The sequence below is a fragment of the Microchirus variegatus genome, assembly GCF_963457635.1.
Source record: "Microchirus variegatus genome assembly, chromosome: 10".
In the NCBI taxonomy this organism is placed as follows: domain Eukaryota; kingdom Metazoa; phylum Chordata; class Actinopteri; order Pleuronectiformes; family Soleidae; genus Microchirus; species Microchirus variegatus.
Genome location: NC_139811.1, coordinates 26,713,893 through 26,850,960, shown reverse-complemented (window position 1 = coordinate 26,850,960; position 137,068 = coordinate 26,713,893). Strand labels below are relative to the sequence as shown.

Sequence of the window (137,068 nt, the reverse complement as noted above, 5' to 3'; positions counted from 1 at the left end):
CTTCAGCACAGCACAAACCTGATGTTGCGCCCATGATTCATGCAAGGTATCATGGAGTATAGGAATTAGGTGGATAGTTGTGTCAAGAGGAAAGCAACAACAATAACAAAGAAAAATAAGTACACTCTCAACCAACAGGCTCTTTAATGTTTGTTTAAAGTGTCTGTACGCGTCACCCTTTCTTCTTCTGGTGAGCTTATTGGTGGTTGCCAACGAGCACAAAGGTGCCACCTCCTGGACTGGCTGTCATTAGAGTTTACTTCAGGTCCAAAAAAACAGCCCGACCCCTCCTGATCCTGTGCACAATCTGTCCAGGCCCGACCCATTAACTGTAATTGTGAGCTTGACCAAGATATGGACGAATATTTGGAGAAACCCACATTGTCCCTACCAATAATATTCAGACATTATAGACAGGACAAATGTATATGTGCAGTGGCAGAGCTAGAGGGGAGGCAGGGGTGGCACAGAACCCCCCCTGATATCTGTTTGGCCACCCCAGTTGATTGACATGTCACGGCACTTCAAGTCTTGTTGAAAGGAGCCAGCTGCATTTTGAATCCTCTACAGGAGTTGATGCTATGTACCACAAAGAGTTGTAATCCACCTTACTAGGAGAAGAAGAACCAGAAGAATCGCCACAGAAGAAGAATGAACAGCCTTGATAGACAGGGAAATGTTCGTTCTAAAGTGAGTTTTACAGAGGTTGCTAATGACCCTAACCCCCTGAAATAGCCTTGGCCACCCCAATGATAAAAGTCTAGCTCCACATGCACAGTCGAGCAGAAAAGGAGATGTAGATGATGTGTTGTTCTGACAAAGCAGCAGTCACTTTTTAAGGCTGTCAGTCTGGACCTCAGGCACACAGGCAAATCTTTTTGGCCAAAATGCTCAGGAACCTGACCCATCAGGGCCTGGGGAAGGTGGCGGTAAGTCTCGGTTAGGGCTCTGTACTCTAGATGTTATTAGTTGTCTGTTTGTACCAGTGTCTCACCGACAACTTTCTCAAATGTTGGGTTGAGCGTCATTTCTTTATGAGCTTCACTTAGCATTTACTACCGCTTGCTGAACTGACACATTACAATGTTACTTGTATAATCTGTAACCCAGAACTTTACCAATGTAGGTGTATGGAGCCTGTGCAGTTCGTAATCAAAGCGCAGTTGTCATAAAACTTCAAGTGTTTTAAGTGTTTATGGTCAGTGTTTTCATTGTATAAATACATATTCTCTTGAGTTTAGGTATCTTCAGATATTGCCAAATCTTGGTCAATGACGATTCCAAGGTTCCTTACAGTACAACTGGAGGCCATGGTAATGCCATCCAGGGTGATGTTCAGGGAGAGCTTCCTTAAGGTGTTTAGGGCCGAGGACCATAACTTCAGCTTTGTTGGTTTAGTAGTAAAAACGTATGTGCCATCCAGGTCTTAATGTCTGTGAGACATTCCTGGAGCATTACAACTTGATTACGGTCATATGACCTCATGGATGTGTATAGCTGCATGTCATCTGCATAATAATTAAGAGTTCCTTTGATCCCAATAACATGCTCGAGCATCTGTAATAAAATGTGGGTCTAATCGTAGCAGTATGCCAACAGAAGGTTGGTGACTTTCAATAATGCCATCTCTGTGCTGTGATGTAAATCCTGAATGAAATTCCTCGACCAGATCATTGCTGTACAAATAATCACATAATTGGTTTGCAACAGCTTTTCCAATGATTTTGGAAATAAAGGGAAGGTTAGATAAAGGACAATAATTAGCCAGAATATTTTTTTTGTTTTGTTTTGTTTTTTTTAAATAGTGGTTTCATTATGGGGGGGGGGGTTACACAGTTGATGTAGTGGTTAGCACTCTTGCCTTTACAAGGTTCTTTCTGCATGAAGTTTGCATGTTCTCTCCATGTGTGTATTGGTTTTCTCCAGGTTCTCCGGCTTCCTCCTACAGTCCAAAAACACAAGAGTGAATAGATGTGTAATGAACAGGACTGGACCTAGATGCAGTTCTGTGGTAAGTAACAGTCTTTATTAATTAACACAAAAAACAAGGCAGACAGACAGGAACGAAGATCGAGTGCCCAGAATGCATGTCGTTTCTTTAATTCAATTAAATTTCAATTCAGTTTTATTTGTATAGAGCTAAATCACAACACACATCATCTCAAGGCACTGGACATAGACAACATCATGCAAAGCAGAGAAACCCAACAATTCATACAATGAGCAAACACTAGGCATCAGTGGAGAGAAGAAAAACTCTATTTTAACAGAAGAAGAAATCTCTGTCAGAACCAGAGAGACAGACTTTAAGATTGAACTGAAAACTAAAACTAATTCACCACACAGAGAGATTTCTTCAGAATAGAAATTGATATATTGGACCTTGTGTGAAGCAAACCACCTCCTCCAGGACCTCCGCCATGTTCTCCTCTAGGTCCTCCACCATGGCTCCACATTACCTCCTGAACTGGCTGCTGAAATTATTATATTATACCATATGTCCCCTCAGGGGCTCCGTAAGAAGGGGTTTGGTGGAGCCTGGATAATTGTAAACCAAACACTGTTACGCTTTCCCTTTAAAGGGAAAGCCTAGATTTTAAGGTGAGGACCCGAATGCAGAGCAGGACACAGGTAAGTATAAATATAATAAAATTTATTAAATAATAAATATATATATATATATACATGCGTTAGCAAGTGAGAATGTGGCATAGACAGAGACAGTGAGAATGTCCACAGCAGCAGTGTCAGCTCTCTTCGCAGCTCCTCCGTGGCAACAAGGTCGTATAGAGTTCCACCAAGGAACGAACTCACTCGAGATGTGAAGAGCTGAGTATGAAGTCCACGAGGTCTGAAGAGAAGCTGTGCGGCATCGTTGGAGTGAAGACGATGATGGAAGCAGAGGAGAACAGGAGGAAGCGATTCCGGAGGTGGGTGGAATCTGCGCAGCCTCTGTGGTCCTCTCTCGGCAGGAGACGTGATGACCTGAACACGGAAGTGAGGTGAGTACGGGTAGAGTCAAGAATTCTAGTAGCGTAGTACGTGAGACGTTTACCAGCTAAGCGAAAACATGGAACTGACACCAGAGATGCGCGTAGCTCCGCCTTATAAGCCCGCGTGATCGCTGATCAGGAACAGCTGGGCAGGAGCTGCGCAGGTGGTAGTCATCTCTGGTGTCATCAAGGAAACTGGGTCAACCACGCCCCCTGCAGGGTGGAAAAGAGAGAGAGAAACCACGGAGCAGCAGAATAACAGACAACACAAAAACCATGAATGTGGATCATGACAGTACCTCCCCCTCAACGGGTGCCACCTGGCGTCAATGCCAGGTGGCACCAGGATGAATCGGCGTGGAACCCAAGACCTCTCCTCTGGACCATATCCTTCCCAGTCAACCAGGTACTGGTGACCGCGGCCGCGCCTGCGAATGTTTAAGATACGGTTAACAGTGAAAGCCTCTCCGCCCTCGATCATCCTGGGCGGAGGAGGGGGATCGGCGGAAGGGACCAGGTCCAACTCGATCAGGGTCTTGAGGAGGGACACATGGAAGGTTGGGTGAATCTTCAAGGACTGAGGTAATTTGAGACGGACGGATGTGGCGTTGATCATCTTATCTACTGGGAAGGGGCCGATGAACCTTGGAGCCAGCTTGCGGGACACCCCGGTGTCGGATGCGTCGACTTCGACCACAAACTGGAGTTCAGGTTCCGGGTGAGAAAGGATAGGGGCAGACGTGAACAATTCTTTGAGGCGTAGGAAGGAGGACTCGGCATCGTCGGACCACTGGAACGCCTGTTTGGGAGAGGTAAGTTTAGTCAGTGGCTCGACAATGTGGCTGTAGTTTTTAATAAATCTTCTGTAAAAATTAGCAAAGCCTAAGAAGCGTTGTAGCTACTTCCGAGTAGAAGGCGTAGGCCAGTCCGTAACTGCCAAAATCTTGGAAGGATCAGGTGCAAGGCTGCCTTGTTCCTCAATGAACCCTAAGAAGGGAACCGATTGGGAGTGGAACATGCACTTCTCTGCTTTTACAAAAAGTTTATTTTCTAGTAGTCTCTGTAGGACTAGGCGGACATGCTGGACATGTTCCTCCTCGGTTTCAGAAAATATCAGGATGTCGTCTAGATAAACGAAGAGGAACCTGTCCAGCATGTCACGCAAAATGTCGTTGACGAGGTGTTGAAAAACTGCAGGGGCGTTAGTGAGGCCGAAAGGCATCACTAAGTATTCGAAATGTCCAATGGGTGTGTTGAACGCTGTCTTCCACTCATCTCCCTCCTTGATACAGACCAGGTGGTAAGCGTTCCGTAGATCAAGCTTGGAGAAGATTTTAGCCTTGCTGAGGGGGTTAAACGCAGCATCCATGAGAGGAAGTGCGTACCGGTTCTTGGCGGTAATGTCGCTAAGCCCCCGGTAGTCAATGCAGGGGCGAAGGGAACCGTCCTTCTTCTCCACAAAGAAAAATCCAGCCCCCACTGGCGAAGAAGACGGGCGGATGAGACCTGCTGCTAGCGACTGATTGATGTAATCCTCCATGCTCTGACGCTCTGTACGGGAGAGATTGTAAAGTCTCCTCGATGGTAGATTAGCGCCAGGCAGGAGGTCAATGCAGCAGTCGTATGGGCGATGAGGAGGTAAGGATAGGGCTCGGTCCTTAGAGAAGGCCTCGGCGAGATCGTGATAGGCCTCGGGTACGCTGGAGAGGTCCGGAGGCTTGGGTTGTACGGGGGTTGGAGTCGATGGCGAAGGTTGAGCTGACCTGAGGCAGCGGGAATGACAGGGGATGCTCCAGCTGGAGAGACAACCCGTGGACCAGTCGAAAGATGGGTTGTGTAGGGATAGCCAAGGTCACCCCAGAACCACCGATGCCGAGGATGCAGGAATGAAAAGAAGCTGGATCTCTTCGACGTGGTTACCAGACAGGGTCAGAGTGAGGGGAACGGTGCGGTGAGTGACCTCTGCCAAGCGACTGCCGTTGAGGTCCGAGATGATCTTAGGTTGTGGTAGTGGTGTCGTCAGGATGCCAGCCTGTTCAGCGAGCTTAGTGTCTATGTAGCTTTCATCAGCTCCGGAGTCCACCAAACAAGTGGTGGAAAAGTTCTCTTCAGCGAAACACGGGTGGGTGCAGGACAGGAGATGGTCCCACTCACCAGCACTCCTGCGTCACCACTCCTCCAGGCTTTTGGGCGCTGGGTACAGGCAGCGGTGACGTGACCCGGTTGTCCACAGTAACTGCAGGCTCCTGACTGTATCCATCGACGTCTCTCAGACAGGGATAGGTGTGTGCAGCCCAGCTGCATGGGCTCCGGAAAGCTAACACTGTTAGCAGAGAGGGAAGAAGGAGACGGAGAGGGAGAAGAGGAGACGGATAGACAGGCTAATTTGGGGACATGATGGGAAGAATTCTTCCGTCTATCGCGTCGCCTCTCTCTGAGCCTACAATCAAGGCGAATAGCTTTTTCAATCAGTGACTCGAGGCGGGGTGCTACATCCCGAGTTGCTAACTCCTCCTGTAGGTCGTCATATAACCACCGTAGGAATATAGCTCCTAACGCTGCATCATTCCATCCGCTTTTGGACGCTAAGATGCGGAAGCTAACAGCTAAGTCGGCAGCTGAGGAATTACTCTGTTTAAGAGAAAGTAGCTGATTAGCGATGTCACTGTTCTGGAACGTATGGTCGAAAACCTGAGTTAGCTCTGTCGCGAAGGTATCGTAGTGCATGGAGCGACGATGTCCGGACTGGAGAAAAGCCGTGGCCCACTGAGCTGCTCTACCAGTGAGCAGGTTAACAACAAACGCGATCTTAGCGTGGTTGGTAGGATAAGTGGTGGGCTGTAGGTCAAACACCAACGAGCACTGAAACAAAAAACTAGCGCATTTGTTCAAATCCCCTGAAAAGCGTTCGGGGGTTGGAACAAATGGCTCGCGAGTAGCAAGTGCGGTTGTGACTGTCGGTGTGACGGAGGACGCTGGAGCAGGAGGGCTAACAGGGTTAACGGCGGAAGACAAAGGCCGGATGCTAACTGTTAGCTCCCTCATGGTGGAGGCTACGTCGGCTAGCAAATACTCATGGCGACGAATAGCCTCGCTGTGAGTGGTTAGCGCCTGGTTTATCATGTCCCTGTCTGCCGGGTCCATCGTTGGTCAGTTCCTACAGTTACGCTTTCCCTTTAAAGGGAAAGCCTAGATTTTAAGGTGAGGACCCGAATGCAGAGCAGGACACAGGTAAGTATAAATATACTAAAATTTATTAAATAATAAATATATATATATATATATATATATATACATGCGTTAGCAAGAGAGAATGTGGCATAGACAGAGACAGTGAGAATGTCCACAGCAGCAGTGTCAGCTCACTTCGCAGCTCCTCCGTGGCAACAAAGTTCGTATAGAGTTCCACCAAGGAACGAACTCACTCGAGATGTGAAGAGCTGAGTATGAAGTCCACGAGGTCTGAAGAGAAGCTGTGCGGTGTCGTTGGAGTGAAGACGATGATGGAAGCAGAGGAGAACAGGAGGAAGCGATTCCGGAGGTGGGTGGAATCCGCGGAGCCTCTGTGGTTCTCTCTCGGCAGGAGACGTGATGACCTGAACACGGAAATGAGGTGAGTACGGGTAGAGTCAAGAATTCTAGTAGCGTAGTACGTGAGACGTTTACCAGCTAAGCGAAAACATGGAACTGACACCAGAGATGCGCGTAGCTCCGCCTTATAAGCCCGCGTGATCGCTGATCAGGAACAGCTGGGCAGGAGCTGCGCAGGTGGTAGTCATCTCTGGTGTCATCAAGGAAACTGGGTCAACCACGCCCCCTGTAGGGTGGAATAGAGAGAGAAACCACGGAGCAGCAGAATAACAGACAACACAAAAACCATGAATGTGGATCGTGACAAACACAAATACAACAAAAGAAAAAAAGAAATTTACTTAAAGCGAAGAATTAAGAAGCTTAACCAGGTTTATTTGATGTGGTAAAATCTGTGTTTGTTCTAATATTTCACGTCCAAAATGATGTGCTGTGAATAATCAATAATTATAGAGTTGATTGCATTGGTTCAGTTGAATTACATATATAATGTTGTACAAGTCTGTGCGGCGATAAATTATATTGTAAATCATATTCCAGGTTAGTAACATTTAAGGGCAATTGTTTGTCTTTCATTCTGAGATACTTTACACACCAGAGTCATCTGCATTTACTCCGGTATTACACTTGAGAGGATCCAGACCCTGGATTGAGACACAGCTAGACTGAATAAAACCCTGTTGAAATATGTCATTTATGGTGAGGTTTAAAAGGACTGGACTAGTGACTGCACCATTTCTAAAGTCTACCAGTTAAACCCCAACACTCACCTAACCTGAGGAAATCCTCAATACAATAAAACATATAATTCAATTGGCAGAAATTGAAGATGAATTCATTAGATTAGACTGTTGTTTTTCATTACTTCAGAATGAGCCTAAGCCAGCTCTGTGGATGCTGCTATATTTGACCACCATGTTTTTACAATAGCCCACAATGAACAAACTAAATTGAAGGCTATTTGAAGGCTACAGGACCTCCAAGGTAAGGGAAGGTGTTGTGAGGGATATGCAGATGAATACACTTTCTTTAAAACCTTTATCACTAACAAAGATTAACAGCATACTTTGGTGTGATCTCTAATACTCTGTAATACTGACTATATGAATGAAGAAATGAGGTGCTGTGTCACATCACACAGCTTCTTCAGAGAAACCCATGGCTGTGTTAAAGTAAGCATGTCATGTTTATTTCTGGGTCTGAACATCTGCATTTCCTGCCTATGTGACCGTGGATTTCCTGTTAGATCGCTACACCCATTGCAAAAGAAACATCAGAAAACTGCAATTAGTACATGCACAGACTGAAATATTGCATGTCTGTAAGAGATGACAATCATCATGGTAACACAAGGAGAAAACACATCATTCTCAGCTGTGGTTGTTTCTATATATTGTTCTATATCTTTTTGGACTTAGAGAAAAACAATTCAGAGAAAACAAAACGGGAAAAAAGAATCATGATAAGTATAATTAGGATAGAGTCATCTTCCTGCAGATAAACTAAGTAAAGCTATAAACACCTCGATAAGCCTGCACTTATCACGTTATATCCAGTTCCAAACCATATGCTATGCTGACTGCATGCTGAGAATGGTAGAGGATGCTGCAGCAGATAGTAGGTGGGACGAGACCTCTTATATAAACAACAATCCCCTATAGACACCCACCCCACAGTTATCAGGCTCTGCACTCTTTAAACACAACCCCATCACTATCATTCCATCAGGACCCTGCCCTCCAGCTCACCATCATTCTCACTGTAATGTCTAAACATTCAGTTTTAAAAACTAGACAACAATGTGTCAATAAAGTTTATATAAATAAATATCAATATACTAAATATGTATTTTGTGGGGATAGAAACAGAAATCATAAGTGACACAACCATGGTTCTTCATACATCCCATTGAGCTCTAACTTCAATAGTAAAAGTCAACTTTCTTTAGCCAGTTTACACTTATCCACTAAATACTGTTTAGGCATCACTAAAACCACTGTTTTTTCACTTTGGCATTGGAGAGTGGGTGTACAAAATGACACAAACTTCAGTTTTCAGTCAGAAAGGCAATGTTAGGAATTGACTCAGGACCCAGGTGCAGGCAGACTCTGAGACATGGAGCAGTTTACACAGTTTATTGAATATGCAGAACAAGGGTGAGTAATGGCAGACAGGGCGCAGGGACTGTAGATGGCGTCCAGCTTGAGGCAACAGTGAGGATGAGCGTGTGAGGCAGCATGCAACCAATGAAGTGATCACAATAATTAGTAAAGCCAACAGCAAACACTAGAGAGATCACTGGAGGGCTGTAAGAGTTAATCTATTGACAGCCCTAATTTTTAAACAAAAGCACAGTGGTATGAGTATAACCTACAGAATACTCAGTCAGTTAACACATTTCAATGTCTGTGAAGGTTGTTGTACCTTCAAGAATATGGATATAAACAAGAGATTAATTGAAGATTAAGGGGAAATATCTTCAGCTAAACTCTAGCAATTCCATTTTTCTACACTTTTGAAAGTATTGCATTCAAATGTATTTGTGTCATCATCACATATGATGGATAATTTGCTATCAGTCCATGTGTGCAGTATGTCCCAGGGCTAATGAAGTGTCAGGAGTATCATTGGTGTGGTGTTCATCCACTGAACCCCATCTCTTTCTAGGTTGGACCTGTTGTCCATTCATAGATTTTCTTTTTCATACCTCGGTTGTAACAAGTGTTTATTTAAGTTACTTTTGCCTTTCTATCATGTCAAACCAGTCTGGCCATTTTCATCTGACCGGTGGAATCAAAAAGCAATATTCAGCCATGGAAATATTTTCTAAATATTTTTGTGATTTAAATATATATATACACACGTGGACAAAATTGTTGGTACCCTTCGGTTAATGAAAGAAAAAAACTTTTTTTCTGCTTCTCAATTATGCTCAAACAGAATTATTTACAAAAATAAACTCATGAAACAGGCCTGGACAAAAATTATGGTACCCTTAACTTAATATTTTGAGGCACTGCAATCATACGATTCCTGTAACTGTCAATGAGACTTCTGCACCTCTCAGCAGGTATTGGCCCACTCCTCATGAGCAAACTGCTCCAGTTGTCTCAGGTTTGAAGGGTGCCTTTTCCAGACGGCATGTTCCAGCTCCTTCCAAAGATGCTCAATAGGATTTAGGCCAGGGCTCATAGAAACGCTACTTTAGAATAATGTTTTCCTGGGTGTTTTTATCTGTGTGTTTTGGGTCATTGTCCTGTTGCAAGACCCATAACCTGCGACTGACACCAAGCTTTCTGACACTGGTCCAGCACATTTCTCTCTAGGATCCCTTGATAGTCTTGACATTTTATTGTACCATACAGAGATTCAAGACACCCTGTGCCAGATACAGCAAAGCAGCCCCAGAACATAACAGAGCCTCCTCCATGTTTCACAGTAGGGACTGTGTTCTTTTCTTGATATGCTTCATTTTTCCGTCTGTAAACATAGAGCTGATGTGAAAATTACTTTTTGCGAGGGCACATCAGGGATGAGAACATTTTTGTCTCATCTGTCCATCGGACATTCTCCCAGAAGCTTTGTGACTTGTCAACATGTAGTTTGGCAAATTCCAGTCTGGCTTTTTTATGATTTGTTTTCAACAATGGTGTCCTCCTTGGTCATCTCCCATTAAGTCATCTCTTTGATTTGTCATCAATTTTCCTCCTGCGGCCACGTCCAGGGAGGTTGGCCACAGTCCCATGGATCGTAAATTTCTGAATAATATGTGCAACTGTAGTCACAGGAACATCAAGCTGCTTGGAGATGGTCTTATAGCCTTTACCTTTAACATGCTTGTCTATAATTTCTAATCTCCTGAGACAACTCTTACCTCGCTTCCTCTGGTCCATGTTGAGTGTGGTACAGACCATGTCACCAAACAGCACAGTGACTACCTGTAGCCCTTTATATAGGCCCACTGACTGATTACAAGATTGTAGACACCTGTGATGCTAATTATTGGACACACCTTGAATTAACATGTCCCTTTGGTCACATTATTTTCAGTCTTTTCTTGGGGTACCATCATTTTTGTGCAGGCCTGTTTCATGAGTTTATTTTTTTTTTTTAATAATTCTGTTGAAGCATGGTTGAAAAGCAATGTCTGACTTTTCTGTGACATTGTGAGTTTTGCTTTCATTAACCAAAGGGTACCAACAATTTCGTCCATGTGTGTATATGTATATATATATATATATATATATATATATATGTAAAGGTGGTATGCAAAAGTTTGGGCACAGCTGTAAATGTTCATAATTTTCCTATATAAATCATTGGTTGTTTGCATAAGAAATTTCAGTTAAATATATTATATTTAACTGAAATTTATTATGCAAACAGGATATAGGATAGGATATTATCCTATAGGAGACAAACACAGTGATATTTGAGAAGTGAAATAAAGTTTATATGAAAGTGTGCAAGAATTATTTAAATAAAATGTGCATAAATTTAGGCACCCGTGTCATTTTATTGATTTCAATACCTTTAGCAATAATTATTGGAACTCAAAATTGGTTTGGTAACCTCAGTGACCTTTGACCTCCATACACAAGTGATTCCCATCATGAGAAAGTGTATTTAAGGAGGACAGTTGTAAATGTTTCTCCTCTTTGCATCTTCTCTGAAGAGTGACAACATGGGAGCCTCAAAACAACTCTCAAATGACCTGAAAACAATGATTGTTCAACATCATGGTTTAGAGGAAGGATACAGAAAGCTATCTCAGAGATTTAAGCTCTCAGTTTCAACTGTGAGGAACATTGTGAGGAATTGGAAGACCACAGGCACAGTTCTAGTTAAGGCCTGAAGTGGCAGGACAAGAAAAATCTCAGATAAGCAAAGGTGAAGGATGGTGAGAACAGTCACAGTCAACCCACAGACCAGCTCCAAAGACCTACAACATCATCTTGCTGCAGATGGTGTCACTGTGCATCGTTCACCTATTCAGCGCACTTTACACAAGGAGATGCTGTATGGAAGAGTAATGCAGAAAAAGTATTTTCTCTGCACCCGTCACAAACAGAGTCGCTTGAGGTATGCTAAAGCACATTTGGACAAGCCAGCTTCATTTTAGAATAAGGTGCTGTGGACTGATGAAACTAAAATAGAGTTATTTGGGCAAAACAAGGGGTGTTATGCATGGTGGAAAAAGAACACAGCATTCCATGAAAAACAATTGCTACCTACAGTAAAATGTGGTGGTGGTTCCATCATCATGCTGTGGGGCTGTGTGGCCAGTGCAGGGACTGGGAATCTTGTTAAAGTTGAGGGTCGCATGGATTCCACTCAATATCAGCAGATTCTGGAGAACAATGTCCAGGAATCAGTGACAAAGTTGAAGTTGTGTCGGTGCTGGATCTTTCAACAAGACAATGACCCTAAACACTGCTCAAAATCTACTAAGGCATTCATGCAGAGGAACAAATACAACGTTCTGGAATGACCATCTCAGTCCCCAGACCTGAATATTATTGAACATGTGTGGTGTGATTTAAAGCAGACTGTCCATGCTCAGAAACCATCAAACCTGACTGATCTGGAGATGTTTTATAAAGAAGAATGGTCCAAAATACCTTCAGCCAGAATCCAGACTCTAATTGGAAGCTATAGGAAGCGTTTAGAGGCTGTTATTTCTGCAAAAGGAGGATGCACAAACTGTTTCTTTTGTGGTGCCTAAACTTATGCACATGCCTAATTTTGTTTCACTTTCTCAGTCATATAGTCATATAAACATATAAACTTTATTTCACTTCTCAAATATCACTTTGTCTAATATATGATATATTTAACTGACATTTCTTATTCAAACAACTAACGATTTATAAAGGAAATATATGTATATATATATACATATACATATATACGTATATGTATATAAACGTATATATGTATGTTTATACATATGTATATACATAGTTTTTATATATATATGTATATACATACATATATATATACGTATATATTTATATGTATATATATATACATATATATATACACACATATATATGTATGTATACATATACATATATATTTATATGTATATATATATATACACACACATATATATATATGTATGGCTAGAAAACAACCATCACTTATTAAAACAAAAACATTTCACACATATGAGGAAAAACAGTCAAAGTGATTGTGTTATATTTATGTACATGATATAGAGACAAATGAATTCAGATGCCTGACCATTACACCAGCAGTAGTAGTTTATCAAGTGGACCATAAAGCGACTGGTGTGCAGATGTAATTTAAGACAAACTGCAGACATTAATTGCTGAACCTTTCCGGAGCATGTACTTCTACTTCAAGTAATCAAACATGTGCACACCTTTATCTCTTCCTCTCTAATTATCCTCCCCCATCTGATTGTGGTCTCTGGGTGTTTGTTGTTAGTTTCCTGTCACAGAGGAAGTGCCTCACCCTAGTGCTTGGCTCCTCATTGGCTCTTGCTCTGATTACTTGTGATTTTAGATAGAGGGATCAGAATATGGACAGGCAGACAAGGGCACTAGATGGTGCTGAGGGCAGAGAGCAGAAGGACTGGTGCGGAGACAGCTACCAACATTAGAAAGCAGAAAGCAGAGGCTGTACCTCACTCAAAGGAATGGCTTTGCACTACAGGAGGTAAGAATGAATTCAACAAAGTTGACATGCTCTAGGAAAGTGTTGGAAATGTTTTTGTGTCTCTGAGCGTTTAATGTTCACACATATAAGAAAGAAATACAAGTAGACTAGTTATTTTGCTTGTCACTGACTCCTGAATATCATGAAACCCAGTGTAGTGTCATTTGATTGAGTGTGCAGTGGAATCTTTTGCAGCGTGATTTTCATTTTCAGTTTCCACCACCCTCTTAGTCTGGTCACTCCCAATCCTTGTACCAGTGTCTACAAACCGTGACGCTGGACAGGTTTGGGGGGGGCTGTGCTAAGGACTGCTGCTCGTATGTGCTTTATCATCTATGTTCATTGTCATTGTTTATTAGAGTACATGGTTCATGGTGTTTCTTAGAAGAATTTGGCATGTTAGTCAGAGACACTGTACATTTACATGCTGAATGTGAAGAAATATGCATGATTTCAATTCAAACAAAGCTAACTTTGCATGGTTACTATTTTTTTTATAAAGTTATAAAACTTGTGTTTTTTTTGTTTTTTTTGCCAGACTGACAGAGCAAGGTGGGATATCCAGGCTCCTCTGTTCTTCACAGACCTTCATACAGTCTCTGTCTAACCCTTCTAGACATCACTATGGGTAAATCAGAACAGTCTCAAACCCCTGTGTCATATAATGTGCAGTTGTTTTAGGTACTGATACATAGTCAACAGGGCCTTTACTATATGTGTCACAGTATGCCCTGCTTTCTGCATCACTTATTCTCCTACACCAAAGTCCAGAGAGAAAATAGTTTTCATAGTTTCACAGGGACACCGGCTGCTGGTGGTCTACTGGTGTCTGGTTTGTAAATGTACGTTACTGAGGGGAATCTGAATGAAGAATTTCAAAAAACAACACATTATTCACTCATGGAAGCAGTAAAAACACAGATTTTCTCTCTGGTCTTTGGTGCGGGAAGTGACCGGTTGATAGAGTAACACAATGTCAATTTCCAGGGAGGAAAAGCTGTCTTACGGCAACACAAGTGCCAAATGTATTCTTACTAGTGACTTAGGATTTAAGGAGGTCTGGATAGAGAAAATGCCCTCATGTACAGGTCTGCAGCATCATAATGTTTAAGATGCATTATAATCTAGTTATAAAATCAGTTTCTATATATTGAAGTAGCATCTCTCTGGGGGAACACTGGAGGGAACACTAGTTATCGAGTTTTTGGCCATTAAATGAATGTGTTAAAATCCTCTTTGACTGATCACAGTTCGCTTTAAGATCGCTTATTTTTTGGAGCCTAACTGCCGAATTTAGCGGGTAACTTTTAGCAAATGTTTTTTTATGCTTGGTTTCGTAGGCGTTTCACATTCACACTTTTAACAACTGCCACAGTCTCAGAGCAGATGAGAAGAATGAACATGAACGCCTCAGTCCATTGCGGATTAAAAGCCCGGTTTCAAGCCATGGTTCACTGACTCACACTTTGATCACTTTTCTCTCTTTCTTTCTTTCTCTCTCTTTCGTCTTCTCAATCCTTTGTATTCCTCTCTCCATCACTGCTGCTGCTGTCAAGAGTGCCAGCTGATTTCCGTGCCTCTATCCAATGAAGGTCTGCCCTGCTCTGCCTGTGATTGGCTGATTGGTACTGGCCAATCAGAGACAGACAGGCGTCCCTTTCACGAGTAGGGTGTAGAAAATGTACAAACACTGTGAGTTGCCGGTCAAAATGTAATCTGATTAAACAAATCAAAACCCAATGACATGTTGGTTCCGGCTCTGGGCCCAGACAGGACAGAGTCTGGACCGCGGCCCGCCTGTTAGTGACCTCATGAACTTTGGCAGCCATGTGTTCAATGTGTGTTTTCGGAAGTGTTTGTAAATCTCTGCTGTCATTTAGTATTTTACTGCCTGGCTGTAACAATTGTAATTGTAAATAAAGTCAAAGACCTAAGAACCATAATCTATTAATGTGTTGAAGATTAAAGCTGTGTGTCTCTTCTCTTATATCTATGTTCCCCATGGTTTTAAAGCGGACCTAGACTGGAAGTTCCAATTAACGCTGTTTGTTAGTGTGTATCTGGTGTTATTACCTTGTTTAAGATGCCATGAAGGTTCTAAACAAACAGTTCAGCCACTGCTGAGAACGCTGTGTTTATTGTAATCTCGGGCTCAGTGAGATCTCTGAAAATCCCGTTATCGTTACGTAAACAGCGGTTCTCCTGAACAGCAGATCGTCCTGCTCCGGGCACTAGTCCAGGCACATCCGGTTGCGTACATTGAAGAAGAATAACGTCCGTTGTGGAGGTGTTTCACGAGCGACAGTGTCTTCTGACTCTGGGTCTGACTCCGGGTCAAAGTCATAAAAGGGACTGTGGCGGGGAGTCGTGAAGAAGCTATTTTTAAACACTGTTAAAACAATGTTTTGATAATGAGTAGCAGTGCATCCACCATTCCAGAGGGGGGAGCTCAAATATATGTGCTTATATATATATTAATAATTGTTCATGTCAAATCAACAAAAATATGATACAAATCATTTTAAGACGATCTAAGTACACTATAAAATTTATATTTATCAGTCATCAAACCGCACACCTGGATCAAGAGAAACCCAGGTCTTGACATCATGAAAAAAAGGGAAAGAAAATGAGACCTCAGTGAAGAACCTCATCTATTAGACATCACAGTCTAAAATGAAAACATGCAGGGTAACAAACATGATCTGTCTTTAAACTCCATCACAGCCTCCATCTTGTAGACGCTCTACTCCCCTTCTGTCACACAGCACTCCTGATACTCATCTCCACCACTCCGGCCTATCGTACCATGTCTCGCTGTCATTCACACACAGGTATTCTGTCCTGCTCCTACTATGCTTGATTTCTCTTCTCTCTCCTGTCCCCGACACTCACTCACTTTGAGTGTGTCTGCTGATTGGTGCAATTTATTTTTTTTGATTATTTTGCCATAATGAATTGTAACACTAACACATAGAAGAGCTACAGCACAGCATTGTTGTTGTTGTTTTTCCCTCAGGGTTGCTGGATGTTTTTTGCAGCAAAATTCTGGTGGAAGCAGAAGACGTTTTTGATCTCAGCAGGAACTTTTACTTCGTCAGAAATGAGACTCAGTACTAACAGATATCAGCCAATCCTATTTTTTTTCTAGGGACTGCCAGACAAAAAGAGACAATGTTCTGCCAGACAATGTTCAGGTTACCAGGCTGAAGTGACTCATATCAGACTTTTTCATCTGATCATGGGAACTCATCATGTGAGTTCAGAGAAAACCATGCATCCATTCTGATGTTCAATAAATGTACGTACATGTCTCGCTTCACAAGACTTTATTTAATGTTCTTGTCATGTCTTTTTGTTGAGCGTTTGCAGTGTATCATTGTTTATGCGTCATGCCACGAATGAAATTGAGATTGAAATATCCACAAATGATCCCAAAATGTCCAGAAAGAGAAAGATTGATGCAGATGGAAGGCAGTTTCAAGAACGATGGGAAGGTGAATACGTGTTTGTGTTTCAAGGAGAAAAAACAGTATGTCTTTAGTGTTATGAGGCGGTGTCGGTCGTCAAAGAGTACGATCTACGTCGGCATTTTGATACCAAACAAGCAGCCAAGTTTGCCAAAGTTAGAAAAACAACAAAAAAAAGAATTAAAGGCAAACTGTGGCAATGAAAGCGAGCTTTATTGTAGCTGAAGAAATCAACCGTGCTTCAAAGTCTTTTTCTGAGGGTGCGTTTACATTTAGTTACATTTATTCTGTCTTACAGTTACATCTGGCCCTTTGAGGGCAACCGTTATGCTGACGTGGCCCTCAGTCAAAATGAGTTTGATAACCCTGATTTAGACATTCCATTATCAAATAAAGAATTCAGCACAAAAGCAGTGTTTTACAAAATCACCATCTCCCCTCTAATCACTCTTATTATGCCACCCTTTCCTCTTCTACTATGTCAGGACCGGTGCTGTGTATGCTAGACGACAGACTGCTGAGTTTGTACGGTATGATATAAGAGGTTGCCAAGTTCTACTGAAATGTTTTTTTTGTTGTTGATGATTTATTTGTACATGCCAATGAAGTGGGCAATCACATTCAGATTGTAGTTGTGAAGTGAACTCAGATTATTAGCTACAGAACATGGTTCAAATCCACTTTAAATTCTGATTCATTACAGATGAGAACAAAGTACTAACACAGAACAGCAGCACAGTGTCTCTCTCTCCAGCAGGGGCAGATGGAGGCTGAAATTTTACTCTTTACACTGGCACCAGTTTGCTTATTGTGTGAACTGCCAAAAAATAAAAAGATTAAACAAATAACAATGAATCCCAGTTGATTCTGTATCTATTTGGTCTTTGTGATCATAAAACCACAGACTGTACATAAAAAAGAGGACATGGTTACTCAGTTATAGAATAAGAACATAGACCAGGGTACAGAGAAGAAGAAAGATCTCTTTGAATCTTTGAATGAATGTCTGAGAAAATTAACCTCATTTGTACAATGTCAGTAAACCTTTAGCTATGGAGTTAATGATCTCAGTCTCAAGTTTAAGACCTGTTCAGTACAATTAGTTTTCTAAATGATGTTCCTATGAAACGGGATCAGTTGAAACTTGGATATAATGTTATTTGTTTGCTGCATCCTTCTGAAAATGGGCTCTGTCAAAAAATACATCAGCCCTTCCTGAAAAGTGTAAGACAATGAAACTGAGCACTGTCCAAAGTTGTAAAAAGTAAAACATTCATGGTTATCAGCTATGCTAACAGTCAGAAAATTGTGTTTTGCCCATAATTATGCTGGAATTTGCATTGCTGTCACAATTGAAGCAGATGAAGAAATAAAGTAACCATTCCTCTCTTGCTATATCAAATCAAAACAGTTGAAATACATATAATTTAGATGCTTTAAAAATATGTATAAGTACCAGGCTCTGCAGCTGGATGACATATTGGACTGGTCAGTCTCTAGGTGTGTGTGCAGGGGTCACAGCCTGTGCCTAAATCACATCTGGTGTAAAACCTAAGGACATTTATCCCAATATGCACCTCATCTGCATGTTTTTTGCACAGTTTCACTGCACTTTATAAGCCATGTTTTGGGTAGTAATCTGTTTCAGTAATCTGTTTTAATCTGTTTACACTGCAGCTTTTAGTAACTTAGTCACCTGTCTCTCATGTAATTCACACAGTCAATCTGGTAGACCTGACTCTTTGCACTGTATTTTATTGTACTTTTACAGCTGCATAGCCACTGTTAGCAGCGAGACGCCATGTTTCTACCGGAGCCTGTAGGGACAAACGCGAGAGAACAAATCAAGCGTTGCTTTACATGTACGCTTTTATGCTTTACATTACGGCCGCGGTAGCTCGCCCTCTCCCTCGCCTCACGAACCTCATCTGCTGACACGGAGAAAGACGACGAGGACGACATTCGACCGGCGGAGGATACCGTAGCGCTCAGGGAAGGGAGGGGGTGAGCAGAGGAGCAGTTCTTTGTTGTAAAATTCAGCCTCTCCTCTAGATGGTACTATAAACTACTTACTTCACCTTTAAAGGTGCATTATGTAAGAATGTGGTCAAAAACGGTTACTACACTCTAATTCAAAATACCGAGGTCTTTTAGGTTTCATTTTCTGACCTAACTGGCAACCCATGGTTGCTCGGCAGCTGAGACTCTACTGACTGCAATGATTGGTAGACGGCGGTAGGTGGCGCCACATGCCTAAACATGATTTCAAAACATTAACAGGATTTGCAGTCTACAAAATATTTGTTTTAATGCAAATATTTTGTCTGTACTGTTGTTGTTGGTGAGTTCAGTTTGTTATATGAACATTATTCCTGAGTCTCTGTGACATATTAGGAGGATTTTATGGCCAGTTGCTTTAGAATTATTACATAATGTACCTTTAATGTTTAGACTATTTTAAAATTTATCCTACAAACAGTTAGCCCTTGTTTGTTTACTTTCTGACTAACCACTGTTGCTGTAAAGTGCTACTGGATTTCCCTCGTGGTCAATAAAGTGTCCATCTACCTATAATGACTATAGACGCACTGAGGACGAGGAATAGCTCCTCCCACTGCTGTTACTCACGAGAGAGAGAGAGAGAAGTGGACGCGCTGAAACACATACACACCCACGGAGGTAGGAATATAAGGAAAATAATAGATATATTTGTCCTTTTTACGTCTGTCTCAATGTATTCTGCCCAGCGAAAGACAGACACTGAGGGAAATCTCCCGTCTGTCGCTCGTTCTCTTGGAATGTGATGGGAATCTCAGCTCAGTTCACAGGGGAAAACTTTTGTTTTATCCTCAGTTTGTTTGTACTGAACTTTAGGTATGATGAATTATGAGGTATGATGAATTATGAGGTATGATGAATTATGAGAGTCGTCTCCCTCATTCAGGCTCGTGAGGAAAGCGCGCAGTCACGTTCGCATTTCCTGAAGCTCGTACCCTCGTCTTACCGGTCCGTCCCATGGATGTCGCTGCTTAAAAACTAAGCTACACACAGTTACAGCGACCCTGGTGTAATATTTCGTATTGAGTTAAAGTTGGAACAGTGGTGGTTCTAACAAGTACAGAGCCCTGACTGAGGTCGGTGAAGGTTCTCATAGACGTGTTCAGTAGTTGACGGTGGGCGCCTGGACTTCACGAATCAGGATCCACATCTCTGAGGCTGAAACCGCTCTATCGATCTGGTTTCTCCGCGGTGACCCTGAACGCAACAAAACAGTGAGCCCACTCTAGTTGTGTCCTAGTACACGTTCAAGCAAAATTCCCAACTTTGATTTGCAATAAAATGTTCTGGACAAGAGTGGCTGGCTTGTGTTTAGGACATCTACTGGAAATCAGACATTTTTACTGTACAGGCTTTGAGAAATTTTAAATGAAAAGTCCAACATGGACATTTTTTATCAGGGGTTATGTTTAGGATATTTATGACTACTAGAATACTGTAGTATAATAACAATCTAACTTTAAATTAATTACTTTAATACTAAATGAATTACATTAAGTATTAAATGTTACACTTTTTAAATATGACCTTAAGTTTCTTTAAGAAATTAGAATGAATGAAAGTGAATTGACTTAGCTAGTTAGCAATAAGTCAGACCATAATTCCCAATCATTGGGGAATGCACACATTTTTCTGTCTGTCTGTTATTTTTTTTTTGTTATTTTAATGTAATATATAAAATACATACATAGTGTAAGACATTTTACTCAACATAGAAAATGTTTCAACAACAGTTTTCATGCCAAAAGAAAAGAGATATGCAATATCCATCAACTGTACATGTAGTTCTTCATTAGCCTGTGGAATCTGTTTAAAGGGGAAATAAGTAGTTTATAGTGCCATCTAGAGGAGAGGCTGAAATTTACAACAAAGACCTGCTGCTCTGCTCACCCCCTCCCTTCCCTGAGCACTACGGTATCCGCAGCTGGTCAAATGTCGTCCTCGTCGTCTTTCTCCGTGTCAGCAGATGAGGTTCGTGAGGCGAGGGAGAGGGCGAGCTACCGCGGCCATAGCAGACGAAGCGTAGAGAGAGGAGGCGGGACTTCTGCTACAAGTAAAGAGACGCTTGTTTTGTTCTCTCGCGTTTGTCCTTACAGGCTCCGGTAGAAACATGGCGTCTCGCTGCTAACAGTGGCTATGCAACCGCGGTCCGCGGTCATGTTATTTTACATGACTTTTTGAAACACTACGAAAATGAAACAAAAACTATTATACAGCGACTAGACAATGCAGGAGCACATAATATGTATAAAAAAGTGGATTTTGGGTTATATAAACCCATAAATACTACATATTGTACCTTTAATTATAATAATTACAAAATGACTCACATCAGGTGGGATAGCTCAGTGGTATAGTCCACAGACCTTGGTGTGAAAGGCTGGGGTTTAAGTCCTGGTCAGGGTAAGGTCAGCTAATACCCAGTGTGGGCCCCTAGGCAAGACCCCTTAATGTGCCTTGCCTTTCCGTGGCCGGATATATGGGCCGGTTGCGTCAGGAAGGGCATCTGGCGTAACAATCTCTGCCAAACAAATGTGTGGGTGAGCAGCTGTGGCGACCCTGTGGAGGCAGCAGCCGGAAGACACTCACTCACAGATTGACCCACAACAACAACAAGATATTAAGTTACACTTAAAAAAAAAGTTTCTTAAAACAAGAACTTTAAAGATATGTAACAAAGAAATCTCCTCTGTATCAGATGATGTATCAATAGCCATCAGAGTTATTCTGTAAATCTACAGTATTCTACACACAAAGACAACAGCTCCACTCACAAGTGTTGGCATTGTCCAGATGTGATAAATCCATCTCATGAAATAATGCTCATACTCATGTCCAGAATGTATGTAAACATTTGTTTTTACAGCAAATTGTTGTGAATTTCTTCCATAAAAACCTGTACAGTAAACATGTAATCATAGTATGTTCTGAACACAACCAGGCTGTCTTGTCCAGAACTTATTGAAAATTGAGTTTCTACTCCCATTTTAATTTTTTTCCCAATAGAAAATGTCAAAAAATTGACTTTTTATTTGCTAATCTAGTTAGAAGGTATTTGAAACTCATAGCTGTATTTTCATTCATTTTATTTTTTCCCTGCTTTCACATGTGCACTCAGACATAGATGTTGGGCGACCTGTTTTTATCTTGAAAACCGAATGCTGATTTCCTTACAAATCAGCGTGATTATTTAAGGTATAACCCTCTGTCAGGAGGGCATTTAAATGCAGCTTCAGATATCTTCCCCACGGAGAGACCGTATAGTGCTCTGGCCTGAGCACCAAAACATCCCCTATGGAACAACAACAAAAACACTGTATGCACTGCATTTCCTCAGATTATAATAATTATAACAATTAAACTTTAAAATCTAAAGAGCTTTCCGAAATGTAATGTGTAACATTGGCATAATATCCTGTCACTTATATAGATTTCAACAGCCAATAGCTTTCCAAATATCTCTTAAAGTTGTCATATGCCCACATGTGCAGTGAACCAAACAAGACAACAAGACAGTAATTCCCATGATCCTACAATGCTTACATGACGTAATTGGTCTTTTGTTATTGTAATGTATAGTGGCAGAAATGACATAGTATAATTGGTCAGATTCTAACAACTGTGAGCATGTTCTGATTTGAGGCCAAATAACCCTTCAGTGTGATGGGATGGCCTAAAACAAGAGATAGAAAGAGATTACTGTCATAGTCAAAGGTTTGTGATCTCATCTGTCCACAATTAATTGGAATAACTGGATTGTTCAGTTGTGTGTTTGTTTACTTTCACTTATTCCTGCTGGACAGTATTCCATTGGGCTTGATATTGGAATCCCGGAGAGTTCCAGAAACGGTTTATCTGTGTTTAACTTATCTTATCTACTAGTAGGTGTCTTTCAATTGAGAATTCAGCCACTGCATCCACGCAGGTTTTAAAAGAATTTCAGGGTCTCCTGCTCCAGGGATCAGCTCACTCCTCTCATTTTTGTTCCACACCAAACTGTTTTTCAGTTTACTTCTCTTAGTGGCTGAAAGAACTTCAGAATATTTCTTCATTTGTCAGCACTCCTTCTCCTGCATTCATTCCACCTTCCAGCTTCTTTTCTTTGTTCCCTCTCACTTCTGGTGAAAAACTGGTCGGCCATTTTATTTTATTTTCCAACCTCCGTTCTCGTTACAATGTGCAAAAGCAATATTTAACCAATATATATAATGCAGAAAAGGGCAAGATCAGAAACAAATGAACAGAAATGAACTCTTCTTAAAAATACAAGCTCTAAAACATCCGGATCTGATTCAGTTTACTTCCAAATCAAATAAAGATGTTGTTTTCAGAGAGACGAGGGGGATATCCTTTAAGAGGGAAACTAAATTTAAAAAATGCAGACAGTGTGCCAGGACAGCTTTAAAAAGTATGTGTGTTCCAATATCGTGGATTAATTTATGGAACCGATTAATTAAAAACATAAATCAGTTGGGTTAGGATCTATCTATCTATCTATCTATCTATCTATCTATCTATCTATCTATCTATCTATCTATCTATCTATCTATCTATCTATCTACCTTCATAAGAATCACAAGTCCACCGTGTTAGAGTCTGGCAGTGCATTACATTGACCTGAATGTTCACATGAGGCCAGTATAGACTATTTATGGTGTAGGGACTGAGCAGTAGACAAAGTGACAGCAGTGGACCTACAGGTAGTCAGGGTTTTCCCTGTGGTTTTTTTTCCCAATTTTTTAAACCAAGGTGGCAAAGGCTGGAGAACCTGGATGATGTGCGTTGTGTGCAAAGTGTGTGAGACCACCTTTAGAGTGTTGTGTATGACGTGAAGAATCATGATTTGACCAATGGACATCTTTTAAATTTTACACCGGGAGGGATCAAAAATAGAAAAAAAAACAACAACATTATAATATTATTTATCTAACCTATTCATATTAGCATGCTTTTAGCTGGGATTTCTTTTTAGAAGGTGTCCCCCCCTGCCGGAAAATTGTGGTGCATGCGGAGTAAAAATTGGGCATTCTGAGGCTTTTTGAACATTACCTCACTAAAGTCAAGGCATTGCAATGATAGTACATTATATTACATTATATTATATCATAGAGTGTGTACCCTCATCTGGTCCAGACAGACAGGCTTTATTTTGCACCATGCCTGCACTATGGTCTTCTCCCTCCCCTGCGTTGTGCGCCGCTCCTTCGCAGTGTGCTTCTCCGTCTCCAAGTGGGCTCTCCGTGTCCAATGCAGCCTGGATCATTTCTCTATGCCCAATTTTATCCCCACATCCAAATAATAAGTAAAACGTGGTGACAGACTCTTGACAGAGCAGGGCACACTTTTTATTGATTTCACTCCATGGGCTCAATCAGATGCATCAGATTAGCTGATCTGTTTAGTTATAACTGCTCAAAGGGGGCTAGAAGAGAGCCCATCATCTGTTCTGTTTGCAGCCAAGTTTCACTTTTGGGCAAAAAGACTTTCCAGTATTTAATAGGTGCTGTTCCACCGTGTACTCACATCTTGTTAGAACTTTTTTTGGGTGTTCCAAACTGATCTTGGACAGGCTCTAAGTGGGTACAACATCGTTTTGGGGGTTTTGTATGGCGTCATTATAGTGCCATATTCCGCGAGCATAAAAACATAATCAGCGAGCAGAAAGACCACTCTCCGCGCGCTCGCGAACACTCTCCGCGCGCTCGCGATCTCTCTCCGCACGCTCGCGGTCACTCTCTACGCTCTCGCTATTTCTCTCTATAACTTCTGCTCGCTCGACTTTGCTGACTTTTGGCACTGGGGGGCGGGTATTGAATAGACGCCCCGTAACACCCCTCCTTTCTGATTGGTCACTTAAACGCCTGGGTCAGAGCCAATCCGAGGCAGAGTAGGGCGGGTCATCATTGCAGTTGGTGGCAGAAGAATGTGATTTAGAACGGCGGACGGAGATGTCAGAGAAAAAAGTGAAAGAATGAGTAGTATAAATAAAATTGACTTTTTCAAAACTACTCATTCTTTCACTTAATTAAAATGAAAAAGAAAAGGACATTTTAATAAAAATGAAAAAGACAAGGAGATTTTAATAAAATAGGTTGATTGATTGATTTATTATTCTTAACATGAAATGCAAATGCATTTCAGTTTAAATGTTAGACACGTTTTGCTTCCATAGAAACTGTTGGAGCTATTTATTTATTGTTATTATTTAGTGCTGTTTAGTTTAGTATTTTTCTGCTCGCTGATTATGTTTTTATGCTCGCGGAATATGGCACTATAATGACGCCATAGTTTTGTTTCGGTGATAAAAGTCTTTCGGCCGCTAAATTTAAGGTGCATCCTTAAATATAACATCTTTATTGGAAAGAACAATATAACCGTAATAATGACGTATTTGATAGTGTGACTTGGGGTTCAATCTGAGGTCTTTACGGCGTCCTGCCTAAAAGTAGGGCGCCTAATTTTTGATTATTTTCAGCCCGGACGCACTGCTGGCTAAAAGCCTGCTTGTTAGGCCATACCTAACTTCACTAACTTGGTAACACTTGTAACTCATTCTCCACTCCATCAGTCTCATCTGGTTGACACTTACTATATTCATTATTTTATATGATTCTCTATATATAGTCTATTCTATAAATAATGTACTGATATTTTACTTATACATGTATCAGAATACCTGTCATCATGTTCAGATTAGTAACACATACATAAACGTGCAGATATAAATAGCCTTCATAATGCATACTGTAGTACATATTTTAAACTCAGGACATGCAACTAGTGTTTGTTCTTAAATGCTGCACTGTTGCACATAATTAGCCCATGGATTTTAAAAATGGCCCATTTCTACTAAAAAATGATCTGCGTTCCATCTCATTTTAGTGATGTCAGCATCTGGAGGCCTACGTTCCTCTGTCTCCTCCGCCTCTCTTCTGGAGGTCAAAACTGAGACTCATCTAGTCCTCCAAGCTTTTCTCAATCGGACCATTACAGTTCCCCTAGAACAGAGGCCTGGTAGAGTCGGAGGTGCTTACCTAGACAACAACAAGTACAGGTAATGTATTCTGTTTGTACATGATTTTTCCTGTCCCTTATCCCAGACTGCTGTATAGTTCTGTAGTTTCAGCAGCATTACACTTTATTAATCTGTCAAAGCAATTATTTTGTTATCGTAAACCTGTACCTAATTAAAACACTGTCTTGTGTTCAGTAACGAGCCTCAACGACATCACATTGTCAATATTCCAGGGTTTGAACTGTGAACATGCTAACACTGAGCAACATGTACTCAGCTCCTATAGGCTTCATTCATTCATTCATTGTTTACCGCTTTATCCTATACACGAGGATCACAGGGCCATTGGAGCCAATTCCAGCTGACATAGGGTGAAAGGTACACCCTGGACAGATCATCACAGGGCCATCATATAGAGATCAACAACCATTCACTCTCACATTCACACCTATTGTAAATTGTGTGTCCAATTAACTTATGCATGTTTTTGGACTGTGGTGGGAGGAAACTAGAGACACTGGAGAAAACACAACACTGCTACCCTCTAACCTCTGCCATGTGTTGCCAAGTTTGTTATTAATTGTACAATGTACATACAATTACTCTAAACTAAAATTATTCATTCAGTGCTCTGCTAGGATCCACCTAACGTGAATATCACCAATACCGTGGTGGTCCGTGTCTGTGTGGACCATAAGTGCATTATGTGCTTTATGTAGCACAACACTTTCCAGTCCTGATAGTTACAGGCACTTTTTGGGTCAAAAGAGCAACAAACAAGACAGTAACCATGGAAACATGTACAACATGTACAGATGAGTGCAAAACTGCAAATTGCCGCTGTATGTGTGGAAGACCCTTACTTTATTATTAGTTTATTTATTATTTTGTTATTATGTGCATGGAATGCAGCAAGTATAACTGGCCCTTATTTATCCCACTACTTGTTCAAATCTAAAGGGATTTGCAAAAACAACATATTAGAGTCCATAGGTACTGTATTCAAATTATTATTACTGAATTCATATTTTAAAGAATAATGTTGGTGTCTTTCAGCTGTTCTTAGGTCGCCACACTCTCAACTCTGATTATGTCAAAGTTTTACCCTGCACATAACAGAACTCAATTGAGAGTCACAAACAGACAGTGGAGTATAGCAGTCCACCCTGCCCTGTCCTTTTCTGTCTAGTAAACACATCAGCTTTTGTGGTAACAAACGTTGGTCAGGTTTTTTTTGGCTGTACCTGCTCATGACATCCTTTGAACCTGCTTATCACCATATGTTGATGCTCTGCCATGCTAGTACCAAGCCAGAGCCAACAGCCAAGGACAGTCGACATTCTCCGACTGAAGATGCCAGTTCAGCTGATGAGAAGAAGACAGGATTGAAAGACTTATTAAAGCAGTTGCCTCGTCGTTACATCTCCAGCAAAGATTCCAAAGGCTCCCTGGAGAGAGACATCAAGGTACAGAGGCCAAGTTTGACCTTGTTCAATCAATCAATCAATCAATCTTTATTTGTATATCCCACAGTTTACAAAACATAGTTTGTCTCACAGGACTTCACAGTGTTGGTAACATCCTCTGTCCTTAGACCTTCGACCAGGGTAAGGAAAAACTACCAGGGAAAAAACCCTTATAACAGGGAAAAAGGTAGAAACCTTAGGGAGAACCACAGGTGAGGGATCCACTCCCTGGATGGACAGACGTGCAGTAGATGTTACCCAAAACATACAATACACAAATACAAAGAATAAAAAGTGAAAAGTCTTTAAATGCCAGGATCATGTGGATCACTGGGTTTGTCACAGTCTGTAGTGAAGACTGTTGTGGTCAGAGACTTGAAGATGACAGAGTCCTCTTTCCTGTCCTGACCTCATGTCGTTCACTGGTGTCAGCAGAACTGTAAGAGATTAAAAAAAATCAGTTAGAGATGTGCTACATGTGGATTTATGTGCTACATCTCATGGGGTAAGTGGTGAGGGATGAAAAATCGAGGACGGGGGAGAGAAAGTGCGGCTCGTGCAAAGTCTGTGTGCTCATTCTAAGTGCATCATGGGAAATTCCCCCAGCAGTCTAAGCCATCTAGCCGTCTACTTCTAGTTATTTTCAGAATAACCAGTAGACCTGAGTTCAAATCTATTCTACTTTTCACTGGGAGCCAGTGAAGAGAAGCCAAGAGTTATATGATCACGTCGTCTGGTTCCAGTCCTTGTTCTTTGACACTATGTCCCAAGTCATATTTGCTTGTTGTTTTAAAGGTCCAATATGCAGTACTAGAAGTATTTTTACCACAGGTAAAAATCCTGCTTATTCTGGCCAGTGTGTGCATGTGTGTTTGTGTGTGTGGATAATGATATTAACATTATGGAGAGACGTGTATTTTCATCAGCAGATCGTTGAGGAGAAAAAAACACTATCTATCACACTTATCACCACGTCCTTAATCTTGATCCTAAACACCTTTTTGCCAACAGGATGACGTTGTTTCCCCCTCCTCTGCCTCAGAAGATGATGACAGAGAGAAGAAACAGCAGAAGAAGCTGAAGCAAAAGAGGTTTAGAAAAAAGCTCTCAAAGTTGTTCAGGTTAAGGTTAGAGAAAGCAAAGGACAAAGAAGCTGATGACATCATCTCTCCTTGTAAGATCCTCCATTACACATTTCAAGCTTTATTTTTAGCTGTAATACTGTTTTGTTTGCTGTTACGCCTAAAGTTAAAATGCAAATGATTGCAGCCCCTGATTTTGTGGGCAAATAACTGACAAGTACATGTGTTCATACAGGTCACCCTCCTGAGTTCTATGATGATGTAGCAGGGAAACTGGAGAAGATTGCCCAGAGGTCCACCAGCATTAAGAAAGTGAGGCCCACGGCCCGCCCTTCACCAGGTAACATGTCCCCTACAATATTACTGTGACTAACTAAAACATGATTTCAGTGGTATGAGGAAGCAGTTGAAATTATGAGATGTTTGCACTTCATTGAATGAATGTTTAGGAAGGTGAAAATTATTTAGAAGGTTGATTTTGCGAGGATATAGATTACATCATTTTGGACTTAAGTGTTTTTGCCCATGAGTGGGAGTGGTTATTTTGTATTGCAAAAAAACTATGAAATATTCCAATTTGGTTGCTGCTCCACTTCAGTAACCAAGCTTAAGATGTGGCGTGTGGCTTCATCTGTGAATATCAATGAGCATTTCACCATGTTTGAATGATTCTTCTGAGGGATACTAGATTTAGCATAGAAAAAAAGGTTTGGTAAGAAACCGTGACCTTCAAGTGTTCAAATGTAATGAAATGTCCGATGTCCGTTGTTGGTGTGGTTTTATAAAGCACTGACAGTTATGTACTCATCACCAGAACCCCTCCTATGAGTCGCATCACCCCTGTTCTCCAAATTGGCTCAACAAAAGATTATTTAGATTTAATTATCTTCCGACCTCTCACACACCGCATACGTATACTCTCCTCTCTTCTTACTCATGATACTTTCTACCACACTAATATCAATGGTTTTCAGAGCCTCTGGCCAAGTACCTTCTCAGCTATGGAACTTTCTCTCATAATTCATCTGTGACACTGACTCTCTCCCCTCTTTCAAATCCTACCTAGAAACAAATCTCTTTTGCTAAACAAATTCACACATCACTCATTAGTTTTGATTTGTCATGAATCTGCATTTTAACTATTGGTATTGCATTGCTTATGTGATGTTTTATTGTTTTACTTTGGTGTATTTGTAAGGTGACATTGAGTTGTAGTTGTTTGTTTTACTCTTCCCTGTGTGCCCTGATTCGCAGGGAACCAATAAAGGCAAGATTGTTTTGTCTTCCCCAAAAACATAAACTTTACCTTTTAGTTAAAGGTGCATTATGTAATAAATCTAAAGCAACTGGCCATACGTTGTATGTCACAGAGACTCAGGAATAATGTTCATATAACAAACTGAACTCACCAACAACAACAGTACAGACAAAATGTTTGCATTAAAAAAAATATTTTGCAGACTGCAAATCATGTTTATGTTTTGAAATCATGTTTTGGCATGTGGCGCCACCTACCGCCGTCTACCAATCATTGCAGTCAGTAGAGTCTCAGCTGCCGAGCAACCACGGGTTGCCAGTTACGTTAGAAAACGAAACTTAAAAGACCTTGGAAGACCTCGGTATTTTGAATTTGGATGTAGTAACCGTTTTTGGCCACATTCTTACATATGGCACCTTTAATAATTTTTTTGTTCAAAAATACCAAAAATAAAATAGGGCCTGATGGTATTTGGTATTTTTGTAGCAAACACCAGTGAGTATGCCTTTATGGTTATTTCCTGTCATAAACTGTCCACAGAGTAAAGACACACACTAACCCTGGATTTCCACTGGACGCGGAACGGCCGCGGAACGGCAACGGCGCAGTCGCCGTTGCAAATCGCTTCCATTCTACTCAATGTGAGCATTCCCACCGGCCGCGCTGCGGCGTGTCTCAGCAGCAGCCCAGAAGCGGCTCGCCGCGCCGCAGCGCTATCGATAGGAATCAGTCCAATTTTTCCGTTGCCGGTGCTGAACCTCGTAAATTTCAACGAAGCAGATCGCACAAGATAGGAGTAAAACATTTCCGCCCCCATTTCAAAATAAAACACAATACGCAGGTAATATCGCCTGTCACAACTTCACATCAATATTACGTCGTCACCGCTGCTACCAGGTCAACAGTCAATTAATCAGAGCGTCTCTGAGAGTCATAATGTATGACGAGAGACTGATTGTTGAAGTGGAGAAACATAAAATCATTTATGACACCAGATCAACAGTTCATCCACGTCGGAGAATGAAAAGAAGCTGTGTTGTTGTTGTTTACTTTATACACACAGTCTATCGCTGGATCTCGCAAACTCGCGTCCGTTCAAGATTATCGCACAATCTTCCGTTAATACCGCCGGCTCCCAAGGCTCCGCGTCGCTGCCGTAACCCGCCCGGTGAGGATTGCCGCCGGGCAGAGGACGAAGCAGAACCGCGCCGCTGCCGTTCCACGGCCGTTCAGCGTCCAGTGGAAATCCAGGGTAAGAGCTTTGTGACTCACTTGAATTGATGGTGTGCTTGTTTCTTTTAGCTGTCTGTGACAAAGAGGCAATGGTAGAGCAGCTTGCTCAGGTGCTCTGTATGGAAGGAGACTCTATCAACACTAAGGTAGGTTGTCATTCAATGACTCATTTATAACTTTAAACTTCTCTGCAAAATGTATGAAACATGTTGATGGTAGCTCAGTAGAGCACGTTGTCTTTTAGCTCATAAGTTGACCTTGACTTGGCTTGACCTCATGTTATGCTGCAGCATGTAAATGGGTATGAAAGATGAGTGAAAGCAAATGTGAGTGGGTGTGAATGGCAAAACTGTACTTTAAAACAACTTTGAGCGATCATCAAGACTAGAAAAGCGCTATTCAGAATTTACATTATGCTTTGGCAGCTAATGTTACAAATTATAGACATGTCAATACATACACAGACCCACTGCACATGCAGGTCCTCTGTTCAGACCTGGTATTAACAACACAAACAGACAGCTCAAAATGTGTTTGTTCATAAAAATATATTTACATTTTAATGTATATTAATATGCATTGTCCCTTTCCTTAAATAAATGAATACAAACAAACACAACATGTGTCCTGGATGATCATCTGTGATCACTGTTCTGTATGCCAATTCAAACAAATGTCAGTTCCATTTGAGAGGACAAAATTTAAAACAATCTTAAACAATGTTTTGTCAATGCAATGGCATCTATGCTGATGATGTGTGTGTGTGGGTGAGTGCGTATGCCAACATGTAGCTCTACATTTCTCATAGACATGCATGCAGTTAAGTTTAAGGCACATTGTAGGCATTCTTTACCCATGTATGCACTTGAGTGACTGTATCGACATCTTTTTACAGATCCAGTCAGATCCCTTCCTGCGCTCCAGCTTTACTCGTCTCTCTTATGCATCATTCACTAAGCTCCTAGACACTTTCAGCAGTACTCAAGTTTCTCAGGCCCCCCCCTTGCCACCATCAGCCAGTCCGACGCTGCAACGCATGGCTGTCTCTATGGAGGTATCACGACGGATAGTGACGGCCACTGGTGCTGTGCGCATGCAGGGCTATGCAGAGTGCTACATGGAGACCTTTGCACCCTGGGTTAAGGGTCATGGAGGATGGGTAAGTGATTATGAAACAACCATTATTCAATTTATATATTATATTAAAGCAGTATTCAAACATATACCTATGTTACACATAAGCCATTGAGAGTAGACCTCGGATGGGTTGGTGTAGAATATCCTGTTTATTCTCCTGGCCTCTACCTCTATCATATAACTCTTAGGCGGGAAGCTCGGGCAGTGAGCCTTTGCTGGGCCTCAGCCTCAGGTGTGAACAGCTTGTTATTTTTCTTAGGCAATTCTTCCTCTACCACAGCTCTCTGCAGCTCGGATAGATGGCTAACCTCTTTTCTTGTTACCTTGATGTCAGGCTCTAGCCTTCTTCTCCATGGAGGGTATTGCTCCTTATGACTCGTGTTTTTCATCTTGTAGCCAAGCATCTCAAGGATTACTGATGCTACTCTATAATATAGAGTAGCTATACTATATTATATATATTATACTATACTATATACTATATTATAGTATCAGCTCATTAATGCCATAGATGTAATTCCTCTCCAGGCAGCTCTAAGTTCTTCACTACAATACTGACTTTCAGTTTTGTTCTTATAATTTATTTTGGACTTCCTTATTTGCTCCTTCACTTCTTTAGAGACTGCTTTTTTTCTCCAGGTGGTCGCCTGGATAGAAAGGCGAGAATATTTTCTTCTTGTTGATCACTTTTTTAAGTTTTTCAGTCACCCAAAGCTTATTATTGGGATAAGTGATCACCTTTTTCATGGGAATTATCAAGTCCACACAGAAGTGTGTGATGCATGATGAGATAGTGTCTGAGAGTTCATTTACCTCATCACACACATCATAAAAGCAGTTCTGGGAAACAGCTGACGTTGTTGTTAGTTGGGATGTGTGCGTGTACATATACAAAGTTCTCAAACAGGCCAAAGGATGTGCTATGGATTATGCTATTGACCTTCCTGACAGGTCTGTACTGATTTGTAATGAACAGGAAATCAGGAAAATAATATTTTTTTAAACACATGATTTGGTGGCGAACATATGTATTATGTATGTTTGGTCGTAGTCAGAAATAGAGCCCTTCAACAAATTTCCAAACATCAAACTGTTTTTAGATTACAGCACGGAAAGTATACTCTTTTTAGACCTTACAAAGACAAACAGGCCACTTTACACACATTTATTTGAAGGAAATCCTCAAACAAAAACAGCATAATACATGCATGGAGCTTTCATCCCAAATGGCTAGAAGAAAAAGCAGTTCCAGTGATTACAGAGAATTTGAGACCAGGAAAATGCTGTCACAATTTCAAGAAAGGGGATAAACAATAACACAAGCCTTCGGAGAGCGTGCACTCGAGCGAAACACCTGGACAGACAATCCTTACTCCCAAGCAAACAAAATAAAGAGTGGTATTTGTCTCTACATAAAACATGGAGGCAGAAAAACAGATTATAAAAATAAATGATGGTATAATTGAAAGTGATAATAAATTCAAACAGATGGTAAATGGTTCGTTTTTATAAAATGCTTATCTAGTCTTTCTAGACATTTTAATACAGCGCAGTCATTGGCATGTAGACTAAGTGTAGCTGAGAGTCAAACCCACATCCTTACCCTGGATTTACACTGGACGCATTACACGTGCCACGGTCACCGTGGCAAATCGCTTCCATTCTAATCAATGAGAGCATTTCCACTGGGAACGCTGCGGAATGTCTCAGCAGCGTCCCAGAAGTGGCTCGCCGAGCCGCAGCAATATCGATAGGTAGCAGTTCTATTTTTGCCGTAGAGTTGAAAGATGACTCGATCCACCACTGAGCTAGATTTTTACTTAACTACCATAAATTTGAGGAGATGCCCCACCATACAGGATACATCGGTTTGGAGCTTTCTTCTACCCAACAATCAGAAAACATGGACAGGCATTCTAATAATAATGATAATGCACATCAACAACTTCAGAGATTTTGAATCACAGAAAGAATTAACAATTAAACATGTTATTGCTTGTGATGTACAGACTGAAATGCTCCAGCTGCTAAGTGTTTCACATTGGAAAGATAGACTAGCACAGAGGAAATGCAAAATACAAATTAAACACTTCCTACATGAAGAGGGGGTAGACAAAGAAAATGGAACCAGTTGGAAATAGTCTGTATTTATATATTTCTGATTTCTATTTCTATTATATATTTCTGATGTTGATGACGAATCAAAGCTGCTTTACACTACAGTTTTGCCATTATTTTCCATCACACATCTTTCATGCACATTCTGTCATGGGTATGGAATGAAAAAGCAACACGGAATGAAGTTTCATTGGCATGTTTACTAGTGAGACGAGAAATTAAACGCTGGTACTTCAGGTTGAAAGATGATTGGCTTCACTACTTCCTTGTCCCACTCGTTTGCCAGCTGCAAGAGATTCCAAACCAGCAACAGTTTATCCTGTTCCAGCAATGTTTTTATGTTGTTCTCTGATTTTCCCTCATTTGTTGGGTTCAACTGTTCTGCCATCTGCTGGATGTGTGTTTGTTAAGACCCCTTCGAGGCCACCACCTCATGTCCAACAGGCAGATTCCAGTTGGTGGGACACCATTATATCTACTGTATATTTAGTTTCATAGAATCTGGCCAAAACCCATCAGGTACATGTGTTTCTTTTAAACCATGGGTGTCAAACATATGGCCCGCGTGCCGGATCCGGCCCGCCAGTGGCTCCAGTCCGGCCCGTACTACCGAGTATTTGCATAAAATCAAACGTTACCCGGAATCGGTATTTGAACGCTTCCTTGTAACATTATCCGAGTGGAAGAGTAGGCGATTTCCTAAGCTGACTTGAACACAGCACTGCTCGCAAAGAGCGTGATGACGTAGTTTGTTAACGTCTGTCATTCATTGGCTGCGACGTTCGAGCGTCATGACGTCAATGTTGCCGGCAGTTAGCTCCGGTGTGGCTAACAACAGCGCTAAGCAGTTTCAGTTCGTCTGACGTTCTCTGTGCGTTGCTGTTATTTTATCGTCATTGTTGTCCGGTCCAACACAGTTATATGAACTGTTGGCGTGTCTTTGGCGTTATTCATTTCCGTGCCTGGAAAAGAATGACGAGGAACGTAAGATGGGCACAAGGACGCTTTTTTTCTTTGTCAAAAAAGAGAAAAGTGGACACAGAGTGTAAAAAAATAGCTGTGAAATCAATATTTGCTGTAATAGTTGCAGTGAATTCAGTGTTAGTCAGCAACAGAATAACTACCAAAGAGTTTGGTTGAGTGTTATATCATTTCTTATAAATGTATACATGTTATGTATGTGAGGTTTTTGTTATATGTACAGATTGTATGCACTTTTGTAGGCTAAAAGATGCCATGTTTCAGGGACAAATGTAAATGGGTTGTTAATTGTTATACAATGCGCTCAGGTATAACTGAAATAAATGAACTGAGTGATAGTGTTGTTGAAATTGCACATACTTTTCTTTAAAATTCTTAGGCTGTTCATAATATATTTTGTAAAAGAATAATTCATTTAATACATAGAATTTTATAATTCTTCTTCTTTGCAGTAATTAATACAAAGAAAAAAGTGGACTTATTATTAATTCGATTTTTGCGATGAGTTTACTGGTCCGGCCCCCTTGAGGTCGGATTAAGCTGGATGTGGCCCCCGGACCAAAATGAGTTTGACACCCCTGTTTTAAACAGTTCAGTATGACCCTGCGACTACATTAAAAGGCATTTTAATGTTTAAAAGTGAGTGCATTGGAGTTTATAAAAATAGAATAGTTGGAGAGGATGCAAGCAATGAAGTCAAGGAGGCAGCAGCCTGTTCAGCCTACTGTTTTAGTCATTCATCATATCAGGGAATCTTTAGTCACTTTAATGCCAACTTTGCCCAATATCAATATTGTGTTACTAATATTTTGCATCTGTTGTGAAAAGGTGTTGGAGATGACACGAGGCCCCACTGGCAGGCATTCATGGTCAGCAGGCTTGATATGTCCCAAAGTGTGTGCAAAGAAGAAAATTGTTTGGAGGAACAGTAAAGCTAGGTTTATGGTCGCCGTAGCTTGCCGGGAGCACGTCAAAAATGACATCATATCCTGTGTCGTGCCGAGTGTATCAGCTCCTAAAGGTGTTGTGGCACATGGGCACAGCACCTTTGAATTTTTCTCATGGTGATGGGGTTATCCAACAGCACAAGCTGAATATTTTGGTTGTACGCCACCTGCCATTGCGGTGAATACTGCAACGAACAACACGCTGAGCATAAACGCCTCTGTGCATATATAAACAAGGCTTAAGATAGTGAGATGACATTTAGTAGTTCCCCCCTATGCTGCTTTATCATTTATGCTATATAACCCTATCACTCTATGTCTTAGTACATAACTGTTCTGAATCTGTTTTTGTGACAGGATTTTTTTTCTTTTTCAGGAGAACGTCGGGTTGGAAGAGTTTGACTGAAATCTAAGCGCTACGGGATGTTTTTTTGTTTTGACATGGTGGTCAGAACAATAAGCTATCTGATGTTGCTTGTTGTTGATTTGGTAGCAGTTTACTCCCTAAATCATTTGGTGATGTTACAGACACAGCTACGTGTAGCAGCAGCTATTTCCCTTGTATTAGGTGAGCATTGGTATCGTTTTTTTTCCAGCAGTTTCTCTAAAAACAGCTAGAATATTAAAAATGCAGTTTAATACTTTCTGCATCCACAAATACACAGAGGCCTGCTTTGGTTCACGTGGCATGGATGTTGTCATCCACTCATGTCCGCTACGAACATGCAGATCTTGTGCAGATCAACATTCTGTTATCACGTGGAGCATACGCCCCAAAGATACGCTGACCCTCATTTTAATATGAATGGTACCATGTGCATGTAATTGAAAGGAAACATGAAGTAGCCCTGCAAACAGGGAATATGGAAAGTACTGCATATATAAGTATATGTGGATTCAGCTGATAAACTACCACAGACTTCTTTTGTAAAGTCACACTATTTTTACTTAATTGTCTGATTTTGAAGGATTTTTATAAAATTATAAAACAGCTTTTTAAAATCAAATTATTTAAAGCAAAGTGTAGCTCTGCTACCAAAACTCAAATGACCTTATTAAAATAATCACTATCAAGTTCACTGGGCACAAAACACTGTAAAGTCTAATGTTTACATCATTCATGTAATATGAACAAATATGTATTTTATATTGTCCTAAATGTTTTCTGTATATTTTATATTTGTTGTTGCAGCAACTGTCAGCTACAGCACTCAAAGGTGAGCTGTGATAAGCGTTGGAACTCACTGGCCCTGTTCAGACCTGGTATTAATATTTGTCCTCAAATTGTCCTCAGGACACCTAAGGGATGGCCTCCTTGACCGAAGTCCTCTGATTTGCTGCAAATGCTCATCATTTTATATGCTAATTAGCATCATATGTTGACTTATTCCTAGCAATTACTACAATGTTAACACTGATCTTTATATTATTAGTTTTTCTAATGGTTAAAATGGTAAGAGTAGGGTTTAGTTTCACTCAGCTTCACTTGTACAGACACACACTCAGACACTATCGCAGTCTTCGGAGGCTCTTGCTCGGGATCCTGATGAGAATCTGGATGTTAATAACAGGTTTGATCTGGTCATAACTGACATTGTTATGTTCTACTATTCACAGCGGGTGTTGGAAACGATCCAGTTACCACTTGTGATTTGATCTCACGTTCCTGTGCTGAATGCAAACAAACAGATGTGTGTGTTTTATTGCCTCCTGAGGATGGATTGTCTTCACATATGTCTTTAAACCACCTCCAAAAGTGTGAGAAGATCTGAAGATTTTTCAGACATTAAGTAGATTAGCACTGATTGAATGATCTGAACAGGGTCACGGTGTTCTTCTCTGAATACACCTGCAGCTCTCTGCATGGATTTATTCCACAAGCAATGAATGGGAAACTGACCTTTTTCCTTACATACTGTATAACCTATGAATTGTATTATTTATACTCTTTGTCACATCAGAGAAAGAAAAGAAAGCATCAGCTCATCATTGTAGTAACTTCTTGTGGACAGGAAATTAGAATGAATGGGACTGTGACGGAAACTAGAATAACAGAAAACAGATATGTTAGTTGTTGTTTTGTCAAACTGCAAAGTATTCTACTGTACTGCATAACATTACCTGGATAAATCACCTGTGTGGATATGAAAAAAAGAAACATGGGTTTTTGCAAAACCATTTTACAAGGTATTTGATTTATATATGTCATTTTTCATTCTATTACACTCCAGATTGACTATGCATGCACATATACCGTGTTTTTCCAAATGATTTCCTTTTTTTTCCATGGTACTGTCACATCATCTAGAACTGTTGACAGGAGAAGTGTTTCTAGCTATCCACAGTACATATAATAACACTTTCCTTTTGGGTTAGTGGCTCTTTGTCTTCCTCAGATGGTTTAGGCTGCACCAACACTACTCTGTTGTCATTTCACAACAGGTACAGAAGTGTTTTCTTATGCTGGTTATCATGGAATTATTGATCAGTAATGCAAAAAGAATCACGTTTATTCAACCTTCAAAGAAGAACATTATAACTTATAGTATAAACAGGATATAAGGACAATGTTTACTTTCACACAGTTCATACTGTCTTGAATATAAGGTGTATGTTTCTGTAAGATTTTGGACTTTTTATATAAAAGTATTTTCAAAAATGACTTGTGTTTGATGTATGGATTTTGTTTTATGGTGAAAATGTTCTTTCATGTCAAGTCTCTTCAGATCCCCACTACTAACATAAATGGAAATGAAAGTGAAAGTACAAAGACATTCTAGCTGCTCTACAGGATTGTCAGTGTGCAACATGTTGATATGTAACATTCCACAATGAATGACTCATGAGTGAAATGTAATCACAACATAACTCCCATAGCAACATAGACAACAAGATCATTTCCATTAAGAACTGTGTGACTGCTCTTATCATCTATAAAGTGCCACACCTCTACAGTAGATTATATTCAATATTCACATGCTTTTGTGTTAATTATTAAAAATGTCCAGGTATTTGCACTCATTGATGGTCTATTGGTGATTATACTACAGCTATGCAAACATCTACTTTTGTATCATGTTCATAATCAATAGCTGATTCCTAACACATCAATAATCTACTGCACTTGGGTGTATGTATATATATTTTTTAATTTATTTATTATTACATTTTGGGAATCTTAATTGGAATAACTTCATGTGTGCCAAATTGAAAAATAATACTTTTGTGGGACTAAAGGGGTTTTGTACTTTTTGAAAAAAAATAAAAAAAAACATTCAGGATTATACTTTTAATTTCGCTGATGACTTAAAATTTGCTTACCTGTTATACTGAAAATAAATCTCATCAGTTTACTCAAACTGTTCTTTGTTGGAAGCTTCTGTCATATGTCAGCCATCTTATCCAGATACTTCCTGATCAACTGCAAACATATTCACAGTCTTGGCATTAGATGGCATTGCCATTGGCTATTGAACGTCACTGTGAACCAACATACATTGTTCTTGTTGTATGCAGCAGGATGTTTTTATATTTTTTACATTTCCAAACTTAAAAAGCACACAATATGATGTATATATATATATATATATATATACATATATATTATGATTTCAATTCAGTACTATACTATATGACACTAGACTAAATTATATTATCCTACACCAGGGGTCACCAACCTTTTTGAGACCAAGAGCTACCTGAAGGGTAAAGAATAATATGGAGGGCTACCATATTAACATTTTATGCACTATTTTTATTTTTTTTTACCATTTAAATTATTAATATTATGCATTTAATTGCATACACATCAATTCCAGTGCTTACTCCTAACTTTTATCAGTTTTTATAAACAATATCAATGATATTTTACAGAGTGATCATATGGATAAATGCAAGTGAGGTGAAGTGAAGTCAGCCCACGGGCACCGTATTGGCTGCCTGCGGGCTACCAGGTGCTCGCGGGCACCACGTTGGTGACCCCTGTCCTACACTATACTATACTATACTATACAACACGGCACAACATGAAATGACACTATGCTATAGTTCATAATCATGTCGTTTGCTGAAGATTCACGAGTGAGTGACGGCGTCGGCGAACGACTTCACGAGTGATTCACAGAACGTGGCAGTTCCACTCCCGGGCGCCACGCTCGCTGCTGAGCTCAACTGAACTAAGAAAGTAACAAATGATTTCATGAAGTGATCCCAGTCAGTTTGTTCACTCAAAAGATCAGTTCTTTCGAACAAATCGTTTGTGACCGACACAACACTAGCGTGCAACCAAAATATTCAACTTGTGCTGCCGGATAAACGCCCGCTGCCTAGCAACAGTAGTAAGCAACAACTTTCCACATATCGCTTACATTGGTCTCAAAATGACTGTCCGTCTCTCAGTGTATCTCGTATTGGGACAAACATCCCACAATCCACCAGAATTACCGTGAGGGCTTTTCCCCCCTGGGTCACCTCTCTTTACATGGGCTCGTCTTTTTCCCTTCACAAAGCGCTCCCTCTTTTTTTTTCACGTCCTACAGCAAAATCCATCGTCTTTTTGTAACGTGGTAACACTCTCCTTCCATGAATATAAAGCTATGTGACTGTGTCGGTGCTCTCGGACAGAGGAGTCTTACAAATGTGGAGGTGGGTGGAAGAGCAGGCTCCTCGTGGGTCACGGTTCCTACGATACTAGAAATTCTACATGACGGTAATACCGTGAATTACAATATACCAGTTTCCACTACATAGCGACCGCGTCTACTCTCCTACTTCGCAACTACTGCAAGCGAAGTATCTGCAGACCACAGACGGTGACAAACCCCTTACAAACACGTGATTGGGTGAGAGATCACGTCTGACGTGATGACGGCTACTTATTTGAAAAATGACAAGAGAGCGAGAAGGACGTATGAGGAAGTGTGCGTGGAGCAAGTTTTTTTTTTATTTGGAGTGATTTAACAACGTATCAAAGTAGTCTGAAGGAGTGTGTGTGCGAGAGGAGTTAGATTGAATGGTCGGGTGGACATCGGCCGATGACCTATAAGGTCCGGTACAGGATATCTGTGTACAACGCTGGATCAAACTAAACTCTTTCTGGCAGAAATGGCGGAGGCGAACGGTGGCATCGATCAAGGTTTAGATCGCGCAAATGGCGTGCTTTATGGCAGTTGAGCACGAGTGCTCTGAGAATGGATCAGAGATAGGCAGCTGGGCAGGAATGGAAGTTGGTGAAGGGAGACAATGAGGGAGAGTGAAGAGGATATGGACCAGCGCAGCCAAGCAAAAGGGAAGAAGAGACTGAGGAGGGATGGTGATGAAAATAATGAGAGTGAAGAAGTAGGGCATGAACAAACACAAACGGTGAGACAGGAGAAGTTTATTGTCATAATAAGGTTTGAGGAAAAGAGACGGGCAAACATTAAGAAAATAAATCCATTCACGCTGACAACAAGTCTGGCTGGTAAAATAGGAGAAATACAGTATGCAAAGGTGCTGAGTGATGGGAATCTGTTGGTGAGGTGTAACACTGAAGAACAAACTGATAAAAGAGATAGGGAGCAGCAAGGTGGTCAGCACCAGAAGGGTGGGAAAACAAAATAGAAGAGGGTGCAAAGTAGTAATAATCGGAGTACCTATGAATGTAAAAATGGAGGAGCTTAAGAAAAGTATTAAAGGTGGGAAAGTTACATTCATTAAGTAAGATATTCCATATATAAGGTGGGATAAGGACGGAAATGATGGCAAAGTCAATTGCAAGAATGCATGGCCACGGAAAATCTATCAGAAGAGACCAACCTCTCCTGGGAAAGATAAAATATGCAATATGATGCTTAATCAACGAGAGAGCATTATTAACACTGCTGCAAATGTATAACAAGGTATGGAAAGAGGGAAGATTACCAGGTGTCTGGAAAGAAACAGTAGTTGTCCCTATAAGAAAACCCGGTAAGGACCCTTCGCAACCCACAAGCTATAGGCCAATAGCATTAACGTCAAATCTGTGCAAAATAATGGAAAGGATGATAACCGAGAGATTAGCATATGATCTTGAAAAGCAAGAAATGCTGGCAAATTACCAGTTGTAAAAAATTACACTCTCCAACCTCTGCTTGCCGAAATCCCTGCGCACCTGCTCCGTTTCCCCTATGCTATTCATCGCTTCAGAAAACATGGAAAACGAGGTGATGTGATTGTGAAATGTAAGGCCTACCTGGCCTCTTCTTCTGGAGGCCCTGATCCACGCATCCTCCAGGATGGTTGCTATTTCCCCGCGGTGAAGCGCTCACTGCACATGAGGACCTGCTGGCTACATCCCATCATGCCTGAGCTGCTGCCTACACTGACGGGATTAAATCCTCCGATCGCCAGCCATCAACGCTGCCCAACCTGTGCCCGGCCCCGCTGAGGTCTCCTGCTACTTCCCCTAACCCGGCTGTGGAGTTTCCACGCGTGGCTCTCGTGCGTCTATGGAGGCGCAAACACCGTTGCCCTCTGCCCAGCATAACCCTGTCTAACGTCCGATCGCTAGCTAACAAGACGGAAGAGCTGTCCCTCCTGGTCAGTTCCAGGCGCGACATGGCTGTCTGCTCAGTGATGTGCTTCACAGAAACCTGGCTTCACGAGGGAGTGCCGGACTCAGCAATACTACCAGCCCGTGTCACGATCCATTCCACTCTTCACATTTCTGTCTTAAGTTTGTCTTTTCCTTTGCTGCTCCCTGGTGTTTGCTTTCTCTCTCAGCGGGGGCGTGGTTGACCCAGTTTTCCAGATGACAACAGAGATGACTCCACCTGCGCAGCTCCTGCCCAGCTGTTCCTGATCAGCGATCACGCAGACTTATAAGGCGGAGCTTCGCACTTCTCTGGTGTCAGATCCATGTTTTCACTCCGCTGGTAAAGACGTACACTTACCTAGCTTGTAGAAACTTTGACTCCAACCTGGTTACTTACCTGAACCTTCCTCTCAGGTCTACACGTCTCCTGCTGCTGAGAACAACACCGACTCTACTGCGGATTCCATTCTTCCGGGATCGCTTCCACCTGTTGTGTCTCCAGCTTGCTCGTCATCTCCATTCCACACGAAGCAGCCGCTTCGCCACAGACTCTCTAGGACTTACGTTCTCCTCCATTACATCCTGAGTGAGTTGAGGCTCAGTTGTATTCGTTCACTTTAACTTACCTTCGTGTGGTCATTTCCTATGTCGCTTGTAAACACCTGGTAGTTAATAAAATAATACTTTTACTTACCTGCCTCTGTCCTGTCTGCATTCGGGTCCTCCTATTATAATCTCTACGTTTCCTTCAACGGAAACATAACAGCCGGCTTCTCACTGTTTCGGGCAGACCGTACGGCAGACTCACTAAAACAGAAGGGCAGCAGGGTCTCCTTCCTTGTGAATGATAGATGGTGTACCAACACTGCAACAACACATCGGTCATGGTCACCTGAACTAGAGGCCCTCAGTCACAATACAATGTTGGCACTTCTATTTACAGAGGGAATTCGCCGCCAATATCCTGGTGGCTGTATACATCCCCTTGCAGGCCGTAGCCACATCTGCTATGCAGCAATTGGCTGCCCAAGTCACGGAGATTGCGAGAGCACACCCGGACTCGGCACTTCTGTTAATGGGGGACTTCAACCATGTCAACCTGAACAAATCACTCCCCAGGTACAAACGACAGATTCACCATGCTACGAGAGGTGAGAAAACACTGAAACAATGTTATTGCACACTTTCTCAGGCGTTCCGTGCTGTGGCGCAGGCGCTCTAGGTCAATCCGACCATAACATGATATTTCTAATGCCTCAGAACCATCAACAGTTAAAAACTGTTAAACAATCCATAAGGACAGTAAGACAATCGACGCCTGCTGCTTCGGGACTGTTAAGTGACTTTATGGAACAAATGGACTGGAATGTTTTTAACCCTAACCATCAAAGTCTGTGGTTGTTTTTAGTAATAATAAGCCATGGCTCAATAAAGAGATTAAAAAAAATAACGTTACAGAGAAAAACCTTTAAAAGTGGTGACAAAGACTTATATAGAGTAGCTAGATTTGAATTTGAACATACTGTGATGAAAGCAAAGGCTAGATACAGAGATAATCTAAATAAATTAAAAGCTAAAGATACTAGAGGGGTATGGCAGGGACTACAGAGGATAACTGGGTACAACACTAAGCAGGCAGCTCAAGATGCAGACCCCCAGATTTCAGATAAGCTTAATGAATTTTACTGCAGATTTGATTGCCCCCGAACTGACACAGACACAGCCCCTGCACCTAAAACAGATCCTGTAACCCCACCATTTGTGCTTAAGGAACATGAAGTCAAAGCCCTGTACGGGAGTTCCAGAGGAAGACGAGACGTGAAGAATGGCGGCAGCTCCGCTGGCGTGGAGGTGACAAGGCGAGAAGGCAGAAGGAGGAAGTGATTCCGGAAGAGATGGGGAGCAGGAGACGTGGCGACCTGAAGAGAACGAGTGGTGAGTAATATTCCTGTTTCCAACAGCAAGGTAAGTAACGTCTATACCAGCTAAGCAAAACAACGGACTGACGCTGGTGACAGGCGTAGCTCCGCCTTAAGAGTCCTCTTGATCTCTGATCAGAGGCAGCTGGGGAGGAGCTGCGCAGGTGGAGACAATCACCAGCATCATCTTGGAAGTGGGTCAACCACGCCTTCCGCAGAGAGAGAGAGAGAAGACACTGAGCAGCAGGAGACAAAAACAAGGAACTTGAAGAATGTGAGAATGTGGATCGTGGCAGTACCTCCCCCTCAACGGGCGCCACCTGGCACCAAGACAGGAGCCTCAGGATGGTCACGGTGGAAGTCCTGGATCAGAGTCTGGTCCAGGATGAAGCGACGGGGATCCATGACCTCTCCTCAGGGTCGCACGTGGTAACTTGAGGCGGACAGAGGTGGGATTGATAATTCTATCAATGGGAAAGGGGCCGATGAATCTGGGTGCCAGCTTGCGGGATTCTACTTGGAGTGGGAGGTCCTTAGTAGAGAGCCGGACCTTTTGGCTAGGTTGGTACTCGGGGGCCGGAATTCGGTGTCGATTTGCCTGTTTCTGGGATTGTTGGGAGGCTCTTTGAAGGGAAGTCCGCACCTGCTGCCATACTGCCTGGCAGCGCTCGAGGTTGGCCTGCACGGACGGGACTGCCACTTCTCTCTCCTCAAAGTTGAACAGAGGGGGTTGGTAGCCTAGGGAGGGCATGAAGGGGGAGACGCCAGTGGAAGCAGATATGAGGGAGTTGTGAGCATATTCTATCCATGGAAGGAAAAAACTCCATTCGGATGGGTGGCGGGTGGAGACACAATGGAGAGCTACCTCCCCGCTCTGATTTGATCGTTCTGTCTGACCGTTGGACTGAGGATGGTAGTCTGATGAAAGGCTGGCAGAGGCCCCCAGAGCCGTGCATAATGCCTTCCAGACTTGAGAGGCGAATTGGGGCCCACGGTCCAAAACGATGTCAGCAGGGAAGACGTGGAGGCGGAACACATGTTGCACTAGTAGTTCGGTGGTCTCCAAAGCAGAGGGCAGTTTAGGGAGAGGGACGTAATGAACTGACTTGGAAAACCTGTCGACAACAGTAAGGACAGTAGTGTTGTTATTGGAAGGGGGGAGGCCAGTGACGAAGTCGACTGCGATGTGTGACCAAGGGTGGTGAGGGATGGATAGGGGATTTAGGAGACCAGCAGGAGGGCGGTTGGAGGATTTCCCTCGGGAGCAGATAGGGCAGGCAGAGACGAACGTGGCTGCGTCCTGGGACATGGAAGGCCACCAATATCGCTGCCTGAGGAAGTGGAGAGTGCGGGCGGCTCCAGGGTGACAAGCGAGCTTGGAAGAGTGGCACCACTGAAGAACCTCCGAGCGTATGGCAGTGGGTACGAACAGTCGGTTGGGGGGTCCGCCACCAGGATCAGGTTCGGTCCGTTGGGCCTGTCGCACTCTCGTTTCCACTGGCAAGGAAGCAGCGCCCAGGATGCATGAGGGGGGCAGGTTGGGTCCAGACTCCTGATCTGGAGGGTCGGGTGCGTAGAGGCGGGAAAGGGCGTCTGGTTTCACGTTTCGAGTGCCTGGATGGAAGGTGAGTGTGAAATTGAAGCGGCTGAGGAAAAGGGCCCATCGGGCTTGTCTTGAGTTCAGTCTCTTTGCATCTTGTAGGTAAGCTAGGTTCTTGTGGTCTGTCCAGACAATAAAAGGTTGGGCGGTCCCCTCCAGCCAATGCCTCCACTCTTGGAGGGCCAAGACGACTGCCAGGACCTCCTTATTGCCAACATCGTAGTTTTTCTCGGCTGGAGAAAGGCGACGACTGAAGAAGGCGCAGGGATGGAGCTTCTGGTTGTCATGGTTCCGCTGAGAGAGGACCGCACCAACCCCGGTGTCCACTGCGTCAAACTCCGCGACAAACTGGAGTTCCGGATCAGGGTGAGAGAGGATAGGTGCAGAGGTGAACATCTCTTTGAGCCGCAGGAAGGCAGCTTTGGACTCACTTGACCAGAGGAAACCCTGTTTAGGAGAGGTTTAGTGAGGGGTTCAGCAATGCGACTGTAATTTTTAATAAAGCGTCTGTAGAAATTTGCAAAACCCAGGAAGCGTTTTAGCTGCTTCCCGGTAGTGGGTGTAGGCCAGTCCCTCACAGCGGAGATCTTGCTGGGATCGGGGGAAAGACTGCCTTGCTCTACAATGAATCCAAGGAATGGGACGGACTGGGTGTGGAAAGCGCATTTTTCTGCTTTCACGAATAACTTGTTCTCCAAGAGTAGTTGTAGCACGACTATAAGGATGCCATCCAGATAGACAAAGAGGAACCTGTCCAGCATGTCCAGCTCTATTTCGTAACCCCATCAATCGACCAATTGGCTAAAGAGCAGCAGGGGACAAAAACAAGGAACTTGGAGAATGTGAGAATGTGGATCGTGACACCTGCGCTGCAAACAGAATGTGAGGAAGGCAGCAGGGCCAGACAGTGTGTGCTTTTACTCTTAAGAGCTGTGCCCATCAACTTGCCTCCGTCTTCACAGATATTTTTCCCTGCATGTTTTAAATCTGCTGTAATCATCCCTGTACCTAAGAAATCAAATATGTGTTGTTTGACTACAGGCCTGTTGCTCTGACCTCTATTGTAATGAAGGTTTTGAATGACTTGTCTGTAAACAGTTAGCCAGTGTTGGGATGTACAGCTATCAGTTTGCCTACCGTGCTAACAGGTCTGTAGAGGATGCTGTATCTCTGTGCCTCCACAGCATCCTGCCGCACCTGGAGGCCCCAGCTACATATGCAAGAGTTTTATTCATAGATTATAGTTCTGCTAATTTGGTAAACTCCAGCTTTTGGGAATCAATCAATCCCTCTGTCACTGGATCTTAAACTTTTTATCAGACAGGAGGCAGGTGGTGAAAATGGGAAACCTGTTCTCCAATCCTAGTACTCTCAACACTGGGGCCCCACAGGGATGTGTCCTCTCTCCTTTGCTCTATTCTCTCTACACCAATGACTGCGTGTCCCACTCTGAGAATGTTAAAATCTTCAAATATGCTGATGACACAACAGTTGTAGGACTGATCAGTAACAATTGTGAGTCAGACTACAGATCTGAAGTGGCAGCCTAACCCCGGATTTCCACTGGCTCTGATTAATTGACTGTTGACCTGGCAGCACCGGTCACGACAAATGTTGATGTGAAGTTGTGACAGGCTATATGACCTGCGCATTGTTTTATTTTGAAATTGCGGTGGAAATGTTTTACTTAGAGTCTGTGTCGCTTTTCCTGTCTGGTGCGAAATTCTTGGAATTTACGTGGTTCAGCAGCGGCAACGGCAAAAATAGAACTGCTACCTATCAGCCGCTTCTGGGATGCTGCTGAGACGGAGCTTAACACCAACCTCATTATAAGCAAAGCCCACCAGAGGCTTCACTTTCTGCGCCAGCTCAGGAAGTTTGGTGTAGCTAGGGATGCAATGCTCCAATTCTACAGAGCTACAGTGGAAAGTGTGCTAGTCTTCTCAATCACTGTCTGGTACGGTAACGCCACCTCTTCAGAGAGGAAACATGCCATCCCATCTGTAGCCTCTATGCCACACTGACCAGCCATAAAGCCCACAAAGTACTAGCTGACCCCTCCCACCCTGCCAGGTACCTCTTCCAACTACTGCCCTCTGGTAGGAGAGTCCAAAGTCTTAGGGGTAGAACATCCCGTTTTTGTAATAGTACTTACCCTGTCACTATTAGACTCCTTAGTTGTTCCTAAATGACCTCTGTGAAATGCACTTTATAGGCTGCACAAGACACTTTATGGGAAGTTGAATAATATTTTACTCGTTTGAATGATTGTCTATGCGATTGTTTTCATGTACTGTATGTTCCTGTGTATGTATGTATTGTCTTTTTTTTTTAACTGGAAGGGCATCAAGACAAATTCCAATCAACTGTGTTGACATGGCAATAAATTATTGAACTTGAACTTGACTTCATGCTCCTGTCAGAGACTTGGCTTCAGGATGGTGAGTGCACACTGTTTTCTGAACTCCTTCCTCCCAGCTGCTTATTCCTTAGCTCCCCTTGGAACACCGGTAGAGGTGGCGGTTTGACCTCAAATCGAGCTTTCGGTGCCGTCTAATTCCATCTGTTCCCAGTGACGTGCGGTGAGCTCTAGGGTAGAGTAGGCAGTCACAGACCCAAGACGTACACAGACTAAATTAGTATTTCATACGTTGCAGACAGTGATATGGAGGATGAACAGTGCCAACATTAAATAAATAAATGTGTCATTAATTAATTAAATGTGTCATCAATTCATTGAAATGATCACAGTGTGTCTCTGAATCTTACTCTCTCAAGATCACAAGTGCTCTCCCCATTCTATGCAGCAACTGTGGAACTGTCCCAGGAGAAGAGAGTGTCAGGTTTAATGGTGATTCCACTTGTAAAGAAGTTCTTTCAAGCAACCGGGGAAGTAATACAGAAGACCACAAACAGCAACACTTCTTGGACAGAATATCACTACAACCCACATAAAGAAGTTTGACAACCTCGAGAGCTCAACTGTCCTGTCACTCTCCACACTGCTGGATCCAAGATTTAAAGCCATCAGATTTTACAGTCCAGAAAATTCCCAAAATGCTGTACGGAAACTTACAGCTGAATGTGCAGCACTGGTGAGGCACACAGAAGTGGAGACTTCTTCAGATGATCCTTCAACTTCTGCTTCACCTCAACCAGCAGCAGATGCACAAAATCCATCCTCCACAGGTAGCTGTAAGTTGGTAATTATGAACACACACACACACACACACAGAAACTTGTCTGTGTTCATGACTGTCAAATCTTTATTTTTCTTTCAGCTTTCAACCTTTGGACAAGTTTAGATCTCGATGCTACACTGGCAAGAGCTCACAGGTCTCGAACATCGAATGCCACATTTGAAGTTTAGTGATACATGACTGATCTGAGGATCCTCTGGCCGACTGGAATGAGCACAGAAATGTTTATCCTCATTTGAGCCTCATCTGTTCCTTGGGTTTTTTCAAAAGCTGAAGAAGTTGTCAGCAAAAGAAGAAATCGCCTGAGTCCAAAAACAGTGGAAAAACTCTTATTCCTGAATAAAATAATCTTAATTCCCATCCCCAAATGTCGTGACTGTCTGAGTTACACAAAGCCCACCTCCCTGCACCTACTCTGTTTTCTCAAGCACACACTCTCTCAATCCCAGATTCTAGTCAACATCCATCCATCCATTATCTACCGCTTTTTACTCCACCAGAGGGTCATGATATAGGCGGGGTACACCCTGGACAGTTCGCCAGTCCATCACAGGGCCACATAGAGACAAACAACCATTCACTCACACACTCACACCTACGGTTAATTTAGAGTGACCAATTCACCTAATCCCCATATCGCATGTTTTTGGACTCTTTTTCTCCGGAGAACCCGGAGAAAACCCACGCACACACGGGGAGAACATGCAAACTCCTTGCAGAAAGGCCCTTGTTCCGAAGTTGTTCCAAACGGGGCTCGAACCCAGGAACCCGGGTCTTCTTGCTGCAAAGGCAAGAGTGCTAACCACTACACCAACCGTGGGCCCTCTAGTCAACATATGTCTACTGAATCAGCTGAACATAATATACTATTGACAGTGTGTGTTGTCTATTTCAGCACTAGATGTCACTGAAATGAACCCTTGAATGGATGAACCCATGTTCAATACAATTAACAAAGTGGTTCAATACTGATTTATTGCTTCATTTGAGCCAGCCAAACCAAACAAATCAGGACACAGATTGCAGCAATACACAGGCAGGGAGACAGCTGAACACACAGGAAGCAAGACACCGACTCGAGTGACAATCTGACCAAGACAAACTAGGAAGGGCAGACTTAAGTAGGGAGGAAGATGAGTGGAGAACAGAAATCAGGTGTGGCAAATCAGACACAGGTGAACAGGATGAGGCTCATCAAGATCACAGGGAAGAGAGGGGGTGTGCTCTTAGTCAGATCAATCCAAGAAGTATTTTTTCATGTTTTAATATCCAGAGAAGCAGCGAAGCATTCAGGACAATTGAAGTGAAATCAAGTGAAATCTAGAATACTTAAGAATAATAAAGAATAAGAATAATGTAATTTTTGAAGTATTTATTTGAGATGGAGTTGCTAAATATTTCAAACATGTCAAAAGAACCATCAAATACACTTTGTGTCATGTTTCATAGATGTTACATCTTAATCTACAAATTTAATTTTTTGCATCACATGCTAAATAGGCACTATTTTGTGTATCAGATTTTCATTTACTTCTGAAATGTGAAGTGTGTTGGTTAATCGGTTAAATCTGGAAGGAGGGAAGTTACTATAGATCTTTGTCCTCACTGACATCAAGGTTTGACCATTTTCGGTACATTGAGACTATTTAAGCCTTCTTTTTTCTTATGAGGAAGGTTTTTGGCTCCTGTGACATGTGATATAATGACATACAATGGTATGCAAAAGTGTGGGCACCCCTGTAAATGTTCATGATTTTCCTTAATAAATCATTGGTTGTTTGGATAAGAGATGTCAGTTAAATATATCATATAGGAGACAAACAGTGATATTTGAGAAGTGAAATAAAGTTTATATGATTTACAGAAAGTATGCAAGAATTATTTAAAAAAAATTAGTTTAGGCACCCTAGTCATTTTATTGATTTCAATACCTTTAGCACTAACTATTGGAACTCAAAATTGGTTTGGTAACCTCAGTGACCTTTGACCTCCATACACAGGTGAATCCAATCATGAGAAAGTGTATTTAAGGAGGTCAATTGTAAATGTTTCTCCTCTTTGCATCTTCTCTGAAGAGTGACAACATGGGAGCCTCAAAACAACTCTCAAATGACCTGAAAACAATGATTGTTCAACATCATGGTTTAGAGGAAGGATACAGAAAGCTATCTCAGAGATTTAAGCTCTCAGTTTCAACTGTGAGGAACATTGTGAGGAATTGGAAGACCACAGGCACAGTTCTAGTTAAGGCCTGAAGTGGCAGAACAAGAAAAATCTCAGATAAGCAGAGGTGAAGGATGGTGAGAACAGTCACAGTCAACCCACAGACCAGCTCCAAAGACCTATAACATCATCTTGCTGCAGATGGTGTCACTGTGCATCATTCAACTATTCAGCGCACTTTACACAAGGAGATGCTGTATGGAAGAGTAATGCAGAAAAAGTATTTTCTCTGCACCCGCCACAGACAGAGTCGCTTGAGGTATGCTAAAGCACATTTGGACAAGCCATCTTCATTTTAGAATAAGGTGCTGTGGACTGATGAAACTAAAATAGAGTTATTTGGGCAAAACAAGGGGTGTTATGCATGGTGGAAAAAGAACACAGCATTCCAAGAAAAACACTTGCTACCTACAGTAAAATTTGGTGGTGGTTCCATCATCATGCTGTGGGGCTGTGTGGACAGTGCAGAGACTGGGAATCTTGTTAAAGTTGAGGGTCGCATGGATTCCACTCAATATCAGCAGATTGTGGAGAACAATGTCCAGGAATCAGTGACAAAGTTGAAGTTGTGTCGGCGCTGGATCTTTCAACAAGACAACGACCTTAAACACTGCTCAAAATCTACTAAGGCATTCATGCAGAGGAACAAATACAAAGTCTGGAATGACCATCTCAGTCCCCAGACCTGAATATTATTGAACATTTGTGGTGTGATTTAAAGCAGACTGTCCATGCTCAGAAACCATCAAACATGACTGAACTCGAGATGTTTTGTAAAGAAGAATGGTCCAAAATACCTTCAGCCATAATCCAGACTCTAATTGAAAGCTATTGGAAGCGTTTAGAGGCTGTTATTTCTGCAAAAGGAGGATGCACAAAATGTTTTCTTTTGTGGTGCCTAAACTTATGCACATGCCTAATTTTGTTTAAATAATTCTTGCACACTTTCTGTAAATCATATAAACTTTATTTCACTTCTCAAATATCACTGTTTGTCTCCTATATGATATCTTTAAGTGAAATTTTTTATCCAAACGACCAATGATTTATAAAGGAAAATCATGAACATTTAAAGGGGGCACCATGAACCATGTTCACCAAACGTTTGCATACCACTGTATATCATGTGTATATCCTCATATACCCTGGTGTTACAGGTGTCCTTCATTCCATGAAAAGAGAGTTTGTCTCTGATGTCCTTGTTGGCCTGGAAGGTGGAATTCATCAGTCATATGGTAGAGAAGGCAGCAATGAGTAAAAGAGGGGTGATGTTATGTATGATTTTATTATTTATATTATTTGTTACTTGTATTATATCTTCATTTCATTCTTGATTGTATTTCTTTTAGCAAAAGTACATTTCGTTGTGTATTCTCTTTGAGTCTATTTGGATTCACAACACGCAGTCGTCCTGGGGTCATGAGGAAAATTCTAATCTTCAGACATCTTTAAGTTTAATCACTCACATATTCTTATAACCAGACCTGGTGTTCAAACAGCCATAACTTCATAAGACTCAAACTAGGCACCTTTCAAGGTTCCCTCCCTAGATACCAAGGCATGCCAGGCATTTGGACCTAATACATTATCTCAAGGCTTAATAACTACTGTATATGTATCATACCTGGCACACTGATGACGCCTCACTGTTTAGATGTTAGTCATTTCCTCAGTTCTCCTCAGATCTGAACTGTCTTCAATAAAATCTTTTTTTTACAGTGGACGTGCATAAGAAAAGTCCTCTAAAATTAGTCCCATAACTGACACATGGAACAAGGAGGTCCTTCATTTAAAGGTTCAATATGCAACATCCAGTCTCACAAAATATTAAATCTGCAGTGTCTACCTTTTGTTTTTTTGACGTTGTTGATGTTATTTTCTGCCTCTGTTAAGTCTTTGTGAATAGAAAGATGTTACATTATTACTTTACCCCACGGAGTGGGAGGGAAGTATTGTTTACAGTGGCTCTGTGTGTTTGTTTGTCTTTGTGCTTCCACTTGCACTTGACAATATGACCAACAGAGGCCGCCAGAGGCTTATTGCATGAATGGGGTGAAGTCTACCATCTCTGATTGACTTGTTTCTAGACTGTTTCCTTCTTTTGAAAACAGACTCTGTAGAGTAAAACTATCACACCTGACTAAACATTGTTTGTATATACAGCAGCAGCACAGGGGCAGGAGGGGAGACCAAGCATTACTCTTGTCAAACTGCTGAACAACTGGGTTTTCTAAGCATTTGTACTTATAATAGATGAATTACTCTTCATGGGAGCATCTTTGTGTTTTCAGTCATACTCTTGTCTCTCCTGCCATCTATCCTGACATAAATCAAATCACTTCTCTGGCCAATGAAGAAATGTTGTAGAGCAACCTCTAAACTGAGAAAGACAGAGCTGATAGACTTAAGTTACAAGGCCAAAGCCCACCAAACCCTAAATGGGGTTGTTTACTGTGTTCATGAGATAAGTACATAAGAACACTGCTTTGTTAATATTCATGACGTACTGAGGATGTGCTGTATACAATGTGTATGTCGTGATTACAATTTCAAGTTCCACTTGGAAGCAGCAATGCGAGACTGCCTTCAAACATTGCATGTTGGACCTTTAAGGGTTCTCTCTTTTGTTCTTGACAACCATGGAGGATTCATGACATGAATTTTAATTAAATGATAATTCCACACTTTTTTTCATATCAGTGAATAAGCAAAGCAGACTCAAGATGCCGTAAAATAAAGATCAGCAGATCATTATGTGCTTCTTTTGCCCTTGAATTTTCAGATGACTCATTGAAAATTACCCATAGATTACTTTACAGCATCATGGTCATTGATTTGTGTTGGCCAGTTCAAATCAAATATAATTTATGATTTAAGTCATGGCATTGATTGACATTTACAAAGACAAGCAGCAATACTCATGATTCATCATCTCCTGCTCTTCACTCACTGTTGGCTGTGTTTGTACCAACTGTGTCCATTTCATCCACTAATGGTTTTAGTTAGATAGCATTGTTTTTTTTGAGGAATCTTCAGAGGAAGTGTAACACAAATTGAGATTCCAAAGGAGTTTGTGATCAGCCTTCCTATCACAGGCCAGTGAACAGATGTCAGTCCAAATGCTTCTCAGCACACAGAATCTGACAGTACATCAGCATGGAGAAAACCAGTGCCAAGATCTGAAATACAAAACAGGGAAGAGGGCAAAAAATGATATCCTGCCATTTTACCAGGCAACATTGTCCTGCTTAGGGTGAGTCAGCTGCAACATCAACACAGTATGCATTATAAGTTATAATGTACTATCTTGTAAAACTACCCTGATACCACTTCCTGTATCTACAGGTGAGCTGAGCAGGTGTGCAGCAATAAGTGATGCCTCGTAATGTCAGCAGAAATACTTCAACATAAACAATGATGACAAAAGTAGAGCAGACTGTAACCTGTGCTCTTCAAGACTGTCAAGAGGAGGAGGTGAAAACTTATATTTGGGTCAATGACATGACGTGCATATTTTTGCGTCCAAGTCCATTATATATATATATATATATATATATATATATATATATATATATATATTAAAAAAAATTATCTTTTCATGACATCTATCACTTTATTCTATAAAACCAATTAATTTTCATACATTTTTTCAGTAAATTCAAATAATAGATATTATTTTATGTTTTGGCTTCTCAAGCCCCTAAGATACCAGGTGATGCAGCTGCAAGTGAGCAGACTAAGAAAAGTATTAAAAATTTTATTTTAATAATGATAAACTCAAAATAAAATACTCGGGCATAATTTTATGTTTGAAGTCTTTTGAATAATGTTTTTCCCCTAATATCAATAGTTTAAACGCTGCTAAAATAACTGCAAAACTTTTGTCCAGAAATTTACATTTCCTAAATATCAGGGTGGACCATAAACATTGGACTTTATTTTGAAGTCAAGAGACAATAGCTGTAAACTGAATGTTGCATCAACCAGAGGAACCTTGGGACTAAGCAAAAAAGGTATATGTAGGTTGATACACTTTCCATGTCAGGTGGTCCAACCAATGTAAACCAATGTAAAACTAGAAAAAAATGGTTTTATCATAAACTCTTTATTTCTTAAAAAAGTGTTCTGTGTGAACCTCATGACAAGGGTAGAAAATAATACTTGCATCCAAACAGAAGCTGTTTAATTTGAGTTTAGTTGCAATTGTCAGGTGGCACAACTGTTAATCAGTTGGCACAACTGCAAGGAATGTGACTATATAATGCTATTCAAGGCTCTAAGGTTATCCATGACACTTCTAGAATGGAAAGATATTACACACTTTAAATCATTTTGCATGATAATTTGTACATTTTCGATGCCAATATCACTATCAAAATGTGCATGACACTGGTTAAGTATTAACAATGATCCAGCTGACAACTGTGCTTTGATTACGAACTACCCATGCTCCATGGACTTAGTCATAACATCTAGCACATATAGTTTCACCTGCTGCAAAGTTCTACAACAGTTATTATTATTACAGGGTTTCCCCCAGTGCATTATAAGCCTGGTGGACTGCCAGGGTTTACTTGCCCCCCACCAGGCTAAGAGTTGTTGTTCATTTTAAATAAATTTTCTTTATACATCACACATTTTTCTAAACCGGGGATCAAGGCCACTGCGCCCCCATGTAATCGGCAAGCGCTCCCTTGTCCATGTGCTGACTGAAACTCAAGTCACACCATCAAATATGTCATTATTACGGTTACATTGTTCTTGTCAATAAAGATGTTATATTTAGGGATGCACTGATAATTCGGCGGCCTAAACACAGCGAGTTCACTGTGGAATAGCACCTACTAAATGCTGGAACGTCTCTTTGCGCTAAAGCGAAACTTGGCTGCATACGGAGCAGATTATGAACTCTCTGCGACATTGACTTCACACCAGAGAACATTCTCTCTCTTTGAGCAGTTAACTAAAGACATCAGCTCATCTGATGCATCTGTTATTCCATTAATTGCAGCGCTAAAGTGTCTTCTACACAAAGATTGAGAACATGGAGTGAAAACAATGAAAAGCACGCTCTGCTCTTTAAGAGTCAGTATTAACATCTACCCAGATCCCCTGCACTTCATTGCGACTGTTCTCGATCCTAATCATAAAGATGTAATGTTATGTGAATTGTTTTTGATGGGTTAGGTTTAACTGATGTCTAAAACACATGTTACTATTTGAAATGAAAATGCATTTTTTTCAGCATATTTCATGTCATAACTAATGTGGTCAGGTGGTGCAACCATTATTTGTCAAGTGGTGCAACCAATTTAAACCAATAAATGATACTTCAAAGTGACCAAATGGTTTATAAATGTAATGTGTGTAGTTATTATACTGAATATATGAATTTGTGTATTTGTGTGATTATTTTCCTGTCTTTAAATGTAAAATTGGATGTTAAGGAAGCTTAAAACCTGACCTTCAGAGACCAAAAATCTTAAATTATTGTTAAAAAAAACCCCACAATGATGAAAATAATAATGTTTATCTAGTGTAGACACCTTAAGGTATAGTTTCCAAATAATTAATTTTAAATAAATATTAGCAATGTATATATTTTTTTTATAAATAGTTGGTTGTGCCACCTGACATTTTTTTTGTTGTGAAGTTAAAGATACTGTTAAAAAATTAGTTAAAACAGTTAGAATAGTTGTTCAATATATGAGAAATGTTCAAACACATTGTTCAGGACTCAAAAATATGCATTACATCTATTTAGAAAATACATTTTAAAAATACCTTTTTTTAGAAGCTTTATTTGTCATTGACCCATTTACAGTATAATTCATTTCTTCTTACATCTAAAAATTGTTACTACTTTATTGTCCTGTAAGTACTTTTTATGTACTCTTCTTAAGAATAATTACAAAATACATGTTGGGCATTAACGCCATAAGTGGAGGTCTGTATTATAAAGTGTTACCTTTTCTACCTGAGTGAGAGCTGTATGATGTGTTTTGTTGGTGAGAAAGTTGGTGAGGACAGATTGTTTTTTTTGTTTTTTTTTTAGATGCATGTTGGTAATACAGACTGTGTGAGTTCAGTACTGATCAAATAACAGATAACAGACATTGATATTGTTACTACTTACCTGCACAACACCAATACACACTCCAAACACCAGGACTGAGGGGATGTTAGTGAGCAGCCACTGCCTGGCCTTCTGATAGCATGGCTGCAGAACACAAACAGATGAAAGATGAAAATGACAAATAGAGTGCAAAAATATTTGGGATTACTGCCCATTCCACCCAGGGACTCCATAGCTGCTTTCAAGTATTGCTATTTTGCTGATGTTGTCTTGAGCATCTGTATGAGAATGAACATGTGCACAGAAGTCCCTCCAGAGTCTAATTTGAGTGCTTATGCAAGAATTTGAAAGATGATCCAAAGTGGGTGACAGGGTGAGTGTCCTCTTTATTCAAGGGTGTTCAAACCATGCTGAACAGTCTTTATTGGAGATTCTTGTGAGCCCATCCTCCACTGTGCTCATCAAATGTGATATGTGATATTATATTACCAAATATGATAATACTAATAATAACAATAACAATAATAACTTCTATTCACATAGAGTTTCATAAAACACAGTTATAAGTTGTAGATAATTTATCTATTTATCTAGAACTATTCCTCTTTTTGTACTTCCTACACTGAACAAAAATATAAATGCAACACTGTTTTGCAAACATAAAGCTAAACTGCACATTTCAAAGTGGCCTTTTATTGTGGTCAGCCTAAGGCGCTCCTGCGCAATATTCATGCTGTCTAATCAGCACCTTGATATGTCACATGTGAGGTGGGATGGATTATCTCGGCTCACTAACAGATTTAGACAATATTGGAGAGAAATGGTGATTTTGTGTAGAAAATGTTTAGATCTTTGAGTTCAGATCATGACAAATGGGAGCACAAACAAAAGTGTTGTTTTTATATTTTTGTTCAGTGTATATTGGTTTCCTACCCTGTGTGTGTGTGTGTGTGTGTGTGTGTGTGTGTGTGTGTGTGTGTGTGTGTGTGTGTGTGTGTGTGTGTGTGTGTGTGTGTGTGTGTGTGTGTAGCTGAGCAACAAACAAACCTCACTCCATCCATCAACACACTGCTCCAACCCAACAGAGCAGCAGGACGAGGGCAGCGTTCCATTCATTACATCATACCAGTCTGTTTTGTTGGTAACCCCACAGCATTTGAACTGGAAGTGACAGAGAGGAGAGACAGTGCAAACCCCGTTAGTGCAGAGAACTCCGATCATGAGTCAAATCACAACCCTTACGCTGTACTTTAATTCAGCCACTGTGTCAGTATGCACTTCAGTCATGCTGGAAGTACTGAATGACTGTTTTTAATTTAAATGTTTAAAACCACATTTAAGAAGCCATGCATTGTTTGTTCAGAGTGCTCACCATCTTCTGGACATTGTCCCAGGATTTTTTCAGTCCAGGTTCAGACTTATATATCTTCATACCTTCCTTTAATTCTTCCTGTGCTTTGGAATCCAGCTAAAAACAGAGACAAAGGTGGTGAGACAGTTAGTCACTACAGTTATAGGCTAGTGACAATCAGTCAAAAAGGGCTTTAGTTTTCGAGGTACCATATATGAAATGGATTCTTAGACAAAAAAAAATTCTGCTGAGGTTGTGAAATTGACACATATTGTCATATACCTCCAAACACAAAAAAGGCCTACAATATAGCCTGTCCGTATGGGAGTTAGGACATATAAACTAATGCAGAATAAGAATACAAGCTTTAAAAATTGGTATGTGTGTAGCCAAGGTCACTGGACATACTGTGAAAACCTGGATGTGAATATCTTGGTGTAGGAAGTAGATAGAGACCTATAAACACATACCTAAAATAAGCGGACAGTGAAAAAAAAGATATTTATGCAGAATGTTATCATTTACTTTGTGGTTGCTTTACCAGGGATTATCATAGGAACACATCTTACTTGTTGGAAAGGTGGGGTTGTGCGGAATCCAGCAATGCCAAATATGTTTATATGATATGAACAATGAAACTGGAATGACACTTAATGTATGAGGTGTCCAAAATGAAAAAAAGAGAAACATTAATATAAAAAAATCAAAGCTCTGCAAATGATGTAACCTGAGGTAGTGCTGCTCTATACTACAACTGTAATAATGACACATATAATATAGTACACTGCAATTAATATGGAATCAAATATTGTTTACATATATAACACATACTGTATAATATTATGGAAACAATGAAGATGGCATGTAATGTATGAGGTGTCTAAAATGAAAGAAAAAATAAAACAGTGATGCAGCCCCCAGTCCAATGCCCAGTGGAATGTTGATAAGTCCAATGTTACTGCAGATTAACTTATATAAGGTAAGTGCTGCGCTGTATTAAAATATATTTAATAATTATATTTTTTATATGGTGCATATTTTCTACAGAAAAAATTTGCCAATTGAAATCCCTTTATTAAAACACTTTATCTATATCAACTTGAATTTCTTTGTACTCAAGTAATTACTGAATAATGTGAAATAATGTTGGCAGCTTTGGTCTCTCCAGACCAGTAGTTGGCAGTAGAGCCCACTACCCCAATGATGTGACCTTTGATAAGATATTAGATATACCTGATTTGATAAATATTAATGTGGTCTAGTGAGTTAACCACTATTAGGTTTTCACTATTGGATCCAGCTGGCGCCAGCTACATCATTGTCTTTATGGATATTTCCTAAATTGACAGGTAATGACATGACATTACAATCATTCCATTTCGTCTGAAAAGGCTGACCTACACTCTTAGAAATAAGGGTTCCAAAACGGTCCTTCTACAAGGGCTGAGGTTCTACCTGGAACCATTTCCTTCTGAAAAACCCTTTCCCGAAGAAAGGTTTTTTTAGGGGTTCTTGGTAACACTAATGGTTCCAGTAAGAGCCATTTTGATCCAGAGAACCCTTTCAAACCCCTTTTCTGAATAAAGGGTTTTAAAAGGGTTCGCCTATGAGGAAAAGCCGAAGAACCTTCTATGGTTCTACTTTTATTTCTAGCCCAGAAATGAAAGCCCTTGAACATGAACAACCAGAAGCATATTCTTTCATGCAGCAAGGTGGGTTTGTTGTTCATCTGAGCATTGGAACTTCAGCTGTGTGGCATCTGACCAGACACTGGAGCAAACCATTAATTGTGAAGACAAGAGTCAGGGTGGAGTTGTTGCGAAAGGGAGCTCTCACAAGATGGCTAATGACAAGACATGTCACCACGGCATATGTGGATGCCATGAAAGAGCTTTGTGACACTGATGCAAACGGCCCAAAAGTACACCAAGAGCATGGGGCCTCCAGAATGGAGAGAGATGAGAGAGACATACAGAAGATAATGGAAGCAGTGGAGCAGAGACAGAATCCTTTTGATCTTGCCATCGTTCCTGAGGAATTGATCAATATTGCAAGTGGTCAGGTTGCATCTGAGAAGGTTGCAAAAGGGCTCTCAAGCTTCCTCCAAGATGGTGCAAAGCAGAATGCCATCTTTATTGAAGAACGTCTGACAAAATCAAAAAGAACAAAGAGCTTCTGGGAGCCTGAAAAAAGAAACCAGTGTGCAACCTTCAAGGATATGAAGACATCAGTTGGAGTCCGCTCTCAACAAGTTGACATTGAATCAGATGTGCTCTTTCGAAGGTTACTGGCTGTTTCCAAGCAAAGAGAGATGTCAATGTTGTTGAAGAGTCACAGCAGCTGCCAAATGTTGAAGTACATCAGCATACATCATCGACCTGGCCGAGTGTGTCTGGAAAAAGATCACAATGTTAATGGGAAAGGAAGGCATCAGCTGTGTTGTTGTAGTGTTTGACAGATTTGACCATCAATCCTCCGTCAAAGACCTAGAGAGGCCAAGAAGAGGCATCATTCAAACCACAAGAGCACATATCATTACAGGACAAGCAAGTGTTCCAAAAGAAATACCTTAAAATCAGTGGGAACAAGGCTGCTCTGTGTAGCTTTGTGAGTAACTACATCACCAGTATTGGGCCGATGAGACTCTTCAGAGAACACAGAAATCTTGACAGGTGGATTTGATAATGGTGAAGAAGTTAAGAGGGTCAGGAAGTCAGGCATTGACTGTTTGATAGAGCACCAGGAGGACGCCGATACAAGGCTGGTATTACATGCAATGCACCTTGCACAGACGCATTGTCATCTAATCGTCATATGTGATGATAGAGTGCTGGTTTTGCTTATCTACGATACAAGCAAAGGAATGTTTGGATTATCTGCAGTTTTCATGCACTCTGGGCAAGGCCTGAAGGAAAGATTGATCCCAGTCTGTTCAATCTCTCAGAAGCTTTTTTGTGATTTTTTGCCTGCATACCATGACCTCACAGGTTGCGATACAACAAGCAGCTTGTACAGAATTTGGAAGACAACTGCCTTCACAAGACTGAAGTCCCATCTGAGTGAGCTGAAGGAAATGACTATGTCTGGACTTTCTGGAAGCCTGCAAGAAGCATTCCCTGTTGCAAGAAAACATGCCCTCCTTCTGTATGGCCAAAAGAAAAGAGTGGATGGACTCATCTCTGCACCAATCTGGATGAGCTGAAGTACATACTTGCATCTACCACAGATGCATCTGCAGCAAATCTACCTCCAACAGAAGATGCCTTCCAGCAACATGTATTGAGAGCCTTATATCAAACAGCAGTGTGGCATCACAGCACACACTCATCTCTGGGACCCAGTTGGTAGAGGATGGAAGCTCAGAGAAGATGGGTCCATGGAACCTGTGATGTTCCAGAAGGAACCAGCACCTAAAGAAGTCAGAGACATTACCCACTTGTACTGTAAAGATGGAAAATGCAATGATTCCACTAAATGCCAATGTCTTGAAGTGGGATTGACTTGCACTGAGTTTTGCTCTAGCTCTTTTCCAGATTGTAGTATAGAGCAGCACCAACCTCAGGTTATATAATTTGCAGAGATTTGGAGTTTTATGTTAATGTTTCTTTTTTATATATATATATATATATATTTTCATTTTGGACACCTCGTACATTAAGTGTCATTCCAGCTTCATTGTTCATATCAGATATACATATTTGGAATAGCTGGATTAAGCACAACCCCACCTTTTCAACAAGCCATCATATGGATTCCTATAATAATCCCTGGCAAAGCAACCACAAAGTAAATAATAGTAGATAACATTCTGCAAAAATATATTTTTTTTCACTGTCCGCTTATTTTAGGTAGTTTAAAGGTCTCTATCGACTTCATAGATCAAGATATTCACATCCAGTTTTTCCAGTAGGTACAGTGACCCCTTGGCAAGAAACATATCACATTTAAAGCTCTCAGAGCTTGTATTTCTATTCTGCATTAGTTTATATGTCCTAACGCCCATATTTTGAGCCTTTTTTAATTGGAGTTATATGACAATATGTGTCAATTTCACAACCTTAGCAGAAAAAATATTTTTGTCTAAGAATCCATTTCATGTATGGGAGATCTTCGAGTTGATAAAAAATATTGTTGGGTTTAGTTCTATCTCCGGCAGGGGTATCTCAAATTTGGGGGGGCATTGTCACTAGGAATGGCCCACATCATATGCACCTTGTGGACCGAACCACTGCCTATGCTCCTCAGCCATGACCCTTACATGACCCTGTACCAACAACTTGTCTGGTCATTAAATCTGGATCGTTATTACATGAAGGCTTTCTTAGAATGATTTTAGTCGTTTGTACATGTTTATCTAGTTTTACTGTTTGATCTTGATTAATTATTTTTATCTTGTGTTGTTTTTTTTCACTTCCTATTCTTTGTAATTGTGGGTTAGGGTTACTACTATCTACTGCACGTCTGTCCATCCAGGGAGTGGATCCCTCACCTGTGGTTCTCCCTAAGGTTTCTACCCTTTTTCCCTGTTATAAGGGTTTTTTCCCTGGTAGTTTTTCCTTACCCTGGTCGAAGGTCTAAGGACAGAGGATGATACCAATCCTGTGAAGTCCCGTGAGACAAACTATGTTTTGTAAACTGTGGGCTATATAAATAAAGATTGATTGATTGATTGATTGATTGATTTTTGTTGTCATTTGTAAAGCTGTTTGTTTTTGAAAAGTGCTATATAAATAAACACATCTTTATTTCACAGTATGAGCCATGACCTGGAAGTTGAAATAGGAAACGTGAACATGAAACGTGCAGATGGTGAGCTCACCTTGTCATGGAAGATATGTATAACCAACACGAGGGTCACCTCTGTCAGCACCAGGAGCAAAAGGATCACAAAGAACTGCAGAACAGTGAAGAGCAGTTTGACAATGACATCAATACAAGGAAAAAGATATAGCCCTATATTATCTGTGCTTACATGATATTTCATCAAGATAAGATTACGTGAACATTAAGCACACCATATGCCTGTTTTTCCTTATTTCCCTCACTGAATACATGAAAGTGATAGTTTGGGTTGAGTATGAGGTACTAAGCTCAGAGTGCCCGCTCTCTTCTTCTACTTCTTCTTCGACTTCTATGAGGTTTTAACAGCGTCTTACATCCATGACGTTCCATAAATGCTTTTAATCTTTTGGAGTTGGAAAACTCCTTCACTATCCAGTCTGTCATATTCGTTCTTATCTGATCTCCTGTCCTCCTGTCCTTAGTGCCTGCTCTCAGCCCTGAGACACACATGCTCACCCCCACTGAAACATGGCTGCCAGCAGGGTCACAAGCAAAACAGATACTACAACAATAAAAGTCTCCTCTAATAAAATCTATCCCTGCTTAAATGTTACATTGTCTAACATTTAGAAATATTTATTTTGAACACCAAAGTCACAAAACAACACATTTGGAGCCCCACCTACCCATCACCCTCCCAGATGTACTTCCTGTGGAGGCTAAAGAAGTTCAACCCGCCAAAGGCGATAATGGTGCATTTCTTCCATTAGGACAAAAACAAGAGCCACAACTCTAAGCCTCCATATTGCACTGACAATTGTTGCTCTCTGTCTGATAGATTGTAGTTTTCATACCGACTAGGTCTCATGATGACTTCTGTTTTAAATTACTGTTATTTCCATTACATTATTTACTTGTCTTTCTCTATATGTGCACCACAGACCAGAGCATATTCCCAGTGTTGTGTAAACTGGCAATAAATCTGATTCTGATTTTTATTAAATGGCTAAAAACCCTGCAAGTTTTCACTGATGATCCATGATGGTGTTGCACTCAGCAAAGTCTGACGATGTGTCAGTACCTCATACAACCAGACCTTAAAAAAGAGCTATCCTTTTTAATCCATCTCTTTAATGTTGGCAAATAAAACTATAAATGTCCCCATGATATTACATAAAACAGGCATGAAGCCTTCTCACCATGAACAACAGGCAGCGCTGCTCCTTAAGGGCTCCAAGACAACCAAGGAAACCAGTGACCATGGTGATGCCACCGGCAACTAACAGCAGATTGGCCGCTGACAGGGATGGAAAAGATAGGGGAAGAGAGGAAAACTCTGCCTGTGTGAAGGACAGCCATACTCCAACTCCAAACAAGCCACATCCTCCCAGCTGTTTAGGAGGGTAAAAATCAAACCAGTGTCAAACGTAGCCTCAATAATCACAATGTATCTACAAGACAGACAAGCACTGTAATATATAAAAAGAGATATGAGAAGAAGGTGGTGATTATTCATGCAGATACTTACCCAGAAGATGAGGTTAAAGACAAACATCAAATATTTGACACAGCACAAACACCTCTGAGACATGGACATTCTGCAAAAGAAACGGAGACACAGGTGATCGAAAAGTCACTGAAAACTATTTAAACAATACTAAGATCACCACTGATTTCACTGGAGACATTCTAGACTGGGAGGTCAAGTGCAGTGTGAGTTGGGTGTTGCCAAAAGACGGGGACCTTGTTCAACATTCGGCTGAAAAAGCTGTCTCTAGGAATTTGGAACATCAGCTCTCTGGTGGGGAGCCTGAGCTGGTGTGGTCAGTCGAGAGGTCCCACCTCTGCTAGAACCTCTACCACATCCCGAGGGAGGAAGGAGACATTGAAGCTGAATGAGCTGGATGTTTTGTGCTTCCATCATTGAAGCAGCTGACCGGAGCTGTGGTCTGTCATGGCGCTAACCCCCAAACCCATTGGTTGACTCTGCCGATAAGGTATGCTGTCAAGCTGAAGAAGGAGACCTACTGGGCCTCAATCGGATGATCGTATTATAAACTGTAACGGGAGCATGTGAGCATCTGCTATTAATATGAAAATAAAAAAGGGGGTTGGGCTTTATAATTGTGATGATTATGTCTCTTGGCTCCCAGAAGTTGTAAATCTTTGAGGCTAAAATTCTCCCTAAAGCAGTTTGAGGAGTGCCTACATTTAAATGACCACATGATTTCCATGTGTTAGACTTTATTGGAAAGCTTAGAAATCACACTTTCAGAATCTGTAAATCACTCAAAATGCCCCTCTGGGACTTGTTCCTGGTTTTTCCATGCCTGGGCACAATCTGTCATTAATATTTTAAAGGCTTGTCCCATGTATTGCGGTCCATTTCCTGTCAGAATTTCATCACAATCTCTAAATAGGGACTTGTTACTGGACGAAAGGACATTAGAGTTAGTTCATCCACCAGTGGATATTTTCAGTATCTGTCCACAGTCCAAAGATAATGATGACACTTGATTTTGAACTGACTGCTGTGGCTTTGATGGTATATCATGCAGTTTGAGATGCTCTTTTGGAGCATGTTGATGTTCTGTTCACACGCTGCAGGATCTGCAAATGCTTTAAATTGTGTCATTTATCTTTTTTCCTATAGACCCTTTCTCTCACCAGCTGGCATGTTTTTTCTCTATTCATTAAAGCCTCAGTCTGAGGCCCTTGTTCTCAGAGTCTGGAATGAGTACCTGTCTTAAATCATAACATTGATGAAAATGGGGGACCCAAGCTAAGCCCTGATGACACCAAAGCATCCTCACATTTATGTGTGTGTATGGGGGTGGGCTAAATCTTAAAATGTTAATAGTCACAAAATATGGCACAGAATAGAGTATCTTATCAGAGAGCTGTACAGTTTGTGTTTCCCCTGATTTATATTCATTATTTTTGTCAGTATTGGCAATGGACTCTAAGTCCAATTGTGAGTGGCCTTACACTAACTGCTGGCCTCACACAGGAAGTCAAACTGCTGACAGGAAGGAAGTTCCCTTCCCTCCTCACTAAACCTAATTATACTGCTGAAGGCATTTCCCATAGCCACGGCAAACCTGTGCTGTACAGAGTACAAAATGTATGCTGTAATCCTGGTCAAAACAAAACATATAGTCATTTTTAAATGATCAAGAATGTTTGTAGAAAAGTCATCCATGGAAAATAATAATAAAATAATAGTACAGGGGACTGGACAGCAAGAATATGGCTATTCACTTACATATACTAGTGCTGACTTCTCTGTGCGTCCCCAGAGCGCCACCATGGCCAGGAGCCAGCTCATGCTCACAGTCAGTGAACATATGGATGCTAGCAGATATTTAAAACTAAACAAAAGTCCAACCTAACAAAACATATGTCCCGTAAAGTATAAGATATTCTAGGAATTTCTTTCCAGCATTTTCTGACTGGAAAATTTAAATTAAACTTACTTTCTTCTCCACAAGTCCATAGAGACAATGTGCAGTTTTACATCATGGCAGACAGAAAGTGTTGTTCCGCTGCTGCCTCCATCAGTGAGTTATTTATAAGTTCATAGATACATATATATATACAGGATAACAATATTTAACGCAATGTTGTGTAATTCTGGTGTATTGTGACCTCTGAAACAGTCACTTGCCTGCAGTCAGTCAGATAGCAGCTGAAGATGGAGATAAGTAAGGTTTCATTTTAAGAAGCTGAGTGATGGAAACATTGATAAAACAAAGGTTTTATGCAATATGACAAGTGCCTGTGTGTCACAGCACATTTACTGACAATGACTGGAAGTCGCCAACAAATGGAATGTAAGTGGCAAACTAACGAATCTAGACACCAATAGTGACAGCAATATTACTGCTGGCAGCTGCCCGGAGACTTCCATTTGGACATCTACAGTGTGTGCTTTCCTGTAGTTCTGTTTGAAAGGAAACATACAATAAAACATTGGTGTCTGAAATGCACACTGACTTCTCATTAATTTAGTCATTAGAAGAAAACGTTTAATCACAATTAATGTAGATTAACACATTTATTTAGTTAATTATGTTAAGCTACATATGTACATAGATACATGTGTGTTTTTATTGTCTATAGACTTTATCAGAGATTCAAGATTCAAAAATGTATAGTCAAATTAACAGTAAAAACAGCAGTTCAGACCATAAAATAAAAATCTTACTCTCCCCTGAATAACACTAGTACAAACTTCAGTTTCCAGGCTGTCTGAAGCTGAGCTCAAAGACTTAAGTTAAAGTGTTTAAAGTATGTTTATACTTGAGTGCCTGACCTGTGACCCAGTTATGTTTTCAGTGATGGCAAACGTCCATGTGTCAAGCTGGTTTCCAGCAACATGGTTGGTAAATGTGAGGTGTAAGCACTTGATGTGCAGCTATGACTGCAGGTGCCAGGGTGTTGTGTCATGAGGGCTTTACTGCAGTTAAGTGGGTGAGAATGTTCTGTGCAGCTGAGGTTGCAAAGCAAGCGATGGCTACAGTTTAGCTCTGACAACTGTATTAACACACCTGATGCTTGGTGGTCAACACAGCTATTACAGGTTAACTGAGCAGTGGCTGACAATGAAGCAATTGCTAATATTGAAATGTATGATGTCCACCAGTGTTTGGTGCACTTTTGGCACTTTTCTACTACACAGTTCCGAGATGCCATTTCCCAGCTTGGTATGGCAGATTGTTGAGATGTCCTTGTTTTCAGGATTGTAGTCTTTGTCATTGTTCGGTTTAACGTCACGGTCATGACTCTTCCATTGAAGATACTCTGACCAATCAGTGGCCAGCAGTCTGACGACATAGTATCGGCTCAACTAGTACCAAGTGCCAGGTACTATTGCTAATGGAAAAACAAGCGAGTCGAGCCATGCTGGGACTGTGTAGTGGAAAAGCGCCATTTGTCCTGGAGAAAACATTAGCTACAGAGAGGACAACCTTGTCCAAGAACTTTGTGTTCCTATAACCTGTATTTAGAATAAAATCAGAGAAAGTGATACAGTTTTCTGCAAAACAGATGACTGCACTTATTAGTAAGATTTATTCTTTTACATTTCTGAAGTTCCCACTCTGGCCTATTTGTGCAAATTGAAAACATACATACGACCGAGTGGAGGGGAAAACAAGTCCTAAAACAGAGGAACACAATATATAGTAGGTTGTAGTTGTTCTGGAGCGTTCTACCATATCATGTGAGGATCATTAACCCTCCTAAACCACCAAGTATATAAATAAAAATACACAGTGTAACTGAAATAAATAAATAAATAAATAGAAAACAAGTGAAGTACGATAGGTTCAGTAAAATTTACACTGGATAGGAATGAAAAAGTGCATGTAATTCAGAATGTAGAATTGCACTCATTTAAAATAGTTTCCTCAAAAACAATCACTAATTAAAGCGTTTTTACCCTTTTTTCTGACAAGGAAGTTACAAAGAAAACAAATCAGACCCGAGTATGAACAGCTGACCCTTATTTCTTATCATATAGAAACATAATACCGTTTAGGAGTAAAGGAGTTTAAATGTAGCACCTCCTTTATTGCATTTGTAGTATACAGCCACGTTTTATGGAGAGTAGTGATTTTACATATTTCTTTGTTTACTCTATTTTTTATTCTGCTGTTTACCTCTCTTTTTATACTGCTGACACTAAAAGCCTGCACAATAATGCCCTGCCACCAACTGTGCATGAATACATGTTTTCAACATGGTACTTCATTAACATGGAGATTAAATTGCAGTTTAAATGAATTTTACCTGGGGATGTTTCAGTTTTTTTCAGATCTTGTCTTCGTAATGTTCTCTAACTTCAGGCTCCTTCACCTCCCTTGATCTTTGCTGGGTTTTCTCTTTCAGATATCCTGTGCTTTGGTTCCTGAACCAGCCAGAGCTTTTTTCTTGTCTTCTTTTCCTCAGTATTGTTCTTCACTGGTAGACTGTGTTAGACTGCATCACAGATTCTGAAACGTATAAAAGTGTATGACAAAGTTGACCTTTTTTTCCCTTCTTTTAACACGACTCTGTTCTCTCTCTCTTTCTCTCTCCTAGATTATTTCCAGATGTGTGTTGCCGCCTCCCTCTGTTGCTCCTCCTTGTTCCTCCTCCAGCTCACACAGCTCAGTCTGTCTCATATTTCCCACATTCTGTCTGTCTTTTGCAGAAACTTTGGATTTGTCTCATTAGTTATTATATAGTCTTACACACATACAGTTGTGTTCTCAGTGTTTCAAGCCAACCATTGCTTTTTATTCACTGTAATAAAAATGAACTCCAATTACTCCACTTCTTGCACACTTTCTGTAAATCATATAAACTTTATTTCACTTCTCAATACCACTGTGTAAATGTAAAGCTAATTGAACAGCTTCAGAGTCATTGTGGTATTTCAATGGCTTGTTTTGGGGCTGTCTCCAGAGTATAGCGGTGTGAAGCTGTGTCTGCTGGTCAGAGGAGAACCATATTGATAAAGCTTATAGTTAGAGCTGGCTCATGGAAACCTGGACCATCTCTTAGTTATGCTGCTATAGACCTAGACTGCTGGGGGAATTCCTGTGGTGCTATCATACTCACTCTCTCACACTCTTTCTATCCCTAGTTTGTGTCTTTCCTTCCTTTCCCCACTCTCTCTCTCTCTGTCCTCATCTTGCAGGATCCAGTTTTGAGGCTATTATTATTATTATTATCATACATGTCATCACCATTATTATTATGCTATAAGTTGATATCAGTAATATCCTGATCTCTTTCTTCTTTCTCTACCTCACTTCCCTCTTGTCCTTTCTCTCCCTCTTTCTGTCCCTCACCTCTCCTCTGGCCTCATTTTCCCTTTCACCCCAACCTGTCGAGGCAGATCTGCTGCACATCTTTGAGTCTGGTTCTGTCAGACATTTCTTCTTCTGTTAAAAGGCAGTTTTTTGTTCTCTCCACCGATGCCTAGTGTTTGCTCATTGTGTGAATTGTTGGTTTCTCTGCTCTGCATGATGTTGTCTAAATGTACACTTTAGATGATGTATGTTGTGATTTGGTGCTATACAAATAAAACTGAACTGAATTGAATTTTAAGTCTAACTCCCTTTAAGGTATTACTATTAAGGTATGACTTTAAGTCACTATATCTCTCTGAAAAATGCATCAAGCTGAACTCAACCTGAATGAGCCATCTCTGTTTGGTGTAGATAGCACAGTGTCTGTGAGCAGTATGCTCTGAAGTGACACAGAGAAAAGTCACTTGTACTTTGATGGCGCATATAATATAATATTTAAAATATATAATATTTGTGCTGTTGATTGTTGTTATTGTTATCATAAGTGAATAAAAAAACACACATTATCTCAAGGCACTGTACAGAGACGTCAATGTTTTTTCCTCTGCTTTTTTCTTGGTGCGTACCTTAAAGGGTTAAATACAGAGAGAGAGTCATTGGGAGCTGGTTCCACAGGAGAGGAGTCTGTTACTGAAGTGAACTGAATCTGGTAAGCTTTGCTTAACACAACACAACTTTTACTTTTGTTGGATGGAGTCATCCTAATTAATAGAAAGTGCAATAATCATATTCATCAAATGGGTCTAAAATTGAAAACATGTACTCAGAAAAAACCTGGATTTTACTTTCATATGAATTCAAACAAAGGATGCATGTATTGAAATACTACATTAACATTTTTGTCCTCTAAGTTTAGTGATACTGATGTCTTCTGTTCCTCCTGCATAAACATTACTGAAACTATTTGTGAAATATCCCAAAAATTATGGATTATTTTATCACTCGTCTTCTACCTCTTTATCTTCCACACTTTGTTGCCAATCTCATCTGACACAGGGTGAAAGATGAGCTAAACCCTGGACAGATTACCAGATTACCAACATCCACTCTATCATCTACCATCATTTTAATGTCCAATTTGCCTAATCCCCATTACACGACCGCATCTATGGTTTTTTTGTACAAATTCTACCAATAATTTTAACTTATAGTATTTATTTTCTTAACCCATTAGATAATAAGTTTAAATAAATGATTAATGTTGGTATTCTTTATGCCAGATCGTTTATACACAAATCATTTTTTCCCCATATCGCCCAGTTTACTACTTTTCTACTTGAAATAAGTTGTGTTGTGTTAAGCAAAAAGCTCTTAGACATGCAAGAACTTCTTATTACTCAGAGTTAATAGAGAAAAATAAGAGCAACCCCAGGTTCCTTTTCAGCACTGTAGCCAGGCTGACAGAGAGCCATGATACAACGAATCCATCGATCCCTCGATCGCTGAGTAGTAATGACTTTATAACATTTTTTAACGATAAGATAGAAACGATCAGAGATAGAATTACCAACCAGTTTAGTACAGCGAGCCTAGACTTAACTGCGGCTCCAGCTTTACATGTATTGAATCATTTTATTCCTATAAGCCTCCGGGAGCTGACCTCACTGGTCTCCTCCTCTAAACTAACTACATGTCAGTTGGACCCTATACCAGCTAGACTCCTTAGAGAGGCTCTACCACAAGTTGGAAATATTTTACTAGATCAAATAAATATGTCTTTACTGAGCGGCTGTGTCCCAAAGGCCTTTAAGATGGCAGTAATTAAGCCATTACTTAAAAAGCCTTCTCTCGACAGTAGCATTCTGAGTAACTATAGACCGATCTCAAACCTTCCTTTTATTTCAAAGATTTTAGAAAAAGCTGCAGCCACACAGTTGTGTAATCACCTGTGTAGCAATAATGTATTTGAAAAGTTCCAGTCTGGGTTTAGAACCCACCACAGTACAGAGACTGCACTACTTAGAGTAAAAGATGATATTCTTATGGCCTCTGAAAAAGGACTGGCTTCTATACTGGTTCTGTTGGATCTCAGTGCAGCATTTGATACTATAGATCATGAGATCCTGCTACATAGACTAGAACAAGACGTTGGGATTAGAGGATCGGCACTTGTCTGGTTCAAGTCCTATTTATCGGACAGATTTCAGTTTGTTAGTGTAAACGAGGAATCCTCCATATTCACTAAGGTTAACTACGGAGTTCCTCAGGGTTCTGTGCTTGGACCTATTCTTTTTACCCTGTACATGCTGCCATTAGGCAACATTATCAGGAAACACAACATAGATTTTCATTGTTATGCAGATGACACTCAGCTATATGTATCTGCACGACCGGACGACCCAAACCCATCTATTAAACTCCAGGATTGTCTCATAGACATACAGACGTGGATGACTCGTAATTTTCTGATGCTTAACACAGAAAAAACTGAGGTCATGGTCCTTGGGCCAAAAGATATAAGAGCAGCACTTGGAGCTCTAAACCTAGGCAGTAACACTCCAGTCCCTTGCACTACAGTAAGGAACCTAGGAGTCCTGTTTGACCAGGATTTATCGCTGGATGAACATATTAAGCATATATGTAGAACAGCCTTCTTCCACCTTCGCAACATCAAGACAATTAGAAATATTATATCAAGACAAGACTCTGAGAAACTTATCCACACCTTTATAACCTCTAGGCTGGATTACTGTAACTCCTTACTGTCTGGATGTCCTAGTAAGTCCCTGAGAAGCCTTCAACTGGTCCAGAACGCAGCAGCACGGATACTGACTCGAACCAGACGACGTGACCATATAACTCCTGTCCTGGCTTCTCTTCACTGGCTCCCAGTGAAAAGTAGAATCGATTTTAAAATACTTTTACTTACATACAAGGCCCTGAACAATCAGGCACCTTCTTACATTTGTGACTTAATCACTTTATATCAGCCGAATAGACCGCTGCGCTCCTTGAACTCAGGTCTACTGGTTATTCCTAAAATAACTAGAAGTAGAATCGGTGGTAGAACATTTAGCTACCAGGCTCCTCTCCTGTGGAACCAACTTCCGCTTTCAGTCAGACAGTCTGACTCGGTCTCTGCCTTTAAGGTGAGACTGAAAACCTACCTTTTTAACATAGCCTATAGTCGAAGCTAGATCAGGTAGTCCTGATTAGAATAGTCTATCTTATGCTGCCATAGGCTTAGACTGCTGGGGGAATTTCCCATCATGCACTTAGAATGAGCACACAGACTTTGCACGAGCCGCACTTTCTCTACCCCGTCCTCGATTTTTCATCCCTCACCACTTACCTGATGTACCCCCATGAGATGTAGCACATAAATCTACATATAGCACATCTTTAACTGATTTTAATCTCTTACAGTTCTGCTGACACCAGTGAACGACATGAGGTCAGGACAGGAAAGAAGACTCCGTCATCCTCAAGTCTCTGACCACAACAGTCTTCACTACAGGCTGTGATAAACCCAGTGATCCAGATGATCCTGGCATTTAAAGACTTTTTTCTTTTTTTTCACTTTTTATTCTTGTCATTGTGTATTGTATGTTTTGGGTAACATCTACTGCACGTCTGTCCGTCCAGGGAGTGGATCCCTCACCTGTGGTTCTCCCTAAGGTTTCTACCCTTTTTCCCTTTTACAAGGGTTTTTTTCCCTGGTAGTTTTTCCTTACCCTGGTCGAAGGTCTAAGGACAGAGGATGTTACCAACCCTGTGAAGTCCCGTGAGACAAACTATGTTTTGTAAACTGTGGGCTATATAAATAAAGATTGATTGATTGATTGAAATGAATCATATGTCAATGAACAGTCAGTCTCAGTAAAACCTAATAATATGTTTTAAAGAAGGAAGAATAACATCCAGTATAAACTGAAAACTGTCACTGCTAAAAATCCACACAGCTTGTTTAAACTGAAATAAAATGACTTGCACAAGGTTGTTTACTTGTCTTCACATTTGTCATTTGAGCAGTTTTATTTCATTATGTCAAATACAGGAATTTCATATACAGGAGAGCAATGGGGAACTAGAGAATTAAGTAACTGTACATTATTTACACATCAAAACAACAAAATTGCTCTGCAAGAATATCCTTAGGGAGGTGAAACCATAGAAATATATCAATAACAACAAACAGATAAAAATGACTCACGTTAAACACTGACATTTAGGCTTTTTAGATCATTTGACCTCACACTTCCTTTAAGGAAGTCGTGCTTTTTTTTTATTCCTCATCTTCACAGGAATTAAATCTTCTCTCTCACGTCTTTTGAAGAACAAACATAATGGATTTAAATACAACACTCCTCAAAGAGACTATCACATAGTCCTTTTTAATCTCACTTTTGTCTCACTCAGCTCTACTTTAGCTCCTCTCGTCTGACAGAAGGAAAAAGACTTTTCTAAATCATACAATCCAAAAATGTCCTTGTATAAGTTATACAAACCATGGTTATCAATCAATACTGATTGACTGTGTGTGTCTTCTTGTATGTGTGTTACCTCTTTGGGAGCTTTTCTGGGGGTGGGCTAAATCTGTGTGTGTGTGTGGGGGGGGGGGTGTGTGTGTGTGTTATGTTTTTCTATTTGTCAGCAAACAGAACTAAAAAAGGAAAGGAAATGTGGATTAAAGGTTTGGATGGTGTAGATTATAGCCCAACAAGAATGATTAAATCTGGACACAACTCTCGATTGAGGGATAAATATATATAATATAATATATATATATATATATATATAAGTTGTAATGTATAGTGTATTGACCCTGGTTGCTTGGTGGAGGTTTACACTCTCTGGGTGATTTTTCTAGAAGTCTCTTTCTTTCCTTGACTCTTGAGAATAAATCCATCATATTAACACACATTTCTCATTGCAGTCACATGAATCTAATAATAAAACAGACACTTTAAAAGTTAAACCTCTCACAAAAACAAACCATCAGTGTCTGCTTGAGCTGGAACTGTCGCTCCACTACATCAATACAGTCTCTGTGCTCCAAACTGATGAGGAGGATGTGTGAGTCTGGCAGATGGGGCTGTGGTCTTGACTTAAACCTTTGCACTGAGGCTAAGCAGCTCCATGAAAGAGTTAAAGAGACTCTCCAGCCAGCCTTGGTTAGCCATGCACTGCTGCACCACCTCCTCCTGTCCAGGATCCTCCGCTGCCTGCTCAATACTGTCCGTCTGTTCAAATAACAACATGACAGTTACCCCATTACCCATACAAGCTGGTCACCCAGAAAAAAACATTTTACTTTTCTGCAAACCATGGGAAATGTGCATTTTGTGCAGTAACAGTTAAAACTGTAGTGCATAACTTTTAAATATAGACAGAGCAGAGGTCTGTTAACATTTAAATCACTGTTATATGAGTTCACTCAGTGCTGATTAAGTCTACCAGCTCCATACGACTTTGTTTCTCAGTATAGCACTGTTTACAGCTCATGATTCAGGGGCAACAGTAACCTTGCACTGGTAAAGACGGTTAGAGTAGGAGTCAAAACCCAAAGAGGCACCATGAACATATTGCTTGACGGTCTTATTTCAGATGAAAGACTCAGCAAACAAATAATATTATGTGTGTGAGTGGGAACACAGTGTGTAAGTGCTGCTCCTGGCTTCTGTCATGGCAACACATGAGAACCAATATTTTGGATTGCAGTGCATGTTTTGAACATGACGGGCTGCAGTTGCACATATTTTATATATGGCCCCTGTAGGACCTCAACATTGGGGCGTTTTGCAGAGGAATTTTGATATCCTGGTGTGTTTAGCTTCATTTTAAATGAAGCTAAACATTTTTATTATGTTATTTGCATTGTTACTCAGCACTTTACGCTTGTTTATTTTTTACTATTATTTATCACATGCTTTGATTATTTATCACATAGGCTGCATGGAGGATGTTTGCAATTTTGCAATGGATGGTGGAAGGATGTATTGAAACGTGTGTATGCATGTGTATGTGTGTGTGTAAGGGTGAAAATTTGCAGTGAATGTGTTGTAAATTGATTTTTGAAGTGTATATGTGTTGATGCACTTTACTGGAGTAGCTCTATGAATCTCATTGAGAGAATATTTAGTAGAGAAGACAACAATGATCTTTTATTTTGATCCCTAACCAGATGCTTTCTAAGCCTTAAACTTGACCAGTTTTCTTTTCTGCATTTTTTAAAAGATAGTTTCCATTGATCGCACCTTCTTCAGAACATTCACTGATAAGGAAGACAAACAGAAGCAAAACATTCCATCCTTACCTCCTTCTTACAATGCAGGAAGGTGTGATACTTGTAGTGGTGAAGGGAATGATACAGACTGTAGATCCTGCATGTTTCTATTGAAAGCTTTAGGTCCTGAAAATGAACAGAGAGAAAAAAGGTGATCAATATGAACCAAGGCATGAACAAGATCATCTCTGGAAATACAACATGTCAAACCTTGAAACCAATGAAGAGAACATTAGACAACTTAGGTACAGTAGGTAGGGTTAGGTGAATTGGTCACTCTAAATTGACCTTAGGTGTGAGAGTGTGAGTGAATGGTTTGTCTCTATGTGTGGCCCTGTGTGTGTGTGTGTGTGTGTGTGTGTGTGTGTGTGTGTGTGCGTGTGCGTGTGCGTGTGCGTGTGCGTGTGCGTGTGCGTGCGTGTGTGTGTGTGTGTGTGTGTATGTGTGTGTGTTCCATTATATCCACTGAATTCCTGACCTGTTGCTTAGGAATACTCCTCTTGACCCGGTTGAGTGTCTTGCGGTTATAGCCGTCTCCACCAAGATGAACTTTGACAGCTCCAGAATCCAGCGGGTCTGCTGTCATTTTGGGGAATATATGCAAAGCCTCCTGAAAAGAGGGGTACAAAGACAGACATGAGGTTCACTTACATTTCAACACAGTATGCCATTTCTGCCACTAGGAGTCTCTCTTCTTGTCAATCGAAACAATAACAAAAATACTTAGTTTGATGAAGTTTGGGAGCAGCGTGGAATCAGGAGCTTCTGCTCACTGCCTGAAGAAGTGACCTCTCTTTACAGAGAAACACTATCTAGTGTTCACTACTGAAGCAATGCAGAAGTTTGACCTTTGTTCAATGCTGATATTCTTGTCATTTTATGCAAGTTTTGTGTGATCGGCTCATGTGTTTGCATGACCAGCCTGTTCTCATTCCCAGAGCATCATATACTGCCGCTCTGTCACGTCCCTCTGCATCGCCTCGCAGACGCACAGGCTATCCTTCTGCATTTGAAAGCAAGGGTTAGACACTCAGAGCATACTCGGAGCAGCTGCCCTGAGTGTCCATCCACATTCAGTCAATGACAAGGAAAATATATAATCTAGTATTTATGATTTATTATTAGTCGTTAGTCAGCCTATCCTGGTTCCTAACCATTCCCTCACACTCTGACTTTTCTTTTACTTTTTGCTCCTCACCATCACCTGATGAATATCGAGCACCAAAACATTGCAAATAACTTCATCATGGCAAATAAGACTGTGTGGTATATTGTCCAGTGTTTAGATTCTACACAATCTTTTTTTCAAAAAAATTTTTTTGAAAACCTCTCACCAGATCTTTCTTTACACAAAGTAAAAGTGAAGTAGAGGTTTACCTGGTGCTGAGTGCTCATGTTGACTCTCCTCAACAATCTCTTCTTCTGTTCACTAAGCAGACTGTCAATTTTCCTCATGGGTGGAAGGTACAACTCATCTGAGGAGTCAAAGTAGCAGAACATTTATTTACATTCAAATTGGAAATATGAATCATTGTCATGGCATAGAACAATAATGTAATTGTTGGGCTACACCAGGGACTGTTGTTGTAGAGTGATTAACAGGGATGCAACAATTCTAGATTTTTATTGTAAGATTAACGTCAGAGAAAAAACACACACACTACCCTGGAGTGGATTACATGCCATGGAGAGAATTAACGCTCCTTATCCTGCTTGACTCACATTTACTATATTGACTGTAAGTGACACCTTACTTGATTCACTCTTGAACTATTGTACCACTACTGTGTTTCATTAAGAAACGTGAGCCATTGTTCAGCTAATGTAGCCATGTAGCTGTTATTTAATGTTGGGGGGGCAACAAAAGTTTCAGTGTTGATCCGTAGCTGTCACCTACAACATCAGAGCATGGTCCATAGTTCCATTTGACTGATCTTACTGCCACACAGCACTTTAAGATGGTGCATCAGCCAGTCGCCCCTGCAGTCACTTGTAATTTTCCCCACTTAAATAAAATCTCCATTTTGAGAGTACAACCAAAAAACACTCCATATAGCCAAACCTATAACCTAAACATGACATTGGTTCATCGCTGCATCCCTATACTGTGTCAGTATCCCATAAAAATTATATTGTGTGAACCCAGTCTCCCCAACAAAGTCACAGGAGTTGTTGAGCCACTGCTCAGTAAACTCAATTATGCCCTTTTGTGACTTCCGCATTTTAATTCCTCCATCAGGATTTACCCAAGTGTCACAAATCTACTAAACAAGGCAGTAGCAGAGCAGTGGCTCCTGTGTCCCAAGCTTCTCTGTGGACTTTGGTGAAGAGGATTGAGTTAGAAATGTCAGTTTCCTGTCAGAAAATAGTGTCTTGCAACCATATTTTTATATATATCATAGACCCTTTTCCTAAGTGGCTGAATGTGATTGTACATGTGTTCCTGCTGGCAGCCATGATTTAGTGAGTGTCCATGTCCAAGGCTGTATGTTGTATGCACTGTGAAGTCAGTGCTTCAAAAAGAGGATGTTTATTACAGTATCAGAGGTCTAACTGGCTCAATGAAACAAATGCATCCATGAAGCCAAAGATACCGTAGTTGAGTGTTTATGACAAAGTTTTGAGCTGTTTCATAAAGGTGTGACCTTTTTTTAACCAGGAGTATTCTTTTTTTCTTGGCAGTTTTATGAGCCAGATTTCTGTACTACTGTGGTCACTTCACAGTGCATAGCTAAGTACTGCCACCTGTTGACAAAACAAAGGCATTACATTAGATGAACAACCAGAGAACAACAAATGAAGATAGATGCAAGGAGTGAGTGAGAGTAGGGGACAGGTGGAAGAGAGGTAGAAATATGCACTGGAGAGAAGAGGAATGAAGGTTAGTCAGAGCTGTATTTATATTCCACTTTTCTAGTCTTGCAGACCTCTCAAATCTGCTTTACACACAGTTTTGCCATTCACACCATTCTATCACTCGATCTATAAACTGTCCTGTATAAACTTATGACATTATACAGCTGTTGTTTATCTGCTCCTGATCTCTGTCTTCTGTCTCTACCTCACCTCCCTCTTGTCCTTTCCACCTCTCCTCTCAGGGGGCTCAAACCTGGGTATTCTTGCTGTAAAGGTAAGAGCGCCACTAACCACTACACCAACCCCATGTGTGAAATCAACAAAGACATTTAAATCTGCTATTCCCCCTCCTACACATACAGTACATGGACACACACATAATCAAAGCATCCAATAGAGCTTCAATAGGTAGTTTGAAGTGTGGTTGATTAAGGTTCTGACATGACATGATATGGATTTACCTCAATGAGAGACCATGGAAAGAATTCCCTCTCCAAACAAACTCAGATCTGTAAATGCATGGCTTTGAATGACAGTGAAATCAGTGAAATCCTATCAGTGGCAAAGTCTGTTCTGCTGTATAACAATGAGTATGACTTCTCACTGTGCTTCACTTCTATGTTTTAATTGTGTTCGTCCGAGTGCTCACCATCAGTGTCCTCCAGAGCTTGGATCATATCAGGATCAAGTGCTGTGCTCACCAGCATCTCCACATAACTTCTGAACATCTCTCTCATGGCCCGACTGTTAACTCCACCTCGCACAGGTCCTGAAACACAAAGACAGCGTTCACTCTGACCTTAAACACAGCGCGGTTGTTTGAGGGATTGAAACATGGCCGATACAGATAGACCAGCAGGAAGGAAAAACTGAATTTAGCCCCTAAAAAGGCTCACCTAATTAAAACTAAAAAATTAATAATTCTTTTTATTATTTAGTTTTAAATGAAATAATGATAAGAAAATAAAATACACCTGTTTCAAGTCTACAATATCACAGCTTTGTCTCACAGTAAGCCTTTTCAAAATGTTTCTATTCAAACCATTATTAAATGACTCTACACAATGTTGATTAAGTCTCAGTACAGCAGTGTTCACAGCTTTTGATGCCTGCTGAGAATTCTGCTGCTCAGGATACCCAGTCTGCCCCTGTGCTGCCTCTGTATACACACACATGCTCCCTCAGTCAGGTCTGATAGTGTTACTTGACAGAGCCTGTTTTCAGATCAAGGATGCAGCAAACAAATGATCATACACTGTTTCTGTTCATAACGACCAAACAGAGGCTGAACTATAAGTTATGCACTCACTTTCTCACACCAAAGTCGTCAAAGTTAAGTTTGTGTCACACGGGTAAATCCAATCAAATATTTCACACAGAAGTGACAAAATGACACATTACAGGTGATGGAGGCAGCAGTGGACCAACAACTCCTCTGTGTTGTGATGTTTCTCTTTGGACTGAAAAATGCTGTTATAACTGCAAAATAAAGCAGTGAACATAATCTTCTGATGTCATCAACTTACACTGATAGTAGGTGAGCATGTTGTGGCACAGGTTGAGCAGCTCACAGTTCAGTCAGCATGTAATCATATGTTAGTACCAGTGTAAAAAGTTGAACTATGCTGACCTTCTTCATCACTGGGTGGAGAAGAGTCAGACTCTGAAGAGGACGACTCCACCTCCTTCAGCCACTTCTTCCTCTTCTTAGGAGGAGGCTCCACCTTTGCCTTTGAAGTCCTGGCTCTGGAGAAATGCTCCATCTTCTCTCCTTCTCTCTTCACCTCCTTCAGCCGTGCAAACTCCACTGTACCATCTCTCCTCATTCGTTCCTCTCTCTCCCTTTTCTGTCCATAATCTCCCAGTTTCTCCTTCTCTTTCTCCCTCAGTCTTCCACCCTTTTCTTTTGGCTCCTTCTCTATTTCATTCTCCATCTGCTCTTGGTCTTTCTGTTCTCTTCGGTCCTTCTCCATCTTTTTTCTCTCTCTTTCTCTTCTTTCCACCTCCTGCCTCTCATTCTCACTTTGCTCCCTCTCCTTTTTATCTTTTTCTTTCTCCCATCTTTCCCTGTCTTTCCTTTCGCTCTCCTGTCTCGCCCTCTCCTTCTGTTCTGTCTCCTGTCTTTCCTTTTCTTTTAGTTCTCTCTCCTGTGTTTCTTTCTGTTCTCTCTCCCATCGATCCCTCTCTTTCTGTTCTCTCTCCTGTCTTTCCTTTTGTTTTCGTTCACGCTCCTCTCTCTCTCTGTCTTTCTGTTCTATCTCCTGCTTCTCCCTTTCTTTCTGTTCTCTCTCGCACCTCTCCCTTTCTTTTCTCTCCCAGTCCTGTTTCTCCTTTTGACTCTGCTCCCTGTTCTTACGCTCCCTCTCGTTCAGCTCCCTCTCATATTGCCTTCTCTCCCTGTCCCTTCTTTCACTCTCTGTGTCCCATTCCATTTCTCTGTGTATTCCCCTTTTCTCAGTCTCCTTTTGCTGTTTCTCCTCTTTTTCTCTCTCCACCTTCTCTTTTTGCTCTCTCTCTTCCTTCTCTCTCCCCTCTCTTTCCCTGTGTTCCATCTCTCTTTGTTCTTTTTCTCTTTCCTTCTGTCTCTCCTTGTCTCTGTCGTCCCTCACCAGACGAGGGGGTGTTTGACTGTGAAGAGCAGCAGACTGTTTTGGTGCTGACTGTCGTCTGTCACAGGGCGAGTTTAAGAACAAAGATACAGAGCGAATTAAACTGCAGCAAATCTTCAGGCCACTGTTGTTCACAGGAATATTTTCTATCACAATGGACTTAACTTTTAAATGACATTTGACAAGAATATCAAAGCCAGCAGCCTCACCTTAGGGTCAGACCAACTCGGTGCCACGGCTTTCGGGAACACACTCTGACGTAGTCTTTTTTGTTGATGTTCTCAAGGAACTTCACATATAAACGCTGGTAGCGCATTTTGGCATCACCAAAGTAACCCAGATACTGAGGGAAGAGACATTAGAAATGAGGATTCTAATTATCTAGATGTTACATACACTGTATACAGTTTTCTCTAAATGATGTTATTGGTGATTGGAGAGGGGGATTAAAACCAGGGACTGTGGGGTTGTGTGCAAGTTTGACAATGTTCATAACATGGATGCATCAGTATTGAGGAACCAGGTCTAAAGCTCTTCTCTAAAACACTACATAGTTTAATTTAGTGCTATATGAGATGTACATTTCCAATATTTTGGCGAACTCACATTACTGGTTGCACAGAACTGCCTTTGACCATCTTTTATCTCTGGACTGAACTTCTGGAGCAAAGCTTTCTGTACCCTCCAGATGGGTGGGGGCTCCCGGCCAGTCTGCAAAGCAATCTGGTTACACAAACAGAGTTTATATCACTGTAGTAAAGGTATTTCTTCACCATGCATGCATACTTCCAGGGATCTGTGAAGAGTCTCACCTTAAGTGTCCCAATGTCCTCAGTTCGAACCACAAACTCGTCCCTTTCACGGTAGATTCCTTCGCCTCCGCTCTCGCTGTCCTCCTCTTCACTCTCACCAGCAATGGCAGCATCAGCCTGCTTCTTTGCCAGGTGGAGAGAGGTAAGACGCTGAGATGCTGGGGCCTCTTCTGGGGTTGAGGGTGATGATGGTGGAGAAGACGATGATGAAGGTGAGGAAGAGGAAGGTAAAGAGGGCGAAGTCTGCCCAGCTTGAGGTTCCTGGTCCTGATCACAGGACGGAGGGGTGGAGGGAGGAGGGGCTGAGTGACTCACAGGGAGGTTGGACAGTAGAGCTGGAAGAGATTTGGAGGGTGAAGGAGAGCTGTCTGCAGCTGGAGCTGGTTGGGAGGACAGCTGCTGCTTGGAGGAATGATAAGTTGGATAAGTCTCTTCCTCCTCCTCCTTCTCCTCCTCCTGCTGAATCAGCTCTGGGGAGGCTGAGAGGGCCGAGGGTGAGGAGATATTTGATGGCACTGATATTGATGGAAGTGCAGGAGCAAGCCTTGGTCCGGACGGACAATCTGAAACACAGGGTGAGATTATTTAAATACTGCCAGTTTTCAAGGACACACCTCCTGAACCTTTACAGTACAACCATGTTTGTTATCCCTCTAATCCAGTAGACCTTGAATTAATCAAATCATGACAAAAAAAAAAATCGGAATCGAACAGAATGGTGAGATTCTGAATTTCCACTGTATTGTCACAATTAATCAGATTTTACCTTGAGAGGATTCTGACAATATACTGAACCCTGGGAATGTTTGACGGGACTTCATCCAATCAAAATAAACACACACAGTTTATCTATCTAGAATTGAGTAGAGTTGGATATAATACCTGATTTTTCTGTACCAGCAGTTATTTTGTTTATTTTTCAAAATTATTAATAATCTTGCACCACCACTCCTTAAACAATTGTTTAGCCTGTGTAGACCCACAAGTGACATGAGGACCACACTAGCATCATCTAGGGGGGATTGCACAAGTGTGTTTAGGCGTTCTACCTTTGGCCAAACAGCTCGCTCAGTAAAAACATCAGGGCTGTGGAATAGCATCCCTGTTAGTGTGAGACAAAGCGCCACACTCACCACCTTTAAGTTAGGCCTTAACAAATGGTTGAAAGCAAACCAATGTTGTCAACATTTCTAGTCATTGATTCTTGTCTCTGTGTTTATTTTCATCTTATTTGTATGGGGTTTTTTTTGTGTTTGTTTTTCCTTTTCTCATTACTCAGCAGATGTAAATTAGCCTTGTGGCTATAATCTGGCCCAATTATATATTGTGCATTGTCCCTGTCAAATAAACGTAAATAAATAAATTTTCTACTGTTACAAAATAAACAATTAGCATAACTAATTAATACTATTTTGTCTTCTTTTCCTTCTCCTGTTACAGTCATTGTTTGACTGAAATTCATACTTCATGTGTTACGAAATTATGAAACTTTCAGCATGGGACCTCCTTATGGCCCTCCTGTCAATAGTCATCTCTCAGAATTCATGGCGCTTTTCACAAAATTGTCACAATTGACAACAGAAGCCCTTCCATCTGTTGAAGTTCATCCATCACTATTTGAGTAAACGCATACGTCCCTGTTAGAGTTGGTTTTGAGAGGACATTGCTTGATGTCCATAAGAAATAAGCAGCCCACAGTATGACTTTTGTTTACATGTCTACAGTCTCTGGTTGATGACAGACACAATACTTCACATGGGCTCATCCCTAGTTTTAGTTTAGTTTTAAGAGGCATCAGTCAGTAGAAAGCAAGCACACATTACCTTCCTCCTTACGAACTTCCAAAGTGTTCATTTCAGACTCCCTTTCAGTCTTCGTCGCCCCCTGCTCCTGCAGGGATTCTTGCAGCATTTTCTGTGGATCTCCCATCATTTCTTCATGGTCTGAAGTCTCTGCTCCTCGCCCGTCTTTCTCCTCTTCCTTCTCACCTCCATGCTCAGACTCCCTCTCCTCTGTCTTTTCTGTATTTGACGCTGGGGAGAGCAACAGGTTTTGCTCTTCCTCTGTGCCATGATGACTGTATGGGTGCACCTCCTTTTTTCCATTCTCCACGCTAGTGACGAAGGTGGGTATGGCAGGCAGAGGGGGGCTGACTGATGGCTCCTGTGGGGTAGGTGGGGTGAGAGAGGATGGGGCCTTGGCCATGGCAGACGCCATTGCAGCAGCCAGAGAATGTGGGGTGTCATACAAGGCTGAAATGGCAGATGAGATGCTCTTCTGCAGGTCCTGGTTCTTACTCACCGAGTCCTCCTCATCTGAAGAGAAAGAGGGCAGTGTCTCCAGATTACCTTTCAGCTCCTCATCCAGAGGCTTGCAGGGACTTGGGCAGCTGCTGAGAGCCAGGTCCTCAGCCTCACCCTGCTCTTCTTCACTGAAAATGCATGGAGGCTGCTGTGGAGTTTGTCGTAGAGGGGGAGGAGCAGCTGGAGATAAGGGACTGATCTCTTCCTTCAGTGACGAGCAGGGGTTCAGGGGTTGTGGCTCACCTCTGTCATGTTCCGAGTTAAGGTCTGACTCTTTCTTGCCAGCTTTAAGGAAGTCTAGAAAAGAGGCCATGAAGCCAGGTTTGAAGTCAAAAGCCTTCTCATCAGTCTGCAAACAAGATCAAGGCCAATGTCAAGGTCAAATGTAAATACAACCCCTGTCCCCCCAAAGTGCTTTACATGCTTAAATGAAGAAGGAGGAAGCAATAAAAACACAATAACATCAAAATCAAATGAGTAAAACAACACAGCAAAGAGAAATAATAAGAATAACCCATTACAATTAACTAAATACATCATTAAATACAAGACAGGAAAATGAAAGTGCAACAGCTAAGTCAGATATGGATTCATGTTATTTTGCAGCAATTTAAAAACAAGCATTAAAATTTGGAACTGGATCCTGTAGGTGACAGGAAGCCAGTGTGAAGTCAGGTATAGGGTATAAGGCATAATGTATTACAGTAATCCAAGGATTACATGACACCAATGATTATTTCTTTATGAGATTTGACCTTCACATGTAAATGTTTTAACAACTGTGTTGATCTATTTGTCCATTTTAAAAGCATTGTCAATTGTTCACAGAGGGAAGACTAAAAGAGGCGAGAGGACCATGGATACCATGGATACCATATACATTATGTTATTTAAAGAAAATCATCTCAACAGTGATGAGTCATTTGTGCAGGTTCATATGTTGCCACTGTGCATGTCTGCAAACCACAGCCACATCTGAGCTAATGATTTAGACACAGAGACAGTGTTTTAACTGCTTTTAATAAGTTTGGCAGAAATAAGCAAATTAGGCTGATGAAAAACCAGTAGCTGTTGATAAAACATGTATTTATCAACAGCTACTGGTGCTCTTTTATTTATGTTACACACTAAATTAAAATCTTTGTTTCACAGCAGTGGATGGAAACACATGGAAATGCACATTTACTAATCAAACTCACAATTTGTGATGCATTTTTATGGAAACCTGGTCTGAGGTTAGGTTTAGGCACAAAAATCACCTGGTGATGATGAGGAAATATGACTTTTGTTTCTCATGTCAACATCCTCTCTATAAAAAAACAACATGAATCTCTTCCCATGCCCAGTGGGAGCTTAGCTCCCATGAAAACATAAAAAATAAAATTACATAAATTAAATTACAAATACAACAGTTCTCTCACTCACTCGCTTTCTACTGCTTTAGTCTCAAAAGACTTTACTCTATTTTGTCTGCTTAGGATGCTTTTACTATTTTAAAGTAACACAATGTAGGATTTGCTCCTGGGTTCCCCCCACAGTTGGTAAATGGTATTGTTTTTGAAAACAATATATGTTGTTGTAAAGTGCATCTGTTGCCATAAAATAGAATGCTGCAGTTCTGGGGAAACCTATGGCCAAGAGGAAAGGAAATGGGCTTGCAAGTGCGGCCAATGCTCCTGTGCCCAGGTTGTGTGTTCACTAACGCTATGTAATAAGGATGAGGTCAAATTTACACAATTGGTGTGTGTGCAAAAATAACAAATTTCTTTCTTTCTTTTTTCTTGAGGCACAGACTCAAAACCAGAAGGTTCCGTATTGCCAATCCAGGCAATTTAAATGTGCTCAGGCTTTGACAGTGTGGCTATAATCTAGGAGACAGGAGACATATCAGGGTTGAAAAGGCTGAGGTGTGCACTGTTACTATGTGACTCTCTCCCTGAATTAGCTTTTTTTTTTGGAAAGTGGTGTAGTCATTCATGGATCGCTGAGGCCGGTGTTTCCTCAAAAAAGTGATCATTTCAAATGTACCACCTTTTGTCAGCAATGAAGCTTTGCTGAAAGAACTGGCCTGACGTGGAAAGATAGTGTCTGCATTCAAAATGATATGAATAAATCTGCCCTTAGTTTCCATGTTCACTGTTCATGTCACGTCAGACTCTGAAGTGTTTCGGCCGTGGGGCACAGGGACAACTGGTCCACTCATGCCCAGACAAAGCAGGTGACCGTCAGGCTGCTGCGTCTGCAGCGGAGGCGCCTATCAGGAGCGACAGTAACACACCGAAGAAGAACTATCTGCAATCTCACCATCAATAATTCTTACAATCTAATAATAATCAAGCTGAACAAACAGCAGGTGGCAGCAACAGTCCTGTTCTCAAAATGTAGTAACCATGGCAACAGCTGCCCTGGTAACAGCCATCACTCTCCTCTCTCTTTTGTCAGTCAGAGGGAGCTGGCCATCAGTCAGCTCTAACCTCCTTTTTTCCAAAACCCTATACTACAAAAATATAAGGATTGAAAATAATAATTGAGAGATTTGGCTTCACTGGAGTGAGCACCAGTAAACCATGTCTTTCACTGGGTCTTAAAAACACTTTAGTACAATGTTACCTCCATTTAAGGTTCAGAGAAAAATAGAGCAGGGCTGTTCACTGTCATGCATGTCATACTCTCTGGCATTAGAGCCCTTTCTGCAGAAATTGGGGTTTCACGCGTCTATTCTTTTCTTTTCCTGGGTCTTTTAAATCCTCCACCTAAACTGATGGACTGTAAAGAAAGCTGGCTTTACCAGGGACCTAGTGTGGAAGAGGGGAGGGATAAAATACATTGTTGTTTATCTTGGGGATGTAACTGTTGCCTCTAACAATTGGAAACATTTTATTGAAAAAGTTGAAGGTCGTTTTAAAAAATGGAGATGGATTTTACCAAAACTGTCTTTTAAAGGTCGGATCCTTGTTATAAACAATCTGTCCTCCATGTTGTGGCACTGGCTGCTGTGCTTGGATCCTCCTGAAAAAACCTGCTGTCCAGAGTGCTGCTCTGGTGGACTTCATCTGGGATCATCTGCACTGGCTCCCAAAGAGCATTCTTTTCCTCCCCAAAGAGGAGGGGGTCATAGACTCATTTATCAGGTGAGCAAAAGAGCTGCTTTTAGGCTACAGTATATTCAGTGGTTTTTAACTGGACCCACGAATTTGGTCTGGAGGCCGGTAGCTTGTGCCATACTGGAGCAGTGTGGTGGACTAGGTCTGGATGATTCTCTGTTTTTAATGGATTTACGTGGTTTTAAACCAGACCATTTTCAAAAGTGGGGACTCTTCCACAAAGAAAGGCGAAAAAGATGTGACTCTGTTCTGCCTTCTGAAAGAAACTGTGACTCCTGGGACACGTTTTTGGTAAGTAGGACCGTGATGCCACCTGAACAATGCTGCTGATCTAGCCCAGTGTCTGGTCTGCATGGTGTGGCTGTTGATACTTTTATTTCTGTTATAAACCCCAGTGTTGCACATACCGGTCCTTTCTGTTCACAGAGAAAACATTTCCCACTGTTTCTTACAGTGTGCTGAACCATGTCTTCCATTGGGTCTGAAAAAAACACTAGTACAATGCTACCCTTTTGGTGTTGGCTAAAAAAATATAGGATAACCTGGAATATGTTGTATGTTTGATAAAAGATGTACAAATGATACAATACTAATAATAATAAACTGGATTTGCTCATTTTAGAGAGGATGAGAAACAACTTACTGGAGTGGAAAGTTTCTGAAGAGCAGCCCAGGCTTCAGGATGCAGAGTATCATCCGTATCTCTCTTCCACATCATCTGTGTTAGCATCAGAGGAAAACTGCTCTCAGAAATCCATTTAGTAAAGGTCAACTACACAAACAATCAAATGTGTTTTATAATATACATATAAAAATGGTGGAGATTCAGGGATACATTTATCATTTTAGATACATATCAGAGCTTGGCCATAGAGCCATTTGAATAGAGCATTCAAAATCGGGAAAAACAAGACTGTGATATTGATTTTCAGTGGAAATGGAGGACACAAGGTTAACTGACATTCTGAACCAAATCAATGGGTTCACCAGTTGGCTTAGCTGTAAGATCCACCTGAGTGAGGAGGAGACATCACAGCGCAGTGTTCAACCTCACATGATCAGTGATCAGTAAAGACTAATCTAATTCATTACTGTTTCAATCATGATAACAAAAAATGTGGCGCATTACTTTAATTATTAGCACATTGAAGGCGTTTTCATCAGACCAACTAGATCTCTAACCCGTGAGGCAAAGGTGATTTTGTTACTTCCTCATGAGACAACCGCTTTAGTGATGATGATTGGCTGAGGTCAAATAAAATAAATAAATTGTAAGCCAATCGGAGGCAGAGTTGGGCAGACAAACGAAAGCAAACATAGTCGCACACAACGACACAAGTGAGTAAAAGATCAACAACAGGAATGGCGAGCCCGGACGAGTCCTAAAGCAGCCGTCTTAAACTGGAAGTAAAGCCATTACTTTTCTGTAAATTAAAGAAAATAATTTATACTTTAAATGCACATTATGCACAGGACAAATGTGCTTCTCCACGTCGGTGTCAAGCAATTCTGACCTAATGAAACTTTGTACGCCACACGCTTCCACGAAACGAGAGACCATTAACATCAACGGAGACGAAGACAGACAGAGCCACCAATCAACACAACTGAAGCTTGAAAATAGTTTAGATTTGTGTACACTGTTTCTGTTTCTATTAAAGGTCCCATATTATACCCTATTAACCCAAGTTAAACTCGGTCCTGATGCCCTAATAACCATGTCTGTGTCATGCTTTAGTCAAAATATCATAAGGATGAAGCACAATAGCAGTTCAATAACCCTGCCAAAACAGCCTTTTTCAGAACGCTCGGTTTTGTGCCTGGTCATTTACATGTGAATGAGACCCAGGTAAACACACACCCACTGCTTCCAGGGGAGTGTCCAACATTTTTTTCATAAATAAAATATATCCACTGGACACAAAAATCCTCTGAGGCTGGAAGTTTGTGTAAAACACTGTGCTCCGCTGTGCAGCCACTCTTCCTCCCTCGCCTGCACTCTCATATTTCACAGGGACAAGGGGGAGCTACGGTGGAGCTGTGAAGTACTCTGCCTGGCGGGGTGCCAACATTCACGGTGAACTGTCCGCACTGTCGTCACTTGGTTAGGAGGTGTAAACATTGCGTGTTTTATCGACTATACTTACACAAAGTGGAACCACTAAAACATGACTGAGTCTTGTTTTTTCACATTTTGGGGACTGGTTTGGCCCACTGAGTCCCAAATATAAGTACTAAAAGATAAAAAAGTTGATTTTGCACAATAGGGGACCTTTAAGTGTCCATTTCATCATGATAATCAGATTTATCATGAATAATTGAACATGCACATACATTTTAAGTTCTGGTAAAGAGGAGGTGGAGGTGAGAAGTAACTAGTAACTTTTTACTTTCTAAGGTAACGTTTCCAACACTGCATGTGACTAATAGTATGACTAATAACAACAATAAACGTCTGCAGTGTGGCTATCTTCAAAGGAATAGCTTACCATATAATATTTTTTTTGGATTATTGGAAGAAAATGACAGCCCTAGAGTATATTGTGAATGAACTCATTAATTCATTCTTTTAATGTCTACCACTTCATTCTCCACATGAGGTTTGCATGTTGTCCAATTAACCTCTGCATGTGTGAGGAAAACCAGGGACAACATGCACACTTTATACTGAAAGGCCCTCAGCCAGACCTGGTCACAATTTTTGATTTTTTTTTTGAAAAAAACTCCCAACTAGGAGGAGAAAGAGAATTTTTTTCCTCAGCAACTCCAAAGATCCTTAGTACTAATATTCCTTTCAGTCGCCTCTGCCAGCAAAGGTAGTTATTATCAGTGTTCCAGACATATTATCTGTCATTGTCCAATCAGAATCATCAGATTCAAGTCACATTTTATGGTTCCGCCTCTTCTGGGGCGATTTGACTGACGGCGAGAATCGGCCAAAAATTCTCCCATTGACTCTCATGTTAAAAATGTTTTTTTTTGAAAAACATACCCTTCAATGCATTTTTAATGAGGATTTATGTGCATGCACTAACGTGCTTACGTCATATGTAAATTGAGCAAAGAGAGGAGGGGATATCTTCTCTTCACTTCACTTCACATCTCTCGATAAGTTGTTACTCTCTGCTCACGCCGCTCTGAGCGAAGTGAAGCTCACTGTTTTAAAAATCAGACTGTTTTGTGTAAGAGAGTATTGTAAGATGCATTTAGCAACACGTCTAAAGATCCAATTCTGCACTTTCCTTTACACTTTATTAATCATTTGACTGCACTATCTTGTCATATGTTTGTTGTATGTATCTGGTAAAGGTTGATCCTTGGTCAGTTAATAAATACTTGACTTAATATGCTGCCCCTGTCTTTATGTGGTTGCTGGACACATCTTGTGTCCTGTTTAGCTATGTTACATCATACATTAGATTAATGTAAATAATATTTGTTTATCAAGTTGCCATCTAGTGGACACAAGGAGGAATGTTAATCACCTAACAACACATTGATACTGTCTTTCTTTATGTACCTATTGAATGGGTCACCTTAATCATTATCAGAAAAGAAAAAAATGCCCCCCCCAGAAATTTTCTTCAGGAGCCGCCACTGTTAATGAGATCAGGGTTTGCCAATGGAGAGGCATTCTGGCATCTCCAGAAGACGTGCCTTTGAATATTTCAAAACTGATCTCACTTGACTGCTTGTAGCCACGACTAGCAGAACTCGCCAACGAGTGGGCTTACATGATAAACTCATCCTAGAATGTCATGCACAGGTCCTCTATAGTTAAAAAGTCTCCTGTTTGTATAAATACAGCTCAAATAAATACATTTTTGACCCATATTCTTTTTCAAATTGTCTCTCTTCTATGTGCATGTGATACTTTTTTTTATCCAATTTCACTTACTCTGATAAAATGCCTTTTCCACACAAGCTGAGTATACTTTTATGGGGGCATGACAGTGCTCTGAGTATTCGTCACATATTACAAAATGTCAGCTCAGTCAGTGTAATGCTAAAATCTGAATTGAATTGAATTATAAACTTGGATATGATTAAGTTTGTGGTGTTGGAGTTCCCAACAAGCCTGCCACCCACCTTGATTAGGAACAGACTTATCCTCACTCTCCACTGCCACAAATTGCTGGCTGGTCTGTGGGAAACACTGATTCTGTCAGCAATTGTGTGCCACAAGTGAGACAAGTCTTGAATCATTTAGGCTCATCGAATACAGGTGTTTGTAGATGTTTCTTTCGTCACAGATATTTTTCAGCTTCTCCTGCGTGCTCTTTACCTCTCCAGTTTTTGGCTGGTGCTTCACCATCTCCTCCTTCATCTGGTTCAGCTCATTTCTGGTGATATCCATGGTGTTGATGGGTCCAGGACTCAGGCCGAGAGATGGCGCTGACCCCACTGATCCATCAGACAGAACTGGTTCAGAACTGGACAGAGAATCTGTCCTCAACAAGGACTCAGATGGAAGCATGGTGGAAACAGGCAGTTTGATCTGAGAGACAGACAGGATATTCAGCAGGACTTTCAAGATGAAGCATGTAACATTTGTTTCACATTTGAATTACTGTGGTGTGACAGTTTAAGATACAGTGGTATGCAAAAGTTTGGGCAAAAGTTTGTAAATGTTCATGATTTTCTTTTATAAATCATTGGTCGGCAGAAAAAGCCTTTTCTCTGCACCCGCCACAAACAGAGTCACTTGAGGTATGCTAAAGCACATTTGGACAAGCCAGCTTCATTTTGGAATAAGGTGCTGTGGACTGATGAAACTAAAATAGAGTTATTTGGGCAAAACAAGGGGCGTTATGCATGGCGGAAAACGAACACAGCATTCCAGGAAAAACACTTGCTACCTACAGTAAAATTTGGTGGCGGTTCCATCATCATGCTGTGGGGCTGTGTGGACAGTGCAGGGACTGGGAATCTTGTTAAAGTTGAGGGTCGCATGGATTCCACTCAATATCAGCAGATTGTGGTGAACAATGTCCAGGAATCAGTGACAAAGTTGAAGTTATGCCGGCCCTAAATACTCATCTCAGTCCCCAGACCTGAATGTTATTGAAATTTTGTGGTGTGATTTAAAGCGGGCTGTCCATGCTCGGAAACCATCAAATATGACTGAACTGGGGATGTTTTGTAAAGAAGAATGGTCCAAAATACCTTCTGCCAGAAAAAACAGACTCTAATTGGAAGCTATAGGAAGTGTTTAGAGGCTGTTATTTCTGCAAGAGGAGGATGCACAAAAATTGTCTTCCTAAACTTATGCACATACCTAGTTGTGTTTAAATAATCATATGATAAATTTAACTGAAATTTCTTATTCAAACAACCAATGACTTATAAAGGAAAATCATGAAAAATTACAGGGGACTGAGAACATAAAATAGTGGTCAGGTTATTTGTTAGTGCAAGTCCGAGTAATTCCTGAATATTTACGTGACAAAAGATGTTTATCATTTCTTATTAAAACTAAGACTTTTGCACAGTACTTTATGAGTCATTTTGATGTCACAACACTGTCACAATACTTCCATATGAACATTACCTTGATAGGCCTGATTGGCTCTTGCTGCAGCAGCTCAGATGGGTCCTGTTGATGATCTTGTTGTTGATGATGCAGTTGACGGGAAGGACAGGAAACATTTTGCTGATGAGGCTGCAGACGATGCTGCTGCGGCTGCTGTGGTGCTTGGTGGGGGTCTTCTTGCTGTCTCTGATGTTGTTGTGGATGCTGTTGGATATGCTGCCTTTGGCTCAGCTGTTGATGATGCTGCTGATGATTATATGGGAGGCTTTGTACTTTTATATCTCGATGCATGTCTACATGCACCTCCTCTCTCTTGCCTCGTCCTCGACCACGTCCACGACCCCTCCTACCTTCTCCTGTCACTGAGCCTATCAGCCCACTGCAGTAAGGAGGTTCTGGAAGTGGACGTATTCTAGGTCTACCTCGGGGGCGTGGAGGGCCTTCACGCTTTGGCTTCGTTGGCTTCCGGCCTCTCTTCTTGGGGCCATCATGTGGGAGCAGTTGTGGAGGGTAACCCAGGGCAGAGTAGTTGCTGGAATGGGAAAAGTCCATGTCACTCATCAATGGACTAAGCCCTCCCATTCCTGATGGCCCACCAGCCTTCCTACAGCTTGACACCAAATCGGGAAGCAGGTCAGGAAGGCGCCGACTGTTGAGACGAATATCAGCAGGAACATCAGCTTTATTCTCATCATCCTCAAATTCATATTCCTGTGCATAGTTTTTCTTTATTTGAGGTTGTGGCTCACGTCGCTGTTTGAGCAAGTGAAATGAACTGGTTTTCAGCAGCTTCTTGGGTCGAGAAGAGCAGAAGATAGGTGATGTCAGTCCACTAGCACCTGAACCACCCACTCCCACAGCTCCCATCATCTTGTTCACTGTGCCATCCCTTTGAACAGATGAGTTTAATCCAATGGTTGGGGTTTGGGAGTGGATGAGGCCAAGTTGGTCAGTATTAACAGTAGAGGGAAGCTCATGGTTCTTCATAGAGTCAACATCTAAGAGCAGATTGCCATTTCCAGTTCCTGGAAGGTTGTGGCAGTATGGTCCATAGCCTTGATCACTGTGATGACCAACCATATCATAGCTTTCTCCAGTATCTCTTGTTTTTAAGGACTCTAAATCATCTTGCCTTTGCCCATGGATCTGTGTAAGACTTTCTTGAGTTCCCTGTCTTGTCCCAGAATCTGCAACAAAGCCTGACTTAAAATCAGCTGAACAAAACATGTCCTCCATTTCTGGGAAGAATGAGCGTTCTCCATCGTGTAAGAGAGAGTCTGGAAAGCAGACAGGATTCAGGGGTGCAAACTGCTGCTGAATTTGGTTCTGTCCAACTTTACACTCTGGACTCATTGTGTCAAACTGATGCTGTTTGAGCTGATCTAATTGGGATTGTGACAGCTGCGTCTCTGGCTCTCTTGGTTGGGGCTGTTGCTGTGGTTGGGGAGTCCCCATATTTGCTTCCATCCTGTGGGAGTTTGGATGACCTAATAGAGAGTGTGACATCTGATGGTGAGCATGTGTCTGCTGTTGATGGTGGCCATGGGGGTGGGAATGAGCCTGAGGCTGGTTGAGGTGATGTAGGTGTGAAGTTGTGGACAATGCCAAATTGGGTTCTAAGAGAAAGTCATGGAGATCTGAGGTTGGTTGTTGGGAAACATGGTGGGGTGTAAGTCTGTGCTGCTGTCTATGCATGTCTCCACTGCCTCCTTCTACTCTAACAGTCATACCAAGCCCAGTTCTCTCTAGAGGTCCTCCACTGTCTCTGGTGTTTGCCTGGGAATGAGACTGGTCTACCATATCTTGCGGAGCCCTGGAGGTCTGACTGGCTCGGGTTGCATCTCTTGGCTCGGGTCCCATGTTGTAGTGGGTGTCAATACCCTGGTTCGTGAGCTGTGAGGACTGGTTCTGTGAGTGAGAGTTCACGCCAGCAGCCCCTGTTCCCGCAGATGAACCCATAGCCTGCTGTCTCAATGAATGCTGCTGTTGCTGTTGAGGGGGCAGCTGGGGGTCCAGCTTGGTGTGGGTGGTATGGGAAAGGACAGATTGCAGCATATGAGTTTGTTGTGGATGTGCTGGCGGTGAATCCATCAGGGAGAGGGGAACCTGGCTTTGGTGACTTTGCTGAACATCTGGTGTGTTACATAAGTATGTATCATTTGTTTCAGAGGTCTTTTTTAACTCCATGTGAGGATGGCTATGTGAGAGAGTATGGCCTTGCTGTGAATGTTGAGCATGCTGTGTGTGTTGAGTGTGGTGGGAGATTTGAGAGTGCTGGGGGTGTTGAGTGTGTGAAGACAAGAGTGAAGAGCAATGGAAATGCTGGGAGTGTGTGGGAGTATAGGGCTCTCTTCCATAGCGGTCTACAGGTCCCATGGGGCCACGCTGTTGTTGACTGGAATGGGTAGTATGGGAGTGGGAAAGAGAGTCATTGACCCCTACTAAGCCCACAGCAGTGGACTTCGATATGTTCACCTCTGACTTGGTTTGCTGCTGTTTCTTCTGGGATATCTCCACCTGACTGTTGCCACTTGTTGCCTCAATAATTGTCGATCCAGTGCCAGAACCGCTGGCTGTGTTACTGGTGCGAATGACACTCTGAAAGGGGTAGCGCTCTTCTGAAACCTTATTAATATCTAAGGTCACACCCTTGCTTTCCCCATCACTAGCCTGTGGGAGTGACTGGGGGAGTTGCTGAGCAGGTGGGTGATGCTGGGAAGAATGGGGAGTTGAGTCCTGCGCATGAAGTAGGTGATGGATGAGGAAATCATGATCCTCTTCCTCATCTTGGGATTGCTGAGCTCCAAGCATGTTTGATACTGTTTTTGGCTTAGGTGGTGAAGCATGGTAGGATTGATTCTGTGCTTGCTGTGTATCATGAAAACCTTGTGGTGAGGATATAAAAGCTGGAGAGAGGATGGAGGACAAATATTTGGTGGCACCTGATGCTCCTGGGGACTGTGCAGGGCGAGCAGCAGCAGGAGAATGCAATCCAGGACGACTGATAGTTGAACTGATGGAGGATGAGGGACTAGATTCAGGCAGGTGGTAACTGTTTCCATTACCAACACTTGCTGCCCCACTTCCAGATCCTGCAGACCCAACTCCACTACCAAGAGCTGTACCTCCTGATGCAGATCCACTTCCTATTGATTCTCCAGCACTCCCATACCCTAACGATGGACTGCCAGTTCTTCTAAGAGAAGCTGAACCAAAGCTTGAACCCCCAAAGAGCATCTCTGCAGAGAATGAGTGTCCTACTGTACCGACACCAGTGAAAGCCTTTGTTTCAGTGCCCCCTGCCCCAGCGCTGAGGTCCTGGGCATGAGGTGAGCTGAAGCCTCCATATGAGTGGGCTATATGTGCAGTTGGAGGCTGGTTGGGAGAGTAGGACTGGGCATGTTGCTGAGGAGAGGTCTGGTCTGGAGGGACTGTACTAGAGTTGGCCACAGATGGAGTACAATATGTGGAGAGGCATTGTTTGGTTGCTGGCTGTTGAGCAAGGGTAGATGTTAGAGTAGGTGGCACTGGCACTGGCTGGGGTGGGGGCTTCTGACAAAAGGGAGCAGACAAGGAGCCAGTGCTTGCCTTGGAGCTAGAAGAGGATAATGATGTGGAGGAGGTTGATGATGAGGTGTGTAGGGTACGGGAGGAGGATGATAAGGAAACTGATGAGGGGTAGACAGTACTGGAACTGGAACTTTTGACCCCCTTAGTGCCAGATAAGGGTGAGGCTGAGGTGGTGGTGGATGAAGATGAGTAAGGAGTTTGGATGATAGGCCGATATGTCTGGGATTCCATACGTGGTGAAGAATTTCGGTCTGTGGATGGGCTCTCATCTCCCAGGGGACTGCAGGACACACCATCATGTCGGTGATGGCTGGCTATCTGCTGGTAGCTAGAACCACAACTGACATACTGCTGCAGGGGCAGCGTTGTGGGATGGGGTGGGGATGAACGCTGATAATGCTTGATCACACTGTCCTGCCTTGAAACTGCCCTTTCTGGAGGAGGGGGAGGCTGGGTTGGGGTTGCAGGTAGCAAAGCTGGTGTGGACGAGAGCATGGATGCATTATAGAGCTGGGAGGACTGGTTGTGGAGCTGAGAGGATAACAGGTTAAACTGGGTAGGGGACAGGTGGCAGTTGGAAGAGGAAGAAGGGGTTTGGGTCTGAGGAGAGGCTAGGGGTTCCTGAGAGCCCCGGTAAGTGGTACTCTGGGATAGCAAGCGATTAAAGTCCAAGCTAGATTGAGAGGATGTTTTGATGTGTAGCAAGGGATCATGGGGGGACAGCAAGCCATTAGGAGTTGGGCTGAATGTTGGTGCATCTTGTAAGGATATTGAGGGAGTGAAAGACCGCCCAGAAAAGGAGCCTGGGTGCTGGTAAGCTGACAGGGTTGAGGAAGAAGGGAAGGAGCTGGAACCCTGAAGTGCCCCTGAAATAAAGAGTTCCGGTGGGGCTGGTGTATGCATTGCTATGGGAAACATTACATGGATTGTGTTGGTCAAAGGAAGTCACTGTTCAAATTGAACAAATTCATTTGTTACCAATTAACAACTATTGACAGGTAAAGACAAAAACATTATAAAATGAAATTAATGATTATTATTTTGCAAATGAAATCTGTAAAATTTGTTTCTAATAAGTAGTTTCTAGGGATGCACTGATCCGATACTCAGGATCGGTATAGACCAAATAGCCATGTATTTATTTCTTCACATTAGTAGAATATTTGTGTCACAGTTCATTGTGATGTGTTGGATGGTTCGCTTCAACAAAGCATCCATGAAAACATATTACATATAAACTGCTCAGTTGTTTAAGAGTGGGAAACACTTTGACAGTATCAAATTAGTATTGGATCGGCAGATACTCAAAGTTGCTGTATCGGTATTGCTATTAGACTTGAAAAAGTGGTATGGGGCCATCCCTATTATGTATTTTCAGTAGTAGTAAGAACAAATAGAGTGTCTCAAATGTAGTGTTGCTTCGACACTCACCAGTCTGCCAAGAGGGAGTTCTAAATTGGGAGAGGAGGGAAGAAGCAGAGGGAGTGGGCTGTGGACCCCGGGACTCGAGCGTTGAAATCAGATTCATAACAGAGGGGTCATGACCAGAGGAGCTGGCATGGTGGAGGCTGGTATCAAATAGTCCTGATAAACCTATCAAAAAAAGCAAACAAACAAAAAAAAAAATATATATATATATTATTCATACAAATAATATCATAGATCATATTATCATCATAGTAAAAGTATAACATTTTTGGTCAAATGTTTGCCTCTGTTGTAAAGTATCTTTTTATTTGGTCAGTCAGAAAAAACTAATATTTACTTTGACTATGACAACAATTTGCTTTTCATTCATTCTTTGCTATCAGACATAGACACAAAATGTCCCTGCTTTGACATGTAGGTTGCCTTGGTAGAAGGTTGTCCATCTGACATTATTGTCCTAGATTTTTGTTAATATTTTCAAACAGAACTTTTCAGCAACCCTAACCCAAGAAGCAAACATTTTTTTCATTATTTAATCATTTAAAAATATGGTGGTGGGGTCCGGTGGTGATGATGTAGGCGACGGTCATGCTGAAGAGGTCTCCCGGTTGAACTTTTAATATATACCTGTAAACACCCAACTTGAACATTTGTACTGGACGACGATATAGAAGTTATAGCTTTCACCAAGCCGTGAAATGAGTGGTTCTAAATCTAAAACGAGCAGCACGCCGAGTTGCCCAGTTACGTGGGGTGGTGCGGCTACTGTGGCTGGCAACTCACCTGAACTTGTTGAAGAACTCCCGGACACTTTGTCAATGAGCCAGCTGGTCTCTGAACTGGAGAAGCAACAAGCCTCGCTCCAGAATGACATGTCTGCATTAATCCAGGCGTCGGTTAAACCGATACAGACCTCTGTCGCACTTCACGAGATTGTGACTCTCTTCAACGGCCGCCTCACTGCTGCAGAATCCCTGGCGGGGGGTAACTTTGAGCGCATAACAAGCACCGATAAAATAGTGAAGTTTCTGCAGGCCCAGAATAAGTCTCTCCAGCACTCTTGAAAACAGATCCCGTAGAGTCAACCTCCGTATAATAAACATTCCTGAGGTCAGTGAAAAAGGTCGGGGCCCGATCGAGTTCATATCTGCCCTGCTGATGGAAAACCTTGGTCCAGGTGTTTTCTCCAACCCTCCGAATCTACCGAGGGCACATCGCTCCCTAGCCCAGAAACCTGGACCAGGAGGTAAACCCAGAGCTTTGGTGATTTGCTTTCATCGTTTTTCAAGAGAGGGAGAAGGTGCTTCGTTGGGCCAGACAACACAAGTTTAAGTATGGTAGATATGGAACTTTCATCCTCTAAATTCTCTCTTCACTCCTTGTTGTGCTCTCAACTTCCTCTGACTGCCTCCAACTTTACCTCAAACACGTTGGTAATGAACTCTGTTAGAATCTAGATTCAAATTAGAAAAGGCCTGGGCCTTCACAGGGCCTCAGACCTCTCCCCCATCTTAAACAATCACCTATTTTTGTATGGATTTAACCTTTCGGACTTGGTTCAACAAAGGGTTAACTAAATTTAAGCACCTTTATGACCAAGACATTTTATATCCTTTTCTGAGCTCTCAAATAAATTTGACTTTCAAATTCCCACCTCTTACGTTTCTTTCAAATAAGAATTATTCTGAACCAGAATCCAGCATTCCCTAGTCGTCCCCCGCTAGTGGACTCCTTATTGTCTCTCAGGGCTTCCTGGGAACAAGAGCTTGGATTCACACTGCATGATGTTTATTGGAAAAATGTTTTACAATTAGTTCACGCCTGAAAAACAATCTCCAGCAGACCATTCCCGTATGTTTTGGTTCTGTCCTAGGCTTTCCACATTCTGGTGTGAAATCTTCAAAACGCACAGCATATAATACTATTATTACTCCTGAACCTCTCCTGGCCTTGTTTGGTGCCCCTTTGCAGCCTTTTTCCTCTAAAGTTATGCAGATTGTTCTTTCCTTTACTACCCTGTTGGTCAGGAGACTCATACTCCTCAACTTGAAACACCCTCATCCTCCATCTCAGGATTTTCTACTACTGTCCATTAGACTTGAGAGGCTTAGGTTTTCCCTGAATGGATCTTTAAGTTCATTTGAGAGACCACTTTTAAAACATATTGAATCTTTTACATCTCTGCCTGATTGTGATCATTGTAATTGCTTCCAATAAAAACAGTCTAAATTTAAAAAAAGGCTGTCCTCCTTAAAAAAAAGAAAGAAAGAAAATACACTTTCTTTCAAGTTCTTTGCGCTCCCTCACTTGTTGTTGTGACAGCCCAATGGACCGGCTGTCGTCACAGGCTTGGAGTCACTGTCTGGAACTCCTTGCCCAAGTTTTCCCCTGTCAACATCTGACAAAATAATTGTAAATATCTAACCTTTGTCAGATTATAAACATTAGAAACTGACAATTATTTTGTCGGATGACGACGAGGAACGACTTCCAGACGGCAAGCAACTCCAAGCCTGTGACGACTTCCTGTCCATTGAGCTGTCACTCCAAAACTCAGTTGCCAATCAGCAGGCAGTTTTTTGCCCACAAACAAAAAAACATGACACAAGTGTATTTTCAAACAATAAAACAAACAATAAAAAATATTTGTTTTCCTTCTTAAAAAGTGTTTGATTCGTGAAGAGTGTTGTTTGAAAACATTGACACAATTCTATGTAATTAGATTTGTGTCAGAAGCTCTGTTTGAGTAGTTATCTGTGACAAAACAGTCTTCCATGCTAACCTAATAAATGAGGTCACTGTTCCTGGAAACACTGTTCATTGCCCCTGTCTGAAACTATACCTTACCGATATTTAATCTACGTCATCAGGGATCAGTGTAAGTTTTGGATTATCTCTCTTGCCCTATTATCAAAGCTTCAGTACTTAACTTCTTTCACCCCCCAGGGAATTAAGAATTACCAAAATACTGCACAATGACCTCTAAACTACCCAGCTGCAAAGGTAATATGATTCCATAAAACTGATGAAGACCAAGGGGTTTTTATTAGTACAATCCACTTCTGAAAACTTTTCAACCATCTGCAGCTATCTCACTTTTCAAGCACTGTGTCTCTGTTGTGCTTCCATCCTGCTTCCATGAGTCATGACATAACAGGACTAACTTCCTGTGCACCATGTGTGGTAATGTCGTTGGGCGACACAAAGAGACTTGCGTGAACTCATCAATATTAATGCTTCACCCTAACCTTCACCTAATCACAATTCAAAGCTTAAGACCAAACATAACATAAACAGTTCCTCAGAAATGTGATTCTGCCTCATTAGGACAATTTTGTTCCCCACAAGGACTACAGGTCCTGGCATGGTCAGTTTCACTGACTGCTTTATCTGCCGCTTTATCCTGCACATGAAGTTCGCAGGGGGGTGCTGCTCTCACAAGGTCATGTTTATGACAGAAAAGGTCCTAAACAGTCGGGCTGTAACTAACGATTATTTTCATAATCGATTAATATGTAGTATTTGAGTATTTTCTCAATTGATTGAGTACTTGCCTTGTCCCCAAAATGTCAGATAACGTTGAAAAGTGTTTCCCAAACCTTGACATGATAATGTTCTGAAATATCTAATTTTGTCCACAAACCAAAATTATTCACACACACAAACCCTGTGAAAACAATAACCATGCAATGATACAGCAGCACTTCATCATCACATCATAAACTGATATATGTATCTTACCAAGTGTTCGTCCAGCAGATCCCCAGGCCCCACCCTGTCTGGAGCTTCCTGGGTGGTGGTTGGCTGCATAGCCCTGGAGGGGATGAGGTGTGCCATAAGCTTGCCTGTGGAGCAGCTCCGAGTCTGGGTGGGATGACCTGGAGCTGTCATACATAAAGCTGAAAACAGAGGGTTATTTGGTTTGACTTATGTACTTATGTTGTCTTATGCACAGGCTTTTAGCCAGCAGGGCGTCCGGAAAATAATAAGAAATTAGACGCCCTACTTTTAGGCAGGACACCCAAAAGACACCCTATTTTTTCCTCCCGTTTCCCCGGTAACCACCGAAACGATGTTGTGATGACATGCAAAAGATCAGTTTGGAACACCAATTAAACGATTCCAACAAGATGCGAGGACACGGTGGAACAACACCTATTAAATGCTGGAAAGTGAAAAGCGAAACTTGGCTGCAGCGCAGATTATGAACTCCCCACGACAGAACTCTCTTTTCTCTCTCTTTGAGCAGTAACTAAAGAGATCCGCTCACCTGATGCTCGTCATAAAGATCATTATGTATGTGTCATATTTGGATGTGTGGATAAAGCTGCGCATAGAAAAATGATCCATTCTGCGTCCGCTTACAGCAGCGCACAAGGATTTTTACTTCACTCCCACTCTGTGTTTTTAGTGGCTCTGTGTGTCTGTCTGTTTGTGCTTCCTTACCTGTACTTGCCAATATGACCAACAGACAACAGAGGCCGCCAGAGGCTTGTGGTGTGAATGGGGTTAAGTCTGCTGTCTCCGATTGCCTTGTCTATATATGTACTGTGCTGGCTGATCTATTTATTATTATTATTATTATTATTATTATTATTATTATTATTAATAATAATAATAATAATAATAATATCATTAAAACCAAAATGCACAAAAAATTAATTATATGCATTCATCAACTACAACACATAAATACACACAGTAGTCATTGGTGCTCTCCTCTGTCCATCAGTAAGTCCAAATGTGTTATTTTGTGATTTCACAACTCTGCTCCCAAACTCCCAAAAAGATGAAACCAGTGGATATATGACATTCAGCAAGACGATATGGTGATTGTCTTTTAAAGGAAAGCTGTCAATGAGTTTAACTCATGCAACATGTGTGTATGTAATGCTCAAGCATGTCTTGAATAAATCTGGTGTAATACACGTTTTCTACATATATATAGAGATATTTCTTTAAATATTTCTTTCATTAAATGAAATAGTAGAACAAACACAGGATTTACCAGTAACATTAATTAAGGTTCCACTCCAGTATTAACAGAGCTGTGTTATTGTTCAAGTGTAAGGGTAGATCACACTAAATACTTGACACCTGTAGAGGATGTTTTTTGTTTTTTTTTTATTAAACCCCGCTTAAAGGTGAAGTAAGTAGTTTATAGTGCCATCTATAGGAGAGGCTGAAATGTACAACAAAGAACTGCTCCTTTGCTCACCCCCTCCCTTCCCTGAGCGCTACGGTATCCTCAGCTGGTCAAATGTCGTCCTCGTTGTCTTTCTTCGTGTCAGCAGATGAGGTTCGTGAGGTGAGGGAGAGGGCGAGCTACCGCGGCTGTAGCAGACGAAGCGGAGAGAGAGGAGGCGGAACTTCCGCTACAAGTAAAGAGACGCTTGATTTGTTCTCTTGCGTTTGTCCTTACAGGCTCCGGTAGAAACATGGCGTCTCGCTGCTAACAGTGGCTATGCAACAGCGGCCCGCGACCATGATATTTTATATGACTTTTTGAAACACTACGAAAATGAAACAAAAACTATTATACAGCGACTAGACAATGCAGGAGCACATAATATGTATACAAAAGTGGATTTTGGGTTATATAAACCCATAAATACTACACAGTGTCCCTTTAAGTAAGCCAGAGCCGGAACAGCGGCGGCCATGCACACGCGTGTTTCATTAGCAGTCTGAACGCTCTCCTGTGACCACCTGTGAGTCTTTGGGAGGGGGAGGCGATCCCAGCAGCACCCGCTGCTTGTTGAGCACAGTAACCGAGTGATATGCTTTCATGTGAGAGTCTCCAAACACCACAAAAGTCACCATCGGAAAGTCGTCAGATTTCGCTAAGTTGGCGACACTGTTGGTTAGCAAGTCTCTCAGGTGAAAGTCGAACAACACGGCCTAGCCAACTCAGCCGTCGCTTGCATGTGATCGCTCCATCACTCCACCTGATACCCAAGATTTTCCTAACAAATTTACTGTCAAGGCATCAAGTTTCTTCTTATGGCTAGTTTTCATAATCCATGTTTCACAACTGAACAGGTTGGACATTACATTACTGTTGTAGAAACATAGTTTTGTCTTAAGGGAAAGCTTCTTACTTCTCCAGATCTTGCTCAGTTGGTTGAATGCGGCTGAGGCCTTTTCCACTCTACAGTCTACCTCTTTATCCATGCCACCGCTGTTGTTGATGGAACTTCCTAGGTAGGTGAAGTTTTTTACCGTTTCTACTTCCTCCTGGTCGAGTAACACAGTTGTTGGTGGTGGATGCGTTCCTGACAGGAAGTTTTTTGTCTTCGTCTTTAGTATCGATCTTGAGGCTAATGCTAGCTGCTGAGGAGCCTATTTCACTCACTAGGGGTTGGAGCTCCTGTGTGGATTCTGCTAGTGCAGCAATGTCGTCTGCAAAGTCCAGATCTGACCGTTTCCGTTCATACAACCACTATATGCCCTTGTCATTTGTTGCTTTATTCAGTACCCAGTCGATGATGAGGGCAAAGAGGATCAGTGACAGCACACACCCCTGGCGAACCCCTGTTGCTACTTCAAACCAGTACACTTGAAAATAATCGTTAGTTACAGCCCGACTGTTTACACTTTTCCTGGTATGGACAGGAGGGTGACCCCTCTCCAGTTTCAGGATGCATACTCTGCTCCAGTTTTCCAGTCATCTGGTACTCCCTCACATTTCCAGACTTGGTTGCAGAGCTGGCACATCCACTTGACAGTGCACTTGCCTCCAGCCTTGAGCATTTCAGCAGTGATGCCATCCATGCCTGGTGACTTGTTGTTCTTCAGTACTTTTATGGCACTTCGCATTTCATCTTCAGTGAAGTCTCTAGTTTTCATTTCTAACAAGCGCTGTGGATCTTCTGTGATTGCTGGTGAGTAGGGCTGTAACGATATGCGTATCGAAATCGCGATACTCAGAGCCACGAACCTGTGTCGCGATGTGAGAAGGCAGAATCGTGACACGCCCTTTCTAACTCCCAGTTGTTTTTCCAGTCAGCCACATGATATGAGCTGTTAGTGCTACCAAACTTATTTTTATTAGGAGTGTCAAATTATCTCTTTAATTGTGATTAATTAATTACAGTCATCATTAACGCGATGTGTTTTTTTTATCGCATTAATATCTTCTTCACTGATGTCCCCGCTACAGGGGCAGCGTCAGACGCAGCGACAAAAGCGTCATAAAACCATGTCAAACTTTAACAAACACAGACATGCTGCATACCCACAGAAAGGTCAGAAACTCAGCTAAAATATATATAAACCATTCTTATGTTCACCAAACACAGTTAAAACACCGATGGATCAAACCAGCAGGAGGTGAAAAAACCCGCTCCAGCGCACACATTGAAAAGCGGCACCGGAGCGTCAGCGTGATTATGTAAACATCGGAGAATCCAGCCCCAAAACATTTGGATCCAGTATTTTTCAACAGTATTATTTTGTTACAGAAAAGAGAGAAATCTTTGGTTATTTATTTATGTTTAAATCTGTTCCAAGCGTTCCAAAATAGTGTTATTAAATGTTACATTAAGTTGCTATATAATTAAATGTTGTTTAAATAAAATGTTTTTTAAATTAAAAAAAAAATGTGGAATGTAATGAATTGTGGGTTAAAAATAGTGATACGAATTGAATCGTGAGTTTGTGTATCGTTACAGCTCTATTGGTGAGGTAGGGTTTGGTCTGTTGAGGACTTCTGCCCATCTCTTGAGTTTTTCCTCTCCTTTGGAAAGGAGGGAGCCATCCTTTACCGTGATTGGACCTGAGCTGGCTTTCGTACTGCCAGTGACCTTCTTGGTGATCTGGTATACTGTACACACGTCATTTCAGGTTACTGCTTCCTCTGCCTCTTCGGCCTGCCCTTCTATCCACAAAGACTTCAGCAGGCATAGATTTTATTTGGGGAGCTCAAGTCTGTATTTCCTTGTGTGAACTCTCTGAGCCTGAACTGGGTTTTAATGGTGAGTGATGAATGTGCACATTACTGTTAACTAGATTACTTAAAATGCCATCATGTCACAGTTTCATGAAATCATCTTCAGTATACTCACAGGCAGGAGAAAGTGCCTGACACACGTGTTGGAGGACCTACTATTATGCCTTTTACTCTCTATCTGATAACAGTTTAATTCCTACAGATGATGTATCTATAATCTGCACTGCAGTGCATCCACATTTTAAATACAGATCATGTTTAAACTAAATATTAAAGATCTACTGTCAAGGTGACATCTAAGGCTTGGGTCATACTTTCCACATCTGTGTGTCTGCAGAAGTCTGCTATGGTCTTGATATCTGCTAAGTTGGTCTGCAGTGTTTTGTTTTGATCAAAAAAATCAACGAAGAAGACTGTAACAATGGACAAAGAAATGATCCAAGGAAATACGGGAGAGCATTATGTATCATGATTATTATTATTGTTATTATTAATAACAATAATAATAATATACCTTGTATGTGCATGTCAAAATGCATAAAGATGCATAAAGAAGCACAAGTCGGCAAAAAAACAGAACGCAGTAATATGACCCAGGGTTAATGGTGAGACTGTGGAGTGCAACAGAGGACTAACCCCTCTGGTGGCCTTCACCTACCAGAAAGGATCGAACCATCTATCCATCCATCCATTTACTACCGCTTTATCCTCCACAGGAGGGTTGTGGGGGTGCTGTGCCAATCTCAGCTGACAAAAGGCGATAGGCGGGGTACACCCTGGACAGATCGAGGATTGAACCACTCTTCAGCAATTCTCCATTCTCTGCTATTTCCTATTTCTTTTTCATCAGGTTTGTGTGGGCAGAGCCATTCTTCTCAGTGTGTTAAGCTTCCGCTTCAAGCACGACAGCACAAGGTAGCGGTCTCCATAAAGCCAGACTCTTGCCTTAGGTATAAATTGCTTTTTTCTAAGGCTACAAAAACAAATGATTTTTAATTTAAAGCAACTACAAGTGTATATAGAGCAGACATACCTATATCATATTACATTTCTGCCAATAAACCCTCCAACGTGTTACAGACTGTATCTCCAAAGTGTGTCAAACAGTAGCATGTTGTTATTTTGCCTCTCAGAAGTCATTCTATTCATTTAAATGTTAAAGGCTAATGAAAAGCAGATGTTCAGGGAGTACAGGTGTGTCATCAGCTCAGATTAAACAGGTAAAGCCGTTGTTCCACTGGAATGTTTGAGCTGTATGACAGAACACCTGCTTTTCTCCAAATGAAATCATCATGTGAGTGTACATGATTACAAGAGGGTTTTTTTAAGGTGGCCCTGAGGTGCAAACCACAACCGCAAATCACAAAACACAACGCAAATCAAAAACACAAACGCAAATCAAAAACACAAACGCAAATCACAAAACACAACGCAAATCAAAAACACAAACGCAAATCAAAAACACAAACGCAAATCACAAACCACAACCGCAAATCACAAAACACAACGCAAATCAAAAACACAAACACAAACGCAAATCAAAAACACAAACGCAAATCACAAAACACAACGCAAATCAAAAACACAAACGCAAATCAAAAACACAAACGCAAATCACAAACCACAACCGCAAAACACAAAACACAACGCAAATCAAAAACACAAACGCAAATCAAAAACACAAACGCAAATCACAAAACACAACGCAAATCAAAAACACAAACGCAAATCAAAAACACAAACGCAAATCACAAAACACAACGCAAATCAAAAACACAAACGCAAATCACAAACCACAACCGCAAATCACAAAACACAACGCAAATCAAAACACAAACGCAAATCAAAAACACAAACGCAAATCACAAAACACAACGCAAATCAAAAACACAAACGCAAATCAAAAACACAAACGCAAATCACAAAACACAACGCAAATCAAAAACACAAACGCATATCAAAAACACAAACGCAAATCACAAACCACAACCGCAAATCACAAAACACAACGCAAATCAAAAACACAAACGCAAATCAAAAACACAAACGCAAATCAAAAACACAAACGCAAATCACAAAACACAACGCAAATCACAACGCAAATCACAAAACACGGGTTGGTCTTTACACACCCTTGACCCAACAGGAAGTCAGCCATTTCGAACAGGAAGCAACCACTAACTTTACTGTACATTGACCGATGTGCACAAAACACAATATATGAGACCAGGGACCCGTCCTGAACATGTGTGGAAAAGATGATCTCCCAACCGGAAGTGCAATGCCCAAAACAGGAAGTAAAGTCTAACACTGTCCCATCTGCATGAAACTTGACAAGTGTGACGAGGGAACTTCCCTGAATGTGGACTTTGCCCGAAAAATGGACATGCCGGAAGCAGCAGGCACCATCGAAATCACACCGCTGGAATTTTCTAGTTTAATTTGCGTTTCCGTTGTGAGATAATGTTTTTGTGTTGTCTGCTTTAATGTTTGTGTTTTTTGCTTGAGGTGGGATTCGAACCGGGCTACCTGCAGTGTGCACTTCAACATGGGACGACAGCTCTACTAAGTGAGCAAAGATTTGCGTTTGTGTGTATTGGGATTTGCATTTGTATTTTCTGCTATTTTCTGCTTTTGTGTTTCCGTTTTGATTTTTTGTGTTTTGTGATTTGCATTTGTTTTAGATTTGCATTTATGTTTTGTGATTTGCGTTTGTGTTTTGCACCTCAGGGCCACCGTAGTTTTTAAAATAAAGTATGGGTATATTGGTAACACTACAGTGCCCTTTTTATGACACTGTAGTATTATTAAGTTTACCTGTTGTTTACAAGTAAACAGTATTATGCATGTTTTATCATCATTATTATTATTATTATTATTATTATTATTATTATTATAATTTCAGTGCCCAAATAAATTATTTGTGTCTCCAACTCTGTGGCTGAGGGATATTTTTGCCTCAAAAGGAGGCTGAAATCACTTTTTGGCACGACGAGCGCAGGCAGAGCTTCCATTGACGGGGCCCGCGGAGTCTGGCGGAGGGCTGATGTGGTTGTCAAGGCGACCGCTAAGAGCTAACACGGGCTAGTAAATTAGCATGGCTGGAGGCCGCGCTTCATTCCAACACAGAGCAGCAGCAGCTGTGTGGGCAACGCGTGTTCACCTGAGCGACAGGTTGTCCAGGAAAAGAACAACCATATGTGGGAAAGGCCAGGCCGGGGGTTTGAAGCGTGTATGTGTGTGTGTGTGTGAATGTTAGCCTGTTAGCTGGAGCAGCCGGGCTCACGGATGACAGGAACCCGCATTGGGTGCAGCGAAAACAGGGTTTACCTTGTGTGCTGGTGCCGTGATTTGTCTTCGTCACAACAGCCGAGTGTCGCATGTTTGACTCAGTGCAGTTACACCGTGTGAGCACACACGAGAAGCTGGCGACGTATTATTTAATGACAACATGACTTTTAATCTTTATTCTCTCTGCCGAACAACAGCAGCAGCAGCAGCAGCAGCGGCGGTAGCAACAGTCAGTCCGCTCCTGTCACACACGTCTGTGACAAAGCCATTAGTAATCATTCATTCTTTTGATTAACACGAGAATAGACTGAGCTTCCATGCAGCAGACTTCCTCCCCCTTCAGTCTGTCTCTGTATCACCGTAACCTTCCATCGCATTCCATGCATGTTAGAGACACCCCCTTCCCCCTCTCTCCCACTGATGATGACAATACCCCGGCTCTACCTGAGCCTGGTAGCAGCAGCACTGCGCAGCAGCAGCGGCAGTGGAAGCGCTGAGCAGCCACTCTGCATGTGCCCTGGCATTGTTGGAGCCTGTGCTGGTGGAGGTGGTGGAGGTGGTGGAGGTGGTCGGCGTGCCCGCGGAAGCTTACCTTGCTTTGGCTGCTCTGTCGTAACTCCATCCCGTCCCAGCCCCTAGATCTCCGAAGCCTGCAGCGGGATAATTCCTCTCCATGAAAGAAAGGAAAGGGCTGTGGATGAAGATGGACAGATAGAGAGGAGGAGGAGGAGGAGGGGGAAGGGAGGGAGGAATGCCTTCTCTTCCCTGTTCTGCGCTCGTCTCTGTTTATTTCTCCGCCTGATGAGTCTGTGTAGACTGGGAGGAACAGTAGAGGAGGAGGGAGGAGAGAGAGAGACACACACACACACACACACACATCCACAGACACAAAGCCAGAGCCAACAGCTGCTGCTGCTGCAAATATCTGTTCCTCACTGCCTCCACACTGAAGCTATTTCCTCTCATTTGCCTCACAAGACGCCATTTTTAAGAGGAATGACTGGACTGGCGTTCATCCTCTCCTTACACACACACACACACACACACGCACGTGTCATATTGTACTGCAGTGGTTCTCAGTTGAGGGTAAATTTACACTATTTGAATAGTGAATTTATTATCTTTATGCTGCTGAAATACTTCATCAATGACTTTCTATTATTGTATACTTTATTAGTACTACATACACATGTACATTAATAATACATTAATAAATACCTATATATGTGTATATATACATACTGTATATACAGTATTGTGCAGTAATCTTAAGCCACCATTAGATTTGTTGTTTTAGCAATGCTATAATGACAATAGAGGATCATTATTTCTATTTAACTTTACTGGAACACATCCAGAAAAGATGTATGCAGAGTTTTTTGTTGTTAAAAAAAAAAACATCCTCCACAGGTGTCAAGTATTTATTGTGATCTACCTGGTAAATCCTGTGTTTGTCCTACTATTTCATTTAAAGAAATATCTGCTGTAAAAAACGTCTATTACGACCAGGTTTATATATATATGTACTGTAGATATGTATGTATATGTATATGTATGTAGGAGGTGGTGGTGTTGGTCGATCTTGGTAAACAACAAATGCACATATTACAAGTACATTTAAAGTGTTTAAGTAATGCAATGAAACAATTAAGGCCAAATAAATGTAGCTCATTTAGTGTTAAAGAAAAACTAAACAAGGTCAATTTAACACTATTCAAGAATGTATTTGGCCCTAAATGGAACTGTTGTTACAAAAGAAAGAAAGATAAATGACTGGAGCCATTTTTTTTTTTTTTTTATCATTTATTATATTAAACCATTCTCTATGAATTACTGTCAACATTAAACTACTGTACAGCTGCAAAACAATGGAGTGTAAGTTTGAAAGGACAAAAAAATGAACCCCACCCTTTTCACACATAGAGCAGTTCATATATCATACTGTCAGTGGTGTGAAACCTGGGTCTGTGCCTGCCCTGCCTTCAATTGTATGTCTGTGTAAATACACAAACATAAAATAATGTATAAAAACAACATGGAACAAAAGCTCAAACCACATCTTCCCATCAAGCCATTTAAAAAAGTGACGCCATTCCTCTCATTGGTTGTCTCCAGGATCAGCAGGCTCTGATGGCGCCCCCCTGTGATTAAAGATGGGACAAAACTTAGTGAGTATCATGATATAGTACACCGTAACAGTGTGGTGTGACAAGGACACAACATTTACAACACAAAGTCCAAAGAGAAAGACTCACAGGGACTCAGACGCTGCTGCTGCTGCATTTGTATCACTTTGGAAAATCAGAACAAATCATTTCAAACACCAAAGTCACAAAATAAAACATGTGAACTGATCAATGGTGGCAACAGCCATTCAACAATTCCTGTCAGCCATTAAGCAAATAGCTGATTTTCTCAATGGGCAAAATGAGCAAAGACTCTTCAGCAGGTGTAGATTATATCTGGTTTGTCCTCATCTCTGCTCTGGTAGAGTGTTTTCATCAGTACTGACTCTGTGTTAGTGACTCATAGAACCACTCTTAAAAAAATTTACCTTTAATATATGTATTATGATTGGGCAGTGTTTTAAAATAATGACTGGGCTCCCTGGACAAAGGCAGCAGTAGAATTACACCATCGTTACACACACACACACACACACACACACACATAACTTTATATCATCAAATGATATCTAACAGCATTTCAACCCAGTATACTGGGTCTACACTGTTTAAGCAGAGTTAAGAGGATATCTGATTGCTTTTAAGTGTCCAGAGTGTGTCTGTGCTGCCTCACCTGACTTTTGCTTTCCTTTACCTGCATGAATGTCTTTTATTAAACTTAGTTGTATTAACAGTGTTTAAGAATTTTTAGTGTTTAGTGTCAGTGTTGCATGTTCTAAATTCCAAATGCTTCACGTGTTTAGTACCTGTTTAAGTGACCGGATGTCCTGTGTGTGTGTGCGTGTTCCAGATATTATTCATGTTATGAGGACCTAGATCTGAATGTTTAGGCTCCTGATGGGGACAAAGAGCAAGTTCCCAAAAAAGACATTATATTCTATGGCAGGGGTTCTCAAAGTGTTGATACCTGAGGGCCAATTTAGGAACCAAACATTGGACTGAGGGCCACCAAAGGAAAAAAAAGGGAAAAAACCAGAAAGAAATCCCATTTGTAATAATTTTAATGACCAGATTGCAGTTCTACAGTTTGCACTTATTGGTCTGTATCCAGTAATGTCCAATAAACATTTAACAAGCTTAGTACTTCCTGGATTAAAACTATCAACTGTAACTCACTGCGGGCCGCCAGAAATGTTTCTGCAGGCCGCCATTGGCCCCCGGGCCGCACTTTGAGAACCAATGTTCTACGGTGATTAGGATGAGGATAGGCTTAGTTAGGCCAGTAGTAGTTTTTACGGTAAGCCTCCAGGAAAAGAATGTTAGTCATTGTAATGTCCACCATGCAGACATAGATTTGTTTGGCAGGTTTGATGATGAAGTGCACAGTGGAACGTGTTTGAATATCCAGGTTCAGACTTAAGTTATAAATGTACAATCATACAATCAAAATACACATACACAAGAAGACACTGTTTTCTTTTAAAAACTATCCACATCTATTCGTCTTTGTGTCTGTGTTTGACTGAATCAACTGCCTGCTTACCCTGAGTATGGTGGTGGTGGGGCGTCATGCTGCCCACTGTGGTTCAGAGCCTCGGTGTAGCTGGGTAGACCTGGGGCAGGGATCCCAGCGAGCGGCACCATCTCTGTGGACGGACGGCCGTCTGCTGTGATCCTTACTGGAGCTCTGAGACAATTAAATATAAATGTATATATAAACATATTTGTGCATATGGAGTAAAAACATAAATGACATTGTGACAAATATATGTATAACACACATATGAAAAGTATTTCTAATGTAAATATGAAGACTTATTGAATTTATTAGAATTACATTTCAGTATGTGCACAAGTTTTTCACCCTGGGTGGTAAAATTCAACATCTTTCACAGATCATGTGACCAGTGAGAGTCGCAGTAAAGACCATTAAAGATCTATTTTCAACTGTTATCAGACAAATTCTACAAATGTGTTTGTTGAATAGATAAAAATATAAAACATTGAATTAATTTGAAAAAACGGATCAAAGAATTTTGACTGCATTAGAACAGCAAACAAATATAATGTTTCACATTGTTATCAATCTTCTGATGATATATGTTGCATTTGATTCACAATCATCTTTTTATAAATTGATCAACAGATGACAAATAGTCATTCAGTAAATGTTTGCTGACTTCAGTGTGGTGCTGTATTCGTATATATACTTATATCACAAGTATATACTTATATATATATATATATATATATATATATATACTCAGAATGTCTATAATGTGGGTCACTTTGGTCTAGAGGCATGCTTTTCAAACCAGTGGAACATCAATCAGAAATACTGCTCTATTGTATAAACCAGGGGATGTTTGACCAGAGTGTTAAAAGTTACAATTAGTTTTAACTAATTAACTAAGTGACTATTGACATACAAGTGCAGTGGGGTTTTCTCTTATGACAACAATGAAAACAAAACGTGAAAATCGTGTGTGTGTGTGTGTGTGTGTGTGTGTGTGTGTGTGTGCGTGTGCGTGTGCGTGAACCTACTGTGCTGATCTTCGCCCACTCTTCTGCTTAGCTTTGTAGCAGTAGATTCCCAGTACAGTGGCAATAACAGCAGACACAAGGAGAGCCAGGATCCCTGCCACCAACCCTGACACGTCCACTTTGGGAGAATTCACTTGAAATACAAACAGGATTTACATGAAAAACTGTGAAATGAACTTCTTTCAAAAACATTCTGTTGATCGTTGTTGTTTCTGGTTTGAAACTCGTTCTTGGATTGGATGATAGAATAGAATAAACGAGGCTTTATTGTCATTGACGTCATAGAATGAAAAATGTTGTAGAATGTTTGAAATATTTACAGGCCAGTTCGTGCAAATGGTGTGATGTAAACAATAAGATGCAGTACAAACAGAGCCAACACAGTAGTGCATATAAAACTAATCCTTTTACCGTGACTGTTGACGTAGCTGGTCCAAAATGCATCCTGAAAATGGAAGAAAAGAAAATGTTGTGAAGTATATTGTTTGGAAAAGAAGATGACTCGATGAGAACCAGAGGATGTTTCAGTGATTACCAAAGGCTGAGGTGGGACCCACAGATGGTTTGCAGTTTTGGGGGGTCCCAAACATATTTGCATGAATCGTTTTGTTAAGATTTATGTGTATTTGTTTTAATATGAAGTGTTACAGATATACACTACCAGCCAAAAGTTTGGACACACCGCAGAGTGAGTGAAGGCAAAAGGGCCAATGAGGGCTCAGTATCTCTGGGAAAACTTTCAGGTGACTACCTCATGAAGCTCATGGAGAGAATGAGCGTGCAAAGCAGGAATCAAAGCAAAGCGTGGCTACTTTGAGGAATGTAAAATATGAAACATATTTAGAGTTATTTCACACTTTTTTGTTTAGTCATGACAATAAAGAGAAAACATTCAAATGACAAGGTGTGTCCAAACTTTTGACTGGTAGTGTAGATGTAGATTAGTCACTACAATATGCACACATTTGTTTCTTTTGAATTTATATTTTGATTTGGGTGAGGATAAAGAAACACTGCTTTAGAGAGACTGTAAACATCAGCATCATCTGCAGGAATCCAACACACAACCTTCAGATTAAAGGTGCATTATGTAATAAATCTAAAGCAACTGGCCATAAAATCCTCCTAATATGTCACAGAGACTCAGGCATAATGTTCATATAACAAACTGAACTCACCAACAACAACAGTACAGACAAAATATTTGCATTAAAAAAAATATTTTGCAGACTGCAAATCATGTTTATGTTTTGAAATCATGTTTTCGCATGTGGCGCCACCTACTGCCGTCTACCAATCATTGCAGTCAGTAGAGTCTCAGCTGCTGAGCAAACACGGTTGTCAGTTACGTCTGAGCAATGACAGAGAAAACTAAACCTAAAAGACCTCGGTATTTTGAATTAGAGTGTAGTAACCGTTTTTGGCCACATTCTTATATATGGCACCTTTAAAAGACAACTCGGTCTACCACTGAGCACGCACGCACACACACACACACAAATTCTTGTACTTGCAGCATACTGAGGACCAGCATTTCCACTTTTTAAATCAACACAATTACAAATATATACTTCATGAATGACTTCTATAAAGAACTACTGGGTGCAGTACCATAAAATATCTGCAGGTGGAACCGGGTTTTGTACCAAATTGAGGAGCTCTGTTAAAAAACAGACTATAGCATGTTTACAACCTAAGGAAGTGATTTCAATGAAAACAAAGTGAGGACCGGCCAAAATGTCCTCACTTTGTAAAAATGACCTCACTTTATAACAAGTACAAGAACCGACACACACACACACACACACACACACACACACTCATGAGGGGTTTTCATGACTTCAGAGGACGTTGCATTGACTTACATTCATTTCCTGGAGACTTACCCTAACCTTAACCATAAATACAGCTAGCTGACCTAACCCTGACCCTGACCCTCAACCTAACCTTAAAACATTTCTTCACCGTAAAATATAGTCATTTACATTATAGGGATCTTGTTTTTTGTCCCCATAATGTGACTTACTCCCCACAACATTAGTAATACTCGTTACCAACTAAGAGAGCTAACCACTACACCAACCGTGTAACAAGCCAAATATACTGGTGAACAAACCATGTCTTCAGTCCAGGTACAGAAGCCTATGTTAGAGAATTTAATACATGATGACACTTTATTTTCCCCCACTAAGCTGTGACAAATGCTGTCAAGAAGAATGCTGTTGTTGTTCTGTCCCATGCAGGCTATGCAGGCTTACTCAGGCTTTAACAGAGGTGACATTCACCCTGTAATAAGTTGATGTACCATCAAAATGATCTTGGAGATATTATTTGAAGGTTGCAATCCTACATCGTGCTTCTTTACTGCTAATGTCCAGGCAATCTCCAAGTGTTTAAACCTGTAAGATTTATCCTCCACTGAGCAGAGGAGAGACAGCATTACCGTCTTCACGTCATCCTCAAACACTTCTCTGGCCTCCTCATAACTGCACATCTCCTCCAGACACTCTCTCTCCAGATTGTCAGGCACCACCACCTCAAAGTCCCAGCTGTTATACAGCAGCTTGCGTGTCAGGAAGGACGCTGCTGACAGCTCGTCCAACAGCACTGGCTCTCCTGCACAACACAAGACATTTACACGTTTCAAAAGTCTACAATATGTTATTCATATGTTTACGCAAATATCCTTACAGGGAATCTAAAGTTTGTCCCAGCACACAGGATTTGTCGATCCACTGCTGCCTGTTATTTTGTGACTTTGATGTTTGAAAGAGTTTGTTTAGATTCTCCTCAGTGACACAAACTGACCACACGAGGCAGCGGTAAACCAGCAGCCCGTGTTCCTATGAGCTAAAAACAGAGAAGTGAGAGGTTCACAAATTTCGGTTTCCTGTCTGTGAGCTGAAGTGGAGAACATACATTATCTTTGAGATAGTTTGTGTGTGAGAAAGTAGATTCAAAGTTCAAATAAATACTGGATAGAACACTCATCATTACTGTGATGTCTCAGAGTAAGAATAGATCAATAAATACTGGATAATCAGGCATCATGATATCATGACCTCTAAGATCACAGTAAACGTTATGTATCAGTGTGTTGTTGTGTGGAGTTACTTCTGTTCCAGGTGTTCACTAATAGTTTTTATATATCACCATATAAATCAAATCAATGTTTTCTAAAAGATGAGGCTGAGCAAGATGACATAAATAATGTGTGGATATTTTAGGGAAATAAAGCTGCATGAAGGGGAATATATATTCTAAAATAAAATATCTACATTACACGATTTTAAAATGCACTTATTACCTTTCATTTCAGATAATACCTGCTTTATATCTTTTGCTTTGTAATATTGAAGGATATTAAATGAAGGATATTGAAATGTGTTAGAAACAATGACATTGCCTATAAATATGGTCAAATTCTGCTATTACACAAATAATGAAAATGTTGTCGATTCCATGTGTTTTTTAATCAATATATATGATATTTAATTTATAATATTTACTGTATTTCACTAATGTGTTAAATATAATAAATATAATGATTATCAAAGCAACAGCCTTTCAGGAAAAGTCATCACATATCTTGTCAGTGGATTTACCAGCACTAATAAAAACTTATTTTGGTAAAAATAGATCATAGATCATTTAAATATTTTTAGTTAATTTCATTAAGTGAAACACAACTGTATTTTCAAGTCCCCATTTCATAGTCTTCCCTCTTACACGATAGTTTAATTCCATTGACTATAATGGAAATATAAGTTTTAAATTGGAAAAAGTATTTCCAATATATATAAATTCACAAAAATATTCCCATTTTCTATTGTATAAACCAGGGGACAACTCTTAATATATAGATATTAAATAAAACATCAGCAGATATGCAAAGAAAGAAAGAAAAAATTTGAATTAGCAGTAAAAAAGTAAGGGCATACACTGCATCTATACAGAGAATAAGGAATCAAATATTAGAATACAAGCAAATGAAAAATCACCCAGTGATAAATGTGTCCTTAAACTGCAGCAACTGTACAATAAAAGCCGATTTAAACAGATTTAGGTCATTTCAGTTTGATATATTCATCAGACTTAATGATCTATAAGCATTCTGTTCTATAAGCAGGTGCCATAAATGCTTTGAATGCCACAAGATCCCACATTTGAAAAATAAACAGTGTTGTGTTTTCCTCATAGGTGTGGTGGTGTACCTGCAGCATGTCTGGAGGTGACTGCACAGTGAGCACGTCCAAGTACGTCCAGCTGCAGCAGGGACAGCACCGGGATCCACACCATGGACAAGGCTGCCATTGAAGCCGACACCTACAGCCAACCAACACAACAAGGAAAAGTCATTCCATCACATCACATGTGGCCTGGGGGATGAACGTCTTCTGACCCTCACCTGTCCCACACTGCAGTCCAAGCTTTGTGGAAGAACAGTGCCTTTAACTTGTCCTCAGTTTTCAGACACTTGAAGACATCGCTGTGACTTTAGGCTGGGCTGTGTGTTGAGCTGTTTTCCTACAACCACGTCACACCACAAACCTGTTTGGCAGCATAGCAGCCAGAGGGAGGAACCTCCACCAACCTGTCTGTCTACTCCAATGCATGTGTGTGCGTGTTTGTCTGTAGTGAGCTGAGGACACCTCTCTTTATGAGGAATATTTTGACGTTCAAAGGCTTTTTGAAGATTTGGTTTTAGAGTTATACTGAGGTGCGATTACAGTTGGGTTAAAGTTCCAGCATGCTGGAATGAGTCATATCTGATAGGCAGACTGCAGATTTCAGGGTTAGGTTAGAAGACTCTTCCTCCACTAACTCCTCCCGCTCCCATCCAGTGCGTCCAACTGCAGCCACAGTGCCCTGGTAACACGCCCACTTGATGCTGATTGGGTCTCAGAAAAGACTGTAGCTGTGTCTCAATTGAGGGTCTGGATCATGGATGTACAGTGGTATGCAAAAGATTGGGCACATCTGTAAATGTTCATGATTTTCCTTTACAAATCATTGGTTGTTTGCATAAGAAATGTCAGTTAAATATATCATATAGGAGACAAACACAGTGAAAAAAAACCACACATTTTATTGATTTCAATACCTTTAGTAATAATAATTGGAACTCAAAATTGGTTTGGTAACCTCAGTGACCTTTGACCTCCATACACAGGTGAATACAATCATGAGAAAGTGTATTTAAGGAGGTCAATTGTAAATGTTTCTCCTCTTTGCATCTTCTCTGAAGAGTGGCAACATGGGAGCCTCAAAACAACTCTCAAATGACCTGAAAACAATGATTGTTCAACATCATGGTTTAGAGGAAGGATACAGAAAGCTATCTCAGAGATTTAAGCTCTCAGTTTCAACTGTGAGGAACATTGTGAGGAATTGGAAGACCACAGGCACAGTTCTAGTTAAGGCCTGATGTGGCAGACCAAGAAAAATCTCAGATAAGCAGAGGTGAAGGATGGTGAGAACAGTCACAGTCAACCCACAGACCAGCTCCAAAGACCTACAACATCATCTTGCTGCAGATGGTGTCACTGTGCATCGTTCAACTATTCAGCGCACTTTACACAAGGAGATGCTGTATGGAAGAGTAATGCAGAAAAAGCCTTTTCTCTGCACCCGTCACAAACAGAGTCGCTTGAGGTGTGCTAAAGCACATTTAAAATAGAGTTATTTGGGCAAAACAAGGGGAGTTATGCATGGTGGAAAAAGAACACAGCATTCCAAGAAAAACACTTGCTACCTACAGTAAAATGTGGTGGTGGTTCCATCATCATGCTGTGGGGCTGTGTGGCCAGTGCAGGGACTGGGAATCTTGTTAAAGTTGAGGGTCGCATGGATTCCACTCAATATCAGCAGATTCTGGAGAACAATGTCCAGGAATCAGTGACAAAGCTGAAGTTGTGTCGGGGCTGGATCTTTCTACAAGACAACTCAAAATCTACTAAGGCATTCATGCAGAGGAACAAATACAACGTTCTGGAATGACCATCTCAGTCCCCAGACCTGAATATTTTTGAACATTTGTGGTGTGATTTAAAGCAGACTGTCCATGCTCAGAAACCATCAAACCTGACTGATCTGGAGATGTTTTGTAAAGAAGAATGGTCCAAAAATACCTTCAGCCAGAATCCAGACTCTAATTGGAAGCTATAGGAAGCGTTTAGAGCGTTTAAGGCTGTTATTTCTGCAAAAGGAGGATGCACAAAATGTTTTCTTTTGTGGTGCCTAAACTTATGCACATGCCTAATTTGGTTTAAATAATTCTTGCACACTTTCTGTAAATCATATAAACTTTATTTAACATCTCAATTATCACTGTGTTTGTCTCCTATACCCGAGAACGGGTTTGGTGGAGGCTGGATAATTATTAACCAAACTAAATGCAAAAACAGAATAAATAAATAAAATAAACTCCAAAATAAGATATGATCTAATGATTTGATATGATTTAATTAGACATCATGTCAAAGCTTTTTTATCCAAGTCCAGCTGATTCTTCATGTTACTGAATTATACCTTTTTTTGTGGATTAAAGAGAAAACGCTTAACCAGGTTTATTTGACCTTTCACCTTTGACCTGATCAAATCTGTGTTTGTTCTAATATTTCATGTCCAAAATGAACTGCTGTGAATAATCAATTATTATTGAGCTGACTTACATATTGTTGTTAAACTATTGACGTAGACATTTTTAGAATTTTTTATTTCTGTTCAAATCATAAATATAAATCCTTTTCCAGGTTAGTAAAATGTAAGGAAAATCACATTTACTAATATACATCAAAACTAATAAAACAAAAACTGGTACAAAAATCTGTACATTCTTCTATTAATATTTCTACAACTGTGGAATTATGTCAAACATATATGTTTATCTCACGTCATATGTGTAAATATACCAGATTTATGGGATGTTTTGTCTTATTAGATCTTAAATCAACAGCGGCAGGAGAACTGTGATTCAGGACTTTGTACTGTAGAGGGCAGTGTTTAGCCTCTTGGTTACAGCCTGACAGATTTAATAGAAGAAGAAGTAGGGTAACCTCTGAGTTGTGTGGGTTAATCATGGATGTATTATATGAACTGGATAGAGCTCTACTTGGTTCATTCCTATGAAGCTGCACACCCAGCGCATATGACACAAAAGTTTTTTGACTCCAGGGTTTATTTCCGGGTTATGGGGCCCATAGAGCATGTGCAGTAGTGTCACTACCATATAAAGATCTATAAAAGCCCGTGTCCATGTCTCGAGGTGTCCTGTGGACACTTTTACAGTCGCCTCTTTTACTATTGCGGTCAATGGGAAAATTGCTTTTTGGGCTTTTATGGGGTTTTCTGATGCAGTACCCACAGTGGCCACCATGTAAAAATTGTCTTCAAGGCAGAGGGGGCGGAGCTCTATCCAGTTCATATTATACATCCATGGGTTTAATGGTTGTATTTTAAGAGCTGGATGTAGCTCCGCCCCCTCCGCCTTGAAGACCATTTTGTCATGGTGGCCACTCCTGTAAAACTGCCAGCTGGAGACGTGGACACAGGACACCTGGAGATCTTTATCAGTTTACAGCAACTTTGATTATTTTCATACATTATATAAATATCCATGAAATGACGAGCCGAGGCTGATCAACATTTTTAAAAGACATTCAAGACTAAATATCACCTCGTAAAAAATACTAAGAATCAAAACATTTCAAATGACATGCTCTAGTTCAGTGGTTCCCCAACTATTCACCCCTTCAGATACTTTACCTCCAGCCATGTAACCTCTACGCCTGTGCACTTGATCAATTGTGTCTGTCTGTACAGACGGCACTCACCATATAAAATCTCCTCAAAATCAATTATTTCTTACCAAAAAGATCTATTTAAATAATACCAGCATATCCAATGAGCAACACCAGCACACCACCATATATTTTTATTTTTTATTTCTTTTTTGTCTCCATGTATCCCCTCAATTACTTTGCATAGTACGAAGTACCCAAGTTTGGGAATCACTGCTCTAATGTCCCAGTAAACACTGACAACAGCTGTGTTACTCCCATCATGCCTTTGGTTACGCCAATGATATACAATATGCTGTGTTACTTAATAAAAATAATATCAAATATGCTTAAATATGAGTTCTCAGCTGGGAATAGGCCACATTCTACCAAAGAAGAAGAGAGCGATGCTTCAGCTCCCTCGGACATGTCTGGTTAGAGCGGCTCACAGCTGAAAGGTCTGTCGGGGCAGGGGAGTCGAGGTCGAGCTGGATCCAGGGTCGCCAGGTCGAGGCTCGGATGACGATCTTCAGCGACAACTTCTTCTATTGTCGAATTTTGTACTTGGTGGTGGGGTGGATATTCATTTTATGCATGCACTGTCCACGCACGCCCCCAACACCACTGCCGTAACATCATGGTGATAGGCCTCAGTGCAAATATTTTTTTGTGCCCCCCCCCCCCCACCCTATACACAAGCGCATGCTGAGGTGAAGGATTGTAGTCGTTATAATGACTGGAAGTTGCGATCCTTTGCCTTGACTGTCCAAAAAAAACAGACCTGCGCAGAGGAATTCCTCCACATAGCCAACGAGTGGAAAGTAAGTGGCACACTATGCTGGCAGCTGCCTGGAGACTTCAGTTTGAACAACTACGCTGTGTGCTCTCTCTCTCACTTTATCATGACAAATGTGAATGTGTGAGTTTCTAAGGATATTCTCAAGTGGATTATTTTGTTGAGAAGTTAACACATGTTCTTGTTGCATACAGGATGTCAGTCATCCATGTTGAGCCTTTATTTTAAGATGACCTAGTTGACACTTGATAGACCTGAGTCTCTTTGAAATCACACAGTAATATGTGTAGTTATGTGTTTAAAAAGAAACATACAATTAAACAATGGTGTCTGAATGCTCATTAATTTAGTCATTTGAAGAAAAACAAACTTTTAATCACGATTCATCTTGATTATTGAATTTCAAAATGTGAGATTAATTAATAACTAAAAATTGACAGCCCTAACTTAACTCATCAGAATATGGCAGTGGCAGGGGTCTCAAACTCAAATGACCTCTGGGCCACATGAGCTGTGTGGGGAAAAACAAGTGTTCAGTCAGGGTAGGCAATATTATCTTAAAATAACAATAACAACATTTGTGACAAAATGCATCAGACATCACCATGACAACAGAGTGAAATGTTCAGATAAATGTTTTATTCATGTATGTCATTTAACATACTGTATACCACACATTGATGGAGTTAAGATGAAAGATATTTTGATATAAAGAGAAATTCAAAGTGAATCTAAACTAAGTATTACACAATATCACACACCACTGCCAGCATTTAACCCCTCCCCCAAACTCAATCATACTCCACCCCTTCTACAAAATTCATGGAAATTGTTTCAGTAGTAACCCTGCAAAAACACACACACACACACAAGCACTGTGTGTGTGTGTTCTGCTACCTTAGTGAGCAGATTCATAAACATAGTTCATTCTGTAGCCCCTAACCTAAAAAACGTTCTTTATGTACCAAATGTATTATATAGAGCTTTGATAGCTGATGTCACGCAACCAAGGTAACAACCTCTGACAGGAAGTGATGCTGTTCTCCTCCATTGACATATACAGTGGTATGCAAAAGTTTGTAAATTTGATTTGATTATGATATGATTTATATGTAATGATTATAAATCATTGGTTGTTTGAATAAGAAATTTCAGTTAATATCACAGTGATATTTGAGAAGGGAAATAAAGTTTATATGATTTACAGAAAGCGTGGAGAAATTATTTAAATAAAATGTGCATAAATTTAGGCACCCTTGTCATTTTATTGATTTCAATACCTTTAGTAATAATTATTGGAACTCAAAATTGGTTTGGTAACCTCATTGACCCTTGACCTCCATACACAGGTGAATCATGAGAAAGGGTATTTAAGGAGGCCAATTGTAAGTGTTTCTCCTCTTTGCATCTTCTCTAAAGAGTGGTAACATGGGAGCCTCAAAACAACTCTCAAATGACCTGAAAACAATGATTGTTCAAAATCATGGTTTAGAGGAAGGATACAGAAAGTTATCTCAGAGATTTAAGCTCTCAGTTTCAACTGTGAGGAACATTGTGAGGAATTGGAAGACCACAGGCACAGTTCTAGTTAAGGCCTGAAGTGGCAGAACAAGAAAAATCTCAGATAAGCAGAGATGAAGGATGGTGAGAACAGTCAGTCAATTCACAGACCAGCTCCAAAGACCTACAACATCATCTTGCTGCAGATGGTGTCACTGTGCATCGTTCAACTATTCAGCACACTTAACACAAGGAGATGCTGCATGGAAGAGTAATGCAGAAAAATCCTTTTCTCTGCACCTGCCACTAACAGAGTCGCGTGAGATAATGCTAAAGCACATTAGGACAAGCCATCTTCATTTCCGAAATAAGGTGCTGCTGAATCAGTGACAAAGTTGAAGTTGTGCCGGGCCAGTTCAGTCCCCAGACCTGCATATTATTGAACATTTGTGGTGTGATTTAAAGCAGGCTGTCAAGAATCCAGACTCTAATTGGAAGCCTTTAGAGGCTGTTATTTCTGCAAAAAGGATTTTTTTCTTCTTTTCTAAACTTATGCACATGCCTAAGTTTGTTTAAATAATTCTTGCACACTTTCTGTAAATCATATAAACTTTATTTCACTTCTCAAATATCACTGTGTTTGTCTCCTATATGATATATTTAACTGAAATTTCTTATCCAAACAACCGATGATTTATGAAGGAAAATCATGAACAATTACAGGGGTGCCCAAACGTTTGCATACCACTGTATTAGACTCATGGCTCCCAACCTGGAGCCAACCCCCCCCCCCCCTCAGGCAGGCGCCAGAGACTAGAGGGGGGCACAGAGCTTTGTCTACTTTTTTAAAAATGATATTTGTGCATATTACATTTAGAAAATCCCAATCACACACATTTTAGGATAATCAGAGCTCGCTACTGCATAAGCAAGTCCCATTAGGTCAGATAGCGGCCATACCTGATCACGTACCTGTTGTCTGTACAACAAATGATCACGTCTGAGAAACGTAACCAAAGACTCAGGAACAGAATCCTACAACTGTAAATGTTTGTAATTATTTACTTTATTCTTTTTGGCTAACAGGGAACATTTAACGGCAGAGATGCTGGTGGTGAATCACTGTGAGCTTTTAACTAAAGGTAAATGATGGACGATTTACCAAGAGCTCGTCTGCACAGCAATTATTGACATTACATTGCCCCTTGCTAATGCTAATGCTATGCTACCTAATGTTATGCTCAGTGTGCAGTGAACTCTGAGCACTGGTCCCATTCATTTTTTTTGCTGCATCTTAGGCTGCCAACATGGTCATGGGACAATAATAAAATGACCATGATGAAGGAAACATGAAACATGAGCATCTATGAGGTACTGACACATAACCATCACAGCTCTGTTCAGCCCACTGACCACAAACACTGTCTGCCACACATGTGCAGTGTTTTGAATTGAGTGAGTTTTACATGTGAACTCAATCATTTGGCTATGGTCAAAGATGAAAAAGCAGACAGGGTGTGGAGTTTTCAAAAAGTGACTTCAGTACAGACTGATGCTTGTTAACAATTTTGAAAAAAATAATAATATACAGATGTTAACAGCTTAAAAGTGACAGTGTACTAAGTATTACAAGTATACTTCTTTGGCGTACAACAGTAGACAAAATATTCTATATTTACAGACACTTGCAAAACCCAAGCAGCTCATGAGCATCAGAGTTTAAAATGAGAAGCTTGGGAGTATGATTTATGTGGGGGCGTGACCACGTTTATGAAATGTTGAGAAGGACGATTATCTTTACACACTGCTGTGTGGGGACGATCTCAGATGAGAAACACAGCAATCTTAGCTTGTGGGGCTTTGCTGCCCTCCTCAGGTATGCAGGGAGTATGACAGAGGTTCTGCTTGCGCCTCATTTTACCACAAAACTACAATGACTTTTTGTTGTTTTTTACCGTAAAACAGCTAATTAAAAATAATCTAGTGATGTAACAATATCAGAATCTTTCAGTGGTAAATCCACAGTTGATTTATTGTGATAGTGAGTGCAATATTGCTGTGAGTAGCTGGTGCATGGTGAGAGATTGCTTTAGTCTTTGTGCTACTTATAAAGCACTGGTAATAGTGTTTGACTGTTAAAGCACGCTGATCTTTCAAGCTTTTTGCTGTTTTGGCGAAGCAGGCTTGTAAAAGCTTCGCTTAAAGCCTTTTGGCCAGGCTGGAGTTTCTTCTGTAGAGACAAAATATCTGCCCTGCCCTGCCCAGTCCTGTCCTTCAGATTTCTATGGATTTAAAGAAAATTGGATATATTTTGGCTAACGGAAGTAAACTATAGTCTCATTATTTTTAGATTTAAATGCTAAATGTTAAATATTATATAAAAAGCTGTTCATATCTTTCTTACATCCATATGCTGCTCACTAATACTGGCATCTGCCATTTTCACTGAAATAGATCGGAAAATTGGGCTTGTAACTAGTGGGTCACTGGTTCAAATCCCAGGACAGGCGAGGGGCAAGGCACCCAATCCCCTATTGATTCCTGGGTACAGGAAAGTGCTGCCCACTGCCCCTGTGTCTGGTTTTTGTGTGTGGGTTAAATGCAGAGGTCAAATTCACTGATTGTGTGTGTGTGTGTATGTGTGTAAACCATTCTATTCTCTTTCAGTTCTCACTTCCCTTCCACCTATAACTCATAACTCGTTTTATTTCAGTCAGAGGACGTGGTTTCACTGTCACTGGTGAAACAACATGACATGACACACTTTCCTTCTCACAGTATTGTGAATTTGATATTGTTATAATCGTTGTTATAATTGTAATCGTTAGTGGGCTGTGTACAGTAAAATCCTTCTTACATCATTTCACAGGTACAGCACTGACTTTCTATGTCTCACCAGACCCAGTGCTCACTCCGCAGTCTTTGGATTCTCTCATTAAAAAACTAAATACACTTGTTAAAACTGGTGCAAATGGAAAGGGGGAGATAATCATGCACCTGATCTCCATCCTTCTCTCATATACAGCGTTTCATACACACCCCTATCTGGATAAACTGCAGAGGGATGAGGCCCACAGTGGAAATGCTTAGAGGAGGACACAGGGACATCCACCACTCTTCTGTTTCCCTGTGTGATGAGCTGGGGGAGGAGGACACTCCATCTCCTGGAACATCCTGTAAACAAAAAAAAAAAGAATTAATCATTTCCCCAGTTAACATCTCAGGCTCTGCTTGAACACTATTGTGGAACAATTCAGAAGGTGATTTGTAGACACCAGTGACCTCATTTATTAAGATTAAAGACAATGAGTTTTGAAAGTGACGGTAGACGGAGAATTACCACCGTAATCTAAAGTGTTTTCAACCGCACACTAGGGGTGAAAGTGGATTTACCTGCAGATGCCACACCGCTGTAAGCACCATCACCATCACATGTAAAGCAGACTATTACAGTCATTACATGCTGTTCTTGTTCTTCACAGTCCATCAGGACTAAATCAAGGCACTGACACTTTATAGTTAAGTAAAGAGATCAGCTCATCTGATGCATCTGTTATTCCCTTAATTGCAGCACTAAAGCGTCTTCTACAAAAAGACTGAGACCACGGAGTGAAAACAATGAAAAGTGCGCTCTGCTCTTAAGTGTCTGTCAACACGTTTTACTAAGATCTACTCGGATCCCCTGCACTTCATTGCGACTGTACTCGATCCTCGTCATGAATACCATTATTTGGATGTGGGGATAAAACTGCGCATAGAGAGATGATCCAGTCTGCGTTGGATAAAGAGAGCCCGCTTTGAGGCGGAGAACCGCATGGCGCAGGAGCGGTGTGCAGGAAAAAAGGCCCGTCTGTCTGCACCAGATGAGGGGCATGCACCTGGAATGTTGTCTGGTATGTTTAATGAGATCCTCAAAAATATTCCAAGCATGAACTTTAATCTATACTCTATAATATAATAAACTATAATTGCAATGCCTTGACTATAGTGAGGTAAGTACACACAGTCCCAGCCATAGCAACATTTGATTAAAAAAACAACAATGGTACAGAATTGGCATGATAATTTGGCAAATGTTTGTCATAGAAATTGAATAATGGGCCTTTCACAAAAAAAGACTAATATAATATTTAATATTTTTTATTTATTAATTAATTTTTTGCATTTGCATTATATTTTATCTCCTGATAAACTTAAATGAAAATATACGAGTATATTGCTCATTTCTGGATGCAAAATTATAATAATATAAAACATCCCACAGTTATTGAAATTAAGATGGAACAGAGGAGCAATGTCTCAAAAACATTGGGAAATTGTCCACAAAACTGATCAAAAAGACTCTCTAACAAAACCAGGAAGAGTGAGAGAAAAAAAGTGGTTCTGATTGACACTGAGGACAAACTGGATCGGATGTACAGATTTGTGACACACGTACCATAAACGTTGACCTTTAGTACAAATACAACCTGAGGCTTGTATGCATGAGAGGAATGTGTAGGCATTAGGGAGCATGAGCTCCATTAGTAGATTTTTGATGAAATCTGGAAATCACCCTTTGCACAAATCCACAACCTCCATGTGTATCAGTCATAGTCTGCTCCAGTGAAGACATTTTAGAGACTTGTTCAGGTGTAACCAGGGTCAAGGAACCCTCCTCTCTCTTCGTTTAGGGCAGACGTGTCAAACTCATTTTGGTCCGGGGGCCGCATCCAGCTTAATCCGACCTCAAGGGGGCCGGACCAGTAAACTCATCGCAAAATGACATTGAAGTAATAACAAGTCCACTTTTTTCTTTGTATTAATTACTGCAAAGAAGAAGAATTATAAAATTCTATGTATTAAATGAATTATTCTTTTACAAAATATATTATGAACAGCCTAAGAATTTAGGGCGGTGGGGGGCACTCAAAAGCATGTGCCCATGTAACGTTCCGTTTAACGGTGTCATTCTTTTCCGGGCACGGAATTGAATAACGCCAAAGACACGCCAACAGTTCATATAACCATGATGGACCGGACAACAATGCCGATAAAATAACAGCAACGCACAGAGAACGTCAGACGTACTGAAACTGCTTAGCGCTGTTGTTAGCCACACCGGAGCTAACAGCCAGCAACGCAGCACATTGACGTCATGACGCTCGAACGTCTCAGCCAGTGAATGACGGAGGTTAACAAACTACGTCATCACGCTCTTTGCGAGCAGTGCTGCGTTCAAGTCAGCTTAGGAAATCGCCTACTCTTCCACTCGGATAATGTTACAAGGATGCGTTCAAGTACCGATTCCGGGTATCGTTTCATTTTATGCAAATACTCGGTAGTACCGACCCAGTCCAGCCTGGGGGCTCGGCGGGCCGGACTGGAGCCACTGGCAGGCCGGATCCGGGCCGCGGGCCGCCTGTTTGACACCTGTGGTTTAGGGCCTACCCAAGTCCTTGAGAAGATTTTGCAAGTGTGGCAAGGTTATTGATCAAAAGATAAAGCTGGCCATTTTTACGGTTGCTTGTAGAAAACGTAACATACACCAAACAGTACAAGAAAAATGACTAAGATTAAGAAATGTGCAAAAGAGTCAAATGGGAAAAAAATAGGTTATTGGGGTGTGCCTGAAATAAGATGAAGAAAATAAACAAAATAAAACTCAATAGTACCTGATAATTTGCACCAACTCTAAAAAGGCTTCGTCCACATTGTATCGATTTTTAGCTGAAGCCTCCATATAGTGGATCCTGTTTTCTCTGGCAAACGCCTGAGCATCCTCCCTGGAGATCTGTGGACAAAGCAAACAACCTTCAGCAAGATCATCCACTGTCACTTTCACAGTGAGCTGTGAGGAAAGATCATAACTGCCATTAGAAATGCAGAATAGACTGTATTTATAAAGAACAGGATTTGCTATATACTGCAAAAAAATGAAGCAGAAAGATAAGACACAAATTGACAGTGATGTTTGCAGGAGCTTGGCTAAAAGGGAATGTTTAAAGGCTGATTCAGAAATGACAGCTTGACACACACTATGAGTACACTGGATGTAGCCCCCAGTACCCTAGCCGTTGACCTGTTGACTTGAACAAGCAACCCTCCAGTCACAGGCTAAGTTCCCTTTCCACTCGGCCATGTCATTAATCGGGGGAATTGGGAGAAAAACACATTTGTATACACAGAGTTCCTACACATTTTCAATTTCAAAATTCCATACTTTTCCAGACTCAAATTTCCAGACTTCTCTGGGGATTTTTCAGTCAATATTAAACATCTGAGTACCAATTGTTAGATGCTTACTACGTAAATAAATGGTTTTAAAATCCTTAACTCATTTTTCATGAAGCCAGCCCTCGGAAAACTCGACCCATGACAGTGTCGCGGCCGACAATAGGTGGCTGGCTCGACGACATGTAACCATGGTAACTCGACACCATTCTACAGCCAGCTCGATTAGTTAGTACTTGTTTTGATTTGTGTATATTAATGTATTTAATTTTAGAAAGTGAGATAATAGTGAGAATTTTTCCATCCTCTTTTCCTTTTTTCCATACTTATCCAGACCTGGAAATTACTCAAATCAAATTCCATACTTTTCCATGCTGCGTAGGAACCCTGTATACAAGTGGCCCTAAAAGGAGAAATATATCCATAACTTTAGGTTGCAGGTTGTTTTAGGTCCCTACATCACCTTCACTTCTCAAAAGACAAACTCTCCAAAAATGTTTCCAGATGTTGACCCTACCTGTAAACACTGTAAGCCTTCACCTGCCTAGCAGATGTCTTCCAATTGACGATCACACCAGATCCTTTAATTGCTATCTTTGGGCCTTGAGAAACCGAGACTTATAACGCGTGGCTCCTTGGCCACATTTGCAAAACTATATCTATATATACATCTATATACTACTATATCCAAGATAAGCTCCCAACTCCCTCACCTCATCTCGTTTAAATGTATGTGCAACATACATTAATTTCTTCTTTAATCCCACCTCACGTATACACTTGATATGTAACTTCTGTAACTGCCTACCAATAAAAATATGTTTAAAATAGGTATACATGCTTTCCTATAAATAAAATATCACTCTCTCTTTTAGTTCACTGCATTGTATTTGGGGTTTCTTTACTTCTGTACAGTCATCTAGACCTGCCTAGGCACAAATGTGGTTCAGTGTTGATTTTCTGCTTCTATGTTGAAGGAGGAAGCCACATATATGATTATTATCATATTAGTTTGTGTAATTACTAGGCTTAGTTTGAATCAACAAACTCAAAGTAACAGAGTCTCCAACATTCACAGTGGAGTATATCTCTGTGCAACTCCACTACATTCCCGGAGCCAGGAAGTGTGTGGGAGTTAATAGACTCCATAGACGTGTTACTCACCACTCTCTGCTGTTCCAGGTCAGCCTTGTTTCCTACCAGCACCATGGGGAAGTCGTCTCGGTCCTTCACTCGCAAGATCTGGGTGTGGAATTTCTGAACCTCGTGGAAGCTTTTGAGAGATTGAAAAAGTGATGGAAAAGGATTTCATCAACAAGGTGATTAATATGAAACACAGTCACAGGAAAGGGGAGCATGTTTTGGTTTGTAAATCCATCCAATTATATTAAGTCTCCTTCTTCTAGAGCTGTACACATAATTATTACACACACACACACAATTACCTTCCCCTGTCGTTAAGAGCGAACACCAGTAGGAAGCCTTCTCCTGAGCGCATGTACTGCTCCCTCATTGCTCCAAATTCCTCCTGACCTGCTGTATCCAAGACTGACACACATACAGGGGTTAAGGGCAACTGAACAAGAGAACAAAACATACAGAATAAACAGTGTAATATGAGACATATCAAAGGGAAAAGTTTTCTACTGTTCACACTGACACCTGTCATGTTTTGAGTACACAACATCCTCTCTGTGTGTTAAAGATTATGTCAGATCTCAGCATCTATTTCTTAAAGACAGATCTCTGAACAAAGAAACCAAAGGTAGTGCACTGCAAAGACATTGCCTGTTCAGAAGAAGCTTCGATCTCTGTAAACCATACACTGTATTGCACAGTCATGTAAGTGAAGCTTCTGCAACCGCAGTCAAACCTACACAGCAATAAACACATTAATTTGATGACCCACATATTACAGTGTGGTCAAACAAAACAGCAGTGTGACCCAATACCATACTGCCTGACTCAGTGCAGCAATGCTGGCCAAGTACAAGTCCTAACAAGGTAATGAAACATCCAAACAGCAAACACACTGCCTGTGTCATATCACACACCCACTGTGATCACGCTCTGAGACTGTGTTACTGTTCAGTGTGATGAGCCTTACTGTCCATCCGGGTCTCTTTTCCATCCACAGTGCAGATCTTGGTGTAGGAGTCTTCGATGGTGGGGTCGTAATCGGACACAAAGTAGGACTGTGGAACAACACATGACACTGCATTAATGACCACGTACAGTATCATCAAGATGGTGGCCTATCTAAAACATACTTTAATATTATCTGCCAGTAAAAACCCTTAGACCTTCAAAGTAATACTTCAATTTTACCGTGGTCTTACTGTGTGACTAAGGCTGGGCAATATGGCTTATACTGTAAATAACATCTGGATATTTTTTGGCTATATCCTAATATGCCGGGACATAAAGCTGCACGTCATTTATCTGGACTCATGAAAACTTTTCTTTTTTGATGTTTGTGCTTCTTTATTAGGAGAGAGACAATACACTGTAAATACACTCTCAAATAAAATAGCTACTGTTTATATGATCTACAGCTTCAAATAACGGTGTCACGTTAAACCACAGTCAAATTCTCGATGATGAAGGTTACCATATTAGTTTTAATTACCACGGTAACCGCAGTTGATAAGCACTGCACGCTGCACCTGCAGTATCATGCTATGCTTCTGATACAATGTCATGTGTCAAATGTCATGGGAGGACATGGGAGCAGCCTTCCACTGGATATTTTTCTGAAAAAAACATTATCTGTTGTGCTAAGGCAAGGCAAATTAACCTTAAGCTCGAGAGCATGATGTATGTCAAGTTTTCTCTGTCGAACTTACGGTGGTCACAAGAGCTGTCCCAAACGATTATTTTTCAAACGATTAATCTAGTCATTATTTTTCCGATTTGTCTACTCATCTAACAACTTATTTTACGATTAGAGTGGGCTTGTGTGTGTGTGTATGTGTGTGCGCGCCTGCGTGTCTGTCTGTGTGACTCTCTATTGAACAGAATAAATAACTAGACAACAACTGTCTAACGTAGTGTTAATCTTTGGTTTACTACTGCGACTGCTTGATAAACGAACATCTCAGGGCGGGTAAGGGGGACAATCAACAGCGCACACAGAGTTTGCTGTTGTACTCCTGTGGTACGCCAAAGTACATTTGCATAGTCTGCAAACAACTGCATTGTTAGAAGAGTTAAGAGTAAATAAAATCCCACACTTTTGAAGACTGTAGACGTGTTTTTGTTGCCGTTTGTTCCTCAGCGCTCCCGCTACTGCTCGCCATTGTTATGAATTCTTCTTTATCTGTTTTAAACTCGATCGTTCTAGTGCATATTTACCGCCACCACTGGACTGGAGTACGATTTCATCTAGTAGGTTGTTTGGAACGGGGCTTCAACAGAAAAAAAAAAGGGCGGGGAGGGCGATGTGTTGACGCAAAATATTCATGTCGACGAATTTTTGAAGTTTGAAACTTGTCGTCCCAGCTCTAGTGGTCACTAATATAAATAGACCAGAAAGTGGTAGAAATGGTACACTAATTTAAGCTGTAATTTGGCTCGCAGTAAACCACTTATAAATGGTAAATTTAACTTATTAATGTTGACCTAATAATTGCATAATTATCGCTGCAGAGCTGAAGTGAGGAGGAGTCAAGACAAAGCAGTCATGTGACCAACCAGATGACAACAGACAAGCAGGCAGACAGTAACACATTTTTAAAAAAGTATTTTAAATTAATTCAATAATCCTTTTGTTTAGATCTAAAAAAAAAGTGATATGATCTACAGTAAATTGTTAGCTTTGTGATCAGCTGGTTTCACTTTTAGTATTAAGTAATAATTAACCTATTCTTCCCTGACCCTCTTTTGGAGTCCCTGCTCGAATATGACATGCCCAAAATAAATAGAGTAAATGTGTCAGAGTAAATACACATGGAACACAGCATAAATTAAGGATTTGTTTCCATTGCCTCAAAAAATATTGCATTTTAAAGCAAACATCACCTTTAAAATATGCAGTAGAAGCTTAAAAACTCATGGACGTCATGTAACAACATGTGGACATGACCTGTGCCAAGTCTGATGCTGCTGAAGCGAAGAGTAAAATGAAAGAGGTTTTAGGAAAGAGATGTCTCGGCGTTCTCTCATTTGGCACAGTTTGGCACCATATGTGCCATTTGAGAATTCTTAGGTATCAAATTATTAAAACCCATTTAATTTTATTTACATGTCCCTATTGGTCTAAAAAGAACTTGTTTTGAAAGAAAATGGAATAAAACTCCCTGTAAATCAATGCTCCATGTGCGGAGCATAATAACAACTCTGTGACTCTGCAGCATGTTCAGTTACACAGCTACATAGCTCTGGCTTACATTGGTCAATGTGGGTGATTGACAGCTCGTTTTAATCCTCTAAAACAATAGAATGGGGGCCCGTCTCCAAATGTGTGTGAATCACTAAATTAGCGAGTCAAAAGTACATAAATGTATATGACGCATGTGTGTGGACTAGGAACAAAACGATCGTCAATCAACACGTGCACACCTCGACAAAAAAATTTAAATAAAAAAAGTCGAAGTGTCACAAACACGCAAAGTTCACAACCAACGAGGTTAAGGAAGCTGTGCACGAAAAGGTGAGCCTGCTGTCCAGGCTCCCTGCACTCTCAGGGGGCAGGTCAGTAAGGTAACTATGGAGCTTCGGCCGCTGTCCGTGGTGCTCAAAGGCTGGTTTGCAGGATGAGTGTGTGGCCAGTCACCTGTAGCATTAGCCTACATGGTGACAACAGCAGTTCTCGAGTGCCAGTGGAGAGAGTTTTCTCTGCAGCAGGATTTTTTTTTGTCCCTCATTTTTAATATCACTACTTTGATGGTCAATATTTGGACATTGAGGCTAAAATGAAGTATATTTTACACCCTCTGCAATGCTGCTGTTTCCGCAAAAAAAGGCAGCCGTAATCGGCGACCGGCCGATCAGACAGAAATATTCAGATTTGAATAAGCCGATCAAATGCACCCGCATCGCGCAGCATCAGCAACACACATGCACGCGGCTACACGCACATGTAGAAGAGTGTAGGGCGGGGCGGTACACCGGTTCACACTGAATACCGTTTTTTTTCCCGTTATGATATGATGCATTTTTAATATACTGCCATACCGGTGTATTTGATTACACAACATCCGCGCAGCCGTGGCGCTGCTGTCTGCTTTGCGAGTGACCGCTCTGCTCACTCACTGTATTTTTAGTTGGATATTGGATGTGAACTGATTGTATTTCTATGTTAAAATGTTCTATTAAAGAAAATATGCAAAAATGCATATCTTTCTGTATGCTGTAAAGTGGTTTAAAAAATTTAAATCGGAATCGGCTAAAATCGGTATCGGCAGGTCAAACTTCTTGAAAAATCGGAATCGGCCCCAAAAATGACAATCGGTGCATACCTACTTGTAAACAAACCCACATTGCAACTACTGAGACTCGCAAGCTGTGACAGCGATCGGCGAGGCGCACGACAGGTGATAGACAGTAGGCTTGGCCAATTACTTTATTTGGTCATACTTTTATATATGATCTATATATAGATGATATATGATCATTAAATAATGATGAGTTTCAAAACCTGGTGGGTTTATCTTACGTTTTAGAGTGCCATACGCTTATTAGGAGCAATTTAAGATTACAAAAGAAAAGTGTAAAAATGCAAGAAAGGTAAGTATAACTTTAATGTTGTCTGCTGAAATGTCTCCACAAGTGATTCCCTGACTGCTCTGCTTCTAAATAAATCAATGATTAAGGGTCCGTCCACACAG

The 137,068-nt window shown here is 41.0% G+C and overlaps 5 protein-coding genes across 5 annotated transcripts in view; 1 reads left to right on the top strand and 4 right to left on the bottom strand.

Annotated features, from left to right (window-relative positions):
- Positions 1-25,680: 25,680 nt before the first annotated feature.
- Positions 25,681-44,470, top strand: bcl2l12 (BCL2 like 12; the record flags this gene model as incomplete). The annotated part of the gene is made up of 8 exons (XM_083895903.1): positions 25,681-25,850; positions 27,115-27,277; positions 28,289-28,451; positions 28,595-28,699; positions 30,920-30,996; positions 31,746-32,009; positions 43,530-43,705; positions 44,278-44,470. The coding sequence occupies 8 exons, from the start codon at positions 25,681-25,683 to the stop codon at positions 44,468-44,470; spliced, it is 1,311 nt and encodes a 436-aa protein (XP_083752029.1).
- Positions 44,471-52,611: 8,141 nt separating this feature from the next.
- tspan4b (tetraspanin 4b) lies at positions 52,612-69,757 on the bottom strand. Its single transcript, XM_083897061.1, has 8 exons — positions 69,531-69,757; positions 65,266-65,335; positions 64,937-65,128; positions 63,775-63,849; positions 58,977-59,072; positions 58,652-58,765; positions 57,665-57,748; positions 52,612-54,707 (listed from the first exon to the last, which is right to left on the bottom strand). Exons 2-8 carry the CDS (start codon positions 65,332-65,334, stop codon positions 54,639-54,641), a joined length of 699 nt encoding a protein of 232 aa, XP_083753187.1. The 5' UTR covers position 65,335; positions 69,531-69,757; the 3' UTR covers positions 52,612-54,638.
- Positions 69,758-75,645: 5,888 nt separating this feature from the next.
- prr12b (proline rich 12b) lies at positions 75,646-110,955 on the bottom strand (the record flags this gene model as incomplete). Its single annotated transcript, XM_083895902.1, has 16 exons — positions 75,646-75,780; positions 76,854-76,949; positions 77,302-77,433; positions 78,201-78,298; positions 80,329-80,448; positions 81,310-82,346; positions 82,498-82,631; positions 82,895-83,011; positions 83,101-83,663; positions 84,924-85,752; positions 89,154-89,225; positions 92,793-93,005; positions 94,059-98,515; positions 99,042-99,203; positions 102,780-102,937; positions 110,873-110,955. 16 exons carry the CDS (start codon positions 110,953-110,955, stop codon positions 75,646-75,648), a joined length of 8,406 nt encoding a protein of 2,801 aa, XP_083752028.1.
- A 1,396-nt stretch (positions 110,956-112,351) lies between these two features.
- Positions 112,352-119,264, bottom strand: prrg2 (proline rich Gla (G-carboxyglutamic acid) 2; the record flags this gene model as incomplete). Its single annotated transcript, XM_083897069.1, has 6 exons — positions 112,352-112,421; positions 113,950-114,093; positions 114,951-115,083; positions 115,362-115,395; positions 117,394-117,566; positions 119,165-119,264. 6 exons carry the CDS (start codon positions 119,262-119,264, stop codon positions 112,379-112,381), a joined length of 627 nt encoding a protein of 208 aa, XP_083753195.1. The 3' UTR covers positions 112,352-112,378.
- A 6,575-nt stretch (positions 119,265-125,839) lies between these two features.
- The window catches only part of rras (RAS related), a 13,571-nt gene continuing 2,342 nt past the window's right edge, over positions 125,840-137,068 (bottom strand). Inside the window, exons 2-6 of the mRNA XM_083896709.1 lie at positions 133,348-133,435; positions 132,686-132,788; positions 132,405-132,513; positions 130,682-130,800; positions 125,840-128,201 (exon numbers count right to left, since the gene is read on the bottom strand). Of these exons, the coding sequence (XP_083752835.1) occupies positions 128,114-128,201; positions 130,682-130,800; positions 132,405-132,513; positions 132,686-132,788; positions 133,348-133,435 (507 nt within the window). The 3' untranslated portion in view covers positions 125,840-128,113. The remainder of the gene's footprint in view (positions 128,202-130,681; positions 130,801-132,404; positions 132,514-132,685; positions 132,789-133,347; positions 133,436-137,068) is intronic.

Excerpts from the sequence above, each read along its gene's own strand:
- tspan4b (XM_083897061.1), bottom strand. The coding sequence starts at position 65,334 with ATGTCCATGTCTCAGAGGTGTTTGTGCTGTGTCAAATATTTGATGTTT. Across the intron at positions 58,766-58,976 it reads GGGACAATGTCCAGAAGATG|TTCAAATGCTGTGGGGTTAC; the intron begins GTGAGCACTCTG and ends TGTCACTTCCAG. Across the intron at positions 57,749-58,651 it reads GTGTTGATGGATGGAGTGAG|CCATGCTATCAGAAGGCCAG; the intron begins GTTTGTTTGTTG and ends TGTGTTCTGCAG.